The following is a 144,179-nucleotide window of genomic DNA, read 5'->3' as shown; positions in this document are numbered from 1 at the left end:
CAGTTCTGGGTGGGATCACAGCAGACTAGTGTATACTGTGTGTCCGGTCACTGATGTGGCCCTAGCAGTTGTTCTGTACTGTTCCTGGCTATTTACTGGAATAAAATCCACACCTCACTAAGCTGCCCTCTTGGACCTCTGGTCTCAATAAATATTTATTTTTTTATCATCACAATCGATTTTTTTTCTTTTTTGTGAAAAATAATGTATATGCAAAAAAGCAATAAATTTCAAAGCACAGCACAACAATTAGTTGTAAAACATTTCAGTATTTGGCATGGGTTACAATTCCACCATTTTAGGTTTTTACTTGTAGCTGCTCTAAGATACTGGAGACTAAAAGAGATAGCAATTTAATGATTCAGCAATCATATTCATTTGTTAAATCCTATCTTTTCTGTGTAACTCCACCATCTTTGATCTTTCTATCCCTCTCTTTAGGGGTGTTTGGACTATTCTAAGTTTTTCAGATTGGAAGGGCCTGGCAATAATATGGGGTTGGGAGATGAAACTATCTATATTCTGGAGAGGCTGGGCTCTCTAGGTTTTAGGACTTATCTAGTCCAGGGACCCATCTGGAGGTTGTAGGTTTCTGGAAAGTTACACTAGTGCATGGAACCTTTGTGGAATCTTATATATTGCCCTAAGTGTTTTTTAGAATTGGCTGGAATTGCCCTGGTTGGAGTTTGCCAAGTTATGATAGGTAGCAATGTCTAACCGAAGCTTACGTAAGAGCAACCTCCAGAGTAGCCTCTCAACTCTATTTGAACTCATTCTGCCACTGATACTTTGGTAGTTACACTTCTTTTCCCCCTTTTGGTCAGGATGGAATTGTTGATCCCACAGTGCCAGGGCTGGACTCATCTCTGGGAGTCATCTCCCTTGCAGCCAGGGAGACTTTACCCCCTGGATGTAGTGTCCCATTTAGGGAGGAGGGCAGTGATTTCACTCACAGAGTTGGAATTAGAGAGAGTGAGGCCACATCTGAGCAACAGAAGTGGCCCTCTAGAAGTAACTCTTAGGCATACCTAGAGGTAGTCTAATCTTCTCCACTACCTACATAAGCTTCACAAGAGTAAGCCTCAAGATCAAGGGCTTGGTCTATTTATTTGGGTGTTAGGTGGCAACCTTCTAATTATTATGTTCATAAGGATTTCTAACTTTGTTTTGAGACTGGGAGGTAGTGTGTAGATGGTAGTGTGACCTCCATACCTCCATGCCTGGGCTTGTATCCCAGCTCTCCTTTCTATCATCGGGAAGAATTTTCCATTAAAATGTCCATTGATATTTATACTCTGCATATTGACTGAGTTCTTTTATGGTCTGTGTGTGCCGAATGTTTTTAAACAATATTGCATTTAGTCTTTTCAAAAAAACAAAAATAAACCCACCCTGTTTGTCTTCATAAACCTGGATATCAATGGCACAATTATAATGAATTATATGATGATTTTTCAGCCACATTGCAATCAGAGCTGGTGAAAGTAGATAACTGAAAATTAATAAATGTACATTTTGAAATATTATTATTTCAAATTACCATATTTATTTATGATAAAAAACTTTAAATGCTAATTTTGCAACAGGTTGTTAAATTTGTAGCTTGTATCAGGGATTGTGAGGTATTCTTTCATATAGGTCTTGACACATTTTTTAGAAAATGTTTAAGTCTTGTTTATAAATATTAAGCAGATTAGACTTGTATGAATTTGAACCATTTGATAATGTATTGGGTAGAAGAGAGGGAGAAATCTTCACATATTCTTCAGATCTCAAATTTGCAAAAGGCAGTAGACTAAGGAAGTTTAACAAAAAAAGAAATCTAATGTTTTATGTGTTAAAATGTATTAACTAAGGATAGTACACAATTAAGTACCCAATTGTGTTAAAATGCAATTGTACATTTAGGAAAATTCTCCCTAGTTGCCAAATTGTTTCTGTATTCTATAATCATATTAATTACTTTTTAACCTCCCTGTTTAAAGTATTTGTCCACATCCTAATAAGTTCCGTGAAGGGTTCTAATTAAGTGCATAGTGCTGGACTATTTTACACCTATTACTTAAGTCTCAAAACCAAGTCACAACAGGTCACGGGGGTAGTTCCATCTCAGCAAATAAAATATCATTACAGAATTTATCTGAATGTTTGCAATTAGTGTCTAGAAATCAAATATTGAAAAAGAACAAAGAAGACAGTATTTGTACTTCAAGTAAGTCTCAAAGCCTAGTTAATTATTTTTTCTGGCATCAGGGTCTTATTAGAATTCATTTAATGGAAAGTTGTGTTTAAAAACACTTCTCAATATATTGTTCTAAGCGTCTCTGGTGAAGTGAAGGAAAATTGGGTCATTACTTAGAGCCGATTGGTGATTTCAGCAACATTAATTTAAAAGTTGTAGTGTTGAAGAACTAGAGTATCAAAGAGTGTAAATATTTATTCATTAACTTATTAATTTAATCATTTAACTAATTCCTTCATATTACTAGATGCAGCTCCAGTGTAGGCAGAACACTAAGAATACAGCAAAGAACAAAACAGATGAACACTTGCTCCTCTGTACATTACATTACACTATAGTTAATGAAACAGTGAAATGGCTAGTTGAAGCTTTGGTATCCAGGGATTATTGATAGTCTATATGGACCTGTAATTAAAAATTCCAATGTCTTTTGGGCAATATAAAGGGTTTTAGAAGAAAGAAAAGTCCATTTTCCAGGGAAGCTTCAGTTCATTAGAGATGACTCCTTAGTTGGGTTTTAGTGGGGGAGAAATTAGTAGGATGTGAAGATGGTTAGAGAAAGACCAGTTAGATTGGTTGGTGAAGAAGCTATAGTTCCAAGAGCTACTGATAAGGGACCAGGTAAATGGTGGAATTAGTTGTCACCTGTTGAGGCAGGGTCCATACAGTTTGTGTGGGAGAAAATATTCAGATGGGGGAGGAGGGAGTTTCTGTGCTCCACGCTTGTGCTGGTTAGAAAGGATGTATGTGCCCTAGAAAAGCCATGTTTTAATCAAAATCCCATTTTGTAAAGGCAGAATAATCGCTATTCAATACTGTATATTTGAATCTGTTATTAGATCATCTCCCTGGAGATGTAACCCAATCAAGAGTGGTTGTTAAGCTGAATTAGGGGAGATGTGTCTCCACCCATTTGGGAGGGTCTTGATTAGTTTTGGGAGTCCTATAAAAGAGGAAACATTTTGGAGAATGGAGAGATTCTGGGAGAGCAGAACATAGCCATGAGAAGCAGAGAGCCCACCAGCCAGTGACCTTTGGAAACGAAGAAGGAAAACACCTCCCAGGGAACTTCATGAAAGGAATCCAAGAGAGAAAGCTAGCAGATGATACCATGTTTGCCACATACCTTTCCAGATGAGAGAAAAACCCTGACCTTGTTCACCATGTGCCTTTTCACTTAAGAGAGAGACCCTGAACTTCAGCAGCCTTCTTGAACCAAGGTATCTTTCCATGGATGCCTTAGATTGGACATTTCTATAGACTTGCTTTAATTGGGACAATTTCTTGGCCTTAGAACTGTAAACTAGCAACTTATTAAATTCTTCTTTTTAAAAGCCATTCTATTTCTGATATATTGCATTCCGGCAGCTAGCAAACTAGAAGAACCCTATACTCCTCCTGTCTGAAGAGGTGATGAGACTGAAGAGGAACTAGTTATTGTCCTTAGTAGGTCAGTGAGATCAGCTGGTTTTATCATGATAGGGAGAGCTAGGAAAGCTTGACATTTTAGGTGTAATCTCATATTTGATCAAATCAGATGAATCAATCATTTAGCTCAGGTTTCTCTGACCTCTGAACCAGTTCCTTTTCTCATATCCTCTTATGGATATGAGTAAATCCCAACTGAAAAGGGCTAAGTGTAGAAGCGAAAGAGGAGGAATAGTTCTGTTTCTTCTCTTAGGTGACTTGTGTGAAAAATGGACCAAGACTCATGTTACCATTCTGGAATGTTCTAGAAGGCAAGATCTTCTAGCTTTCACTTCCTTTTCCACTCATCTCTGTTTTAAACATGGTCAATGTCTTGGGCAGACATAGGAGAAGGAATTTTTCCTTTAGTAAGAATGTGAAATCATACTATCGGATTTTCCTTGTTAACCAAGAGTGAACATAAAACCTAATAGCAAAATATTCCTTGTTTTTGCCTGAAAAAGATGAATGCCCTTTTTTTCAATTTCTTTTTTATCTGAGTTGTTGAAGTCCACATACATTTTAGTGATCAACATTTGAACTTTTAAGATGGATTTAGATTTGGCACACATTTGCTTTTAAAGGATGATTACTTGAGTAATCCAATATAGATTAATTGGGTTAATTTCTGTTTTTTTTTCCGTTAATTAATAAAAAAAAACAGAAAGTAAGGACAGGAAATCGTGGGTGAACTGAAAAGTAGACAGACAGGCTTTAAAGCGGAGACAGACCTCCAACAGTCTGAAAAGGAGAAAGCACAGCTGGAAAGTCCAAACATCCTTAATGGTGCTCAGACTCCAGGCTGAAGAGAAAGTCCTGAGCCTACTCTTAAAACATGTGAGGTTAATAGTGTAGTCAAGCAAGCTAATGATGCAATAAACCCCAGATCTAGAAGAAGAAATTAGATCGACTCAGCTCCCATTATAGTAGCCCGACACAAGAAAGAGTGTGCTATTTTCTCTCTTCCTCATTCCTTCCTTTGGAAGCAGCCATTATGTCCATCCTCTGGGCCACCACATTTTCTTCAAATATCTCATAAATTTGTTTCCTCTCCTGTGACATTCCATACCACACTCAGAGAAAGAACTTTGAAATTGGAAAATGCTATGCTAATAAAAGTATGTTTTTTTATGAATAATTTCTGTATCAATATTTCTATGACAAAGTACTTATTCAAAATGCCCATTTCTCTAACTTATCAATGAAAGCCATGTTAATGTCTGTATTAGTTAGGGCTCTCCAGAGAAACAGAATCAACAAGAAATATTCATAAATACAAAATTTATAAAAGTGTCTCACATAACCTTGGGAATGTAGAATCCAAATCTGGAGGGCAGGCTGTGAAGCTGGCAATTCTGATGGAGGGTCTGGATGAACTCCATGGGAGAGACTTACTGGCTGAAGCAGGAAGAGAACCTGTCTCTTCTGAATCCTCCTTGAAAGGCTTCCAGTGATTAGATTGAGCATCATTCATTAAAGAAGACACTCCCCTTGGCTGATTACAAATGGCAGCAGCTGTGGATGTAGCCAAGGTGCTCATGATTTAATTCTCTGGCATTCCTCATAGCAAAAGGCCAGCACTTGCCCAACCAGACAAACAGGTACCACAACCTAGGCAAGTTGACACATGAACCTGACCGTGACAATGTCCTAGAATCTAATTTGGAAAAAAACTCAAGAGAAATTACATCCTGTTCTCTAATTCTGCCAGACGCAGTCAAATATACCAAAAACAAAAACAAAAACAAAAAAACAACCAGGATATATATTTTTAGGAAATTTAACTTATTAAACATAGATTAACCACTTCTCTAACATCACTATGAGCGCAGAGTATATCTGGTCATTCAAAGATAAATAAGACATGGTCTTTGCTCTCAGGCTCATCGGCCAATTTTCAAATTTGCTGTTTTTTTGTTTTAATTTTGGTATGCTGTATGGCAGCGGTCCATTTCATTCTTTTGTCTATTTTTGCCATTAGATAGTTTAACATTTTTATAATGGTTATTTAAAAGTATCCATCTTATAATTCTAACATCTGAACTATCTTTGGGTCTGTTTCTGTTCATTATTTCCTCTCTTGACCATGGATAACATTTGCTTTCTTCTTTGTATCTTGTAATTTTTTTATTGTGTATAATTTGTATAAAATAACAGTAAATATTGAAATAAATATTTTCCTCTAGAAGTGTGAGAATGAAATATATCAGAAATGGATTGGCTTTTACAATGGGGATTTATTAGTTTGCAAATTTAGAGTTCTAAGGCAATCAAACATCCAAATTAAGGGATCAAGAGGAAGATATCTTCTCTGAAGAAAGGCTGCTGGCACCCAGGGTTCCTCATGGGAAGGCACATGGCTGGCATCTGTTGGTCCTTTACTCTTGGGTCCCCTTGCTTTCAGCTTTTGATTCCAATAGTTTTCTCTCTGTGGATCCTCTCTTATCATCTCTGGGGTGTTTCTCTCTAAGCTTTCTCCAAATGTCTCTACCTTTTATCCGCTCATAGAGAACTCCAGTAAAGGATTAAGAACTACTTTGAATGGGCTGGATCACATCTCAACTGAAACATCCTAATCAAAAACTCTCACGCATGGTAGGTCTGCCCTCACAAAGATGGATTAAAAGAACATGGCCTTTTCTGGGGTACATCTTAAAAACAGCTTCAAATCAGCACACATGTCCTTTACTGCTTAAGTGTCTGGACAGAATGGGACTTTGTAAACTGGGTTCATTGATCTAACTTTATTTCACTTGGTTTCAATGATTTGTCTGTGAATAGCATAATAAATGACTGTTTAAGAATTTTATATACACCATATAACTCTTAATAGGAAATGGTATAGAAATTTGTACTTATAGAAGTGATGTCAAATACAGTTACTGTATTTGGCTCAAAAAAGGCTATAGTCCTGTAACATTTATTATTTTAAGTATTCCTACAGGCATTTATACATTACAGCTCTGTAGTGTCTACATTTAAGAAGCTTTTCATTTCCTACACCTGGAGTTTACAGGCAAACTCTTATCTACATCTTTCCTATGTCCAAAAGATCAAGCATGTTCTTTGTCAAGAATCAGATCACAATAATGCATTTTATATGGATTCTTTTACATTTATTTTTCACTTCCTTCAAAGTTATACACACATGTAATTTAAAAAGTCAAATATTTCCAAAAAGTTATAAACCCACCCTTATCTAGGACCTGCTTCCTAGAAACAACCAGCTTCAACTTTTTTAGATATTTCTTCTATTTGTCTTCATATTTCTAAATATCATATTTACTTTGCTATTTCTTGATTTTTTTTTACTTCTACATGTTATCTACTACATTGTATATTGGTAAATAACAAGGACTCAGAAGCAAAACCTCCTGAGTACAAATACAGGTTCTGCTGAATACCTGGCTGGGTTGTCTTGGACAATGTACTTAACCTCACTGTGCTTGAATTACTTCGTCTGAAAATTAAATGCTCTTCTTTTGAAGAAGAGTGTCTACATAGAAAGTGCCCTGTGAGACAACATCACCCTGATGTTGTAGAGGGTTGAAGAGTGTGGCCTGGACCATCCTGAGTTCCTGGTTCATAGCCTTAAAAGAAGATAGGGTGCTTTTACAAAAGACCAATACTGGGCAGTGCCACTCAAGGGTTCCCAGGAGTGCCTGTTCCCCAGATTCTTGAAAGAAGGAGCTATAAAAGCTGAACAAGCAAGAATATCTGGGGGCTCTGAAATTAGGGAATGGAGAAACCCTCTTTGGACAAGGGAGAGTGCTGCAGTGGCCGACAACTCCCAGAGCCCAAAAAGGAAGGGAAAAAGAAAAAGAATCTGGAGCTCAGGATCATTCCCCATGGGATGCTGAAATGAGAGTCATTCCAGCTGTGTTTGTTGAGTGCTCACTCTGCTGCAGGGCTCTCAGGTGGCTGAGAGCTTGGATTGTGGAGCAGACTACCTGGATTGGAATCCCGCTGCTGGGCTAGGTGGTCTCAGTTCAGTTATTTTACCTCTGGCTCTAATTTCCTTATCAGTAATATAGGGAGACTAGTGTTGTAGTGAAGAGTAAATGAGTTAATAAACATTTAAAGTGCTTTGAACAGTGCCTGCCGCATACTCAATGTCCTGCAAATATCACTTATTTTTATGTGCCAGACTGGCCAGAAGATTGGAAATTTAAAGACTGAGAAAGCTCAGAGGCAAGGAGCTCAGAGGCTTCCTCTCTGGCTGGTACAGTCTGAAAACCTCGTCAAGGCGAGGCCCACATCAGGCAGATCCCAGACCTGGTTGCCAGCCCTGCCTCATGAGTGGCGTTTGAAAAGCTCAAGTTGCATGTTAGGGTTTCACATATGACTCTTTTTTCTCTAGTTCTTGGCTGGCCTTTGGTAACTGCGCCCTTTCTTTGGGATCAGAACACCATGTAATGGGTGTGCTTGGGGAGTGCCACAGATGTGGATAAGCTACAATTTGGACAAGCCTGTGAAGTTGCGTGGAAAATTTGGAAGTTACAAATTTTAAGTAGCTGAAAAATGCCTGAGACCACTTGATCCAATCCCCTGCCTGTTGCATTTGACCCTGAGACCTGGTGAGGGCAGTGCCTTGACCACTCAAGTCCAAGGGAAGACAGAGGCAAGGAGAACCCAGACATCCTCACTGAGATGCCTGGGATTTTAGAATCAAAAAAGGCACGGGTGAGTACGTGGACCACAACTTACTGATTTTATAGATGATAAAACTGAGGCCCAGGGAGGTTGAAAGCAATTCATTACCCGCCTAACTGCCTAGCTCCACTGAATTTGAACAGATTTCCTTGCCTATTAAGTTGATTTGAAGGGGTGGCAATCAAATATACCTATACACTTAATAAAGTTCTTAAGAAGGGACCAGTATACAAAGAACATTTTCCCACTTAATTATTTTCATTTTCTTCAGACAGGAGGGAAAAAAAAAGTTCTTACTGGTAGCCATTACTCAAAATGAACACAGGGTGTCTCCACTGCCGTGCTTTGTTCTGAACTTCCTGCCATCTTCCTTGAAAGTGATGAAAGGCAAATTCTCATAATGCTACTAGAATCTGGCCTTTAAAATGCGGGAAGGGGATAGACGATGTTTACTTACTGATCTGGGAACTTTATTTCATCCGAGATAAAATCTGAGCCAATATTCAGAGTCTCATTTTGCCTGGAGATGGAGGTTTCACAGGAGAGGACTTTGTAGGCAAAAGTTTAAAGCTCATTAAGTGAGAGTAATAACAAACGTTGGACACTCCCAATATCCACATTCCAAGGCAGTGACTTCTTGTCTACCTCAGGGAAGCTTGGGTAAGTGAACCTGAGACAGGTGACACCGTTTAAATGGGATCCAAAGAGAAAGGAGCAGGAGAGAGCCGAAGGAGTGATCTTTTAATCATGAGAACTAATGAGACTTGGATGCCATTTTGCACAGAAAGCTAAAAAAAGAGGTTCTTTTGATATAAAGCCCAACTCTTTATCAGAACTCACAAGGTCCATTTCATCTCTGAGACCTTCTCCAGTAGCTTGCATCTTGCTCTCTCTGTGCTATAGGCCCACCTGCCTTCATCCAGCTCCCCCAAGCACTCAGCGCTCCCCCTCCCCATCCTCTTCACCTGACTGGTTCCCTCTCAACCTTTGGGTTAAATGCCTTTCCCTCAGAGAGTCTCACCCTGCACCCCTCATCTAAATAGATAACCCATTAGTCTCTGTCACTGACCCCTGGTTTTATCCATTATAGAACTTATTATAATTTCCAATTATACCATTTTTGCTTGTGTTCTGGCTCATTGTTGGTCTCTCCACTAGACTACAAGCTCACCTGGGGCATGCACTATCTGTTTCATTCACTGGTGCCTACACACCTAGCACAGTGTCCTGCATGCAGTGGGGACTTAATATAGGATTGCTAATTGGGCTTAATAAATGGTGAATGGATGTGGCATGTGTGAATATGTAAGTGGCTCTAGGAATCTTCATAATCGGTGACTTCTCTAATTATCTGTATTAAAAAGTGAGGTGCAGGTACCCCGAATTGCTAAAAACATCTTGAGGAAAAAAAACGAAGCTGGAGGTCTCGCGATGCCTGACTTTAAGGCATATTATGAAGCCACAGTGGTCAAAACAGCATGGTATTGGCATAAAGATAGATATATCGACCAATGGAATCGAATAGAGTGCTCAGATATAGACCCTCTCATCTATGGACATTTGATCTTTGATAAGGCAGTCAAGCCAACTCACCTGGGACAGAACAGTCTCTTCAATAAATGGTGCCTAGAGAACTGGATATCCATATGCAAAAGAATGAAAGAAGACCCATCTCTCACACCCTATACAAAAGTTAACTCAAAATGGATCAAAGATCTAAACATTAGGTCTAAGACCATAAAACAGTTAGAGGAAAATGTTGGGAGATATCTTATGGATCTTACAACTGGAGGTGGTTTTATGGACCTTAAACCTAAAGCAAGAACACTGAAGAAGGAAATAAATAAATGGGAGCTTCTCAAAATTAAACACTTTTGTGCATCAGAGAACTTCATCAAGAAAGTAGAAAGACAGCCTACACAATGGGAGACAATATTTGGAAATGACATATCAGATAAGGGTCTAGTATCCAGAATTTATAAAGAGATTATTCAACTCAACAACAAAAAGACAGCCAACCCAATTACAAAATGGGAAAAAGACTTAAACAGACACCTACCAGAAGAAGAAATACGGATGGCCAAGAGGCACATGAAGAGATGCTCAATGTCCCTGGCCATTAGAGAAATGCAAATCAAAACCACAATGAGATATCATCTCACACCCACCAGAATGGCCATTATCAACAAAACAGAAAATGACAAGTGCTGGAGAGGATGCGGAGAAAGAGGCACACTTATTCACTGTTGGTGGGAATGTCAAAGGGTGCAACCACTGTGGAAGGCAGTTTGGCGGTTCCTCAAAAAGCTGAATATAGAATTGCCATACGACCCAGCAATACCATTGCTAGGTATCTACTCAAAGGACTTAAGGGCAAAGACACAAACGGACATTTGCACACCAATGTTTATAGCAGCGTTATTTACAATTGCAAAGAGATGGAAACAGCCAAAATCTCCATCAACAGAAGAGTGGCTAAACAAACTGTGGTATATACATACGATGGAATATTATGCAGCTTTAAGACAAGATAAACTTGTGAACCATGTAATAACATGGATGGACCTAGAGAATATTATGCTGAGTGAATCCAGCCAAAAACTAAAGGACAAATACTGTATGGTCCCACTGTTGTGAACGGACATTCGAGAATAAACTTGAAATATGTCATTGGTAACAGAGTTCAGCAGGAGTTAGAAACAGGGTAAGACAATGGGTAATTGAAGCTGAAGGGATACAGATTGTGCAACAGGACTAGATACAAAAACTCAAAAATGGACAGCACAATAATACCTAATTGTAAAGTAATCATGTTAAAATACTGAATGAAGCTGCATCTGAGCTATAGGGTTTTTTTTTTGTTTTTGTTTGCTTGTTGGTTTGTTTGTTGTTGTTGTTTTTTACTATTACTACTACTTTTATTTCTTTTCTTTACATTGACATTTTATATCTTTTTCTGTTGTGTTGCTAGTTCCTCTAAACTGATGCAAATGTACTAAGAAACAATGATCATGCATCTATGTGATGATGTTAAGAATTACTGAGTGCATATGTAGAATGGTATGATTTCTAAATGTTGTGTTAATTTCTTTTTTTTCTTTCCGTTAATAAAAAAAAAAAAAAAAAAAAAAAAAAAAAAAAAAAAAAAAAAGTGAGGTGCAAGGGTAGTTCAGTGGTAGATTTTCGCTTGCCATGTGGGACACCCAGGTTTGATTCCCAGCCCCTGCACTTCCCCGAAAAACAAACAAATGAAAAACCAACCAATCTAAAATTCAGCAAAAGGTGCCATAATAACGGGATACTCACGTGGAAAAAGAATGAAATGTGACCCCACCATACAGCATCCCCGCCCTCCCCCCCCCCCCCCCCCCAAATAGTGCTGTATATACTCTGCCTAGAATCTCAGATTCTCTACTCAGGCAGGTCTCAGGGTTCACCTTTGATTGAAGAAATGAGTCTGAAACAAGTAACTGAGTGTGTGGGACTGAACTGAACTGAAAAATATCTGGATATGGGGCCTTCAGAACACGAAGGCAGAGCTCGGAACTCAAACTCCTCTGTGGTCTCGGGGGAGAAGCAGTCAGCGTGAGAGCTTGGTTTTTACCTAGACAACGAATCACAAACTTCAGTACAACGAGAAGAACAGCTAACTCTTATAAATGCTTGCTATGTACCAGGCACCTAGCTGAACACTTTTCAGGTATTATTATTGTAGTTAATTCTCACAACAAAACTATGCAATGGGTACTAATGTTGTCTCCACTTACAGGTGAATATACCAAGGCTGCAGAGCTAATAAGTGGAGGCTAGGACTAAAGCCAAAGCCTGCTCTTGGAGCAGGCACTCACAACCGCTTCCCTACAAGCCTTTGATCTCCCAAGCATGCGTGTCTGTGGGGAGGGCTTGGATAAGCATGTCTTCAGCATGTTCCGCCAGTGATTCTGTACACACCAAATGTTGAGGTCTGCTGGCTCTGGTAAGAGGGAATCAGAGTTCTCATGGCTCCCTCTGGCATCAGCAGGACTTTTTCCATGGGTGTAGGAGTTCTCTTCTACTCAGTGGGGCACTGAACCCTATTAGTGTGGGGCAATTGACTACATGCCTCCAGCTGGAGGAGGAAGGATGAACCCTGTGTGCAGGGCAGGGAACCCTCTTTAAAATCTCGCCCAGAAAGACCTTGAAAGTTTTGGTCAGAAAAAATACAGCTGAATGAGTCAGGAATGAATGGGAGAAGAATTAGAAAAAAAAAAAGTTCGAAGTCTGGATAAAACACGCGGGAGGAGGTGAGATAACAGTAATGGAAAGACAGCGGGCTTCAGAGGCATCGTTTTAGTTTCCTAGGCTAAGCAAATGCCATGAAATGGGTAGGACGAGGCAATGGGAATTTATTTGCTCGTGGTTTGGAGGCTAAACGAAAACCCAAATCAAAGGCATCATCAAGCAATGCTTCCTGAAGACTGGTCACCCTGATCCTCAGCTCCTCTGTCACATACATGGCAAGGCACATGGCAGCATCTCTGGGTCTCTCCCTTCCTTCTGAGGTTCCGTTCGTGTCCACACTCTTGTTTCCTGTGACTTACTCCTTCTCGGTCTGAATTTCATTCTACTTATAAAGGAGTCCTGTAATAGGATTAAGACCCATCCTGACTGGGGTGGGTCACACCTTAACTGAAGTAACCTCATCCAAAGGTTCTACTTACAAAGGGTTCACGCTCACAGGAAGGGGTTACATTTAAGAACATGTTTTTCTGGGGGTATGTACAGTGTCAGACCTCCACAGGCTGGGTGATCCAAGTTTGAATTCCAGCACATTTTACTGGTAAAATGATCTTGACAAGTTGTTTACTGATGCTGAGCCTCAGTTTCCTATAAAATGGGGATAATGGGACATCTGGAACAATCCCAGGACTTTTAAAAATGTGACTACATAAGATAGGAGTGTGATGGGAAAACATGTGGTTTAAGAAAATGGAGAAAGGGCAGGATGAGTCTGCACAGAAAACTTCCACTGTTGAATATGTTCCTGGCAATTGTTTCACTTATCCTATATGACTAGATTAAAAGGGCAAAGTGTTTGTTTAGAGATAAGATAAGGAGCCAGTTCCTATTAGGTATTAACACAGTTTTTAGAATACTGGCTTATAGTAGAACAGCCAATGTTTGACTGGATATTTATGATGGTATAATACTGTAGGAACAGAAATTAGAAATTAGAAATCATGAGAAGAGAAAAGATTCTCATAACTCTGTGGATGTGGGAGACAACCTCCTGATATTTTCTCAGGTAACAATCTCCACTTTAGGAGAGCCAATATGCATTCATGTTACCCTTAAAAGAATCTTGAGGTCATCTAGTCACCCCTGCTTGCCTGTGCAGATTATTATTGCACTTAGTTCTTGAGTTTCACATGAAGATCTAAGTGTGTTTTGCACTGCTGGAGACAAACTTGGTGGAGTTATGAAGCACCCATGCTATCCCACTGTGCTCTCTTCATTTATTCTGCTTCTAAGAAGGCAACTTTAACATACCTTGGAAAAGATATTTTGATCAGTGAGTGTGCAAGGCAGCCTTTCATCAAGTTAATACTAATTAAAATTTATTATTAATAACAACAACAATTATAGTTCATGGAGTACTGACTAATTCTCCAGCATCTTTATGAGGCATAGGAATCATTATCTCCATATTAAAGATGAGGAAACTGAGGTAGAATGAGGTTAAGCATCTTGCCCAATGTCACATGGCTGATAAGAGGAAAGGCTGGACCAGAATTCAGGGTATCTAACTGCAGAGCCCATGTTCTTCCACATGACATTCCTTTCCTCCTGGGGGTAAAATAATCCCAGTGCTCAGCATAGGTTCATTGCCCCACATTATGCAGGGCAGGAGGAGCTCTCAACCCTTTCCCTGTCCCAGCTCACTTGAGACCTAGGTCATTCTGTTTGCTCCCTATCTCATTCCCCAACCCCTGCCCTGGGTTTTGAGACACTGACCTTGAGGTTCAGTCCCTTGCCTAAGATATTCATTTATCTAAGGAATCTGCATTTATGCTCAGCCTAAGATATTCATTTATCTAAGGAATCTGCATTTATGCTTAGCCTACACATGACTACAGGCTTACATGGACAATTCATCCAAAAACTACAAACCAAAGATGGTTGTGCATTAGGAGCACCTGGGCTAAAGAAACCCTGACTGATGCTGAAATTTAAATATAAACCAAGGAGTTCAGTATATGCTATGGGTGGCTGGCAATGTACGATGCCAGTATGGCACTGAACTTCTGGCCAAACTGAAGGCCTCTTAGGTGATGACACTCTCTCCTCCCACACCTGGTCCCTGAACATCACATCTGCCGCTTGGGCGACTCATCAGCATCATGTACAACACCTGCTGGAGTTAAAGGCCACCGGATCCTACCAGCAGCCACAAGAGGTTCCTGGAATGCGGTAACTGTATTTAGGACGTAAGGAATTTCAAAGCAGGGTGGAAGTGAATAGTGAGGAAATGATAGCAAAAATCCAATAGAGCAGTGGGATATGGCAGTCAGGATTGATGCCAATCCTTTTAAACCAAGACCCAGAGTGGGCAAGGCAAGTCTAGAAATCCTAACTGTAGGAACAAATCAAAGTCTGGTTCTTACACGTGACCATGCTCTGATAGCTTCAAATGCCCTAAATCTTACAGAGCACCGATTACTCTGACATATGCTGCATTTTAAATATAACCATAATGCCAGCCAGCATCTAAGGTGCTATCTGCCTTCCATTTTCTTTCTTCTTTGTGGTGTAGCAGTGATAACCATCAGCATACTTTGTTGAGGTAACTTGTAGGCAATATTTTGACCAGACTGACGAGATGAGAAACCCAGGAGCTGCTCTCCTCCTTGTTCCGCTTGCCTTTAGTTCAGTTAGTCTTTAACCAGATTACATTCTGGCCGAGTTCTCTTCTGAAAGAAAGACCTTGTTCGCTTCCTGACAAATCTTGTTTGATCACACCAAGAAAGTCATATCATTTGCAGATGTCAAAGATTATTATTAAGAAATTGATAGCCATTGTGACTAGAATTAATAAATTATATATGTGAATATGGCTAAAGGGGGAAACTTTTAGGTTGTATATATGCTATAGAATAAAAATTAAAAATAAAACATAAGACAATACAACATGAACAGTGAACCCAAATGTAGAAACTATGGATTGTAGTTAACAGAATTATAATAATATTCTTTAATCAATTGTAACAATGCAAAGTGTTAGTGATGGCAGGGGGGAGGGTATATGGGAAATCTGTATTTTCAGCATGATTATTCTGTAAACCAACAACTTCTTCCATGAAAAAAAAATATATCTATTTATATATATATAAAGAATTCAGTAGCTATCAGGAAGTGTTTTGCAAATTCATATACATGCAAAAACGGACCCTGACTTTTGAATGTGCACCCTTTTATTATGCTGAAGACAATGCAGCATATAGTGTGATAAAATAACAATATGAATAGTACTAATTAGTATATAGGTCATCTTGATAAAAATATAGAGAAAACTGTAAAGGTAGCTGTCTTGTTCTTTACATTTTTAGGGGTTTGCTGTGCCTACAACAGTCCTTCAGTATCTCCACACAAGCCACTTGAGGTTGTTAGCTCAGATCACTTTGGGTGATATTTGCAGAGCTATATATATATTAAGTCAATTTGTGGTCTCTAGAGAATGGACATAATTAACTTGTGGATGGGCCCAAAGGGCATGGGATCCAGGACTTTCCAGAAGAGAGAGGGACCTCCTCAAGCTATCCACTATGGAAAACATAGTTGTGATCCTTCAGGAAACTTGAGTCATCTGTCTTGCTGGCTTTCCCACCTTCCCTAAGGATCTGCTGGCTCTGGAGTTGGCGGCCCTCTCTGCATCACCCTCTCCTGCTTGAAAAAATCATGCTGTAAACACATTTGTCTATGTAGAAATGGAAACGACTTGAGAGTTTGAGTACTGCTTTCCTTGGTGGCTTATTTAGACAAGGGATAAAGACCATAAAGGAGCTGAATCTAAAGTCACTGAATCTTTGTTTCCATCGAGGATTTGTGTGTGTGTGTGCACACACGTGTGCATGCGTGTATGAATTAAGTCACATATGCTCTGAAATTCTTGGCCAAGTTTACCCGTTTCCTTTGAAACCTCAAAAGTACATTTAAAGTCCCACCCGACTGAGCATCTAGTTGTTTCAGCAATTCCTCTTGTCAATTCTGTACCTCTGCCCTGAGGCCAAATCCCTCTCAAATTAATCTCGTGTGAGCACAGCTTTGTTCCAGCCGCACACTAACCCCCTGTACTGCACTCCCTTCCCACATCCTCATCCTAGCTCAAAAACCTTCAATAGATCCTCATTGCCTACAAAGTGAAATGTAAAGTGTTTGACTGGTGTCAGCAATTGGCCCATAAACCTCACCCTGGGTCTGATAATGCTTAGAGGTTCCGAAGCTGAGGGGGATTGGACAAAGGTAAAAGGACACAGCCAGTGGAATGGAAGAAGAGTTGAGAGAGTTCCGGGAGGTCAAGTCAACAGTGTTTCCTGGAGGAGGTGGTGGGCAGCTTGGGCAAATGCTGCTTATGGATGGAGTGAGATGAGCACTGAATGCCACCCTTCAGATTTGGCAATATAAGCTCATTAGGGATTCTGATAAAAGTGGTTTGGTGGAGTGGTGGGGGCAAAGACTAATAGGAGTGGGTTGAGGAGAGTGGAACGAGAGATACCAAGAGATTTAGGTAGGCAGCTGCTGGAGCCATTTACCACAAAGGGGAGCAGAGCCATGGGGTGGTGGCTAGAAGGGACGGAGGTCAAAGTAAAGTTTATTTTATTTTAAAGCTGGCAGATATTACTGCATGTTTAAACACTGATGGGGATGACCCCGGAGGAGGGAGGAAATGATGCTGAAGAAAAGGGTGGCAATTGCAGGAACTTGCCTAGGTGACAGAGGATGGGACCTTGTATCCAAGTGAAGCCTTGGGAACAGACAGACAGACAGTCCATCCATTATAGAACTGACGACGTGGCAAGGGGGGAGATGTGGGAGAGATGCCAGAAGGCTGGAACACTGAGGCTTCTAGGATGATGTTGTCTTTTGATTGCTTCTATCTTCTCAGGGAAATAACAAGCTGAGATGGAAGGAAGCGGAGGAGGTGTTGAAATTTGAGGAAAGGAATGAAGGTGGAAAACAGTCCTCCAGGAGAGGGGAGAAGGTTTGCTGGGGCAATGCAATGAGATTGCCAATTAGCTCAGAGGGCTTATTATATTTGTGGTCAGGAATATGACGTAAGAGCAGCCAATACAGCTGGACGTTTCTTCCAGCCCCATTCAGCTGGGGATTTTTTTATATTTAAATTTGTTCTTTTTTTTTTGGAGTAAGCAGGCAGGTTCACAAGTAAGAAGACATGCAGGCACACTCCCAAGTAAAGAAGGATGGAGGATGAGAGGCCTGAAATTTATTCTTAAGAGTAATATGGGTTGTTCATTACTGGTGGGAATGTGGTAAAATAGGGACTCTCATACTGGTGTAAAATGATATATATTAAAATATTCATTCCTTAAGTCAGTAATTTGAATTTTATGGATTTATCTTGATGTAACCAGAAGCTTGGACACATATTTCATGTAAAGGATTTAGAGGACTTCCATTGTAGTATTTAAAAAACAACTTAATTTCAGTTTTTAGTTAAAAGGACAGAGATATCAAAAACTTTTTTTTATTCAGTTACAAGGAAATAGATTATTAGAATAGATTATGAAGCTCAAGGATGGACATGTGCATCCTTAAAGAATCATGTTTTTTTTAATAACTATAAATTGTTATTTGGAAATTCTCACAATATAACACTCAGAAAAAAAATCCATTATGACCAGCACATATCATCTCTCACATGAAATACTGGAAAGGCCTCTTACATTTCCCTGTATCCTTTCTGTACCACCACCCATTTTTCACGCTGCAGCAAATAGGATTGTGAATGACCATCTTTAAAAGATGATTTTGTCACTACTCTGCTTTAAGTCTTAAATGATTTCCTATTTTGGGGGCTCATATTCTGAATCTTTAAGGAGACTCCAAGGTGCTGTGGCACACCCCCATTCCTGTACCCAGGCCTTCTGATTCCTCTGAAATCCTGCTCTTTCCCCTGCAGCACAAAGCCATTTGCCCAGGCACGCTTTACCTGGGCTTCAGTTGTTCTCCTCACCTGGCTTCTGCTCCAGGCCAGCTTTATGGTTTGTGGTAGTTAGATTCAGTTGTCAACTTGGCCAGGTGAAGGCACCTAGTTTGTTGCTGCAGACATGAACCAATGACATGTGAACCTCATCTATTGCTGATTACATCTGCAGTCGGCTAGGAGGTGTGCCTGTTTGACTTTATTGGCTGGTGCTTAAATGAGAGAGCGCAACGCAGCACAACCCAAGCAGCTTGGCATATCTCATCTCAGCACTGGCAGCTCAGCTTAGCCCAGCCAGGCCTTTGGAGATGCAGAAAGGAATCACCCTGGGAAAGTTGTTGGAACCCAGAGGCCTGGAGAGAAGGCCAGCAGAGATTACCCTGTGCCTTCCCACGTAAGAAAGAATCTCAGATGAAAGTTAACTGCCTTTCCTCTGAAGAACTAACAAAAATAAACCCTCTTTTATTAAAAGCCAATCCCTCTCTGGTGTGTTGCATTCCGGCAGCTAGCAAACTAGAACATGGTTACTCTTCCCTCACCCCACCCTCAGGGAAACCTGCCAAGATTAGGATATCTTGGTCACACATGACAACCCAAACTGGTTCAGGTCACCGCCAAGTATACAGTCAGCTACAGGTTTGACTATGGCCTCAAACAGTGTCACCAGGACCTGCTAGTTTCTCCCTTTCTGACCCCATTTCCTCGGTGTTGGCTCCACCTTTAAGGAAGAGCATTCATCCTGGGTGTGAGATGGCTGCAGCCACTCCAGCTCCATCACTGATGTTCAAAACTGGAGCTGACTTACTTCTCCAAGAGGCTTCCAAAGAAACAGTCTCAGAATTTAGACTTATTGACTTAGAATACTAGCCTCTGGCGTGTGCCTGCTCTAGAATCCTTGTTACTGTGGGAAAGCAATATTCTGATTGGCCAGGACTGGGCCATGGGCCACCCTGAAGCTGAGAGTTTATGGATGGGTTGGATCCCAAAACCCAATCAGGGGGCACGGAGAGGCAAACAATAAATGCCTGCTAGGAATTTTTAAACTGCATGTTTGCATTGCCCCTTATACTTTCCCTTCATAATCTCTGTGATCATCATACCTTTAGGTATGTTATTATTGTTTAATACATGTCTTCCTCTAATACTATGCAGTCACCTTGGGAGGGACTGTGTTTCCTTTTTTTCACTGTTCTGTGCCCAATACCCACCACAGTTCTTGTCACAGAGAAGCTCAAGAAATATTTGCTTCATAATTATATTCCTAAGTGAGAAAAAGCAAGGTGCAGAACAGCAGGCAGAACAACATTTTCTGGAAGTTACATTTTATAACAAAAACAAAAAACAATGTGTATGGTAGGATTCTAATCCTTGTTTTCAAAAAGTAAATCTCTCTTACTCCCCTCCTCTGTCTCTACAGAAAAATTTAAAAGGAAATATACTAAATATAATAGTGGATATTTGTTGATGGTAGAACTAAATGGTGGGTTTTTAAAATAATACTCCTCTGTATTTTCCAAATCTATAATGAATTGATATTCTTTTGTAATCTAAAATTTTCTGAAAATGTTCCTTAAAAGATGTATTGCATGTGGGTTCTTCCATTTGGAATTAAAAAAACACCATTCTGAAAATAAAATGGGTGTCGTGAGGGTAATAAATCCTTAGAGTAAAAGCCCTCACCACGATGAAAGGAATTACTGAAAAATGCAGAAAGGACCACTGGAGATGCTGATTGCTTAAGATCCGGGAGCAGGACAGGACATTGGAAAGCTGAGCCAGGTTTCATTCAAATACATGTGCTGCTGGGAAGGTATTGGTTGCAATTTATTTTTTTAACCTGTAGCTTGATCTCCCCTGATTTACAGTAGAAAATTAATGTCTTGGTTTATGGACTAATATCATTTTAATCTATTATCATGTCCCTAATTTGCTCTTCTTTCCCCTGTGGGCCTGATGGTCTTTACTGCATTCCCTCTGTATCTTTTGCTACTATGTATTTATGAAATGATCTAACAAGTGAAACTCACAAATCCAGTTGACCAAGTACCAGGGCCTTATATTGTGAGTAAATAAATACACACAGAATCCTGCGCACCAGCCCAGAGTCGACCTAATCTGAAACACATGACATTGTGCTCTGTGGCTTCTTTCTGTGACAGCTTTTCAATCTAAAGCCCCTTTCAGGATCTGACCAGGAAGCCCTTCTTTGCAGTGGAACATCTGGAGCTAGAGGGGCTCTGAGTGCTCCCTGGGGTTGGTCTGACCTTTGGTGGACCTGTTGGGGAGCCAGGGGGTTGAAAATGAGCAAAGACAAGATAGGGAAGTCAAGATTTAAAAATGCAAGTTATTCTGCTGCAACAAATGGGAGTCTGAATAAACACAGCCTAACACCCACAAGGTGTGTCCTCAGTGAGGCTGCCAGGTGTGGGGCTTCAGGAGAAATCAGTTCGAGCCACGGTGCCCTGAGTACAGGCTTAGCTCTGAGCCTGCCTTAGCCACACAGCCTCCGGGCCAGGGCTCTCAGCTATCCAATAGGTATAGAGCCCCTGTCTCCAGTTGTCTTGAGGTACTGATAAAGTAACCTATGTGATGATAAAATAACCCTGTAAACTGCCCTGTTTAAGATGGAGTGAGGAGTGAAAAACTGGAGACAAGGAGGAGGGAAGGAGCACTAGAGGGCAAAACTCCTGTGGGAACTGCCTCTGACCGTTTCAGCAATGTGGGAAGAGGAGGCAAAGATGTTAATATATTTAATGTAAACCTTCTAAGGAAACCCTCCTCACCAGGGGCCACACTAAGGGAACTTTCTTGCACTTAAATCTTCTATTTATCTGTCATGGCAAGAATGCTGAGATTTCTTTTGCTGCAAGTCTCACCTTCAGTAACCCATCTTTTCCCTACCGCAATTAGGAATAACACCCTCAAAACAGGAAGCTAAGTGTACTTTTCCTAGGATCAGCAAGGTGTGTGGGACAAAGGTGGGCTCTGCTCTGGAGTTAGATGGGAAACAGGACAGGCAGGAAAGTTAGACTCCAGTTGGGGAAAACCCACTCTGGGTGGAGAATTCAGGAAGTTAGAAAGCTGTTCTTTGGAATTCACATGGAACTGTGGATTATCTTTCAGGATGTAAAATTAACCTTTAGCCTGGGTTTAGCTGTCAAATGGTCCTTTCTAAACCCTCTCAGCAGGTGCCACATCATCAGAGGTGAAAGCTGCAGAAGGCATGTAAAGCAGCTGAAAATCACAGACGAGTGGAAGCAGTAGAGCTTTTGGGGAACTTGTAGGTTGGAGGCTTCTGCTCCCTCGGGTCTTTTTAGTTTACTTGATGCCTTATCTTAGGCAAGATTCATTGCCTTCTGCTTGTTGTCCACCTCTCAGATCTCCTTAACTCAACTCCAGCAGAAGAGGCCTCCTTTGGGGTCCTTCAAGAAAGAAAACTCCATTTCCCCCCCTTCCAAGCCCCAGCTTCTCATCTCCAGGTCTCATATAACTGTCCCAGGTACAACCTTCCTGGGGCCACCCCGCTAAATAAATGAAGCTTTTCCTGTACCTATCACAGCAAACTGCTTCCTGCCTTCTTACTTTGTAATTACGATTTTGCTTTATTATTATTATTATTATTATTTGTGCTTCACAGGGGACTGTAAGGTCCTGGAGAAAGACTGTTTGTTCCCAGCTGGCACACAGCAAGCAGTGATATATATTTGTAGAACGAATGCATGGGTGGATGGAGCTCCCCTTTATTTCCCAGGCTCCTGAGCCCACCCACACACTGGAATGTTAAGGAGCCACAGTAGACCCGTTGGAGAGGACTTGCACGATTTTGGGGTCCACAGTGTTGCGCAGGTGGCCGATCTTAACCTTTGTAGGGTCACACTTGTCTTTGGGTATTTGATAAAACCGACCGACTCTCTTTCCCCAAAGAAGATAAAGAGGCACTTAAAACTCTGCTTACACCTTAGCAGGAGGGGGTCTGAAGATTCTAACGCCCAGGTAAAAACACGGCCTCAGGAGAGAACGGGGAGGGTTGGTGACTCAACCCTTCATCCATAACGTCTCAGTAGGGATCTCTTAAAATGGGACCTGTTTAAAATATGACCTTGGATTGTAGCGTTTATTTATCTATTTTTAAAGATGAAATGGGGACGGGGGAGTGTTTGAATTAGCTTCTAGTTTCGGCTCTACCAACTACTTCTTCCCTCCGCGATTTAGGACTAGGCAGCCTGTGATACTTTCCGCTTGCGTTTTGGGAAATGCCGCTGCCAAGTCCCATAAACGTTCGTTGAATGAATGAATGACATTCGCGCGGCAAGATCGGGAAAGCGAGCCCTCCCGCCCTCCCGCTGCTAGTGGGAAACCGGGCCGCTTCGGCTCCACCCGCGCGGGCTGCACACCAGGCCCGGGGCAGGGGCGCGCGCAGGTGCATCCCCACCTGCCGCCACCCGCGCGGCGCGGGGCGGGGAGGGCTGCGGCCCACTGGGGAGGGGGTGGGGGAGGAGGGAGCGGGAGGGGAGGGGAGCCGAGCTGCGCGGGGAGGAGTCTGTAAACTTTCATTTCGAGGGCATTGTGGGAAGCAGCCATGGTCTGAGGCGGGCGCCTCACCTGTCCGGCGCGCGGGCTCCTGCGCTAGCCTCTGGCCCTCGCGTCCACCGAGCTCGGCGTCCGCCGGGCGGGGGTGGCGGCGGCCGGGCCGCCATGGTGAGTGCGGGCGAGCGGGGCCGCGGCGCAGGCCCGGGAGGGCGCGCGCTTCCGGGAGGTACCTGCGGCGCCGGGGCCGAGCGCGCGGCCGGCTGGGGGTGCGGGCGGAGCGGGCGCGCGGGGGCACCAGGGGCTCCTGCCCGCCACTCCCGAGGCCGCCGAGAGCCGTTGCTTCATTCATTCATTCGACCAAAGTCAGCTGAGCCAGGCACGGTGCCAGGATGTCAGGGTGTCCCCTGCTTTCAGGGAGTTTGCAGTCTAGGAGGAGGACGAGGAGGGTGGGAGATTTGGAATATGCTAGAAAAGGAAAGATAACTTCCGAAAGTAAGGAGTGCTCTGTTCTCACAAACGACGGGGTGGTGGGATGGAGAAGTGGAAAGGCAACTTCAGAGACTGTGCATTCCGCGAAGGTCTCTTTGAACAGGTGACACTGGAACTGTGGGAGGTCCTGGAGGGGCGCGCAGACCCAAGAGGAGAAACGGTATCTTCGGGGAAAGAGGTAGACTCGGGCCAGATGATGAAGGTTCTTATAAACCAGAGCAAGGAGTTTGATTTTTATTCCAAGTGGGGAGTTTTGGGAGGGTTTTAGCAGGAGACTTCACCCTATCTGTTTCTATGCTTTTCAGGGACGACTCTGGTTGCTGGTGGGTTGTGTGTACAGGGAGGATGGGCGGAATCAAAGTGGAAACCCAGAAATCAGCTGAGCGATTCTGGGGGGTTTCCGGGCAGAAACAGCAGCTTCAGGCACCTCTTGACCTTTTGCCATGTGTGTGGGGCTGCGTTCTTTTCGACTGCACCAGCCCCACTTCCCTAGGGGAGCTCACTTGCCAACTCCGAGGAATTGTGTGGGCTAACACGCAGCAGCAGCCGGCCACTGAGAGTTGATTGTTGAGGACAGTGGTGAGTGCCGGAAACCTGCACAGGAAACCCACACCAGCAAGGCCTAGCTGAGGGTTTGGCTGCCCAGACTGGAGGTGCCCTAGTTGTTTGTTGAGGATTCCCTGAAAGTACAGCGTGATGCAAAAAGGAGGCTGTAAATAATGGAAGCAGCTCCCTTGACTTGCTCAGGTTTCCCAAGAACAAGGTGAGGGTGTGCCTAGCCTGTTGGGGTCATTTGACTTATGGAGGGTGGAACATGGCCCTCAAGTTTCTGAGTAAGCAAAAGACCGCTTCTATCCTGTGGGCATAGAGCTATAGACAGTACCTGCTGTGCAGTTTTGTTTTTCCTTGCAGGTGTCCAATGATCGGATATCAGAAATGTGTGAAGTTTCTCTCCAGCTTTTCCACTGGGCCTTGTGGAATAGGAGCTATTAATGTTAGTGAGTGCTTGGGATAAGCCAAGCAGGTTGCCCAGCTCTTTACATTCATTATCTCATCCAGCCTTGCAACAACCAAATGAGTGGAAGTATTTTACTCTCCACATTTTACCTGCTCTGACGTGTTTTAACAGTGTGACCTTGGACAATTCCCTGACCTCCCCTTCCTTATGTGTGCTCGTTTGGAAATGGAGATAATAATTGTTCGTAACTCAAGGCAGCGATTCTCACCCTGTGGTCTGCAGACCCTTAGGGGTCCCCAAGACCTTTTCAGGAGATCTGCAGGGTCCAGACTATTTTCATAATAGCATGAAGACATTATTTGCCACTTCTCACTCATTCTCACAGGAGCATACTGGGGAATTTTCTTGAGGCTTTGTTACCCGGCATATTGCAACAGGTTGAAGGCAGTTGCAGGAGAGTCCAGCTGTCTTCTATTAAGGTTACATTAATAGATTACATTAATGTCTCAAGACATTATTGAGACTTGCAAATATGTGAAACACTGCCACTCTTCACTAAATTTTTTGGCTTTGGAAAATATTTGATTCATAAAAATGTTATTTGTTAATGTGTAAATAGGTTTATTATGATAATTTTAAAAATGAATTAATGATTAAAAGCTTTCTCCATTTTAACTTCACATACAGTAAATATCAATGGCTATATCCCACATAAACAAGGGCCTCGGGTTCTCAAATTTCATGTGTGAAGGAATCCACTTCTTAAATAGGAAGCTGGAAAGATGCTTACAGCATCCCACCTGCAGGAAATAGTTCATCACTTGTGCTCTGATCCAGGGTTCTGGAACAGGGATTTCCTATCTACTGCATCTTGGGCTTGGTTTTGTATCTGGACCTTACAGTTTAAATCCGCTGTATGCCTCTCCACCCATGCCTGCCTGGGAAAACAGTGCTTTGGCTGATTGTGCTCCCAGGAAGAATATACTATTGAATGGTTGGCAATGTTTGATGGAAGGAGGATGGACATTTTGATGTTGTCTCTTTTTTTGTTGTTGCTCCTGTAAGAAGATGGGATTTATGGGGTGTACTGGTTTGAAAGGAAGTGTGCCCCCTAGAAAAGCCATGTTTTAATCAAAATCCCATTTCATAAAGGTAGAATAATCCCTAGTCAATACTGTATGTTTGAAACTGTAATCAGATCATCTCCCTGGATGATGTGATTTAGTCAAGAGTGGTTGTTAAATTGGATTAGGTGACGACATGTCTCCACCCATTTGGGTGGGTGGGTCTTGATTGGTTTACTGGAGTCCTATAAAAGAGGAAACATTTTGGAGAATGGGAGATGCGGAGAGAGCAAAGAATGCTGTAGCACCACGAAGCAGAGTCCACCAGCCAGCGACCTTTGGAGATGAAGAAGGAAAACACCTCCTGGGGAGCTTCATGAAACCAGAAGCTAGGAGAGAAAGCTAGCAGATGACACCGTGTTCACCATGTGCCCTTCCAGCTGAGAGAGAAGCCCTGACTGTGTTCACCATGTGCCCTCACACTTGAGAGAGAAACCCTGAACTTCATTGGCCTTCTTGAATCAAGGTATCTTTTTCTGGATGCCTTAGATTAGACATTTCTATAGACTTGTTTTAATTGAGACCTCTTCTCAGCCTTAACTGTAAACTTGCAACTTATTAAATTCCCCTTTTTTAAAAAACATTCCATTTCTGGTATATTGCATTCCTGTAGCTAGCAGACTATAACATGAGGTAAAGTTGGAAAGGCATTGGGGATGCTTTTAATAAAAATGCCAGTGGACTTTGCTTTGTGCAGTCCACCTACTTCTGAAAAGTTGTGGTGTACTTTTAGGGAAATTGCCCATTGAAAGAAATGCAAATGGATGCCTTTTGAAATAGAAATGATCATCATCTTGTATTACAAATCCAGTGCTCATAATGTGCATTATTTATGAAAAATGAGAAGAAAAATTAAAGATTTCTTTTGTGAGAGTGTGTGATTTTAAACCCGAATTTAAAGAGAGCTTACCAGACTGAATTTTGAAGTCATTTACCAGATTTCATATTAATTTGAAACAACATGAATGCATTCTTTCCTAAATCAGGCAATTCCTAGTCTCCCACGTCCATTGTAATCTCATCGTATTACACAGAAATGGGAAAGGTGCAGACACGTCACTTTTAAATGGCAAACAAAACAACGAACCAGTTGATTCTGCTCCACCACGCCCGGTGCAGGTTATCAGTTATATTGTGTCAGGCGTACATGAATTGTAATGAGTGCCTAGCTGTGGTTGGTGGTTTAAGTTCTAGTTACAAGGTTAAGTGCTCCATTACAGTAAGGAGCACTTTGCTTCTCTGAGGCTTGACCAGGGCTGCTTGCCAGCGGTGAGCAGTTAGTGTGGGATCCTGGGGTTGGGATGGAGCGGGCAAATGGCTCACCCACAACAGGCCCTTCCCACCGGTCTCCAAACAGCAACAGCCAGACTTGTACTTACTCCATACCAGAGTTGCCACTTCTGAGCTCCTCCCATTCCTTGTTTTCCTAGAGAACACTGTCAACTGCTTACAATTTTTTATGTGGTGTTTTCCCAACAGCAGCTGTGGACATGTTCAGCAGGCTGGGATTTGGCCACACTGTGTTTTTGAGGTCAGTTCTTTTGAGTCCCACAAATTATTTCATTACGGACTGAGATATGAAAGATGTGACTCTTTTCCCCATGTACACACACAAACAGACACAGTAAAGAAAACCCCTTTAATAGTCCCCAAAGATAGCATTTCTTGACGTCTCCGTGAACCATTCCTTCAATTGCATTTGTTGTTACTATAGCCAGAGCTTCTCCCAGGGGCCTGAGACCTCACTGCACTTTGCTTCTTCCCTGGCCTTATACTTTTTTTTTTTTGCTTTTAAAAAAGGGAATTTAATAAGTTACAAGTTCACAGTTCTAAGGGAGTGAAAGTGTTCAAATTAAGGCACCAGCAAGAGGTTACCTTCACTCAAGAAAGGCCGATGGGTCAGGAACCCCTCTGTCAGCTGGGAAGTCACGTGGCTGGCATCTGCTGGTCCCTTGCTCCTGGGCTCCATTGCTTCCAGCCTCTGCTCCTGTGGGGGCTCCTCACTTTGCTCTGGGCCTCGTACTTCTTGCCTCTCTCCTTTCTAGTATATCTTGTTCTTCTCTGACACTTCTTCCCAAGGGATTTCTCTGTTTTACCTGAAATAAAACGTCTGAAGCCTCCAGATCCTGTGGCATGAAAGAATGTCCACAGATCTCGAGGCAGACACCTCTAAAATCCTCTCAGTGGTTTACTAAATTGTCCTGCCAGCACCCTGACTAGCTAGAAAAATGTATTTACAATGTGAGTGTTAATAAGCACGGAAAGCAGAGAATTTTACTAGTGGAAAAAGAGTGCTGAAAACTGCTCAGATTGGAAATGGACTATCTCTAACCATGTTTGACAAATGATTCCTCTCTGCCATACCTCCCAAGTCTGAAAACTTTCCAAAAGGCAGGCTGGTTTCTAATGTAGCTGCCCCTAAATAGTTTCTGAAAACTACCTGGGGGAAAAAATAATAGGGCTGCTCATTAATCTTAGAGCGCGATGGGGCATAGAATTAAAGTACATTCAGTCAAAAGTAAGGGCATTAATGCGGACGAGCAGAGGAATGTCATTGTTGCAGGGTGCTGAAAATGGATGGTAGTTAATGTTTTAAAGTGTCGCCTTGTGAGTGAGACTAAAGGAAAAAAATATTTATTTGTTGCAAAATTTATATTTTGACTGGTGCATTTCCTAATGTAACTTGTGTGGACGGTTTGATTGAGCACCATGGGTACTTGGAGTCTCGGGTGGGACATGAGATTTTGTTGGTTTGTCCGGAGTGATGCCCCGGTGGGTCCCGGAGTGATTCGATCAGTGAGTGGAGGAGTATTTGCAGGGCCCCCTTCCGAGAATGGTGGGAACGGGGAGGGGTGCAGCTTTCCCAGGTTGAAGTCTTGGTATTCTCACGGGTGGTGTGGACAGCCAAGGCTGTGGGCTGAGCCCCCAGTCTTGGGGTTTGTTCATGTGAGGCTTGGCCCCATGGAAGATGGGTCGAGTTTACTTAGGGTTTGGGCCTGGGAGTCACCCCCAGGAGAGCCTCTTTTGTTGCTCGGATGTGGCCCCTTTCTCCAGCCAACACGGCAAGCAGTCTCACCACCTTCCACCTTCCCCCTGTCTGCGTGGGGCATGGCTCCCGGGGGTGTGGAACTTCCTGGCGGCGTGGGACGGAAATCCTGGGATGAGCTGGGACTCAACATCAAGGGATTGGGAGGGACCCTGGAATGGGCTGAGACTTGGCATCGGGGGATTGGGAGGACCTTCTCGGCCAGGGGGAGCGGGGAGGAGTGAAGTGAGACAGGGTGTTTGTGGCTGGGAGATTCCAGACAGAGTCGAGGGGTTGTCCTGGAGGTTTTTCTTGTGCATTGAGTAGATGTCATCTTGTTGTTCAGGGTGTGGTGGAGAGGCTGGAGGGGGCTGCCTGGGGGTGTGGGGCTGTGTTCAAGTGGCCATGTTTCTTGAGGATGATTGAGTGGTGGTGTGGCTGTCACAGTGTGACTGTGTGATTGTGGGGGTCTTGTGTCTGGTGCTCCTTTTATCTGCCTTGTCAACAAATGAGTGGAGCGTATGGAGTGGGGGTAGATAATGGAGGGAACGGAAGCTGGAGTGAGTTTGGTTTGAAATGCTAGTGATCAATGAAGGCGAGGGGTGGGGGGTTTGGTAGGTATAATCTTTTTTTTTTCTTTCCTGTGTTCATTTTGTTTCTTTTTAAGTTTCTTTTTCTGAGTTGATGCGGGTGTTCTGAGGGGTGATGAAGGTGCAGCTAGGTTACTGATTATATATGTTGATGTTTTATTTGGTTTGTTAATTTTTTTAATTAATAAATTTTTTAAAAAATGAATAGGGGGAACAAATGTTGAAGTAGATTTGGTTTGAAATGCTCGTGATAAATGAAGGTGGGGGGTGGGAGGTATGGTATGTATAATCTTTTTTTTCTGTTATTGTTTTATTTCTTTTCCTGTTGTCTTTTTATTTCTTTTTTCTGGGTTGATGTGGATGTTCTGAGAGGTGGTGAATGTGCAACTGTGTGATGATGTTGAGGGTTGCTGAAAGTGTGTGTGGAGAGGAATTATGTGTTGGTGTTTTTGTTTGTTCTTAATTTTTTTTGGTTGATGGATGGATTCAAAAAAAAAGAGTAAGGGCATTAGGGATTTCATATTTTAATGTCCTCACTGGGTCTTCCTGCAGGATTTATGGCTTGGTAAGAAATGATTGGTAGGTGTGAATGTTCAGTGGATGCTTAAATGCAGCTGGAATCTTCCTTCCAAACTGGGTGTATTAAAGAGAAGGAACTAAGGCCATGCTTAGCAAACGGGGACACTGATGCCCTTTGTGTACTCATCTGCATAGAGGGGGATGCCAAAGTATAAACACTACTGATCCCCAGGGCATTGTTTATATTCAGAGGAGAATATTATTATACTATAACACAAATATATTTGGGTACAAGATGCAAATATTTAAATAAACTTAAAGATAAAGCCCTAAGACATATGTTGTTTATGGCTAGCTACTTAAAACTAAACCTTTTAGTGTAGTAAATTTACCCATCTCTTATTTGGGTCCATGAACATTTTCTGTAAAGGACCAAAAGTAAATATTTAAAGCATTGCAGGCCATAAAGTATCACAACAACTTAACTCATCTTTTTAAAGAGGAAAGCAGTAGAGATAGTAAGCAAATAGGTGTGGCTGTGTTTTGATAAAACTTTATTCATAAAACAGGTGGTAGGCCAGATTTGGCCCAGGGGCTATCGTTTATTGACCCATGTTCTAGGGCTACTTCTATGCATTCATTCATTTGTATATTTAACAAATAAACTGGGCATCCATCCATGATAGACACCATTGTAGGCAGAACTGACAACTTAATTTGCAGGGTCCGATGTGAAATAAAGATACAGGGTCCCTTCTTGAAAAATTAAGAGTTTCAAAACCACAGCAATAGAGCACTAAACCAAATTCTGGGCCGCTCTGAGTGTGGGCCCTTCTGTGACTGCCCTGTGTGGCTGACCCACGCCACACAAGAATCCTGCCCTGCCTCTCTCTCCAGCCAACACAACAAACAAACTCACCACCCTCCCCCTGTCTATGTGGGACATGACTCCTAGGGGTGTGGACCTTCCTGGCAACGTGGGACAGAAATCCTAGAATGAGCTGAGACTCGGCATCAAGGAATTGAGAAAACCTTGACCAAAAGGGGGAAGAGTGAAATGAGACAAAGTGTCAATGGCTGAGGGATTCCAGAGTTGAGAGGTTATCCTGGAGGTTATTCTTATGCATTAAGTAGATATCACCTTGTTATTCAAGATGTAATGGAGAGGCTGGAGGGAACTGCCTGAAAATGTAGAGCTGTGTTCCAGTAGCCATGTCTCTTGAAGATGATTGTATAATGATATAGCTTTCACAGTGTGACCGTGTGATTGTGAAAACCTTGTGTCTGATGCTCCTTTTATCTACCTTGTCAACAGATGAGTAGAACATATGGAATAAAAATGAATAATAGGGGGAACAAATGTTAAAATAAATTTAGTTTGAAATGCTAGTGATCAATGAAAGGGAGGGGTAAGGGGTATGGTATGTATAATCTTTTTTTTTTCTGTTTTTGTTTTATTTCTTTTTCTGTTGTCTTTTTATTTCTTTTTCTGAATTGATGCAAATGTTCTAAGAAATGATGAGTATGCAACTAAGTGATGATATTGTGAATTACTGATTATATATGTAGACCGGAATGATCTCATGTTAAATGTTTTAGTTCGTTTGTTAATTTTTTTTAACGAATAAATTTTAAAAAAAGATGTAATGGAGAGGCTGAAGGGAACTGCCTGAAAATGTAGAGCTGTGTTCCAGTAGCCCTGTTTCTTGAAGATGATTGTATGACGATATAGCTTTCACAATGTGACTGTGTGATTGTGAAAACCTTGTGTCTGATGCTCCTTTTATCTACCTTGTCGACAGATAAGTGGAACATATGGAATAAAAATAAATAATAGGGGGAACAAATGTTAAAATAAGTTTAGTTTGAAATGCTAGTGATCAGTGAAAGGGAGGGGTAAGGGGTATGGTATGTATAATCTTTTTTTTTTCTGTTTTTGTTTTCTTTTTCTGAATTGATGCAAATGTTCTAAGAAATGATCATGATGATGAATATGTGATGGTATTGTGAATTACTGATTATATATGTAGAACGGGATGATCATATGTTAAGAATGTTTTTGTTCATTTGTTGTTAAATTTTTTTAGAAACTAAATAAATAAAATTAAAAAAAAAGAATCTTGCCCGGGTTTTACATCCCAGAGAGAACAATGTTGGATAAGCAGCCAGGAGTTCTTTAGAGCTTATGATCTTGGTGGAGGTTCTCTAAATTTTCTAAATATTTTAGGTCGGTTATACTGAGGAGGATTTTGGCGTTAACCATTGGCGAGTCCAAACGTCATCTCGTCATCTCGTCATCTCTTCACTTTATGGGCAGTGCAGACGTGTCGGGGTCGGGCGGTGTGGGATGCCTGATGCAGTGCTGGCCTTGGCAGCCACTTGAAGCCCGGCTACCCGCTGCCCTTCTCAGGCTCAGGACACGAGGACCTCCTCCTCAGCCTCAGCCCTGCTCCACGTGCCGAGCTGGCTCTGCCCGGAGAGTTCAGGTGCCTCAAACTGCTCCCGGGGATTGCCTTCAGGTTGGTGCCCCTGCTGGGGGCATAGGCTGTGTCCCTGGCTGAACCCTGGGCTCCCCAGCCCCTCCTGGGATTGCCTAGTTCATCCAAATGGAGTCTAATCTGTCAGTTTAGATCCTGCACTTTATTTCCCTGTCTGTGTCAAATAAGAGGCGGATATACCTGTATATAAACGGAAAACCCCCAGAAGGATCTACAAGAAATAATGATCGTCTCTGGGAAGGACCCTAGGCATGTGGTATATGGTAAAGATTCACCGTTGACTGTGTATTCTTTTATAGATCTCGTTTTTTTTCCCGTTTGCCTATAATACATTTTAGTTACATGAAAAACGACTTAAGAATACTGTCATTTAAATTACTTCTCCAGCGGAACTTATCTTCTCTACCTTATGCTTTGTGGTTTCTTGTTTCTCACTTCTTGGGATCGGGCGGGTCTGCAATTAGAATGGAAGCAGAAGAGATTCCCGTAAAACTCACCCACGCGCGCACTCGCACACACCTTCTAGACTTCCGGAACTCCCGACTGCGCCTTTCTTCTTGTACGACAAATGGTTATTACTAAGGAAAACAGTGATCCATCTTTCCCACTTCAGTGACTCTGTCCAGGGATACTTGGAAATGAGGCAAAATAATATTTCTGGTAGTGAACCAGGAGTTCACTGGAGTGAACCATTAAAACGCAGAGTTGTTTGTTAGATGGTCTGAGGTTGTGCTTTCTGTGCATGTAGACGGCAGAGCGTTCCGGAAAGACAGGAAGGACCTGTCACATCTGGTATCAGATTAAGATTGTCACTGACTTGTACTGCTCCAGATTGCAGTCTCCTGCACAGCTCCCAGTTTATACCCAGCCCCCATTTTATAGCTGTCCCCCCAAAATCAGTGTGGTACCTAAAAGGTTTAGGAGGCGAAAGGGTGAGAAAGAAGGAAAGTAGACCGGGAAATTTAAAGCAGTGGGGTTTATTTCTGCGCTCCCTGGCTGTGCTCACCAAATCCAAGATGGAGGGAGGTGAGTGACCGCCTGCGTGATGGCGTGGACAGTTTTTAAGCAAGCAGGTCAGGTGACGTCAGGAAGGGGCGGTTCTCTGGAAGTCAGGTGTCCGGAAGGGGCGGTTCATCAGTTCCGGAAGTCAGGTGTCCAGAAGGGGCGGTTCGGGAGGTCATGGGAGGGGAGACGTGGCCTCGCAGCTCCAGTTGCCCTGCCCTTCCTCGTTCTCCGACCTAACAGAACCTTTACATTATACAGAGCAAGCTATGAGAGACTAGAATAAAATTAATATTTCCTTTAAGGGACGTGTCAGAATTCCATCTGGCAAAAGAAAATGCTGTTGGAAGCATCATCTTTGTTGTGTAAACTGTTGGCACGTGCTCCACGTGGGAATGACGCGGAGGACGTTTTACAGAGCTTTACCTGAAGGCTCCACGTGTTCTCGGCAAGGAAAGGTGGTGGTGGATGTGGGTGAGAGCAGAACGTGGCGAGGTGGGCTGCCCCTGGCCTGGTGGGAGCCCCGTCCTCCCGGACACTGTGCTGACCCCTCTCTCCTACTTGGACCTGCCTCCCAGGTCACCTGCGGAGTTCAAGCCCCCAGCACAGAGCCTGGCACCTGGTGTGCAATCCATAAATGTTAGCGAGGGTTATTATTTTTTTAAAAGAGAAATAAGCCAGTGAAAAAAATCAGAAAAATGATCCATAGGTTATTTTTCTCCCTTAGAAATCTTTTTGAACAGGTAAAATAAAGAAACAAAGTATCAAAAGCCATAAATATTGGGGGCTTGGGGGAGGAGTAAAGATTACAGTGTCACTTTTTTCTTTTTAAAATGTGATTCTGCATTCAGTGTATATATAGAACTTTTTTTTTGTTTTATTTCTTAAACAAATACTTACCTTCAGTTTCTTTACTAAGAAGTCCAGAATGCTTTTTCTCTTGCGTTTCCAAGTACACTGGATGCTATGTACTGGGTACTTGCCAATTGCCTTTCAAAGCACAGTTTGGTCTCATGATTCTGATAGCTTAAGAATTCAGAAACTCTCGTCTGTATCAACAATCTCTGCAAAAAAATAAAGGGGAAAGGGAAGGCTTAATATATAACAAGGTCCCTCAGATCAGTGTCTGTACTTTGTGGGTGGTTAATTTTGAAAGAGAATGGCAGATGTGCCGTCTCCCACCTCTTAACAAATTTCGTTTGTAACTGCAGGTGTGTTTGCCAAGGTAAGAAACCCTGGGGATAGATTTTTAATGAGTGTTGAGTAGGCTGCAGTAGGAAGAAAATGGAAGTTCTTAATAAACATTTAAATGGCCATTACCATTTAGGGGCTTACCTTTAGCATATTAAGAATAGCCTCTCCAGTGAAGCTGTTTCCGATCTCGACAAAAATTCATGTTAAGAAACATCAAATAAGCATCACTATGAAATCTGAATAGGGTCCAAAATTATTAATGTTGTATTCAACTTCAAAGTCATACTGAAAATGGCCTGAGGTGCCTACTTTCCACCCACACTTTTCCAGTATGTTTTTTTCTTCTTGGACAACCTGAAACAGAACAAAAAGGACCCTAGGTGAAAATTTAATTAGAGGCATATTTACTGGAGGAAAAAATAAACAGACTCATTGTTGACGTATTCAGAATTGATGGTGCTGTCCAAGGAAAAGGATAAATGGGGAAATAATACATGAATCCCTTTTCTGAGTAGTTTCCACTTGCTACTCTTTTGTTTCCTTAACTGAGGAGGTTATTAGAAAAGAAAAACCCCACAGATCTGAGATCTGTTTCTTGATGCATCATAAGGAACTTGTCATGTTGTTGGGACAAAATCTCTTACGTACAGTGCAATTTTAGGAGTGGCGAATTAAGCTGTGATGTTTAAATTGTCTGGGTTATATAATTGCTGTAGGAATTCAGAGGGGGAGGAGAAAGAGATGGGAGGCACTGGACTAAGCCCAGGTGGGTGAGTTAACTTTGCCTTCTGCTTTTCAGAGTGTATGTTTGTCTGGATATGTATGTGAGTGGAGAGGGGCAGTAAGAAGGATATAAAGAAAAGGAAGTAATTAATAAGGAAATGTAAATCTTGCTGGAGAGCTAGGTAAAAGGTCTACCACAAGGAACTATTTTCTTGCTAACTCCCTGATCTTCACCCCATCTTTCTCTAACTGCCCTCCAGTACCATCAGGAAATAAGATTTCACACAAGTAGATTATCTAGATAAGTAAAAAGCACAAATACTTTTTCTCTTTCTCCTTCTTTTTTTCAGTTTTGGAGGTTGGCAAAAATAAATGCCAATACCCTCCTGAAGCATTTGGGTAAATGGGTGAAATGCATTTGAGGATAGCTCAAAGTCAGGAGCCTGAATTCACTTAACTGTAAACTAGTTTTAAAGATCACCTTCCCTTCTTGCCAGACAAGGTTGTCAGGTTACTGAAAATGCAGGTTATTTAGGGGATTGTATATCCGTGTGTATTTTGTCTCTAAATGAGTTAGTGTCTTTATGAATCTCTAAAAAAAAAAATCTGCATTTCTCTCCCTCTACTGACTTGTACATCTGTCCCCAAGCACTCTTATTCCACCACTTTAATATGTGTTTTGAGAAGGGAAGCTTATTTTAACAGCAGTGTAAGACACGCACCACTACAAAGGTAGAAAAACAGCAGCTTGCTTGGAGGGGTTGCTAGACAGGCAGGTAAGGAGGCTCGAGTCCTGGACCCAGCTCTGCCAGTAGCTGTGACCTTCCCAGCTCATCACCCTCCCTGGGCTGGCCCTCAGCTGCCAGGTGAGGAAAGATTGGGCCTGGGAAATGATCCTAAAATGGCTTTCTGGCTCTGTCTGTTATCAGCTACAAGAAAATATGCCTCTTCAAACCTAATGAACATTATTTTTTGAATGTATATGGGATCAGAAGTAAGGCTGGCCTGGTTCTAAATTGGTGGTCCATGTGTCCTTGTATTGCTGCTACTTGGGAGCTAGGCTCGTCCTAAGTCAGCGTACAGGTAGGCTTTTCCTGGTCTCACCTGGCAGGGAGGCAGGACAGCGAGGAGTTACAGTTAAAACTAGTTTACAGTTAAGTGAATTCACAGCTCCTGACAGGGTGTGCCTTCCACATGCTCTTGAATGCTGTGTTGATCGTGGTATTGCTGCCAAATCTACTTTTATGTGCATCAAAGCACTGTACTGAGATTTTGGAATGAATCAGGTCACGTGTAAAAGAAGTACCTCATTATTACTTTGCTTGAAGTATATATTTTTTGAACACCTGCTGTTATCTAGACTAAAAGCTGGAGATGATTAAGAGATATATAAAGGAAAGAGAGTGGATTAGGCTTCTGATGCTTTGTGGAGGAAAAAAACACACAAAAATAGAGCAGCTTGTGCATTATCCTAAACTGTGGCTTGCTTTCAAGAATATTCAAAATGGAAGTGTGGTCAGGAGAGTGTGGGATAAAGAGGGAAGGGGGAATTTTTAGAAAGGGTCCTGCAAGGATGTTAAATAGCCTTGCATTGGTGATGAGCATATTTCATACTTGGGGGAAGAGAGAAGCTGGGTGATGAGGTGGGTTCTAGCAAGGTTGTTTCAGGACTGGTAAGCAAGTTGGCTTGGCTGCATGTGGGAATGAGTTTGAAACAGCAATAACAGTAACACAAAAATCCAAAAAAAACAGAAATCTAGCTTCCAAGAAGAAGTGGGGTCCTTTGGTGGAGAATGTTGATTGAGAGCCAGGGGAGATTTTTTTCCCTGCCATTCCTTTGGAGAGCAGCCTGATAAGGTGTCTGGCTTTTTTTTTTTTCTTTCCAATTCTGAGTCATCCTTTGTAAATATGGAATATGAGCAATGTAATGGTGCCTGTTGGGACAAACACCTAAACTAAACCTCTGCCCCCCTAGTTTGGGGATGGATACACACATACAGAGAGTATTCATTTAAAATTCATTTACTTTTATACTCAACAAATTCAACAGCCACATCCATACCCTAGAAAAATTTGAACTTATCTTTGGGCAATAAATATTTATCGAGCAGCTATATATTGATGCAAGCTGAAACTATTATATATACTTAAGAATAAAACATTTTAAAACAGACTGAATGTTAAAACTTCAACTTTGGTTCCTTGTGTAAAGCATTTAGAACAAGTCTTTATTCTATGTTAATTATAGGATAAATAACTTTCAGTCTGAGAAAGAACACACATTTTAAAATAACTTTCCTTGAAATAATGGGCTTGTCTGATGAACTGGTGTTTATACATTTTTATTAGTAAAATTACTATTAAAGGCGTCTTAAATCATGATAGGAAGTAATTTTTGGAGCAACAAGGTTAGCAAATATTATACCTATATCATTTGCATTGGCACAATCTCTTCTTCACATAAATCAATTTCAGGGTCACAACATTGAAATTTTAAAGACCACACTAAATCTTTCTAACAGGATTTGTATTAAGACTTTTTAACAAAGCCACATTTTAAATCCCATTTTTCTGAATTCATTTTTATAACCCTTGAATAAAATTGTATTTTACCAGTAAGCGTTCAAAGAGCAGAATATTTAAGGTAACTAACTTTACAATAGTCATTGCGTTTGTAGCAAATAATTATAGCATGAATGATTCTATAATATACTTTCAATATAGAATTATATTCTCTATTAAACTCTTGGGTATGGAAGCTAAAATACTTTGAACCTGAAGCAAAAGTGCCCCCCCCCCCCCAAAGACTCAAAACTCTTTTTTGTTAACTGGGAAGTAAGATAGTCACAAACAGAATGGGGCTTCCTTTTCTTTACAGATCTTCTTGACGGTGTATTTTTTGCAACACCCTTGGAGGATTTATAATTAAACATCAGTTTTCCTGCCAACTGCTCTAATTATTTGCGGGTGCCCATGATTTCATAGTTTTTTATTCTATAGTTACACACTGCTAAAATTAGCTTGGATTTCTGGATGTTAAAATAACTATTAAAAATGTTTGGCAAAGGAAAGAAGTGAGAAAATAGAATGTGTTGTTTTTATACTGCTTATTTGTCTACTGGGCGATGTAAAGAGTAGTTGTTTCTACCATAAGTAACTGAAACATGTGTCGCTTTCTTCCTCAGAAGAACATCACGTGTTTTGGCTCATGGGCAGATCTAATTAAAAGATAAAATGAGGAATTGAAGTTGTTCAGTCTTCTACACATGGCTGATTTGTATACAATGATCCCAGAAAGGGACCAGCCCTGGGTTTGATTCTGGTTCTCAATGTGCTTTCTTTGGGTACTGTGCTAGCAGCCAATGCTTAGAGAACAGATGCACTCTGGCAAATGTATGCTTATTTAACTGCCCACACTTAATCGTGTCACATTAGAAGAGAAGGATTTACAGTCATATAACCAAGAGCAAGGGTCTTGGTTCACTATCAGTCGATTAGCTGTGAAACTATGGAAGTGGTTCAGGAACAACAAAATTGTCTCCATGACCAAAGCTTAAATCTATGATCATTTAATAATGCCACATTCGAAGCAGTTGGCAGTTCTTAAAGGTTTCTGGGATAAGAACTCCTTTGAAAATCTAAAATTTCTGAACCTTTATCCTAGGGCAGTGCTTATATATCCAAGATTGTGCATATAGTTTCCTTCCAGGTTATCCTTGGACCTTGGACATTTTGTCTAAAGCTTTGGAGTCTAACCTGGCTCCAATATCTAGCCCTACCACCTATATCTTGTTGACTCTGTGCAAGTCTGTTAAAGACCAACAGCCTAATTTATTTTTCTTGTCTTCAAAATGATACATTGCCTAGGTCTGTAGATTAAACAAAATACCATAAGTGTCAGTGCCCAGCACCGTCTCTGCTATGCAAATGGGTCACTTTTCTTGATAACTGATTGTCATGTGGAATGTCATATTCCTATGAGTGTTGTCAGCTTATTTGAATCTTTCTGGAGGAAAGTGTCCCTGAGAAGGTAGATGATGATTGGAAGATTTCTTGGTGGGTGGGGGTAGCTTAGAAGTTAGATGTTGATTGAAGATGTCTTGGGGGAGCTTAGAGTAGTAAGAGTTAATAGTGAGAGTTAGGCCAGGAGTGATATTTCTAGTGTTCACCTCACAGCTATTGGATCTATCTCCACACCCATTAAAGAAATCAACAGAGTAGATACTCTGGCCAGACAGGGCACGGTTTCTCCTGGAGATATGTTTGCCAATTCTTCCTATTTTTCCTCTTTTCCCAAGTTTCTAAGAAGACGACTGCTATGAACACAGTCTGTGCAAACAGGCTGCCCAACAGTGGCTCCTGGACCCACTTTCTGGTTATCGTTCTAGCTATGTCCCGTCATAACCAGACTGTGGTTCTTTTGATGGACGATTTCCTCTAACGGGGCTCATCTTGCTGCCTGTGGGTTATTTTATTTTACTTCCGAGTTATGGGGATGAGCTATAGTCTTGTGAACAGTCTGCAGTGACGTTGACTCTAGTGTTATCTATCTAGTAGTTAGCATAGACTGAAAGGGCTCATGTGCTGTGACCAGCAGTCCCATGTGTGCCTGTGTGGACTGCCCTTGATTGGGAGACAGTGTGGGTGGTAGGGAGACCACAGCCTTTGGAGTCATGTGGATCTGTGCCGGCGTCCCTGTCTGCCACTCACTGGCCTTTGCCCTCAGTCATTGTCGTGGGTTATTATAGGGGCCCCAACCCATGCCATCCTATCACTACTCACTGTTCCTTGCAGTGGCTATTTTGATTGCTGTGGCTTGTGGCCACTCACATTTCCTGCTTCTCTTTGCAACACTGTGTGTTCGTGGCCTGGAACCCTGGCTTTGTTCAGAAAGGGCCATATGATCTCTTGATTGTTTTTTGACAAATGACCAGTTGAAGTATTTTTTGTTCCTAATGCGTGGCTGAAAAGAATAGTCACCCACCATCTACTTTTCTAGGTTTATCATCAAATATATTGCATTATATTTTGACCTTAACCAATTAACCCAATTGATGATAAAATTCATTCTGTAAGTATAATGTTCTATGGATTGCATAGTAATTTATACATAAGCATAGTTTATGTGCTTGGAGTATTAAATCATAGACTTAAGAAACTAGGAACCACGAACTTAGGTTTTCTTATAAGAGTCACATGTTAGATTGGCTTTACATATCTATGCATCGTTCATTTTAGGTTAGTTAGTAACACAGTCCTCAGGAATCTTTAAGATGGTTCATAAACTTAGGAGGGAAAGTGATTGTTAACTTGAGAGTGGGTCAAACCCTAAGGAGTATGCCTGGAATTAATTAACCCCATCCTTTTGCTTTCTTTGGACTGCCTCCAAAATCAGAGCCCTGGATGGTTTCTCCCTGAAATCATTCCTCCAGACCTTCTTCCCAAAGAAAACATATCAGATAGGCTGGGGCTCACAACTAAAATTTCCCAAACCAGGAGATCATGCCTCTGTCTTAGCTTTATAGCAAAAGATAATTCTAAGGTTTTCCAGTCTGGTTTGTAGACCATTGCTATTCATTTTTAGAATCAATAGTACCGTTTTACCAACTCTCTCTATCTACCTTATTGATAAAATAAATTAAAAGGCCTTGTCAAAAGCGAAGTCACATTAATTTAAAACAATTAGGACCTTTGTTATTGTCAGCCCAAAATAATTTTTTTTTAGTTTAGGGCACAAATCTTACTTTGATTGAAGTTATCCTAAGAGTTTGCAAATCGTGGATGCCCTCATGATGATTGAGAATTTTGTTTGTCAAGTTTGTTAGGGTCATTGAAAAACTATCTTCATATACAGCTGATTATTTCGGCCTGGAGGGTGATCAGGGGTAGTTTGAATGTTACCTTTCGAATACAGTTAGTTGGTTTTAAAATGAGGTGCTGTCTGAGACACGGAAGGGCTAACCCTTTGTCACTTTTGCCTTTTTATTTATTTATTTGTTTGTTTTTTTTTGTGGGGGAGCTGCATGGGCTGGGAGGCGAATGTGGGTCTCCTGCAAGGCAAGTGAGAATTCTACCACTGAGCTACCATTACACCCTCCCCCCCATTTTTTGCCTTTTCATGGAACAATATACTCTGGGTATGGTGGTTCTCTTCTGAGGCTGTAGGCTGTGAATTACACAGAGAGCAGAACAGGAAAAGCGGAAAACAATCACTGGGCATTTTTAGCAGAGAAAACAAAGAGCAGAGTGAGAGATAACAGATGACGCCTATTGTTTACGTGTGGCCTCTTTCCAGTGTCTGTTCTGTGCTTTGCACAGCGTGATTGCTTCCCAGCGACTGTCACAGAGGAAGGGGGCCTCTCAGAGGGCTGAGAAGCCCAGGCCACTTCCAGTTTTTGAATCCACTGATTTATGAAAAAATGAAGTACTGAAATAAGGTGATACATATTGCAACATGCTTGAAAGCTTTTTGCGTAGCCAGGTTAACACATGCATCATGCTTAAAATGCTGTGCCCATTTTTTTTTTTTTTTTTGCAAGGTGGCATAAGAATTTATAAAAAGGTATTGATTTATTGTATGTGCCTAGAGTTTGGGCTGGTAATGAGACACACGTTTATGGTGCTGGTTTGAAAGGATGTACGTCCCCTAGAAAAGCCATGTTTTAATCTAAATCCCATTTCATAAAGGTAGAATAATTCCTATTTAATATTGTATGTTTGAATCTGTAATTAGATCATTTCCCTGGAGATGTAACCCAATCAAGAGTGGTTGTTAAGCTGGATTAGGTGACAACATGTCTCCACCCATTTGGAGTTTCTGGAGTCCTATAAAAGAGGAAACATTTTGGAGAATAAGAGATTCAGAGAGAGCAGAGCAGAATGACATAGCCACAAGAAGCGGAGTCCACCAGCCAGTGATCTTTGGAGATGAAGAAGGCAAATTCCTCCCGGGGAGCTTCATGAAACAGGAAGCCAGGAGAAGAAGCTAGCAGATGATGCCGTGTTCGCCATATGTCCTTCCAGATGAGAGAGGAACTCTGACTGTGTTCACCATGTGCCTTTCCAGGTGAGAGAGAAACTCTGTGTCCGCCATGTGCCTTCTCACTTGAGAGAGAAACCCTGAACTTCATCGGCCTTCTTGAACCAAGGTATCTTTCCCTGGATGCCTTAGATTGGACATTTCTATAGACTTGTTTTAATTGGAACATTTTCTTGGCCTTGGAACTGTAAACTAGCATCTGATTAAATTCCCCTCTTTAAAAGCCATTCCATTTCTGATATATTGCATTCCGGCAGCTAGCAAACTAGAACAGTACCAAAGAACATCTTTGTCTTTTGCCTCATTGGGGATTTCCCTGTGATGGCCTCCATGTCAGCATTCCAAATCCAAGGGCCTTTGTGAGTGTGCAGCCTGTCCCTTCCTTCTTGCCCCTTTTACTCAAAGGGGCCTGCCTCAGACTGCAAGGGTGACTTGCTCATCTTTGCTGTCCCATGAATTGGCAGTCCTCGTGTCTGTGTTTTAGGAGACGGTTTCTAGAATGGGTGCAAGGGTTGCATAGAAGTGTGTTGAGCCAGGCATATTCTCCAGGCAGGGCTGCAGTTGGTCATAATGTCCAGATGCTGGGGCCTGGTGTCTGACTACCTCATTTCTAACCTCAGCTCTGCTGCCTATTGCTTGTGACTTTGGCCAAGTGGTTTAACTACTCAGTTCCTCAATTATATCACTTAAAAAGACAGAGAATAATTGCTATATACCTTTTGAGGTTGTTGTGGGTATTAAATAATGTAAAGTACTTAGTATGGCTTGTAGTTAGTGATATTCCAAATGTACAATAGTGATCAATTATTATTATTTATTGTATTATTTATTCCTCCCCCCAAATCTTGGTCAATTTACTAACCTCTTGTTTTGAGGCAATTAAAACCCCTGAGTCTCCTGCATGGAGAGGATGTGCTCCATCTCTAGGCATAAATTTCAAAATCCAGGATTTGGAAGTCAGAGAAAAATTGCTCACTGAGGTGAGGTTTTGTAAAATGCATTCTGAGGTAAAAAAATGAGATCTGTGAAGCAATAATAGAGGAAAAGTGAATTTTTCTATTGTCTTTATCAAAAGTTTTAATTCCTGTTTACCTATTTTTGTGTTCACTTTAACTGTTCTATTGTACATTATTGATTTTTCTCTCCTACCTCCTCTCTTCTTCCATCATTTGAACAGTTAGATATTATACCCTCAAAAGCAGTGGTTTCCAGGCCAGATGCCATGGAGCCTCCTGGGGACCTCCTAAATTCTCCTTAACCAGAGCTGCTCAGATTTTACTTTTTACTCTTCCTGGTTCACTTTCATTTACATGCAGAGTTTCCATGTTTTTTAAAAAAAAAACCACCAAACTTGAAAACCTCATCTCTGAGGACATAGGGTAAGAAAGGGAACTAAAATTGACCCCCTACCTTGCAGCAGGTTAACAGAAGTACATAAATAAATAGGAGAAGACTGTGGTAAAAAAAAATGTTTTATTTGTCTTACTTAATAATATTTGGTCTCCAAGAAGTGTATAAAAATGTTCTATGCCTATTGGCCTGAGAATCACTGTGTCCCATTATTTTAATAAATGCATGGGAGGACTTCCGGAGAAGATGGCGGCTTAGTAAGATGCGCGGGTCTTAGTTCCTCCTCCAGAACAGCTACTAGGGAAGTAGAAACGGTATAGAACAGCTCCCGGAGCCACGACAGAGACCAAGAAGACAGCGTACCCCATTCTGGAATGGCTGACTGGCTGGGAGAGCCCGCTGCGGTGAGATCACCGAGGGGCGCGAACTTCCCCGGGCTGGGGCGGCAAGCGGCCGGAGTCCCTCCCTCCCTCCTTCCCAGGCCGGCTGGGAGAATTGGACAGGCGATCCCCTCAAGCCGTGGCGGCTGGCGCCACCCCCCACGCGCAGCCTCCCGGACCAGCTGGGAGAATAGGATCGGAGGTCCCCTAAGCCGTGGAGACCGGCGACCGGGGTCCTTGCCAAACACGTGGCTTCCCGATCCGGCTGGGAACAGTGGATAGGCACTCCCCTAAGCCGCGGCGGCCGGCACCCCCCCACGCCACGCTTGGCACCCCGGGCCGGCTGGGAAATTTGGACAGGCGCTCCCCCAAGCCGCGGAGGCCGGCGCCCCCCCACCATGCTTGGCGCCCCGGGCCGGCTGGGAAATTTGGGCAGGTGCTCCCCCAAGCCGCGGAGGCCGGCGACCCTCCCCACGCGCGGATTCCCGGGCCAGCTGGGAGATTCAGATTGGCACTCCCCCAAGCCGCTTCGGCTGGCAACCCTCCCCTACAGCGAGAGTTTTCCAAAGTTAAAGGAGCCACAGCATCTTTTACTGGTGGGACCCGCAGACAGACGAGCGCCACCTACTGGGCAGGATAAGAAAAACAGAGCCCAGAGATTTCACAGAAAAATCTTTCAACCTGCTGGGTCCCACACCCAGGGAAATCTGATTAAATGCCCAGACGCCAGCAGAAGATAACGGATCACGCTCAGAAAATGGAAGATATGGCCCAGTCAAAGGAACAAACCAATAGTTCAAATGAGATACAGGAGCTGAGACAACTAATGCTGAATATACGAACAGAAATGGAAAACCTCTTCAAAAACCAAATCAATAAATTGAGGGAGGACATGAAGAAGACATGGGCTGAACAAAAAGAAGAAATAGAAAAACTGAAAAAACAAATCACAGAACTTATGGGAGTGAAGGACAAAGAAGAAAAAATGGAAAAAACAATGGATACCTACAATGGTAGATCTAAAGAGACAGAAGCTACAATTAGTGAACTGGAGGATGGAACATCTGAATTCCAAAAAGAAACAGAAACTATAGGGAAAAGAATGGAAAAATTTGAACAGGGGATCACGGAACTGAAGGACAATATGAAGCGCACAAATATTTGTGTTGTGGGTGTCCCAGAAGGAGAGGAGAAGGGAAAAGGAGGCAAAAAACTAATGGAAGAAATTATCACTGAAAATTTCCCAACTCTTATGAAAGACCTAAAATTACAGATCCAAGAAGTGCAGCGCACCCCAAAGAGAATAGACCCAAGTAGGCGTTCTCCAAGACACCTACTAGTTAGAATGTCAGAGGTCAAAGAGAAAGAGAGGATCTTGAAAGCAGCAAGAGAAAAACAATCCATCACATACAAGGGAAACCCAATAAGACTATGTGTAGATTTCTCAGCAGAAACCATGGAAGCTAGAAGACAGTGGGATGATATATTTAAATTACTAGAAGAGAAAAACTGCCAACCAAGACTTCTATATCCAGCAAAATTGTCCTTCAAAAATGAGGGAGAAATTAAAACATTTTCAGACAAAAAGTCACTGAGAGAATTTGTGACCAAGAGACCAGCTCTGCAAGAAATACTAAAGGGAGCACTAGAGTCAGAACCAAAAAGACAGAAGAGAGAGGTATGGAGAAGAGTGTAGAAAGAAGGAAAATCAGCTATGATACATATAATGCAAAAGGCAAAATGTTAGAGGAAAATATTATCCAAACACTAATAACACTAAATGTTAATGGACTGAATTCCCCAGTCAAAAGACATAGACTGGCAGAATGGATTAAAAAACAGGATCCTTCTATATGCTGTCTACAGGAAACACATCTTAGACCCAAAGATAAACATAGGTTGAAAGTGAAAGGTTGGGAAAAGATATTTCATGCAAATAACAACCAGAAAAGAACAGGAGTAGCTATACTAATATCCAACAAATTAGACTTCAAATGTAAAACAGTTAAAAGAGACAAAGAAGGACACTATCTACTAATAAAAGGAACAATTAAACAAGAAGACATAACAATCATAAATATTTATGCACTGAACCAGAATGCCCCAAAATATGTGAGGAATACACTGCAAACACTGAAAAGGGAAATAGACACATATACCATAATAGTTGGAGACTTCAATTCACCACTGTCATCAATGGACAGAACATCTAGACAGAGGATCAATAAAGAAATAGAGAATTTGAATATTACTATAAATGAGCTAGACTTAACAGACATTTATAGGATATTACATCCCACAACAGCAGGATACACCTTTTTCTCAAGTGCTCATGGATCATTCCAAAGATAGACCATATGCTGGGTCACAAAGCAAGTCTTAACAAATTTAAAAAGATTGAAATCATACACAACACTTTCTCAGATCATAAAGGAATGAAGTTGGAAATCAATAATAGGCGGAGTGACAGAAAATTCACAAATACGTGGAGGCTCAACAACACACTCTTAAACAACGAGTGGGTCAAGGAAGAAATTGCAAGAGAAATTAGTAAATACCTCGAGGCGAATGAAAACGAAAACACAACATATCAAAACCTATGGGACGCAGCAAAGGCAGTGCTAAGAGGGAAATTTATTGCCCTAAATGCCTATATCAGAAAAGAAGAAAAGGCAAAAATTGAGGAATTAACTGTCCACTTGGAAGAACTGGAGAAAGAACAGCAAACTAATCCCAAAGCAAGCAAAAGGAAAGAAATAACAAAGATTAGAGCAGAAATAAATGAAATTGAAAACAATAGAGAAAATCAGTAAGACCAGAAGTTGGTTCTATGAGAAAATCAATTAAGATTGATGGGCCCTTAGCAGGATTGACAAAAAGAAGAAGAGAGAGGATGCAAATAAATAAGATCAGAAATAGAAGAGGAGACATAACCACTGACCTCACAGAAATAAAGGAGGTAATAACAGGATACTATGAACAACTTTACGCTAATAAATACAACAATTTAGATGAAATGGAAGGGTTCCTGGAAAGACATGAACAGCCAACTGTGACTCAAGAGGAAATAGATGACCTCAACAAACCAATCACAAGCAAAGAAATTGAATTAGTCATTCAAAAGCTTCCTAAAAAGAAAAGTCCAGGACCAGATGGCTTCACATGTGAATTCTACCAAACATTCCAGAAAGAATTAGTACCAACTCTCCTCAAACTCTTCAAAATAATTGAAGTGGAGGAAAGCTACCTCATTCATTCTATGAAGCCAACATCACCCTCATACCAAAACCAGGCAAAGATATTACAAAAAAAGAAAACTACAGACCAATCTCTCTAATGAATATAGATGCAAAAATCCTCAACAAAATTCTAGCAAATCGAATCCAACAACACATTAAAAGAATTATACATCATGACCAAGTAGGATTCATCCCAGGTATGCAAGGATGGTTCAACATAAAAAATCAATTAATATAATACACCATATCAACAAACCAAAGCAGAAAAATCACATGATCATCTCAATTGATGCAGAGAAGGCATTTGACAAGATTCAACATCCTTTCCTGTTGAAAACACTTCAAAAGACAGGAATACAAGGGAACTTCCTTAAAATGATAGAGGGAATATATGAAAAACCCACAGCTAATATCATCCTCAATGGGGAAAAATTGAAAACTTTCCCCCTAAGATCAGGAACAAGACAAGGATGTCCATTATCACCACTATTATTCAACATCGTGTTGGAGGTTCTAGCCAGAGCAATTAGACAAGAAAAAGAAATACAAGGCATCAAAATTGGAAAGGAAGAAGTAAAACTATCACTGTTTGCAGACGATATGATACTATATGTCGAAAACCCGGAAAAATCCACAACAAAACCTCTAGAGCTAATAAATGAGTACAGCAAAGTAGCAGGTTACAAGATCAACATTCAAAAATCTGTTGCATTTCTATACACTAGCAATGAACAACCTGAGGGGGAAATCAAGAAACAAATTCCATTTACAATTGTAACTAAAAGAATAAAATACCTAGGAATAAATTTAACTAAAGAGACAAAAAACCTATACAAAGAAAACTACAAAAAACTGTTAAAAGAAATCACAGAAGACCTAAATAGATGGGAGGGCATACCGTGTTCATGGATTGGAAGACTAAATATAGTTAAGATATCAATCCTACCTAAATTGATTTACAGATTCAATGCAATACCAATCAAAATCCCAACAACTTATTTTTCAGAAATAGAAAAACCAATAAGCAAATTTATCTGGAAGGGCAGGGTGCCCCGAATTGCTAAAAGGATCTTTAGGAAAAAAAACGAAGCTGGAGGTCTCACGCTGCCTGACTTTAAGGCATATTATGAAGCCACAGTGGTCAAAACAGCATGGTATTGGCATAAAGATAGATATATCGACCAATGGATTCGAATAGAGTGCTCAGATATAGACCCTCTCTCTATGAACATTTGATCTTTGATAAGGCAGTCAAGCCAACTCACCTGGGACAGAACAGTCTCTTCAATAAATGGTGCCTAGAGAACTGGATATCCATATGCAAAAGAATGAAAGAAGACCCATATACAAAATTTAACTCAAAATGGATCAAAGATCTAAACATTAGGTCTAAGACCATAAAACAGTTAGAGGAAAATGTAGGGAGATATCTTATGAAACTTACAATTGGAGGCGGTTTTATGGACCTTAAACCTAAAGCAAGAGCACTGAAGAAAGAAAGAAATAAATGGGAGCTCCTCAAAATTGAACACTTTTGTGCATCAAAGAACTTCATCAAGAAAGTAGAAAGACAGCCTACACAATGGGAGACAATATTTGAAAACGACATATCAGATAAAGGTCTAGTATCCAGAATTTATAAAGAGATTGTTCAACTCAACAACAAAAAGACAGCCAACCCGATTACAAAATGGGAAAAAGACTTGAACAGACACCTATCAGAAGAGGAAATACAAATGGCCAAAAGGCACATGAAGAGATGCTCAGTGTCCCTGGCCATTAGAGAAATGCAAATCAAAACCACAATGAGATATCATCTCACACCCACCAGAATGGCCATTATCAACAAAACAGAAAATGACAAGTGCTGGAGAGGATGCGGAGAAAGAGGCACACTTATCCACTGTTGGTGGGAATGTCAAATGGTGCAACCACTGTGGAAGTCAGTTTGGCGGTTCCTCAAAAAACTGAATATAGAATTGCCATACGACCCAGCAATACCATTGCTAGGTATCTACTCAAAAGACTTACGGGCAAAGACACAAACGGACATTTGCACACCAGTGTTTATAGTGGTATTATTTACAATTGCAAAGAGATGGAAATAGCCAAAATGTCCGTCAACAGACGAGTGACTAAACAAACTGTGGTATATACATATGATGGAATATTATGCAGCTTTAAGACAGAATAAACTTATGAAGCATGTAATAACATGGATGGACCTAGAGAACATTATGCTGAGTGAGTCTAGCCAAAAACTAAAGGACAAATACTGTATGGTCCCACTGATGTGAACCGACATTCGAAAATAAACTTGGAATATGTCATTGGTAACAGAGAACAGCAGCAGTTAGAAACAGGGTAAGATAATGGGTAATTGGAGCTGAAGGGATACAGACTGTGCAACAAGACTGGATACAAAAACTCAGAAATGGACAGCACAATACTACCTAATTGTAATGTAATTATGTTAAAACACTGAATGAAGCTGCATCTGAGCTATAGTTTTTTTGTTTGTTTGTTTGTTTGTGTCTTTTTTTATTATTATTATTTTTATTTTTTCTCTATATTAACATTCTATATCTTTTTCTGTTGTTTTGCTAGTTCTTTTCCTAAATCGATGCAAATGTACTAAGAAATGATGATCATGCATCTATGTGATGGTGTTAAGAATTACTGATTGCATATGTAGAATGGAATGATTTCTAAATGTTGTGTTAATTTCTTTTTTTTCTTTAATTAATGAAAAAAAAAATGCATGTGTGTCCATTGCCTTGTGTGATAGATGTCTTAGCCTTAGATGATTAGAGCTGAAAGAAACCTCGATGTCATCTCGGGTCTAGCCCCTAGAGATGCTGGTTGACTTGCATAACTGCATAAAACTTGTTCTTTGCAAAGTCAGGTTGTGTAAGCACATTTTAGGCCACTATGTCACATTGTTTCTTAATGCTTTTATTTTACTGGTTCAGTAGTAAGCAAGTAGAGAATAAGCAGGCTTTGAACACAGCCCTTATATAGGATACCTAAAAACTACCATGTCACACATTCTAGTTTTCTGCAGCTTATGTCCACAGAGAACCTAGACGCAAACACGTTAAGCACGCCTAAGCCCCAAATGACCATCAAAACAGACCATCCCCAGCATTTATATTGTATATACATGGGAGTGTTGAAAATGGGACCATACTTTAAACCATAATAAAAAGAGATTTTAAGAAATTTTTTAAAGAATATTGCAGTAGGTGAATCTTTTAGGGAGGAATCTTTTTTTTTTTTTTTTTTTTTTTTTTTAAGGAAAGACAGAGAGAAGGAAGGAAGGATAGAAGGAAGGAAGGAAGGAAGAAAGGGAAACATTTTTAAACATTTTCTTGTTTTATTGTATTCTGTTTCTCCGTTTTTGTTACATGGGCTGGGGCCGGGAATCGAACCGAGGTCCTCCGGCATAGCAGGCAAGCACTTTGCCCGCTGAGCCACCGCGGCCCGCCCTAGGGAGGAATCTTTTAATACCGTAAATGGTGTATTATAATGTAAATAATGACTACCTAATTTATTAGGAATTTTAATGCCATAAGTATTTGATGAACATTTTCTATTTTTGTTGTTGCTCTTGTTTTAATGCACATCTTCTCATTTAGGTAAGTAGACATTTCTTTATGTTGCTTCAAGAAAATGAATAATACTATTTCTTTGGACCAAGTGCAAACTTCAATAATGGTGTATTTAGAAAGCTGCAAAAGAGAGAGGGGTTTGTGATGGGACCAGGTATCATTTGTTTTCTCTCTGTTTTATCTTGTATTAAGCCACTTAGTCTGAATTTTCACTGGCCTGGCTGCATTTTGCTTTGGACAAAAGTCTAATGTATTTGTGTTCAAGATCCCCAGCCTCCAAGCCCTAACTCAGCAGTGGCCTTGAGTCCAGGCTTTTCCTCTGGACTGAGTTTCTATTAGTTATATGCAAGTTCCTATTGCTTTAGTGTGAGAACTCTATTACATTGACATTTTTAGTGCATATGCAGGTTTTTACAGCCTATTCTTCCCATATAGCTCTTCTTTAATTTCTAAACCAAACACTCCTTGGGAATTGATGTTGCATGAAATATAGAAAACGCAGGCCACTCAGTTACTAGCCCAGACTTTTTTTGGTAGGGTCTACTTGAGAAGAACTGCAGTCAAAGATTTAAAGGCATTTTGATGTTAGAAGATGTCCTGTTACATCATTGTCAGTGTGGTTTATAGAAGTTTTATTGTGAAAACTGCTATCAAGCCCTTGACCTTAGTTCTGGTGGAATCAGTTACCAGATCACTCTAGAATCTGTAGCTGGTGGACAGAGCCACTGTTCTGCCATTTGAACTGGCCCCTGGAAAAATCACAAGGAAAACATGAAGGAATGGAGTCAGACATGGAATTGAATACCCATTATGAACCCTCTGGAAACAAAACCTCAAGTTTTTCTAGGGAGGCAAAAATCTAAAATGGCAATCCATATCATCTTTGTACGTGAAAATCAGTCTCATGTGAATGGTTTTAAGAAAACTCCTAAATTTCATGCCTATCCAAATTTTCAAGTGTTCCACGAGACCTTGTTTCTGGTTATTGTTCCTTGGCAGTTCTCATAATTTTGATTCTGGCTAGACAGGCAACCCAGTCTAACTTTGTATTTGTCAAGATAGTTCTTTTGGCCATTATTTCTTTTCTGGTTGTTATTGCTTCCATCCAGTTTTTGAGGAGGTAATGTTGATTGTGTTGGGGAACAGACATTTGGTAGCCGGTTGAAAGACTATGTTGAATTCAATTAAATGTAAAGTATCCATGGCAATTATTTCATGATTGCCAGTCTTATCAATAAATAGACTAAGGGAGCTTTTCTTTGACTCTGCTATGGATGGAACTTTGCTTTTTTAAATAATATAACATTTATAGGAAGAAAAATTCATAGTGGTCTCATGTTGCTTTTAGTGTGTTTTCCTAAACTTATCTACTAAAAGTTGATGCTAAATAAATCTTAAGGTATTATATCAACAGACCCCCCCCCCCATTAATTTGCTTTTTCCCCTACAGGCAAAATTCTGGCATTAAAATGTGAGGAAATGATGTATTTAGACATAATTTGAAATCCATCAAATCTGTAATTTGAATTCTCATAGTTCTGAGTTAGCCAAATAATTGTTATACGAATTACACTTTCTTTTTTGTATAACTGAAGTACCATTAAGTAAATCATTGGCCCATCATCTTAATATAAGAGCTGATCTGCCAGAATAATTCATTCAAAAAAGATTTACTGAGGGCCTGTTATGTGTCAGATACTGTTGGGGAGCATGAGATACATCAGCAAACAAAAGACAAAGTCATTGGCTCATGGAGCTCACATTGTAGAATGTAGAAGAAAGGACTCTAGCAATAAATAAGTAATATTTTAGGACATAAATACGGGAAAGATGGAGTGGGATTGTGATCAGGAGTATCCAGGAAAGGTGGCAGTAATGATGCATTTAAATAGGGTGATCAAGGTCAGCCATCCTGAGAAGCAGATTTTTAAACAAAAATGTGATAGAGGCAAGTGAGTGACCCATGCAGATATCTGGGGGGAGAACATACTGAGCAGAGGGCACGGCTGCTGCAAAGGTCCTGAGGTTGGGCGTACCAGTGTAACTAGGGTTGAGTGAGCTAGGAGAAGAGTAGATGATGAGGTCAGAATTAGTGCGGGGCATATTGAGTAGGGCCTTGTGGCAAGTACTTTGACTGTTCCTTAGAGAAAAGTGGGAGCCATTGGAAGGTTTTGAGCAGGAGAGTGTCCTGCTTTGACTTAAAGAAAACCCAGGATGTTATGTTGAGAACAGATTGCAACAGAGCAATGGTTGAATTAATTGTCATACTCTTTCTAATGTGGTCTCCTAAGCCTTTACCATTTCAGCCTGTCTAAATGTTTTGAAAATCAAATGGGGAATCTTTCTTTGGAGAAAGTTTGGTTGCACTGTTTTCAAGGGCATTATTCTAATACGTTCTTGCCAGTTTGCTATCAAAGTGTCAAAAATTAGGGACCTGTTGAGGTTTACCTTAATGAAAAGAAGAGTCATTTAAAATCAGAAATTACTAGTTATGCAACTTTTTAATGTAGAAATGATTAAAAAGAGCCTGTCTTTCTGCAGCATTGCTGGGGGTGGGGTGGGGGGGCCTATGGATTGACCAGAAAATTACACTTTCATGTAGCATTAGATTAAATTCCCATTAATTAGGTTATAAACACTTATTCAAAGGGAAGAGATAGAGGCATCACTTCTCAGCTTGCTCTCCCTGGTTCCTCAGAGGAATTGTTGGTCAATTGGGGTTTCCAGTGACATCACTGGAGCAAGATGGGGTGTCTAAATCCTGGAAGTTCAATTCTAGCCGTGTCTACCACCTTTGCGTACTATTTGGGAAGAATTTGTTATTCTGTTCACTTCTGTTTAAGCGCATGGATACAAATATTGGGATCTTTCTTGAACCAAACTCAGCATTGGCAAAGTCATATTTTCTTAGGTGGGTGTCTTAGGACTCAGGGTGGGGGTTATCTCTGCTTTTAACTCTCTAGTATTCTATAATACTCTTCCCCCTTTGTATACTGGGAAACTATCATTTTCTGTATTACCCTAGACATCTCAGTTTAAATTTGTTTCTACTCTTGACAGTAATGCCTAATTCATTACAGGAAATGTGGGGAAAAAACAGAAATGTAAAGTGGAAATTAATGACCTGAAAATCCACCTTGCAAGAACCATTGCGATGGGATCTATGCTATTAATTTTGTCTTCAAATCTTATAAAAACTAAACATGAAAAATGTCCCAAACTATTGGGATTCCCAAAAGAAAGCTTAGAATCTTACATATATGTAGGAATTCAAATATATTCTAAACACTGAAGTGTAAGTGTAACTTCCAAAAGTACCATATATATTCAAAAAGAGAGAGAACCTAGTTTATTTTTTAAACTTGAAAAATGATATAAAAATACTCCCTGTTTATATCAAATAATGAAATGTGACCATCAATTTTGCATGGCATACCTTTTACATTTACTGGCATGACTCCCAGGAGGTGTTATTTGGACTTGGTAGTTTCAGTTGTGAAAGCATGTTGTCATCCACTGAATCAGAACCTGTCTGGTTTCTTTTTAATTTGGCAAGCATGCCTGCTGCAGAGCTATGCAGTTTTTCTAGTGTTTGTACTCTAGTCTGTCTGTATTTGTATTTTTCTAGAGGTTAAAAGTTTGACATTCTTTTAGGTGTTCTTTCTTTCTTTAATATGGTGAAATCTCTAGTTAAGACAGTGCTAACTGTCCTGTCAACATTTGTGAATCTCTACTTGGTCAATCAAAGCTAGAAATGGAGGTTTCTGATATATTCAGACTAGTGAAGGCACTGAAAGTATTCCGATGAAACCTCAGAATCATTATTATTTGCAAGAGTTCTGAAGAAAAATTATTACTAAATTATGTATAATACATGGGTGGAAGAATAAACCGAAAGGGAGACAACCCAACTTACTGAAATTTCGGAGCAAAAAGGTGGAGAATCATCATGCGAGAAATGCCAGCTATTTTCAAACTGTATTTTTTTAGAACTTAAAGAAGTTAGATGTAGTTCTGAACTACAATAAGGCTTTAGCAAATATTTGTTAGTCATTTAAAGTGGTGTTGGATAAACATCTAACATATCTGACGGATCATTTTCCTAGTAGAATAAACTTTGAGTGAGTAATTTTGTCTTTACATCAGAGGTGTAACGTTGTATGCTGTAAACATGAAGGCAGAAAGCACAGCCTGCAGAATTATTTCAGGAAATTGTACATAAACATATTCTAGACCTGCAATAGTCATTTTCATTCTTCCTAAGCTCACTGATGGGTTTTCAAGGCTTTTCTGCCCAGTGATGACCTTTGCTTTGCCAGACCTTCAGAGGGAAATTCATTTCTGCTTTGGTTTCCCCTGGAATGTTTGCTCACAGGTTCTTTTCACCTGACTCATAGTTTGTACGCATATATGAGTTTCAGGCCTACCTAACTTCAGCTGCTAATTGAAGGTAGTTTTCAACCAAAGAGAACTGGAGCTGCCCATTCCCTGCTACGCTGCTACATATAATTAAGTCTTTTTCTGAATATGGATATTTGAGATGGCCATACAAAGATGATGAGAAGATTATACCAATAAACATTATTTGAAAAATTACCCTTCCTTTCAGTTGATCCAGAGAACCCCAGCCTTTTCATCTGTCCACAGTTTGGAATCAATGACCTGGAAAACTGGAAGAAAGGAAATTATGGCTTTGGAAAAGTATGCGTGTTCACTTGAATACCTTGTGAAGTTAATTAGTGGTTAAGCCTCTTCGTTGGCAGCAAAGGTCTGCAGCTGCTCGTCGCAGGATTTAATCCCTGTGTCCAGCAACTGCCTAATGGCTGTTCTTCTGTCATGCTGGAGCCAGAGGTGGACCCTGAATTTGGAGTGTGAATAGAGGTGTCAGTTGGGAGTTCCTGTCATGTTGTAGCTTTATTTGGCTTTGATCACACGATTTTTTTTAAAAAGGGTCATTGTTTGGCCTGTGGAAAAGAGAGGTGCTGGGTGAAGGGGGTCAGAATTCAACATACTACTTCCATTTAAATAAAGACATCCTTGAACCCTTCATTTGAGCTATCTACTCCATCTTTCAGCGGTCAAGAAAATTGTCAAGTATCATTTGGAACTGATTCTTCCATCTTCATGATTTTCTTTATTGTTTTATTTACTTCAGTTTACCACATTGTTTTCTAAACTCAGACATGCAATTTTCATCCCAGTGGTAATAAATGACCTATTATCTTGGGACTTTTAGTAACGATTTTCTTTGCGCACACAACATGGCCTGACCATTAGTCTTTACTACTGTGCTAGGTGCCCTATCAGTAGGATAAAGCCAGTTAGTTATTGCAGGAAGCAAAAAGTAATTACATTTGGAATTCTGAGTGGTAACATTAAGTAACACTAAAATTGCCTCATGAAATTGGAGCATTATAAAACCTTACTGACAGGATCCAATTTGGCATGCTGTTTGGGATCCCCTTGACTCAACTTGGATGTAAATTAAAAAGTAATTGGCCACATTTGTCTTTGGCTAGTGCTTTAACTTCCTGAAAGAGGTGGACCTATAAGTGAATTTATAACCTGTTTGAAGATAAAAGTTGCGGTGGGTTGGCTTCTTGGAATGTCAATGATTTGTAAGAAAAAAAATGATACTTTTTATTTGGATATTGGTAGATGTGTTTGCTGACATTTGATAACATCGTTATACTTAAAAGTTGTTTAAAACTGGGTTCAGGCAGTCAGAGAAGAAAGGTTGGTCTATACTATCAACCAATAGAGAAATTTTAATTGGTGGAAATGTTTGGATTTTCACACAATAATTAAGGAGAATATAGCAATGGGAAACCACTTTATTTTGGTTCCAGCATATACTGATTATATAACCAAGGATATATATGCCTGTGTATTGCAATCTCATCTACCAAAAAAAATGCTTTGTTGGTAAAAATATTCCTATACTCTATGGTTTCCAGAATGATAAATCTTTCTGAAACATAACCTGGGCTATCTCCAAGTCACTTCCCACCACCATGATTGCTCCCTCCCCTTTGGTTTATCTCCTACTATGCCAGGGTTCTCTGGCTCAGAATATTTGCCACCACTTGGGAATTGTCCACCACTTGGGAATTGTCCTTGATTCTTCCCTCTTTCTCACACCCACAACTAACCAAGTCCCATTGGTCCTACTACTTAAATATGTTGGAATCCTTCATCCTACCTGTGACATGGTGATGGAAGCCACCACTGTTGTCTCTTGCTTGCAGTACCCCATTTTTCTGTTGCTGTATTCCCATTATCCTTAGACTGTAGTCCAGCCTCCTTACTATACCTTACATGACGCTCCATAAACTTGCTACAACCCTTCAGTCCTGTGTTGCTCCCTTCAATCTCTTACCACCCAGTCAACCAGCATATGTACTATTCTTAGTTCTTTGAAGATGCCAGGCCCCTTTTCCCCTTGCAACTTTCCTATCCACAGTTTCCTCTGCCTGATGATTCTTACTTAACCATACCCTCTCCTTCCTTTCCCCATTTCCACTTAGTCTGTTTAATCTTTCAGGTCTTATCTTGGAAGTCACTTCTTCAAGGGGTCCATGGCCCTTAGACAAGGTTATTTAATTTTTTCTGTAGCTCCTCATACTTTTTCTGCTTTCATACCTCATGCTCAGATAATATTTTACTGTTAATTGTCTCTTTCCTCTACTAGAATGTGTACCTTTCATTCTGTTTTGGTGGGATCCTCAACTCTTGTCACAGTGCTTGGCACACAGCAGATATTCAGTAAATATTTGCTTAATGAATACATGAAAGAAAGGGAAAGAAAGGAAGAAAGGTAAGGCTGAATGCATTTTCACGAAGAAAACAAACCCAGCTGGCAGCAGACGTACCTTCTTTCTCCCCTTCTCTGTCTTCCACCACTGCCTACCTCCCACCCTGCTTCAGTGAGAAATAGAACTGCCCTTCTGTTAGAAATAGGCCCTATAAAAAGGCCTATTTTAGTTCTCCTATAATTGCAAGAGAAATAATGGCGCCTCCTCTCATTTACTTTATGGACCCTTAGTAGAGACATCTAAGCAATTTTTTTAAAAGTTCAAGTATCCTATTTCTCTAATTTGTATAAAAGAGTCCAGGGTCCACATTTGAGCAAGCTTACTTACCTATATAAATTTGGATATCTTTTTCTGCAAGCAAAAAATTGCCAGTCCTGTCAACTTTTTTTTAAGAACTTTTTCTACCCATCCTCTTGTCACTGCTGTGGTATATACAATCGCAGTGACCCAGAGGGAATAAGTGTTAATGTCATTCTTCTCTTCACTTTAGTTTTTATTTCTTCTCTCTCGGTCTCCATAGGCATAGATCTTTTGGCCCCTCCTGCTTGTTTTATGATTGACACACGAACAATTCAATATGGGGAGCTTCAAAAGCTACCTTCCAGTTACAAAGATGGTTCAAGGGTCTACTGACTTGAAAAAGTGATGAGGCCAGCCCACTGGCTGCCACTGTATGTCTTTGATTTTTATCTCAGGTAGGCTCATTGCATAGCTCTTTAGACTGTGGATTCTAGAATCAAAGCTAAACTCTGCCCCTATCTAGCTGATTGACGTGGAGCAAGATGTTTAATTGTTTCAGGCCCCTGTTTCCTTATAAATCATATGGAGGCAAAAATAGAACTTTTGTCTTATTGTTTTGATGAGGATAAATGAGATACATTACATACAAAGTACTCAGCTTGTGTCTGGCACGTGCTTAACCCATGCCAACCATTATTAGTAGGTTGCTGGTATTGGCAAAAGATTTACCTGCTTATAATTATGTCAGTAAATGGCAGAAACAAAGAAGAGCCTCAATTTTATTTTTCCTGGACAAGAAAAAGGGGTCTAAGGCACGGAGTACAAAGTACACTGGGCCGGAAGCCAGGAGATGGTTTTAACTCTGCCAGTTACTAGCTGCTTAACTGAGGATCCAGTCGCCAGCTCCTTGGGCCTTGACTTCCTCAGTTTAAGATGAGGACATTTGCACCAAATCAGCTCTATTGTCCTTTCCAATGCTAACACTTTGTGAGTCTAGGAATGAGTGATTATTTGATTTTAAATACCTGGCCATGGTAGATACTGAATAAATATTTGCTAAATCGAATGGAATCTGCTGACTTTATCTCTGGAATGCAGATGAGTTAGATATATGACATTGCATTTTAATGACATAGAAAACAATGATGGTTTTTTTAGATAAGAAAAAAAAAGACATAAAATGCAAAGTCAGAGACGGGCTGCTTATCCTGTTCTTTCAGTCCAACCAACCTACCTCCCTTCCTTCCTTCCTTCCTCCCAGTAAATATAACTGTACAATGCAGATGGCTGGATAACAGTTTTATGAAGAATTTTCTTTACAGAGAGAGCTTTAGAGTTTTATATAAATGACCAGTAGCTGATTCTCATCAGTTAACCTTTTATTTTGTAGATTACCCTTTTTTCAAACTTATTCCTTTTTTTTTTCCTCTTACTACTCTTCTTATTTTACTTTTCTTCACTTTTTCCTCCTTCTTGAATTCACTGAGCATTTTCCATGTTATAAGCAGATAGTTCTGCCACCAGATGGTGTGCAAGGATTGGGAAAAGTATTGAACTACATTGGCCAATGTGGCAGCTTTGCAACATTTTATTTCAGGAAAGAGTTTAACATAGGCCAAAAAAAAATGATATTTTGAGATTGTGTAATTTAATTATCCATGTAAATTTTCTCTTTTTTTACCGTAGAAACAGAAACCTGAGCTGGAAATCTTGAGGGGAAAAGTAACCTCTATATAATTAGATGAATAAATACTCATGGGAGACTTTCTTCTCAGAATAGATTTTACAATAATTTGTAAGACTCAGCTATGATAGTAAAGTTCTTGGGTTAGAGGGTCAAAATAGGCAGTTTCAGAAACCACAGGAGATAGGAATCTGTTGATCCCAATAAAGCTGTAGAATGCTAATGCAAAAAAGGAATTCAGCAGTCATCAAACTCAGCAGCCTCTGAGGTCACATGCAGCTCAAATGCGGCTTTACAAGCCGTGTCTGCTCAGTGTGCTTTGTTTAGCTTGAACAGTGTTTTTAAAGTTATAAAAATTATTTCCACCATTTAAAAAATTCCTGAGATTTCACAGAACCATCCAGATCTCAGTTTTCTTTTGGGAAAATAAAATCTGAAGATCTGGCATTGCTGACTGACATATCTCCTTGGCAGCATCTTGCTGCCTACTTTAGTTGGAACCTGTGATTTATAATTTGCCACTGTCTCTTCCACCCACTATTGTGTTAACCTGAACCTTCACCCTCGGTTTAAAATGTTACCTGCCTCTGCCCAGCCCATGGAAGGCATTTGATGTGACTCTGCTCTCCCTTTTCCTAAATATACACTCTAGGCCAGGGAGGAGAACTGACAGTTGGTTCAGGGCCACCCAGTCTTCTAATTCCCACTGCATCAGGCTCCCTCCAGAAATAGGAACTACTGGGAAAAGCATAAGAGTGAGTCATCATAGACAAGTGATGCAATTCAATTAAAGAATTAAAGAATCAGGAAGGAGAGTAAAAACCAAAAATTAAAAACAAAATTAAAAAAACTGGTGTCACTCAATTATAGAAAAATACACTACAACAACGTACACACACACATACACACACAAACCACACACATATGAGTGAGAGAAAGTAAACACCTTTCAGGGAACTTGGAGAGAGTTAATAAATAATCACTGGAAGGCTATGTGTCAACAGTAAAAGGGAAGAAAGGAACCCAAAATGACTCACAGCAAGGCTGGGCCGTCCCTGGGGTAGCTAAAGCATTTAAGCCTTGGAAAAGCTTGAAAGCTGACTGAGGAGATGAGGTAGAGATCAGCTAGAGATGGGATGGTTTATGGCTATTGAAAGAATCAGCAGAATGCTTTGCTGGGTACCTATAAAATGGCCGTCAGAGGTTCTGTCCGTCAAAATGTAGAACCCATTGGTGAAAAACTGATGGGTTAGTAGATGGAATGATTGCAAAGGGGAAGAGGGGAAAGCAGAGAATTTTTTTGCTTGGCTCATTGAAGATAAATAGGAAGACAAATAGGAAAGATGAACTCCAGATGATTTGTTAGTGATAACAAGCATTTATTGAGCACTTACTCTGCACTTACCTTGCTTACCCTGGACTAAGAGATTGATATGTATAATAATCATTTCATCCCTATTGTCATCCCTGTTTTACAGATGAGGACCAGCAAGGTCAGTAAGGTTTCCAAATTCAAGTGGCTCATAACAACAGAGCCAAGATTCAAATGCATGCTTTCCAGCACTGATTATCAAGGTCATCACATTTAACAACCAAGCAACTCTAATGCCCTCTTTCCTACCAGAAGGATGTGGGTTGGCTAGCAATAAATGCACAGTATGCTCTGGATCAAATCTGATGAAGCATGGTTGAAATATACTGTTTGGCCTGATAGCACGTGAAAAGTTTGAAGGAACTAAAAATTTAAATTCTGGCTTGTAGCAAGTTTGCTTCGAAGGGTCACTAAGCTAGAGGACTGGCAGATTGTCAGTGAACCTTCATGCTAAGAACATATGTAAATGACACCTGGGAAATTATAGTCCAGCAAATCTTATTTCCACGTGGGGCATTCTGGTAAAATCTATAATTAGGGTAGATCACTCCAAACTTAAGCAAATGACATTTTTAGGAAGAAGAAGACACCGTGGCTTGTGGAAGAAGGAATTGTATACGTTGGAACTCTTTGAGAAGGTGATTAGATGAGGCTGGAGAAAAACTAATGATCTTCCTTCTTTTACCTTCCAGAAAGCCCCTCTGATAGATGTCCAGACCAAAGGGAGAAGCTTGAAAAGTAGCAATCCTGGAAAGACAGTGTTTTCGTTTCCTAGCTGTTAAAAACAAGTACCATACAACTGGTTGGCTTAATAACAGGAATTTATTGTCTCCCGGTTTGATTTCCGAGGCTAGAAGACCTGCTTCCTCCTGGTCAGTATCTTCTGACTGGTCAGCAATCTTTGAGGTTCCTTGGCTTTTCTGTTATATGACAGAGCACATGGCAGCATCTTCTCCTTTCTCTTCCAGATTCTGTTGACTTCTGAGACCTACCTGTTCCTCGGGGCTTATGGCCATGTTGGACTTCGGCCATGTTGAATCAAGGTCCACCTCTTCTCAGTTTGAACACACATTTTATAACCTTTTCAAAGGTCCTGTTACAGATGGGTTGACACCCACGAGATGGGAACATGTCTTTTGTGAGAGACAAAAGTCAATTCCCAGCAGGCAGTCTATGGATTTCAGAGCAGGCCTAGAGGAAGGAAATGAAGACAATTGTCAAAGGGCTCATTCCTACTTGAAAATATAAACTGTGGGATCCTAGAGGAATGTGTGCCCAGACCATTCATGCATAATACTCTTATAATTGATCTAGCAAAGAGAATATAGCAGCTGGATCTTTCAGTTTGTGGATGTTACTAGGCTCTTCTGGTTAGAGAACCAATCAGGATAAGCTACCAGAAGTTCTGGCAAATAGAACAAGTGCTAGGTGAATTGATTGGAGAAAAGTAAGTTTATGATACTCAATGAAATCCTGGGCTGATACTGCTGCTTTTTTTTTTTTTTTAGGAAGGCTATCTTAAAGCCATAGTGTTCCTAACCCTTATGGAAAACCTAAGTCAATTTTCTGAATTTTCTGCCCAGAATATTAGTGCAGGGCTATGTGCCATTTCCCAATACTCAACAGTATCACCAATGGTTGTTGATCTCCTATTATCAGCCAGGAATAGGGTTAGACATGATGCAGGAACAAACCTGCAAGGTTAAAAAGGGAATTAGGAAACTTATGAAAAGAAGCTCAAGAGGTGAGACTCCTTTACTCCAAATGTAAAGGCCAAGAGGATATAGATTAGTAGCATATTAAAATCTGTTTTAAAATTCATTGTGCTGGGCATTTGATGAACCACTCTATTCTGAAATCTCATCTGTTTAGGTTCTAGGAAATTTTTTGAACTATTTCTTTGATATTTTTTCTCCTCTCCATTATTTCCGTTCTTTCTGTCAGGATTGATCCTCTAATGGTTTTATTTTTTACTCCAATTTTCCATCTGTTTTTTAGGGCACCACTTGGAGATTCCTTTGACTTTCTTTTGAATATGATACTTTTTTTTTTTTTTTTTTATTAATTAAAAAAAGAATTAACAAAACAATTAGAAATCATTCCAATCTACATGTACAATCAGTAATTCTTAATAACATCACATAGTTGCATATTCGTCATTTCTTAGTACATTTGCATCAATTTAGAAAAAGAAATAAAAAGACAACAGAATAAGAATTAAAACAATAATAGAAGGAAAAAAAAACAAAAAAAACAAAAACAAAAAACCTGTACCTCACATGCAGCTTCATTCAGTGTTTTAATATAATTGCATTACAATTGGGTAGTATTGTGCTGTCCATTTCTGAGTTTTTATATCCAGTCCCGTTGTACAGTCTGTATCCCTTCATCTCCAATTATCCCTTCTCTTTTTTTTTTTTTTTTAATTAACGGAAAAAAAGAAATTAACCCAACATTTAGAGATCATACCATTCTACACATGCAATCATTAATTCTTAACATCATCACATAGATGCATGATCATCATTTCTTAGTACATTTGCATTGGTTTAGAAGAACTAGCAACATAACCGAAAAAGATATAGAATGTTAATATAGAGAAAAAAATAAAAGTAATAATAGTAAAATCAAATCAAAACAAAACAAAACAAAACAAAAACCTATAGCTCAGATGCAGCTTCATTCAGTGTTTTAACATGATTACTTTACAATTAGGTATTATTGTGCTGTCCATTTTTGAGTTTTTGTATCTAGTCCTGTTGCACAGTCTGTATCCCTTCAGCTTCAATTACCCATTGTCTTACCCTGTTTCTAACTCCTGCTGAACTCTGTTACCAATGACATATTTCAAGTTTATTCTCAAATGTCCGTTCACATCAGTGGGACCATACAGTATTTGTCCTTTAGTTTTTGGCTGGATTCACTCAGCATAATATTCTCTAGGTCCATCCATGTTATTACATGGTTCATAAGTTTATCTTGTCTTAAAGCTGAATCCATTCTGCCATTCTATGTCTTTTGATTGGGAAATTCAGTCCATTAACTTTTAGTGTTATTACTGTTTGGATAATATTTTCCTCTACCATTTTGGCTTTTGTATTATATATATCATATCTGATTTTCCTTCTTTCTACACTTTACTCCATACCTCTCTCTTCTGTCTTTTCGTATCTGACTCTAGTGCTCCCTTTAGTATTTCTTGCAGAGCTGGTCTCTTGGTCACAAATTCTCTCAGTGACTTTTTGTCTATAAATGTTTTAATTTCTCCTTCATTTTTGAAGGACAATTTTGCTGGATATAGGAGTCTTGGTTGGCAGTTTTTCTCCTTTAGTGATTTAAATATATCATCCCACTGTCTTCTAGCTTCCATGGTTTCTGCTGAGAAATCTACACATAGTCTTATTGGGTTTTCCTTGTATGTGACAGATTGTTTTTCTCTTGCTGCTTTCAAGATCCTCTCTTTCTCTTTGACCTCTGACATTCTAACTAGTAAATGTCTTGGAGAATGCCTATTTGGGTCTATTCTCTTTGGGGTGCGCTGCACTTCTTGGATCTGTATATTTAGGTCTTTCATAAGAGTTGGGAAATTTTCAGTGATAATTTCTTCCATTAGTTTTTCTCCTCCTTTTCCCTTCTCTTCTCCTTCTGGGACACCCACAACACGTATATTTGTGCGCTTCATATTGTCATTCAGTTCCCTGATTCCCTGCTCAAGTTTTTCCATTCTTTTCCCTATAGTTTCTGTTTCTTTTTGGAATTCAGTTGTTCCATCCTCCAGTTCACTAATTGTAGCTTCTGTCTCTTTAGATCTACCATTGTAGGTATCCATTGTTTTTTTCCATTTTTTCTTCTTTGTCCTTCACTCCCACAAGTTCTGTGATTTGTTTTTTCAGATTTTCTATTTCTTCTTTTTGTTCAGCCCATATCTTCTTCATGTCCTCCCTCAATTTATTGATTTGGTTTTTGAAGAGTTTTTCCATTTCTGTTCGTATATTCAGCATTAGTTGTCTCAGCTCCTGTATCTCATTTGAACTATTGGTTTGTTCCTTTGATTGGGCCATATCTTCAATTTTCCGAGCGCCATCCATTATTTTCTGCTGGTGTCTGGGCATTTGATCAGATCTCCCTGGGTGTGGGACCCAGCTGGTTGAAAGGTTTTTCTGTGGAATCTCTGGGCTCTGTTTTTCTTTTCCTGCCCAGTAGGTGGCGCTCGTGGCGGTCGTTTGTCTGCGGGGCAGTCGGCCTGGGAAACCGCGCGTGGAGGCGGGGGCCGCTGGCCGTGGCTTGGGGGAGTGCCAGTCCAAATTGCCCAGCTGGCCCGAGACGCCAAGCGTGACGGGAGGGCCCCGCTATCCAATGTTCCCAGTCAGACCGGGGAGCCACGTGCGTGGAGGGGACCCCAGACGCCAGCCACCCCAGCCGGGAAAACGTGCACCCCTCGGGTATCTCACAGCAGTGGATTCTCCCTACCTGTTCAGCCGTTCCAGAATGGGGTACGCTGTCTTTTTTGGTCTCTGTCGTGACTCCGGGAGCTGTTTTTTATTGTTTCTGTTTCTTTAGTTGCTTTTCTGGAGGAGGAACTAAGACCCGCGCGTCTTACTAAGCTGCCATCTTCTCCGGAAGTCTGAATATGATACTTTTTAATTTTCAAGAGCTCTTTCCTTTCCCATAGGACCCTTTTTTTTTTTTTAATTGATGTGGGAGCTGCTGCTTCTTTTAACACGGCAAGCATATTTTTAAAAATATTTTTATTGTAAAAACTTAATATACAAACATTCTTGATATCCAAACATTCCATGTATGGTATACAATCAGTGGCTTACAATATAATGACAGAGTTGTGTATTCATCACCATGATCATTTTTTTTGAACATTTGTATCACTCAACAAAATAAATTAAAAAGAAAAAAGAAGAAACTCATACATACCATACCCCTTACCCCTCCCTATCATTGACCACTAGTATTTCAGTCTACTCAATTTATTTTAACCTTTGTTCCCCCTATTAGTTTTTTCCATATTTTTTACTCATTTGTCCTTATCCTAGATAAAAGGAGCATCAGACACAAGGTTTTCACAAATGCAGTCACACTGTAAACGTTATATCTTATGCAATCATCTTCAAGAAACAAGGCTACTGGAACACAGCTTTACAGTTTCAGGTACTTCCCTTTAGCCACTCAAATACACTATAAACTGAAAATGGATGTCTATATAATGCTTAAGAATAACCTCCAGGATAACCTCTCGACTCTGTTTGAAATCTCACAGCCACTGATACTTCGTTTTTTTCTCTACCCCCTTTTGGTCAAGAAGTTCTCAATCCATTGATGCCGAGTCCCAGCTCATTCTGGGATTTCTGTCCCACATTGCCAGGGAGATTCACACATCTGGAAGTCATGTCTCATGGGGGTATGGCCTATTGATTTGATTGTCCCCACAGCTTGCATGAATATCAGAAATTCTTCAGATGTGGAAGTTGAATCTTTCCACCTTTCTCCCCAGTCTCCTGAGGGGACCCTGCAAATACTTCTTTATTCGCTGTCCAAGTCACTCTGGGACTTGTGAGGGCATCACACTAACCTGGACAACTCAAGAAAATCTCATGCAAGCATATTTTTGAGGTGTGTGTGTAATGTTCTGTTTTGTCACTGTTTCCAGTGGTTACTTGTTTTTCTATTTGTTCTTTTCATCTGTTTCCTTTACGGTAGAGGACTATTCTCAAATGTCTGGTAATCCTTGGGCTTGACTCCTATTTGAACCTGGGGTGCTGACATGCTGATAGGATGCTTGAGGGCATGGTCATGTTGTCTTGTAGACTTCTAAGGCCATTTCTTTGACTTTTAGTGTCTCCGGTGAAGAATATTCAGTCACCTACATCAGGGGGTATGAAGATGGATCTTTTTGTACAACAAAGCTAGAGGTAGAGGTGCAGGAATGCTTTTCTTTCTGCAATAGCGATAATATGTGGATTAGGGTTAAGGTCCAGGAGGATGGCAGGTGTCTGTAGTTATTTCTTTATAAGGGCACAGATTGCATATGTCCTCTGAGTGGACATAAGTGAGCTATAGGTACAAAGGAACTTTGGCGTGGTACAAACTTGATTGTTAGATTGTTTGTTAGATTGTGGTACAAACAGATTGTTAGGCCTTGCCTGGCGAGGACAGCACCATCAGCAACTGCTTGCTATCCATTCTAACTATGGGATCCAAAGGAAGCTTGGCCAAGAGGTGATTCAGCTGCGTGACTGGCTCTAAATGGCCATCTTGCTTTTCCTGGGCTTTGGCATCCTTGGGTAAAGCAAGCCAGAACTTATTGTGGGGCGAGTGGTATGTGCTTATGTGTTTTCTGTATATGCTACAGGTGGTAAATGCCTTCTAATCACTAAATAGACCTTTCAGTAAATCTTGTTTTCAGAACTTTGCCTTATCTCTTGTCTTCTAGGGTTTGCTCTCCTCGAAGTGCTTCTTTTAGGCATTTTCCAGGGAGAATTGGTTGATTTCTCTTTGGAATCCACCTCTTAAATTTCAACTTTCTCTATTTTGCTTGGTCACTTATCACTCTTCTGTCTTCTTTCCATTTTCCAAAGATGTGTTAAATCTCTTGCCTATCTTCTTTCCATTTTCCAAAGATGTGTTAAATCTCTTGCCTGCTATCATCTTTCCTTCCATTCTCTTTGTCTTTGTATGTTAATGCCTTTTGAAAATTCTGCTCTTGTCATTTTAATGGTGTTTGGCAAGGTAAAGGCCATAAAGGCTTCTGGTTAAGTCAGTGTACTTATCTTGAAATCTTTTTTGTTTCCTTATCACAATTATAAGCTCCTCAAAGCAAAGGACTAAGTCTAAGTTTTGTATGTTTTGTAGTGCATAGGACACTGCCTTGCCCATAATAGGAAGTCAGTAAAGACTGGTGGAATGAATAGATGATCCATGTTTTCAGATCTCTTGGATATACAATTATTTTGTTTGCTGATGTGATTTCCAGCCCTGAGATCATTGATTAATCTTGAAATGAGGGATGAGTATTGAATGCATGGTAGAGAGTTTTTTAAAATTGACACTTAAGACTGAATGAGGAATTTTTCATCATTACTTATTTTTATCTTTGAAAAATTTTTTATTAGAAAAATAAAAAATTTTCCTGACCAATTATGCATGAAATATAGGATTCTCACACACCATCCTAACACCAACACCTTGTATTGGTATGAAATATTTTTTACAATTGATGATAGCACTTTTTGTAATAGTACTAATTTTTTTTAACAGCAGTTATCTTTGTTACAATTGATGAAAATTTATTAAAATAGTACTGTTAACTATCAGCCATAGCATACATTAGGTGTATTTTTCCAAATACCACCTTATCGTTAACACCTTGTATTCGTGTCATACATTTGTTATAATTCATGAAAAAACGCACTTATTCTTTTAGTATTGACTATATTCCATCATTTACAGTAGGGTTCCCTGTGTTGTAAAGTATTATGTTTTATATTTTAATTTTTACTCTAGTAACATATATGACCTAAATTTTCCCCCTTTTTTAACCACAGTCACCTATATAATTCATATAATTCAGTGCTGTTTATTACATTAGTGTGCTACCATTACTACCATCCATCTCCAAACTTTTACAATCAGCTTGTTAGAAAGAGAGCCATACTTGGAAGAAAAGAAACACTCACCCAATTGAGGAGAAGGAAATAATTTATTCCTAATCTTGCAAGAACGGGTGCACAACTGAAATGTGGCTGGCGCACCAAGCAATAGAGTGCCACAGGTTTTATTCCCTAAATTTAGCACGCAGGTCCCTCCCCTGTTTCTCCACTGTTTGGATCCTCCAAAGGTTACAGCCTATCAGGATAGTCTAATTCAAATTTCCTGCCGAAGGTTCTGGCTTTGGATTATGCTCTACATTTCAGTGACCCTAGCCATTACTTGTTTAAACTTGTTTTTTGCCTATGTAAGGATTTGGCGCCAATTCCAGGCTTGTGTCAGAGGCCCTCCAAGACCAGTCTGAGCCATTTTGCAACCCTTTGGTCAGTGAGTTCCATTTTTCTCATCCTGCGCCATTTAGGGTGAAAGCTAAACTTTATTTTATTCTTACAAATTCCCCCTTTCTTCTTGAACACTTTAGTTTTCACATTCAAGTTTTTTTTTTTTTTTTCAAATTTGATAAGTGCTTTTTCACACTCCTCATTATAAGGATCTTTCTCTTTAAGGAGGTACAAGCCGTTTTGTCTGTACTGAATAGGCATTTGCTTGGTTAGGGCAGATTCAAATGAGTCTCAGAGCTAGCCTTCGGGCACATGGGATAACGTAATACCAAGTGCTGTGAGTACCCCAGTTGCCATGATTAAAGACGTTAACTTGAACGGTGTCACCCCTTTCCATTTCCCAGAGCAGCTTTCTAACCAGCCTGTGAGGGGTGTATCAATGCCTGAATTTTTCGGCAACTCTTCAGATGAGGCCGTTAGGCTTTGTAAAAGCTTTGGTTATAGTTGCATCTGGGGTTGTATTATTTGAGATAAATATACAACTACCCCTAAGCATAACAGAAACACCTCCCTTTTCAGCTAGCATCATGTCCGGGGCCATCCTGTTCTCCCATGTCATTCGGCTAGTAGCATCCACCTGTTTTGCTATTCCTTTAACAGCATCGTTGGTATAATTTATAACTATCTGCTGATTATAATATATAATTAATCCAACCCACATTTTTGTTGATGGTGACCCACTAGAAAAAGGAAGATTCAAATCCTGCAGCTACTTGATTCCCAGCTTTAAATTCATCCAGGATTCCCTGGGGCGCCCTATACTGTTTAAATAAATTCAGTCATCGAAGGAATCCAAGTAAGCTTTTCTCCCTTTTTCCTTGAGTTAGAACTTCCTCTTCTATTTCAGATGCCAGGTGAATGGGATGACCACCTGGACCAGAGCATAGGGCCCTTTCCACTTCTCAGGTGGTACTGATCAGAGGATGCCTTTCCACAATAGCACCGAAGGTCTGCTCAGGGTATGGTTAAAAGGGAGAAATTGCCAGTACTATCCTCGGTCATATCCTACCCTTAGGTACACAAGGCCTTGGTCCCAAGGTCCTGGAGTGTTCTTCCCATCTAGAGAGACAGGCAGAGTGGTTTCCTGGATGGAGGCGGGAAGCTGGGATGGCCTTGATTTTTACATCCCTGTCTGGAGGGAAAAGAGAGGACAGCATACTACAATTTTCACGAGGAGTAGTATTCTGTAAAAGGAGTACCACACATTTAAACTCCTTTTCATGATTTTTCCATGCCTATTGGAAAGAGCATGATAAAGGCAGTGGGTTGGCCTAATGTACAAGCATAACAGTTGTTTATGTTTAGACTCTGGACTGTATATTTAATCCATTCCACCCAGGTATTTGTATCTCTATACCCGGTTTCTCTTTCTATGGTTTCCTTCAAATTTTCTGCCTTACCTACCCTGACAACTTTCAGATCATTCCATATTGAAGAACTAACCTCCAGCTGAATCTCTTTTGGCGCGATTGTTGAGTTACCTGGAGAGGGCATTGGTGGTGTCGGGAAAGGACTTGTATCTTGAACCTTCCTAGAAGGTCTTTTCTAGCGAGGTCTGCCCCCCATCCCATATATTCTGTCAACTACTACTGCATGTCTGCTGCCGCCCCCTGCTGGATATTTGTCTGCTTTCTTAATGATTATCACCACTGGGTTACACTGAAGATTTTTGCAATTTGGTGGGGAGTTTCCTTTATAAAAGGTTATTTTATCCTTTAATGACCTCTGGGTCTGTGAAATTAATCCCATGTTCATGGTCCACCCTTGAACCTGGGTAGTTCATCATATATCATCCCAGGAAGGAGAAGCTTGACTGTAACACCCTCCTACTGATTCTGGACACAGTACTTATTTCCCCCCTCAATTGCTGTTGATTTGTTAAGTCTCCACAGTCTATTACTTGGCAAGCATCAAACTATGCAGTTTGGGATTCTAGACCTTTGGTTACATTCACCATCAGTCTCATGGAGTTCATTGCATCCCGAATTTGGAACATAATAGCTGGTATAATTATTTTCATTTTTAAATTGAGCTTTAAATCACTCAACTATCTTCCTTGGTAAGACTGTGTTAGATACAGGGTCACTATTAACTATGTTAGATTAAAATACAAAATCCAAACCCCCAATCCAAACGCCCCTTCTACCCTCCCACCTTTTGTCTCTTTAACATAATTTTTAAAGGGTCTGAAGTTGGAGTTATTTCCCAGGAATCGGACTGCATTGTTGGGTACTGATCGTCCAGCTCAGGTACCAGTCTGTTCACTTGGGTGTAATGAATCCAGCCTTTCTCTGCAATCTGGACGGCCCTCTTAGTTATCAACAGAACTTGATAGGGTCATTCCCAGGCTGGGTGGAGTTTGACCTCTTTTCACAATTTGATAAGGACCCAGCTACCAGGTTGGTGTTGGTGGACAGCAAATTCAAGAGGTGGGGTGTAGGCCAGCAAGCCACAGTGCCTGCGGGATGACAGAGTAGAGGACAGAGCCAGTACATAATTCTTAAGGAAGAGGTTCTTTGAGTCTAAGGAAGGAAGATCTCTAGTTTTCCTGGGAAAAGGCAAGCCAAGGAGCATTGTATAGGGGGAGATCCCTAATTCTTTCCTAGGGGCTGCTCTAATTCTTAGCAGACCTATGGGTAGACACAGTCCAAGGTAACTTGATTTCTAAGACCAGTTTATAACACTGTTTTGTTTTTTCTTTTTCTTTTTATTATTTTTTTTTAAGGTTTGATTCATTCTTTCCACCCTTCCTGAGGACAGTGAATGCCAGGGTGTATGGAAATCCTAGGCAATACCTTAGCTTCACATAACACCTTATAGTACACAGGAGGTAAAGTGGCTACCATTATCAAAATGACAGTGATGCTGTAGCTGAGGCTAGAGGATACACCGCCACCTACCCTGTTACATGGTCTATGAGAACCAGGATATATTTTAGTCATCCTACTGGAGGCATCTCAGTGTAATTAACTTGAATGTTTTGCAATGACCTGAGACCTTGTTCCCTTCCTTTTTCATTTTAATTTTGATAGGGGGAAACTGCAACCCCCCCTGGTTCCTTCCCTCACCCATACTCCTTCTTGGATGTCCTTATCTTCTTCAATAAGCAAGTCTAAGACCACTTCTCTTTGGCCATCCCTTACCTCCAGGTCCAGTTCCATGGGTATTATCAGGTCCCGTCCCAACAAGTTACTCCCAGCTTCTGGAATATATAGCAGGGGGCTTATAATTTGGTTATCTTCCCAACAGATATTAGTAGGCTTGAAAATGGGACCTTAAAACATTCCCTTTTTACCCCCCAAACCGTGAGGGAGCTATCGGAGAATTCGATTCCCTTTGGGATGTAGTTCACAGAAGATCGAGCTGCCCCAGTATCTACCAAAAACATAATTTCTTCCTGATATGGGCCCACTTTCAGATTTACTAAAGGCCCCTAGTGAACTCTTGACACAAGGAACCTCTAACCCCCCTAATCCTCAGAATTCATCAGGGGTATCACCTGACCTTCTTTCTTTAAACTCAGGTACTCCCTTTTGAAATGACCAGGTTTCCCACGGTGATAGCACCCTGTAGAGTCCGGTGTCCTCCTTGCTCCTTTGCCCATCTGGCCCAAACTTTTTCTTTATCTCACCTCTGCCTGTCTCCTTCCTGCTTTGTCTCTAATCTCTTCTTGACCATGTGGTTGATGGTGCTTATCATGACTTTAGCTTGTTGCTTCTGCTTTTCCTCTTCCCTTCTGACAAACGCTTTCTGAGATTCTCTTAATAACTCTCTGCTGGTTTATCCATCCACCCATCTATTTTCTGGATCTTCTTCTGAATGTCGGGCCAAGACCCCTCTACATAACTGACTTTGGGCCACAGGACTACCAGGGTCCATCCCTGAGTATTTCCTCACGTGGTCCCTCAACCTTTGCAGGTAAGCAGAGGGAATCGTGTCTTTTTCATGAGCTACCTCAAAGGCCTTATTTAAGTTCTGAGATTTGAGTACAACCAGTTTTGTCCCTTGTATAGTGAGGTCTCTAAGCTCCCTCACTTGTGTCCTGTTTTCCTGATCATTGTTATCCCAATTGGGACCTACATTGGAGAATTTTTGCTTTGTTGCTGTTACCCCTTGTCCGGATGGGTGCTGCCTCTCCCATTTTTTCATAGCTGCCCTCTTCACCATTTTTTTCTTTCCCCATAAAGAGGATATTTAGGATAGACATAAATTTGGACCAGGTATATAAACTGGGGACTAAAAACTGATTCCATTGTTCAGCTAGCCCTATTGTGATTTCATCTCTTTCTTAAAGTTCCTTACTTCTGTATTCGCCAGTGGGGCGTTTATGTAACCAATTTCCCCTAGTCCAATAGGTATTTCTCTCAAAGGGTATAGGGACTCAGTGGGTTTATGTTCTTTTACCCTTTTTTCCTCAGGAGCCCCCAGAAATGGAAAATTCTATGTATCTTTCCTACACTGTTCAAACTCCTTCCTCAATTGTTGGTGGGTTGTTGCAGGTGGAGTAGTTGGCCGCATTGGCCCTCTGGTTCCCCAGGGCTAGGGTTGGGGGTATGTGGGTTAGTTTCACTGGGCTTTCAGGGTCCAACAGTCCCTGCCCCTGGGAGTGGGGAGGGGGGTGGAACATAGGGCAGGGGAAAGCTCAACAAAGGATCCCAGATTAAAGATTTAGCCTCTGGGTTTGGAGTTTTAACTTCTATGGGATAAAGAGTGGTCCCCCCTCCTTTTAGCTAACACATAGCATAACCAGACCCCTCTTTGGAGATGGGTTTCTTTCTTTCCATTACATAAAGTATGAGATCAGCACAGATTCAATCCTCATTTGCTCCTTATTTTGGCCAGAATACATCGGGCAGCACAGTGGTTTCTTTCATCTAAATTTAATAACAATATTTAACCATTTTCATTTGTCCTTTCTCTTGGTCTGATCACTGTCGGTCCACTGTTTTAACATTCTTGCTAATGGACTATCTAAAGGAATGTTCCCAGGAAACTGTATAGGTACCCCCTACCCTTTTTCCCTGGCCGGCCAACTGCCTGTATTACCCATTCTGAGTCTTGTCTGGGTTCTTTTCACTCAGCACCATTTTGCTTCTCCAACTCTGGCCTTTTCCTTCACAGGAGAAGGAAACTGTGAATTGGGACTCTGCACTTGCTTACTAAGTTCCAGGCTCATCAGAATTCTTCCTGACCACCAAGGCAATACTTAATAGTCCTTTTTCTTACCTTGGTCTGTACACAGATTTGCCTGGTCACCGTGAGGCAGGTTTTCCCTTCCCCCTTTCCTCGTTCATAATTGGTGGACCCAAACGTCCCATCTCGTGTCCTTCTGGCTGTCATAAGTAGACCCCCAACAGTGGAGTCCGAGACCGCTCAATTAGTGGGGCGCACCTTCCCTTCATCTTCCTCGGGGACCCTCCTCTGAAGCCTCGGATCCTGGACAGACCCCCAGAATTGTTGCGAAGAAAGCCATACCTGAAAAAGGATAAACACTCACCCGATTGTGGAGAAGAAAAGAATTTATTCATGATCTTGCAAGAACAGGGGCACAACCAAAATATAAGCATGCAGGTCCCTCCCTGTTATCCAGTGATTGGATACTCCAGAGGTTACAGCCTACCTGCATAGTCTAATTAATTCAAAATTTCCCCCAGAGGTTCCCAGTTTTGATTACGCTTTACATTTCACTGACCCTAACTGTTACTTATTGAAATTTGTTTTTACCTATATAAGTATTTGGCACCAATTCCATGCTTGCATCAGAGGCCCTCCCCTTTCTCTGCCTGCAAGATCAGTCTGAGCTATTTTACAGCCCTTTGTTAATTTAGTTCCATTTCTCTCATCTGTGCCATCTTGGGTGAAAGCTAAACTTAATTTTATTCTTACAAACCTGAATGGCCATTTTGTACAAATTAAGCATCTCTTCCCCATTATCTAGTCCCTATCCATGCCTGGTAACCTATATTCTAGATTCTGAGTCTATGAGTTTGCTTATTGTAATTAGCTCATATCATCCAGTATTTGTCCTTTTGTGTCTGGCACTATGGCCTCATGGTTCATCCATGTTGTTACATGCATCAGAACTTCATTGCTTTTTATGGCTAAATAATATTCCATTGTATGTGTATACATTTTGTTTATCCATTTGCTGGTTGATGGGCACTTGGGTTGCTTCCATCTTTTGGCAATTGTAAATAATGCTGTTTGAACATCAGTGTGCAAATGTCTGCTCAAGACCCTGCTTTCAGTTCCTCTGGGTATGTACCTAGTGCAGGATTGCTGAGTTGTATGGTAATTGTTTACATAGCTTTCTGAGGAACTGCCAAACTGTCTTCCATAGCATCTGTACCATTTTACATTCTCACCAACAGTGACTGAGTGTTTCTACTTCTCTACATCATCTCCAACACTTGTAATTTTTAAAATAGTGGCCATTGTAGTAGATGTGAAATATTTTATTGGGGTTTGATTTAATTTCCCTAATAGCTAGTAATGTTGAGCATCTTTTCATGTGCTTTTTAGGCATTTGTATATCTTCTTTGGAGAAATGTCTGTTCAGGTCTTTTGCCCATTTTTTAATTGGGTTGCCTTTTTGTTGTTGAGTTTTAAAATTTCTTCACTTATTCTGGATATTAAACCCTTGTCACATGTGTGGTTTCCAAGTATTTTCTCCCATTGATAAGGTTTTTTCACTTTTGTAACAAAATCTTTTGATGCACAAAGTTTTTAATTTCGAGAAGGTCCCATTTATTTATTTATTTATTTATTTATTTATTTATTTATTTATTTTTGCTGCTTGTACTCTGGGTGTAATGGCCAAGACACCATTGCCTACCATATCTTGAAGATGCTTCTCTACACTTTCTTCTAGAGTTTTATAATTTTTGTTCTTATATGTAGGTCTGATCTATTTTGAGTTAAGTTTTGTATATGATGTGAGATAGGGTGTTTCTTTCAGTCTTTCGAATATGGGTATCCAGTTTTTCCAACATCATTTGTTGATGACACTATTCTTTCCCAACTGAGTGGTCTTGGCAGCCTCGTGAAAAATCAATTGGCCATAGATGTGAGGGTCTGTTTCTGAACTCTGAATTCTATTCCATTTGTCAATATGTGCCAAACCATCCTGTTTTGATCAATTGTCAGTATGCTTTAAATTTAGGAAATGTGACTCCTCCAACTTTGTTCTTCTTTATTAAGATGGTTTTGACTATTCAGATCCCCTTACCCTTCCAAATAAATCTGATAATTGGCTTTTCCATTTCCACAAAGGCTGTTGGAATTCTGATTGGGGTTGCTTTTGACCTCCTAGTAATATTTAGTCTTCTAGTACATGAACATGGAGTGTCCTTCCATTTATTTAGCTCTTTGATTTCTTATAGCAATGTTTTGTAATTTTCTATGTACAAATCCTTTACATCCTTGCTTAAATTTATTCATAGATATTTGATTCATTTAGTTGCTATAGTAAATAAATTTTTTCTTGATTTACTCCTCAGATTGCTCCTTTCTAGTACGTAAAAACACTACTATTTTGGCAGGTTGATCTTGTACTCTCCCACTTTGCTGAATTAATTTTTTATCTCTAGTAGCTTTGTTGTAGATTTTTCAAGACTTTCTTTAGGATCATTTCATCTGAAAACAGTGAAAGTTTTATTTCCTTTTCGAGTTGGATGTCTTTTCTTTCTTTTTCTTGCCTAACTGCTCTGGCTAGAACTTCCAGTGCAATGCTGGATAACACGGTGGCTGTGGGCATCCTTGTCTTGTTCCAGATTTAGAGGGAAATCTTTCAGTCTTTCACCATTGAGTACGATATTAGCTGTAGGTTTTTCATATACGCCCTTTATTGTGTTGAGGAAGTTTCCTTTTATTACTGTTTTTCTAAGTGTTTTTATCAAGAAAGGATGCCACATTTTATCAAATGCCTTTTCTGTCCCAATGAGGATGATTATGTAGTTTTTTTCCTTTTGTTTTGTTAATGTGTTTTACATTAATTGATTTTTAAAAATTTTTTGTTAATTAAAAAAAAATTACAAGAAACAGACATTCCCAACACATACACTCAACAATTCACAATATCATCATATAGTTGCATATTCATCATCATGATCATTTCCCAGAATATTAGCATCAATTCAGAAAAAGAAATAAAAAGACAACAGAAAAATATAACAAACAGAAAAAAAAATTTTACAGACCATACCCTTTACTGATCCCTTTCATTGATCACTAGCATTTCAAACTAAATCTATTTTAACATTTGTTCCCCCTATTATTTATTTTTATTCCATATGTTTCTCTCATCTGTTGACAAGGTAGATAAAAGGAGTATCAGACACAAGGTTTTCACAATCACACAGTCACATTGTGAAAGCTATATCATTATACAATCATCATCAAGAAACATGGCTACTGGAACACAGCTCTACATTTTCAGGCAGTTCCCTCCAGCCTCTCCATTACATCTTGGATAACAAGGTGATATCTACTTAATGTATAAGAATAACCTCCAGGATAACCTCTCAACTCTGTTTGGAATCTCTCAGCCATTGACACTTTGTCTCATTTCACTCTTCCCCCTTTTGGTCGAGAAGGTTTTCTCAATCCCTTGATGCTGACTCTCAGCTCATTCTGGGATTTCTGTCCCACACTGCCAGGAAGATCCACACCCCTGGTAGTCATGTCCCACGTAGACAGGGGGAGGGTGGTGAGTCTGCTTGCTTTGTTGGCTGGAGAGAGAGGCCACATCTGAGCAATAAAAGAGGTTCTTTTGGGGGTGACTCTTAGGCTTAATTTTAAGTAAGCTTGACCTATCCCCTGTGGGGTTAAGTTTCATATGAACAACCCCCAAGACTGGGGGCTCAGCCTATAACTTTGGTTGTCCACATTACTTGTGAGAATATCAAGAATTCAACTTGGGGAAGTTGAGTTTTCCCCCGTTCTCACCATTCCCCGAAGGGGACTTTGCAAATACTTTTCCACTCACTGATCAAATCACTCCAGGATTCATCAGGGCATCACCTGGACAAACCAACAAAATCTCATGTCTTATACAAAGTTCCATGTACTTAAGGTGTTAAGTCAACTATCTACATAAGTTATATTAGGAGATGCACTAGTCAAAGTATAGATTTGTACCAAATAAACATTTTTTGCTTTAGTCTCACACATTAGTTGAAATTTTAAAATATTAAGTACCATCTATTTTCAGCACACTGCAGTAATGACATTCTTTTGTTCTTCCTCATGCAAAAACATTTTTTAAATTTGTACATTTAGTCCCTATCATTATACACTCCAGGCATTCCTAGATTACACCATCTCAATCTTTATCATCTATCTTTCTTTGTGATTTTATTTATGCCCCAGCACTCCTCCCTCTATCATTCTCATATTCAGCTTCATTCAGTGTTTTAACATAATTGTATTACAGTTAGGTAATATTGTGCTGTCCATTTCTGAGTTTTTATATTCGGTCCTGTTGCACAGTCTGTATCCCTTCAGCTCCAATTACACAATATCTTACCCTATTTCTACCTCCTGATGGTCTCTGTTACCAAGGAAATATTCCAAGTTTATTCACTAATGTCAGTTCATATCAATGAGACCATACAGTATTGTCCTTTTGTTTCTGGCTAATCACACTTAGCATAATGTCCTTAAGGTCCATTGATGTTGTTACATACTTCATAACTTTATTCTGTCTTACAGCTGCATAATATTCCATCTTATGTAAATGTCACAGTTTGTTTAGCCAACTGTCTGTTGATGGACATTTTAGCTGTTTCCATCTCTTGGTAATTGTTAATAATGCTGCTATATACATTGGTGTGTAAATGTCCATTTGTGTCCTTAGCCTCGTGTCCTTTGAGTAGAGACAGCATATAGATGGGTCCTGTTTTTTAATCCATTCTGCCAGTCTATGTCTTTTGATTGGAGAGTTTAATCCATTAACATTCAGTGTTATTACTGCATGGGTAGTACTTTCTTCTACTATTTTGCCTTCTGGATTTTATATGTCATGTCTAATTTTCCTTCTTTTTACCTTTACTCATAGTCTTCCTTTCTACACTCTTCTCCACACCTCTCTCTTCTGTCTTCGTATCTGTCTCTAGTGTTCCCTTTAGTATTTCTTGCAGAGCTGGTCTCTTGGTCACAAATTCTCTCAGTGACTTTTTTGCCTGAAGGTGTTTTAATTTCTCCCTTAGTTTTGAAGGACAATTTTGCTGGATATAGAATTCTTGGCTGGCAGTTTTTCTCTTTTAATAATTTAAATATATTATCCCACTGTCTTCTCGCCTCCATGGTTTCCGCTGAGAGATCTGCGCATAGTCTTATTGGGCTTCCCTTGTATGTGATGGATTGCTTTTCTCTTGCTGCTTTCAAGATCTTCTCTTTCTCTTTGACCTCTGACATTCTGATTATTAAATGTCTTGGAGTATGTCTATTTGGATCTATTCTCTTTGGGGTACGCTGTACTTCTTGGATCTGTAATTTTAAGTCTTTCATAAGAGTTGGGAAATTTTCAGTGATAATTTCCTCCATTAGTTTTTCTCCTCCTTTTTCCTTCTCTTCTCCTTCTGGGACACCCACAACACATATATTCATGCGTTTCATATTGTCTTTCAATTCCCTGAGTCCCTGCTCATGTTTTTCTATTTTTTTCCCTATAGTTTCTGTTTCTTGTCGGATTTCAGATGTTCCATCCTCCAGTACAGAAATCCTATGTTCTGTCTCTCGAAATCTACCATTGTACGTTTCCATTGTTTTTTTCACCTCTTCTACTGTGTCTTTCATTCCCATAAGTTCTGTGATTTGTTTTTTCAGACTTTCAGTTTCTTCTTTTTGTTCTTTCCTTGCCTTCTTTATATCCTCCCTCAATTCATTGATTTGGTTTTTGATGAGGTTTTCCATGTCTGGTCGTACATTCTGAATTAATTATTTTGGCTCCTGTATGTCATTTGAATTGTTGGTTTGTTCCTTTGACTGGGCCATATCTTCAATTTTCCTATTGTGATTTGTTATTTTTTGCTGGTGTCTAGGCATTTAATTACCTTAATTAGTTTATTCTAGAGATTGCTTCCACTTCTTTTATCTAGAGTTTTCTTGCTGGATGAATTTGTTGTCTATCTGTTCTTTGACATTCCGTTCACCTTTATCTGGACCTCTAGCTTAAGTTTTGTTTAACAGAGGAGAATTTTTCAGTTCTTGTTTTCTTGTTTCTTACCCTGCTTGTGTGGTGCCTTTCCCACACACACACTTAGGAGGGCCTACTTAGATATTATAGACCCCAGCCAGATTTTCCCAGACCAAACTGGCCTCCTATCAGGAGGAGTCACCTGCGTCGATTTTCCCTGAGGGTGAGACCCAGCAGGTTGAAAGACTTTCCTGTGAAGTCTCTGGACTCTGTTTTTCTTATCCTGCCCAGTATGTGGTGCTTGCTGCCTGCAGGTCCTACCAGCATAAGATGATGCGGTACCTTTAACTTTGGCAGACTCTCCCTGCTGGGGGCGTGGTGGAGACAGAGGAGAGGTTGTAGGCTGGTTTTAATGGCTTCAAATTACCAAGCCCTGGTGTCTGAATTCCTTGATGGAGGGATTCCACCCGGGTGGGGCTTCACCCCTCCCCTGGGGAAGGCACAGGCTCCAGACAAGCCCCCAAAAGAGCTCACTTCTGCCTATGCCTGGGGCAGTTACAGCCTGAAAAGTCCTGCTGCTGTATCCAGAGGCAGTCAAGCCTTTGTAGATACACAGCCACAAAAACCTCTGTTTCCTTCTTTTTTTTTCCCCCTTTTTCTGTCAGTCCTGCCCCCTTGGCGCCGGGGCAAAAATGAGCAACCTCTGCTTTGATCAGGTTCACCTAAGCTGGGGTCCTATTTTAGTAGTCAGAATTTGTTAATTAGTTCCACAATTGGCGTTTGATTGTGCCCAGTCCCTGCTGCTGGTAAAGTCCTTTCCTTTCCCCTCTGGGAAGCGGCCTGTGGGGGAGGGGCGCTGGCCGCCGCAGCTTTGGGAACTCACGGTTCTGGGGGTTGCTCGCAGCTGGTCCAGACTGGGGTACGCTGTGTGTCTGGTCACTATCATGGCTCCGGGAGCTGTTCTGTACTGTTTCTGGGTATTTAGTAGTTGTTCTGGAGGACGAACTAAAACGCGCACGTTGTTAAGCCGCCATCTTGACCCAGAAGTCTACATTAATTGATTTTTCTCATATTGAGCCACCCTTATAAACCTGGGTTATAACTCCCTTGATCATAGTCTATAATTCTTTTAATGTGCCTTTGGATTTGATTTGCGAGTATTTTGTTGAGGATTTTTGTATCTATAGTCTTTAGATCTGTAATTTTCTTTTCTTGTGGTGTCTTTATCTGGCTTTGGTATTAGGATGTTGTTGACTTCATAGAATGAATTACATAGTGTTCTCTCATATTCAGTTTTTGGGAAGAGTTTGAGCAGGATTGGCATTAATTCTTCTTGGAATGACAGGTAGAATACATCTGTGAATCCATCTGATCCTGGCCTTTTCTTTGTTGGTCAGTTTTTGCTGACTGATTCAGTCTCTTTACTTATAACTGGTCTGCTGAGGTCTTCTGTTTCTTCCAGACTCTGTAAATGTTGTTCATGTGTTTCTTGACCTTTGTTCATTTCATCTAGGTTGCTTGATTTGTTGATGTACAGTTATTCATAGTGTCCTCTTATATGTACCTTTTTACTTTTGTGGGGTCAGTAGAAATGCTTTCCCTCTCATTTCTGATTTTATTTATGTTTTCCCTTTTTTTCTTTGTCAGTCTGTCTAAGGGTTTATTGGTTCTTATTGCTCTTTTCAAAGAACCAGCTTTTGGTATTCATCAGTTCTCTATATTTTTAAATTCTCAATTTCATTTATTTCTGCTCCAATCTTTGTTATTTCATTCCATCTGCTTGCTCTGGCATTAGTTTGCCGTTCTTTTTCTAGTTCTTACAGATGTGCAGTTAGGACTCTAATTTAGCTCTTTCTTCTTCGTTACATGTAAACATTTAGGACCATAAATTTTCCCTCATGACTGCCTTTGCTGCACCCCATAAAGATTTTTTTGTTTGTTTGTTGTTTTGGCATGGGCAGCCTCCAGGAATCGAAATCGGGTCTCCTGCATGGCAGGGAAGAATTCTGCCAGTGAACCACCGTTGCCCTGCTCCCATAAGGTTTAATATGTTGTGTTCTTGTTTTCATTCATCTCAAGATATCTACTGATTTCCCTTGCACTTTCCTTTTTCACTTACTGATTGTTTGACTGTGTTATTTAACTTAATTGATTCATTCCACTATGGTTAGAGAAAATACTTTGAATAATTTCAGTCATTTATAATTTATTGAGACTTGTTTTGTGACCCTGACAATTTGGCCTATGCTGAAGAAGGATCCATGTCCACTTGTAAAAGAATGTATATCTTGCTGTTGTGGGGTACAATGTTCTGTATATGTCTGTTAGGCCTTGTTTATTTATCATATTATTCAAGTTCTCTGTTTTCTTATTGATCCTGTCTAGATATTCTATATATTGATGAAAGTGGTGTATTGAAATCACCAATTATTGTGGATGTGTCCATTGCCCTCTTCAGTTTTGCCAGTGTTTGCCTCATGTATTTTGGGGCACCGTGATTAGGTGTATGTATATTAGGTGAATGATTGCTATTTCATCTTGGTAAATTTCTTTCCTTTTATTAATACATAATATCCTTGTCTCTTGTAACAGTTTTTGATATAGAGTCTATTTATCCTATATTAGTATAGCTACCCCAGCTCTTTTTTGGTTATTGTTTGCATGGAATATCTTTTTCCAGCCTTTCACTTTCAACCTATTTGTGTCTTTGGGTCTAAGGTGAGTCTCTTATAAACAAGATGTAGTTGGATCATGCTTTTTTTTTTTATCCATCCTGCCACTCTGCGTCTTTTCATTGGGAAGTTTACTCCATTAACATTCAGTTATTACTGTACGGCAGTCCTTACTTTAACCATTTTGTCCTTTGGTTTTTTATATAGCATATCTTTTTTTTTTTTTTGGTATCTTCTTTTCTTTATTGCAGCTTTCTTTTCTGCACAGTGACCTTTTATGACAAATCTGAGTGATCCTTTCCTCATTTCTGTTTCTGTATTATTACTATTTTTGTTGTTTGTTTTTTGGGCAGGCACCGGGAATCAAACCCTCTTCTCCAGCATGGCAGATGAGAATTCTGCCTGCTGAGCCACTGTTGCACCGCCCTGTTTCTGTATATTTTTAAAATACTTTCTTTGTGGTTACCTTGGGGTTTATATTAAGCAATTGACAAAGTTTATATATATATATATATGTTATATATATGATATAGGTTATATTTTTCCACATGTTCTGTGCTCTACTATCACTGTGTTTTCCCTCTTAATGTTGTTTTTGTCCCACCTCACCACTATTTTTCCTTTTTTTGTTCAGTTATATTCTCACTCTTATTGGAATTATGAGAGTAGAGTTGTATATAGAGAAAGCAGTACTATTGGGTTTCGTATTTACCCTATTAGTTACCCTTACTGATAATCTTAATTCTTTCACACTATTCCAAGGGACTCTCTCCTGATTTTCCTTTCAACCTGCAGAATTCCCTTTAGTAATTCTTATAGGGCAAGTCTCTTGTTGACAGACTCTGTTTCTGTTTGTGAATATTTAAAACTCTCCCTTAATTATGAAAGATATCTTTGTCAAATGAAGAATTCTTGGCTGGCAGTTTTTCTCTTTCAGTACGTTACATATATAAAACCACTGCCTTCTCACCTCCATGGTTTCTGATGAAAAATTAGCATTTAGTCTTATTGGGGTTCCCTTTTATGTGATGAATCGCTTTTCTCTTGCTGCTTTCAGGATACTCTCTTTATCTTTGGCATTGATATTCTGATGTGTTTCTCAGAGTAAGTCTATTAGGATTTAATCCTTTTAAAAAAGATTATGCTTCATGGACACGTATGTTTATGTCTGTCATAAGAGTTGGAAAATTTTCAACCATTCTTCCTTTTTTTTTTTAATTGAGAATGCTTTCATACACATACAGACCATCCATAGTATACAATCAGTGGCTCACAATATCATCACATAGTTGTGTGTTCATCACCATGATCATTTCTTGAATATTTGCGTCACTCCAGAAAAAGAAATAAAAAGAAAAAAGAAAACCTCATGCATCCCATACCCCTTGCCCCTCTTCTCATTGAATACTAGTATTTCCATTTACCCAATTTATTTTACCCCTTATCTCCCCTATTATTTATTTGTTTTTATCCTTACTTATCCTGAGTAAAAGGAGCATCAGGCACAAGGTTTTCACAATCACATAGTCATGTAAAAGCTATGTAGTTTTACAGTCATCTGCAAGAGTCAAGGTTACTGGAACACAGCTCAACTGTTTCAGGTACTTCCCTCCAGCCACTCCAGTACACCATCAACTAAAAAAGGATATCTGTATAATGCAGAAGAATAATCTCCAGGATGATGTCTCAATTCTGTTTGAAATCTGTCAGCCACTGAAACTTTATTTTGTCTCATTTCTCTCTTCCCCCTTTTGGTCAAGAAGGCTTTCTCAGTCCCTTGATGCTGGGTCCTGGCTCATCCCAGGAGTCCTGTCCCATGTTGCCAGAGAGATTTACAACCCTGGGAGTCATGTCCATGTAGCAGGGGGAGGGCAGTGAGTTCACCTGCTGAGTTAGCTTAGAGAGAGAGGCCACATCTGAACAACAAAAGAGGTTTTATGGGTGTAACTCTTAGGCATAGCTATAAGTAGGCTTAGCCTATCCTTTGCAGTAATGAGTTTCATAGAGGTGAACCCCAAGATTGAGGGCTCAGCCTATCGAATAGTTGTCCCCACTGTTTGTGAGAATATCAAGAATCCCCCAGATGGGGAAGTTTAATATTTCCTTCTTTCTCCCTAGGCCCCCAAGAATTGGAAAGTATATATATGAGTATTTTTCCTGGTGTCTGGCATTATCTAAGAGCTAAATAGTAACACTAAATCGAAGCTGTTCTAGTCCTGGAGGCACTGTTCGCATTTCTTTATTGCCTTGTGTTTAAACTTTTTTCCTCTTGTTTAAAAAATTTCAATGAGTCATTTCTTTATTAGCACAGTGTTTCTTCCTCCTTCTCTTCCTTCTTCTTCATTCTTCCTCCCCTTTGTTCTTTTTCTTCCCTTTCCTTTTCCTTCTTACTCTCTTCTTACTTCTACAACAATAGAAATGAATTTTACTCTACTACCCTGTGTGTGTGTGTGTGTGTGTGTGTGTATATATAGCAATTGGAACCAAAGTTCCTTGTATATTTATGTTTAATTTTATTTAAGTAAATACCTGTGATTGATTGCTCTGATACATCCTCTTCTCTTCTCTCCTTCATTAAAAATATGCTGGTAGAATCCACTAATTTTGTTTTACAACCCACTGAGTTACAGCCCACGGTTGCAAAAACAAGATTCTAGTAAATGTAAATAAAGCATCTACAGTAGCTTCACACTTCCCTGCTCTCTTTTTCCTCATTTCATTGCTAAAATTGAATAACATTGTTTTGAAATTAGAGACAAAATATTACTAGGACTTACCCACATTAACATAGCACCGATAATCATTTTTTGTGTGTGTGTTCCTTACCTACCACCTCTGTCTTTATGCATATGTAACTGGCATCACATTCGTATGGCTTAGGAGACAGGCTATGAACCTGTTTATCTGTTTATAAAGTTTATACATTTTGGCCATGCTACAGAATCTCATAAGTAGCATGCAATCGCCTTGAGCTATAATTTTATTTGATGAAAGAACTGTCATTTACTTAAATTAAATTTGCCTTCAGATAGAATGCTGATTGATTTTAATAGAACTTGCTAATATTCTTTTTCTTTTTTAACTTTTTATTTGGAATAATTTCAAACTTATAGGACACATGCAAAAATAATACAAACTCCTTACAGAGAACACCAACATACTCCCACTCCCCAAGATACCAGATCTACCAATTTTAACATTTTCCTACCTTTGCCCCTTCCTCCCTCCCTTCCTCTTTCTCTTCTTGTTTTTCTTTCTCTTATTATCTATCGTGTATCTATTTTCTGAACATTTAAAAGCAGATTACACACATCATAATCCTTGAACACATAATGCTTCCATGTACACTTCCTATGAACAAGGATATGCATTTATGAAATCACCTTAAGTGCAGTTGTCAAGCTCAAAAAATTTAACGTTAACATAAAGCTTATATTCTAAATTCTAATCTTTTTTTTATGTCCCAATAATATCCTTTTAAGCCTTTTATCCTCTATTCTTAGATCCTATCCAGCATCATGTCTTGCATTTAATTGTCGTATCTCTTTAGTTTTTCCTTTCTTTCTTTTTCAGTTGTGGAAACAGATAGACAGCATAAATATGCCACCCCAGTCCCTCCCAGGCATACCATTCAGTGGGATTGATCACGTTCCCAGAATCGCAGTGCTATCCTTTACTGCAACTTTCCCTTCGCCCCAAACAGAAACTCTACATTCCTTTTACATTAACTCCCCATTGCCCTTCCCTCCACACCTGATAACTGAATTCTACATTCTGCCTCTATGAGTTTGTATATTACTATGGGGTTTTAATTTAATATTGTAAATGTTAACAGTTTCATTTGCTTTGAAACCAATTTAACAATGGGTCCACACCCACAAGAGGTTTACACCCACAGGGATGGATCTGCTTTAAGAGCATGATCTCTTCTGGGTGATATAATAGCGTCAAACCATTACACCCCTCTGAGGAATTTTTAACTTCTCTTACTATGGTTTTCAGCTCGGTTTGGTTCCTTTTCATAATTCCTATCTCACTTTTTGTGTTCATCTGTTGTTTTCCTTATTTCCTTTAGTTCTCTGTCCATATTTCCCTTTAGCTCTTTGAACATATTTAGGACCATTTTTTAAAAGGCTTTGTCTGGGATGTCCCAGGTCTGATCCTTCTCATCGTACTTCTGATGATTTAATCTTCTCCTTTGCTTGGGCCATTGATTGCAGTTCTTTTTATGTTTTGTAATCTTTCATTGAAACCTGGACATTTCGATATTTTAGTGTTTTTATTGTTATTTAGATTCCACGTCATCTATTTCTTAAGCTCGTATCTAGCTAGTGTTATGGCAGAGCTTTCCTTGAATGCCAGGGCCTAACCGAAACATAAATAAATAAAAGAAAGAAAATAAGAAAACGCCTTCCCTAGGCTTTGCAGATTGAACTGTGCGAGTGCTCTCCCTCCGGGCTCATCTGTACTATGAGTTTAGGGAGTAGCTCCAGGTCATGGTGTAGGGGCTTTTCCCTGGTTCTTTCTGCACATGGGTCTAGTCTTGGCCATGTGCATTTGGCCCTAGGAAGTCCCTTATTTACATGGTTCTGAATGTCCCCTCCTCCCTAGGAACCATTCTACTCATGATCTTGGGCACTGCAATATGTGTCCTACAGCCAGCAGTCCCTTGTCCCAGAAAGCCATTGACTGCTTCCCACCATGTTCTGTGGAGAGCTCGTTGACCCTCCTTCCTCAGGCCACCACCAGGCAGACTAGGTCAGACCTACATGCTTCCAGTTATGTAAGGGTTACTCTGCTCTCTCTGGAACTGGGACTAGGGATCCACACTGAGAGAATGGGCAGGTTCTGCAAAAACTGGTGAGTGGTGAGATCTTACCACTTTTAAGTAGCTGTTTTCTTGATTCAGAGCTCATCCTGCTAACATAGGCCTCTCCTGTTTTCTGGAGCATTGAGAAAGATGTTTCTGCCAGGTCTCATTGGTTGCTCAAAGTTTCTATGGGTGGACAGAGCCCCGAAGCACCTCAGTCCACCATCTTGATTGGATTGAGTCCACTAATATACTTTTAATATTGTTTTTCTTAATTTTTTTTCTGATTTTTAAATCATGCATAAGAATTTTGGAGAATTTATAATTCCACTATTCTCTGATAACTTACTGTTAACAACTTAATGTATATCTTTACGCTATAAAATGCAAAGTATTTGTATAATTTCTGTGCACATATACTTTACATTGTTGCTATAATGTATAGAACTTTTATATATATATATTTTTAACTTAACATTATAACATAGGCATTCTCACTCCACTGAAATCATTTAACAAAGGTTTTACTTTCCTAAAGCTGCTGGAATGCAGTATACCAGCTGTATTAGTTTGTTAATGCTTCCAGAAATTAAATGTAGAAATGGGTTGGCTTTTATAAAGGGAATTTATTGAGTTACGAGCTTACAGTTCTAAGGCCACAAAAATGTCCAAATTAAGGCATTTAGGGAAAGATACCTTGACTCAAGAAAGGTCGGAGCACCTCTTTCAGCTGGGAAGTCATGTGGCTGGCATCTGCTGATCCTTTGGCTTCTTGTTTTCAGAGAGCTTCCACAGGGGTATTTTCTTTCTGCATCTCCAAATGTCTTTCTCCGTGATGGCTCTGAAGGTTTTTCCAAAATGGTTCCCTCTTAAAGGACTCTAGTATGCACCCTGTCTTGAATGGGTAGAAACACATCTCAATGGAAACCACTTAATCAAAATTTCCCACCCATGATTTGGTGGGTCACCTTGCCATGGAAACAACTTAATCAAAAAAGATCCCACCCAGCAATACTGAGTGAGGAGTAAAGAACATGGCTTTTCTGGGGTACACTACAGTTTCAAACTGACATACCAGAAATGGCGTGGAGCACCAAAATTCTTCCTGAACATCAAGGTGGAAGGCCCACCCTCTGCAATCTAACCCTCTCCACATGCATGGGTGGATCCACTCTCCTGGCCTGAGATTTCCTGGCTCCAGATTTAGCTTCCATGATTTGCCTTTGAAGTCCTTTTTCCTTCAATATGTCCCTTTTAGTCCATACTGGCAGTGGTCTCATTTATGCAGATCTCACAAAAAAATTGTTAATTAGTATGTATGTAGCATACAGGGATCAAAGCCATCAGACAATACAACTTTGCACCAATCCTTTCTGATTAACTCCATCTTCAGTCCTTGCTTGTCCTGACATGGCTGACTGGTTCCATGTTCGGTTTTATCTTCACATGGTGCACTTACCACTGGGTCTTTCTTTCTGGAAGCCCAGAATTTTCTAGAAGCATCAATTTCTGGTTTCTTTGTACCCAAGAATTCAGTTCTCAACTTATTCCTTTCCTGTCACATTTGACTAGAAACTGCAAGAAGAAGCCAGACTGCATTTTCCGCATCTAGTTTGGAAATTTCCTCAGCTAGATGTCGCAGCTGGTTGCCTTCAAATTCTCCCTTCCATCCAGCACCAGGGCTTAATTTTGCAAAATTCTTTGCCACTTTAAAACAAAGATTGCCTTCTTTCCAGTTTTCAACAACATATTCATGATTTCTGTCCAAAGCCTCATCAGAGGTATCTGTAGGGTCCAAATTTCTACTAATATTCTGTTCAAAGCAATTTATGCCCTTTCTATCAAGCTCCTCACATTTCTTCCAGGATCTTCCCCTTATCCATGTAAAAAGCCATTCCAACATGTTTCATATTTGCAAACTGCAGCACCCTACTTCTCTGGTACCAAAATCTGTTTTAGTTTGTTGAAGCTGCTGGAATAGAATTTATCAGAAAAGCTTTATAAAACAGCTTTTATAAAGGGGATTTATTTAAGTTTCAAATTTACAGTTGTAAGGCCATAAAAATGTCCAAACTAAGGCCTCCAGAGAAAGATACCTTGACTCTGAAGAAAGGTCAATGCCCGTCACATGGGAAAGTACATGGCTGTCATCTGAGATCCTTGCTCCTAGTTCATTGCTTCCAGCTTCTGATTCCGATGGCTTTCTCTCCAAGTGTCTGTGGGCTCTCACTTAGCTTCTCCATGGCAAAACTCTGGGTTTTATCTCTTAGCATAGCATATCCCGGAGCTGGAAATTTCTTCTCTTCAAGTGTCTGTTTCTTGGTTTCATACTGTTTCTCTAAGCATCTCAGCTGGCACTCCAGGTATCTTCAAAATGACTGCATCTTAGTTTTCTCCAAAATGTTTCCCCTTTTTAAGAATTCCAGTAAACCAATTAAAACCCACTGTGAATGGGTGGGGCCACACCTCTATGGAAAATCTAATCAGAAAGTCACAACCACATTTGAGTGTCACATCTCCATGGAAACAACATAATCAAAAGTTTCCACCCTAAACATAGGTCTGCCCCCACAAGACTGGATTGGGTTAAATGAACAAGCTTACAGTTTCAAACCAATACAAGAGATATTATTTAAAATTTTCCCAATTATTGTGTATTTAAACAGTTTCCAGTTTTATTTATTTTTTGTGTGTTATGATAAAGAACTGCAGTAAGCATCTAATGCATAAATATTTATTTGTATTTTGAGGCACATCCTTAAGGTATATTTTAAAAGTGAACTTATTAAGTCAAAGGATATGGGACTTTAGTACTCTGGACCCTGACCTGAGTCACTTTTCAGGAAAATTGGTATTGTTTTGTTAAAGGTGAGAGAGACTTGTGATATCCAGCATTTCTATGTAAGGAGCTGCAGAAAAGAGGGGCAGAGATTAACAGTGTTGGAATGATGGATCCACACTCCTGAAGAGGTGTGTGTGGGTTGGAAGCCAGAGCACAAAAAAGATGTGTTCTTGAAGAAGATAAGTCAGGGTGGGTGTGGCCAGGTGTGTGTCCATAGGTGTGCAGGTATAGGAGTTGACAGGGAAATCTCACAGAATGGTTTCACCCTCTGCTTAAGGTCAGTGAGTGAGGCTAGAGATAGGGAATATGAGGGACATGTGATGACCCATGTGGGGAATAGAAGGGGTTGCTGCTCAGAAACTCTTTATATGTAGAGGGACATGGAAAGAGTTTCCAAGTGACACTGGAGATTCGGCTGAGTCTGTCCTTCCTACATTTATAGTTGTACTCATCTATGAGGACTTCAGTGATTTTTCTCAACAGTGCCTGGTACCTTGGTAAAGAAGCAAAGATGGGAGTAGCTGGACTGATCCTGACTGGGAATTTGCAGAGTGGGTGCAGAGGTTGGAAAAAGGGCTAAAGAGTTGGGGATCAAGCAGCTGTAAGTGGTGTGGCATGTACTCTGGGCTGCCACAGGCAGGGCCTGAGAGGTTGTTGGGGCTGGATGAGACAAATATGTTCTGTGTATTTATATTCATGGCTCAGATCCTGAAATACAAGACAACCCTGAAAAGGCGGTGTTTGTGGAGTGTGGGTGCTGGGACAGGAAGAGTTCTTAGTTTGTCTTTTCCTGGAAGCTGATTATGGGCCCATTTCATAGTTAGGAGCAGGTAGATTTGTGAACATCAGGAGCTGAATGTGCTGTTCGGAGCCTTTACTGTTCCTCTTCAACCAGAAGGAAGGTGTTAACACTAGGTCACTGCCACAGACTAAATAGATTGGTACTCGTCTGTTTTGTGCTTTCCTCTCAAGACCTGGTGGTGCTTAGAGTCCCCTCCTTGGTTATTCTTCGGAAGTTATATTGTTTAGGAAACTCCCAGAGTAGTGATACTAGACAAAGGCAGTGGATTTTCTGTCTGATACACTCCAGGGACCAATTACTGAGACACTGGGGTTTCAAAGAGAGAAAGAGTTTAATGCTAGGCCTGAAGCAGGAGATCATATGGCCTATTGGCTAAAAAATCTGTCTCTCCAAACCAGTAATTCTGATAGTTTTTATAGCATTAAAAGATGGGCAGGTTTTAGGATAATGAGCAGAATGGTTCTAGATGATGTGATCTGATTATTGAGCATGTATAGACTGATTACATGCTTAGTCACAGGATGTATGTAAGAAAATGGAGTCCTTAATATGATGATGGACATGATTTTTCATCTTATAATGAGGTATTGGTCACGTATAGGTTAGAGTCTAAGCTACCGCACATATCAGAGAAAGCTCATTTTGATTAGATCCAGCTTCAGTTATAACTTTGGACCTGGAGTAGTTAATTCTGAGCTGACCCAAGACCCTTCATTAATAAACAGTAGTGGCTGTCTTAAGTGATCATAAGGCTCAAAAAATAAAAAAACTGGATAAATGGGTACAAGTGAAGATTAGTCACAAACTTTTTACAATCACAATGGCACAAGATAAAAGACTGTACAATCAATCATTTTCCAGAGATGAAGGCAGCTGGAATAGAGGTCAGAGATTTCAGGTATTTCCCTCTGTCTACTCTAACATCCAAGAAAGCAAAAAAGAAATATCTATATGATTCAATAATATCCCTTAAATCCCAACTTCTTGGTTACAACAGTTTATGTTCTGGGTCAAAGTGAGAGTTTTGGATGGGGCCTGGTTTTGTCAGGGATTGCTCTAGTAGACACATTGAGGGTGAGGAATGCTTGGACACCTTGGCATGTTTGGATTTGAGGGATTATCTGGGATAGAACTAGACCCTTCAAACAGCAGGAGCTGTTCTTTCTGGGATGGGGTTGGAGGTGAACCCCTTGGATGGGGTTCAGGGGAGCCAGGTGCCCCCTGAAGCCGAAGTATCAGCTAAGTATACTTGATTGGATAGTATGCTGGAGTTGGGATTTCCGAGTGTTACCACTCTCTCCATTGCCCCTTTCTTCTGAGCAACATTCTTAAAAAAGGAATGTCCAGATGTTATTTTCTAAAATCAGATGAAATTTGCTTATCGTAACAAATTGAATTTTGGTTGGCTCTTTGTAAATATTTAAAAAAAACTTCCCCATTGCCTTTTATTTACTAATTTTTTGCATGGGCAGGCTCCAGGAATCGAACCTGAGTCTCTGGCATGGCAGGTGAGAATTCTGCCACTGAGCCACCATTGCCCACCCCCCATTGCCCTTTGTTCTGCTTTCAAGCTAATGCTAATAAAAAATGGTATTTGATTAACCTACTGAAATATATTATTCAAATATTTCTTGAATGACAAAATTGAAAAATTGGATAAAATTAATGACTGGAGGTGACAAGTTCTTGTGAGTGACTACAATTCATTCTACTAATTCTCTCAAGTTATACCATTAACTCAGGAGAAGTGACAGATACCACAAAACAAAACCTCCAGTTCTCTCTCCCAGCAGGCCCCGGAACCTGAGAGGACTGAATCTTTCAGCAGTGTCTTATGCGGTGCAATTATTGAATAAACTTGAATCCACTTATTGCTCCGAATTTGATTTGGGAATGCACTTTCATATTTTTATGGGCTTTAGGGATTTGTGTATTATGTTCCTGGTCATCCTTTTTCTTTGAATTCATTGTTAGAATGAAAAATTGTCCTTTGTTTGTTGTTCTCCTTTGCTGATCCATGCATGGTATGAAGGCAGGCACCTGATCCTGAGATAAGGTTGCAGCGGAGATGTTCAGGAAAGTAATCTAATGTTAAACTCAGCAAGAGGTCCAGCCTGTCATTGCAGCTTTGAATATTGATTTGTGTGCCCTAAAGTACAAGTAACATGGAGCTTGTGGAGAAATCCCAGAGGAATCTCCACAGTGATGATTATGAGATCAGGAAGGAAAACCAGGAAGGAGATGCTAAAACCGGAGTATTTCTTCAAGGAAAAAGCGAAGGGTAGTTTGCCTTAGTTTTCCAGGGCTTCTATGACAGATGCCACAGACTGGTTGGCTTAAACCACAGGGATTTATTGTCTCACAGTTTTGGAGGCTTGAAGTCCAAAACCTAGATATCGTCAGGATCCTGTTACCTTTCAAGTTTGTAGCGTTCTCGTGGTGGCTTGTCAGCAATTTAGAACTCAGATCTGCCTCTGTCGCATAGACTTCTGTCTCTTCAATAAAAAAGAGTTGCATATTTCGTAAAAAGTTTTTTTTTATTTAATTATTTTTGGTTTCTGTTATATATTGTTCCCTGCGTGATAGAATTAACCAAAATAATAGATTTGATTTGTAAAAACACAAAAACAACATAATAAATTATGATTCTAAACCTGATCTCCTAATTCTGTGGATTGAGAAAACTTAATTTCTTATAAAACAAAGACAAGGCCATCTGACAATTTCTGAAAATCAAATTCACTCTATTGCCAAAGTACTAAACTTAAATTGCTAATATTACAGTGTCTTCCACACATTTAAAGCTTTTAGAATTTCATTGAAATATAAACTTTTATTTCAGATAATCATTTAGAAAATTATGGAATATAAAATTAGGTTGCCTTCTCGTGTAGCTAACACACTATCTGAATTGTTAAAAATCTATTGTCTTGCCAAACACAATTGTAACTTGAAACGATTCATTCTAAAACTCAACCAAGAGAGTTGCTTGCTTCATCCTCATTTCCTTTCTTTACTTCCCTCCTTTATTTCTAAGTAATCATTAAATTTCTGTGGTTGTGATACGGCACTGGTATATACTTTTTATTTAAGTAAACCCCTCACTCTCTTTTTTGACTTTTTTGCTTTTTGGCTTGTGAATGAAGAATTTTACATTTTCTAAAAAAAGTTATATACTTCCTTGACATATTTTTTTCCCTCTAATGGAATTTTGACTTAAAAGAAAATAAAAAATAAACCAACACAACTTATCTTCCCCCTGTAATAGCAAACTATGTTTGTGATGCCTGCATTTCTTTTTTCTATGAATGGCTAAATGTAATGTATCAGATGAGATCATTTTCATGCTAGTATATGTTTTTCATCTGTTTAGGACTTTTTTGTAAACCATACCACTGAATTTCAGTACATGGATTGATTTGGTTAACGAGGTTCTGGTTTTCCCTGTGCTTTATTTGTTTTAGATACATTTCATATTGCTCTTCAGCCGCCAAGGGAAATTAAGGTTGCAGAAATGGTACACCACCCTCCCTGACAGAGAGAGGAAGAAGATCACCCGGGAAATTGTCCAGATCATTCTCTCTCGTGGGCAGAGGACAAGCAGTTTTGTGGATTGGAAGGAGCTAAAGCTTGTTTATAAAAGGTGTGAGTAACTGTGAGAACTGAATTCCTAATTATTGCCTTGGTGTGTTCTAATCCTGCACATGTTAGATGATAACACCACTTCCTTCATTTGCAGAAATCGTTGAAGTCTGGGACCCAAATATTTATACAGGTTGACTAACTAGAAGAGAACTTTCATTTATTGAAGGGCCATGTGCCAGGATAGATCCTAGGCACTAAAGCTGTACATTGATAATGCCCAGGCTCATTCAGCAGGTATTTAGTGAGCACCTATTATGTTCCCGGTATTGTTCTAATGCAGGGGATATAGCCGTGAACAAGACAAGTAACGTTCTTGCTCTTGTGGAGTTTGCAGACAGGAAAGAAAAATGAAATACATAAGTACAGAGTATTTTCAGTTGGTAACAAATGTTATGGAAAAATGGGATAGAGTGTGTGATGGGAGCTATGTTTGACTAGGCAGCTCTTATTATAGTTGTTAGTCATATTTGTTATGAGTAAAATGATGCTGCTGAGAGTTTAAGTAATTAGTTCCCAATTATAGTAAATGAGTGGTAATTGGCAAGCCAGGATTCAAATCCAGAACTTCCCATCTTTAAACCCTAAGCATTCTCTTTTTACTGCACCTCCTTGCCATGGCAAGACCATTCTAGAAAGGAACTCATACTGGAAAGGCACACGTCGCTGAGGAAACTGAGGCCGTGAACCCATGAAAACCCATAAAACTGATGCCAAAGCGCAGACCAGAACATGGCTGGCTGGTAACCTCTGCAGACTGATATTTAATGGTGTAAATTGCCAGGAAGTGCCCGGGCAAAGCTCCTTCTAATGGGTCCAAGGTCAGAGCTTTCAACACAAATGTCTTACAAGATGCCAGCAAAGGTCATTGGTGATAAGCTCTCAGGGTTGGCAAAGCAGAGTCCCAGAAAGTGTTTGCTAACCAGAAATGTATCCCATCTCTTTGCCTGATGGTTTTCTAAAACTGAGCTCTTTTGTAATTTAAACAATTGTATAAAACCTAGGCATCAAGACATTCTCTCAACAGATATTTACAACACTGGGTATACAGTGGTGAACAAGGCAGGTGGTCCCTGCCCTCATGAAGCCCCTCATCTCGTGGGGAGACATGCCTTGAGACAGACAATGAAGACCCCTAGATTCTCCGATGGTGGGGGAGGGGGTTGCAGGAACGCCTAGCCAGGACATCCTTCCACTCAGAGAGGTTAGCGATCTCCTGGGGGAAATGACGTCCATGCTAAGACCTAAAGGAGAGGCAGTGGTTCCCCAGATGAATGGAGGATGAAGGAGTGTGTTGTCGACAGAAGAAACACATGGCAGAAACTCAGAAAAAGGGAGGAATTGATAACTGAGGATGAGGAACTGCAGTGTAGGGGATTCTGTAGGATGTGAAGTGAGAGCGTGGAGGGAGTGTGGGGCCCCAATAGCCTCAGTCAGGGGTTTGGACTTTAGAAAAATACTTCATAAGCAGGAAGGGGGTATGAACAGACCCCCCCCCCCACAGTGACCATGGGCCAAAGGACTCTCACCCACAGATAATTTCTCCTCAAAGTCAATAAAATTTTGTCGAGAGCCTCTCACAGCTTTGACAGAAAGAATCCAACCCTCACAATGTTTTTACAGATTCTGTTTTTCATTTTGGAGGGGTATTAGATGTGACTAAGAATGATTTTGTTTTGGGAGGAGGGTTGCCTCTGGGGAGAAGGCAAATGCGTCTTCACTGGGAAAGGCTGTCTTCATGTTGTTTAATGTCATCATCTTTTACCATTTTTTCTTCTTTTCAAGGTATGCTAGTTTATATTTTTGCTGTGCAGTAGAAAATCAGGACAATGAGCTCTTGACACTAGAGATTGTGCATCGTTATGTGGAGTTACTGGACAAATACTTTGGAAATGTAAGTGTTTTCCTGCTATTCTAATTAGTTGCCATCTCAATTCTTACTTCATTTCAGCCCTTCATTGGATCTTTTTTTTCTCTCTCAAGTCTAAAATATGAATTTCCCTTGCAACAAAGATTCTACTATGCCACCTCAGGTCATGATGCAAAGCTTCTCCCCCTTTCTATAATTCTTGAGCGCACTGTTTAGTAAGTGAAAGATCTAAAACCTTCAAGAGACTGATGGAGTCTCGCGTGACAGACCGTTGGACACCTTATGAATTCACTGCTTCTTTCAGGCAACTAAAATATAATTGTGAAGGATTCCTTGATAGTTCCTTACACCTCACTGGGTTTATTTCTCTTTTATTTTGACTTTTTACCACATTACTGGCTTTTTTTCCCCTCTGTTACAGGTATTCTTTAATGTTATTTATACCTAAGATAAGAGAAAACACCAACCAACCAACCAAAAAAAAACACCTTTGGCTTCATCTACGGCTAAGTACTATCCTAAACCAAGTGCACCCATCCTCAGAACTCATCTACTCCTTGGTGCCTTACAGCTTGGGCTCCATGTTTATCACTTCAAGAGAGGCATTAACTTACCATTGATACCCCCTAAAGTTCAACACTCATGACTTTTCTTAAGTCTTCACCTCCTTTGACCATTCTGCAGCTCTGGATCCTTGCTCACTGCACCTCTTTCTTTTTCCTGTGACACTGAATTCTGCTGACTTGTGTCCTGTATTTCTGAAGGCCCCTCTTGGTTTCTTCACTGACCTCCCTTCCTCTTCTTGCTCTCTATATGTCCTCCTTCTGTCCTTCTGTGTCTACCTGACTTTCTCCCCTAGATACCCAGTCTTGCCTTACCACGCGACTCAGTTTCTCTTTGTTGGTGCTGGTCTTTACTTGGATTCTCAGTCAGCTGAGTCTTCACTTGACCAGAACCAAACTTGCCATCTTCTGAAGACCTGTTCTGTCTTGTAATTGAATTTATTATGCCCCAGATTCCTTCAGCACAAAAGGACAGTGCTTCTTCCCTTTTCTCTGCCCTTTACCACAGATAAGTTGGATTATTCAAACAGGACTAAAATTCATCTCTTTCTCTCCACTCTTACTAGTATAGGTTTTCTTGCAGTTTCAGTTTTGCTTTTCTCAATCTGGTCCTTTCTGTGTCTGGGCTCTATTCCCCGCTTCTCCTGGCTTGTAAACTTGGATTCTGACAAAGCATGTACTCCTTTGAATAAAATTCAGACTTCGGAGCCTGGCTTTTAAGCTTTCAAAACAGTGGTCCCAGACCATTCCTTTCTAGCTTTTCTTCTATTATATCTCTGACATGTGCAGTGCTCCAGCAACATGGAGCAGCCATGCTGTATCCTTAACTTGTGCAAGATTTACTTGATTACCAAGTGTCAAGGCCCTCGATATCATGACATGGTCTTGCTTGTTTATTATTATTTTTTTCACCACTATAGCCATATTGTAAACACTGTTCCAGAAACATTTAATCTAGTTCACAGTCTCAAGAAAGAAATCATTGGATTTGGAAAATGTTCTCTCCTCAGTAATACTCTCTTCCCTATTCACTTGCTCACTAAAGATTAAGTTTTATTTAGTACTTTTGGGAGAGTTTTGCTTTCAGAAGAACCTCCTGTATTCTGTTTAATAGAACCAGCCATGTTTGCAGTTTGGGTTGGTGTTTTTATCAGATTTTCTGCGACACTTCTCTTCATGAGGATGAGCACTTGAAAAGTTTCTCAAAGAATTTTCCCTCTCTCTTCTTCTGTTGTCGCTCCCTTTTCCCTCTCTTTTCTCTCATTTACTCTGTTCATTTTTTTACAAATGAAGTTATAAGACTTTAAATGCTGCTTCAGGGATTTCAGATTGCTGGCCAAAATATAGAAGTAATAGGACAGCTGGTACATCTTTTCTTTCTCCTTTTCTTGCTTCACCAAGCTTATTTTCATTTATTTGAGAGATTTGCAAATACACAATAGTGTGCTTTCAAATCTGAGATTACTTAATTTTCTGCTTCCTATTGTTCTAATAATTATAACGTTTTAGCACTTTCTTTTGAAGTACTCTACTGATTTGGCCTTTTGTAAAGGTCTGAATGGGTTTCCTGAAGCCCAGGTTTTTCCATAACCCACCTTCTCCCAGTCATTTCTGCGTGCTGCTTTCACCTATTGGTAGAAGGTAGATTAAACCAACTATGATACTGCAAATTGGGGCAGAATTTTGATCTCAATCTCTCTAATTAAATTTCAACCAGAAATTTTGAAGCATGTTCAGAGCATGAATGCTAAGCCCAGTTGAAGTACAAGGAGAATTAAGATGAATTCCTATTTCTCTAACATTAAATTTCCATTCTATTTTGGCATACCTTTATGAGCTCTCTCTTTGTCATGAACCAAAATTTAATTTGCTAAAAGATTCAATGCATCTTTCACTAAGCTAAGAGCAGCTAAGAACAGTTCAAGGCCATATGCCCAGCACATATTAAATTCTTGTTAATTAATAGTGATGAGCAAAGCCTTCCAGTACCGATTCTCATTGACATTATCTCAGGAATAATATATTTCTCTGGTTTTCTTTTCCTCTTGTGTCAACATGGCAGGTTTCCTTGAATTCTGCCCTGATATTACCCAAGAAAAACTTTATACTTAACTTCTAACCCTGGAAAATATAAACTTCCTATAAGGGATAAACCAAAATCTCTGGCTACTAATTTGAGTTATGAACTTTTTTTTTTTTTTTTAGCACTTTTCAATTCCAAAGAGATTTACAAGGATTAACTAGTTAATCTTTCAATCTTCAGTAAGCAGTATTAACCCCAATTTATAGAGGTTAAGAGGAAATGCCTCAAAGGATCACAGTAGATAAGGGTCCATTTGAGGATTTAGACACCTGCCATATTTCCCCAGGACAAAACATGAGTTTTGACAGATGCACTTGGAGTGTGTGAATGTTGCTGTCCAAGAAATTTGAGGTTGATTTTAGGGAGTTTTCTTCTTGTAATAGGGAGGGGACTAGGAGTCTCAGAGCCTGTTTCAGCAGTGATTTGGAGCCTGAGGTACAGCTCCATTTTACAGATGAGAGAAAAATGGCACTCAGAAAGGTTAATAGAAATACTTACTTTGCTAACCTCATGGGGCTGCTTTGAGGATAAAAGAGAGTGTAAACAACAATATTTTATAAATTGTCCATTGCTGTATAATTGTACATGTTGCATTATAATGATCTTTATTATAAATATATCTTTATGGCATTTGTAGTAGTATTTTCTGAAGCACTTCTGTATTTATCTTTGTACTTTTTATATTTACTTTAGAATAGAATTCAACAAGGGCAGGTACTAATAGGACTTAGACTATTCTAAAGGATTTAGATATTGAAATGCCATAAATAATCTCACTCCTGGATTCTGCCAGGAGAAGGCACTCAAACCAGATTAAAACACAATGCCAGGCAATCAAAGAGAAAGTTAAATTAACACTGTTTCTGTTTTTTGGTAAACTTTATTCCAGAATATAGGTACATGCAAAAATGAGGGAAAAAAAAAAAGAGGCTCAATTGCTTATTAACACTATAAGGGAGGAGGAAGCCATGCTTATTTGCAAAATTAGATGGGTGGCATACAGGAGCTGTTTAAACAGTTCAAAAAGGAATCAGACTTCCACTAGAGGTATGAAGGAAGCTGATCTGGATAGGACTGATTAGATCAGAATACAGGGTAAAGGATAATATCATCCATATTTTAAAACTTCAACTTCTGTGTGAGACCAAAGGGAGAGACATTTATTTGATGCAAAATTTATATTTTGGATTGCACATTACCTAATTTAACTTGTGTGGTCAGTTTAGTTGAACACCTTAAGTACAGGAAATCTTGAATAGGGCATGAGATCTTGTTGGTTTGTCAGGTTAGTGTGATGCCCCAGTATATCCCAGAGTAATTTGGGCAGTGAATATAGAAGTATTTGCAAAGTCCCCTTGGGGTACTGTGGAGAAAGGAGGAAATATTCAACTTCCCCATTTGGAGAATTTCTGATATCTTCACAAGCAGTGGGGACAACCAAATCGATAGGTTGAGCCCTAGATCTTGGGGTTTGCTCCTGTGAAATTTATTCCTGCAAAGAATAGGCTAAACCTACTTAAAATTATGCCTAAGAGTCACCCCCAGAGAACCTCTTTTGTTGCTCAGATATGGCCTCTCTCTCTAAGCCAACTTGGCAGGTGAACTCACTGCCCTCCCTCTGTATGGGACATGACTCCCAGGGGTGTAAATCTCCCTAGCAACGTGGGACGGAACTCCTGGCATTTACCAGGACCCAGCATCATGGGATTGAGAAAGCCTTCTTGACCAAAATGGGGAAGAGAGAAATGAAACAAAATAAAGTTTCAGTGGCTGAGAGATTTCAGAGAGTTCAGAGGTTGTCCTGGAAGTTATTCTTATGCATTATATAGATATCCCTTATTAGTTTATGGTATATTGGAGTGTCTGGAGGGAAGTACCTGAAACAATTGCACTGTGTTTCAGTAGGCTTGATTCTTGAAGATGATTGTATAAAGATATAACTTTTGCCATGTGACTGTGTGATTGCGAAAACCTTGTGTCTGATGCCTCTTTTATCTAGGGATATGGACAGTTGAATAAAAAATTATGGATTAAAAAATTAAAAGAGGAGATAAGGGCTAAAATAAATTGGGTAGATGGAAATACTAGTGGTCAGTGAGAGGGAGGGGTAAGGGGTATGGGATGTGTGAGTTTTTTCTTTTTATTTCTTTTTCTGGAGTGATGAAAATGTTCTAAAAATGATCATGGTGATGAACACACAACTATGTGATGCTATTATGAGCCATTGATTGTACACCATATATGTGTGTGTGTGTGTGAAGGTTTGTCAATAAAAATATAAAAGAAATTAGATGGGTGGAGTCGGGAAGCATCATAATTAGATGGATGGGTGGAATTGGGCACATATCTGGGTAATAGGTAAGTTTCCTTAAGGTGGAATTTAGAAGGATTTGATTAATTACGCAGTAGCTGTGGAAGCCCAAATTTGGCCTAAGATTCTCCTAAGGAGTTTTGCCTTCTTCCTCCCTAATGCAGTAATCACTTGGCATTAGACCCAAAGCATGACCACAGGGCAGTAGTTTAGAGTTGCTATATCTGAAATAGTTCCTCATTTGTATCATTTTCTGTAGTGTCAATGCCAGTGTAACTTGTTTCTCCATTTTCCTTATGATCTGGAGATAGTAGTTGTCTATCCAATCACATCTGTGTGTGTGTCTGTGGTTTTGTGTATATCTGCCTTTGCCCTAGCCCTAGCAACCAGTTTCAATGAATTAATCCCCCCTTGCTGGAGTGCCCTGTGGGTCTGGGGATGGGCTGCTGTTTCTAGAGAACTTGTGTGAGTATCCATCAGGCTCACTTTGCAGGATCCTGATTGCTGATTTCTCCTAACAAGGCTCCTGTCTTGTCTTGGACTCCTGGTCTCCGCCTGCCGTGGACTCTGAAGTTTCTCAGCTCTCATCTTGCCACTATTACTCCTGACTTTCCGCCTCCTCTGACCTCTGGTAACTGCCTGCTTTTCGCCCTCCTTCTTTGTTCTTGGATATCTGATGTCCTATGATTTCTTTTGTTTATTTATATTGCTTAAAATCACAAAATAATGCATAATTTTTACATATCCTTTTAGACATACATGTTATTTAAAAAATGAGATTGCATTATGCATTTTATTCTGCAATTTTCTTTCTCCCCTTACAAGTCTGTCTTGGAGCTTTCCCCATGTCTGTCCGTGTATATCTATTTTTCCTTCCAACTACAGCATAGTATCCCATGCTATAGAGCAGTATACTGTATTTGACAGTTCTCTTACTGATTGACTTTAGGTTTCCACTTTTTATTATAAATGGTGCTGCAGCATTCATTGCTCATATATATCCTTGTATACTGGTATGAATATAGCATGGCATGGTAATAAATTTCTCACAGAAGTGTTGGGTCAGAGGCTTTGTACATTTAAAGTTGATGCTATAATGTGACCCTCTGAAATAGTCTATAAAAATGTACAGATTCCACCAAATGAATGTGAGAGTACCTGTTTATCATACCATTACTGGCAATCGATATTCTCTTCTTAACTTTCAAATAAACATTAATTTAATGTGTACATCGCCAAGTCTGCACATCTTATTATTAGATGTTTATTGGCCTTTTGTATTTCTTGTTTTGTGAATGAACTGCTTCTTTACAGCCCTGAGTAATTTTTTAAATTGTGATGTTTATCTTAGGGGTTTGCAAGAATTCTTCCTCCATCATGTGTACTGTCCTCCCTGGTATCTGTATAGCATACACTTCCCCCGGTGTGTGGCCGTAAGGCTCACCTTGTGGATGACGTCTGGGACACATTCTTCTCTGACCTCTCCACATTTTTGCCTGGGGTCCTCTGTTCCAGTGTCCCTTAACTCATGGCGTGAGAGTATTCTAAAAGTTAAAGAAAGGGTTCATAAGCTGAGAACATGTCCTTAATGATTACATTCTTTCCCTGGTGTTTTTCTCTAGCAGAACCCTAAGGGTTTGGGGAACTCTGCGTTGTAGGATTGTGTTCTAACACACGGACACTTTTATTTTAAAATTTATCATATATGCTTATTTATATATACATGTGTTTGTGAGTATGTGTATATGTGTGCATATACATAGATTTAGACATATAGATAGATATAAAGGGAAAGAGAGAAAACAAAAATTGGGAAGGAGAGAGGGAGCTACAGCTATACTTGCAACAATTAATGTTGATTTGACACTGTTTTCTAGTGAATGAAGAGGCCCAACCTTTGCAAGATGAGTCAGATGGGTTTTTTCTGAGCTGGCCATTTGTTATAGTAGATTCAATCAGATCTGCCAACGTAAACCATTTTCCTTTTGCAGTCTACAAGTTTATTGCCCTAAATTCTAAATATGTGGATTTGCTAAAATATTGATTTCTATCCTATGTAGAGTCATAGCATTTAATAGAATCAGAAAATTGTTTATCTAGAAAGCCATTATTTCCCAGCATAGTAGAAATAAGGCTGACAGAGTGACCGACTCATTCATTTATCCTACAAGCATTTATTGCATCCTACTGTGTACCAGATACCAGTGACATCATAAAGATGACTAACATCAGGACTTAGTAGTGAGTAGATGGAAGAGGCGGGATGATTGATCATTAAGCATATACAAGAATACTTACATGATGCAAATAAGAATACAGAGGAAGTGATGCTCAATCTGAATAGAGGAAAAGAGGATTTGGGGAGTCACTGTGCAGCTGACTTTTGAATTTGGTCTTGAAAAATGATCTGGATTTTGACAGCAGGAGGATAAGGAAAGGACATTTAGGGGAATGTTCCAGGAATTGCTGGAATGTGCAAAGGGTCAAGGCATGAAAGGATATGTTGAGCTTGTGAATGTGTGGCTATAGTATGAGGTGAGTACAGGGACAAGAAGCCAGAGAGTCAGGGCCAGGGCTGGGTTGAAAAGATTCTTGTATGTCATGTTGCAGAACTGAAACTTTATCCTAGATGTAAGACCTTAGGAGTCTTGTGCAGGAGAGGGACAAGATCAATACTTGAGCAAGGTATTAGTGGTTGGTGGTCTTGAGTGGCCACAGATACCACCTTAAAGGTTAAATGCAATGGCCTACATAGTGGTGGTAGAGGACTGGGCAGTGGCAGTGAAAATGGAGAAGGCGGGGAAGGGTTAGGGATTTATTTAGAAGATAAAATCAGTAGGAATTGACCAAATCGAGAGCAGTGAGACCAAGGGAGGAGGAAGGGGAGACAATAAGTAAGAATGCTAGAATGAATTAGATTAATTTATAAGCCTGCTAACCAAGATAGGGAATGAAGGAAGAAGATAAGGAAGAGGAATAAGACTGTTTGGGACATGTTGACTTGGATTAAGGAATATCCAGTAAGATGAGAATATTGGACTAGAGCTCCAAAAAAAGATCAGGGCTAGGACATCTAAAATTTGCTTAGCCAATTGCATGCTAGATACTGCTGCCATGGAGAGTAAATGAGATTTTCAGAAAAATATTTGCATTGGGAAGAGAAGAGGCTCTCTTGAGGACTACAGTATTTAAGGAGAAGACAGATCAGTAGAGTGAAGTGAGATGCTGCAGAGATATTTGTCCCTTCTGTTGATTGATGTGTCCCAAGCACTCCATCAGTACTTAAAGAAGTACAAGGTAGGGGAAGATAAATCATCAGACGGAATCAACAGAGGTGAAGGAAGAGAATTGACATTAAACGATGTAGTCATTCAGGGGAGCAAGGGAGGAGATATTTTCAAGAGAGAGAGGTGAAGAGTATTAAATGCTTCTCAGAGATAAATGTAGGGGAGGGCTGAAAATGTTCACCTAATTAGCAGGTCACCGACCTTGAAGAGAGTGGGAAGGGCATGAAAAAGGGAACTGTGGGGAGTTAATGAGTAAGTAGGAAGACAGACAGCAAGGGTCGTGCCTGACTGGCTGGCTGGTTGAAGAATTGGAAATGAGCCTTGTTTGGACTGTGGAAAGTGGTCTTGCCACTTGGTACACTTAACTATCTATCAGACTGTGCTTGGTTTATGACAGTACTCAAAGTGTGGTCCCCAAACCAGCAGGGTCAGCATCATCTGGGAACCAGCTAGAAAATGCAGTCTCTAGACTTACTCTTGTCCCACTGAATCAGAAACTGTGGGTGTGGTTCAGCCATTTGTGTTTAATGGACCCTGAGTGATTCTGGTATGTGATAAAGTTTGATAACCTCAAACCTCTAAGAAAGTCTCCAAAGGCCAAGATTTATAGGTCTGAGAGCAGGAGAAACGTCTCAGAGGAGAAGTGAAGCTCTGCCCTTGTGCCTGAAATGGAGCCAGGGACTCTGTTTTCATTTATGGAGCTGGAAATGTGAGCTGAGTCCCCTCATTCCTCTCTTGCTCTGAGTCTCTAATTTCTTGTTGCAACATGGAACAGTATTATCTTAGGACATGCTCTGCTTTAATAGAATGCGATTTTACTTTTATTAAAGGCCTGGAATTCCCTGGTTCTATTTGTCCTTAAAATAGCACCCTGTATGTTTATCTTTGACCTGCCACATGAAAACAACTCTTGAGATGCTGGTAAATGTTTCCCTTGCTATTGCTACAAGTTTATCAAAACATTTGTTTCTGTCCTACCAGGTCTGTGAGCTGGATATTATCTTTAATTTTGAAAAGGCATATTTTATCCTTGACGAGTTTATAATAGGTGGAGAAATTCAGGAGACATCCAAGAAATCTGCTGTCAAAGCCATTGAAGACTCTGATATGTTACAGGAGGTCAGTACACGGTTTCCCAGGCCATGAGTGGGAGAAGGTGGTGGTGGTGGTGATTAGCTAACATTTACCCAGTACTAACCCGTTCTGGCCATAGTTTTTAAGCAATTCACAGGTATTCACTTTAAATCTCACAATAATTCCAAGAGGTAGGCAATATCGCTACCCTCATTTTATGGGTGAGTCAATTGAGATACAGGTTACCTGACCTGCCCAACATCATCGCAGAGCTAAGTGCAAAATAAGATTTTTGAACCCATTTTGGGCTCCAGAGCTTGTACTCTTTGTGCCGCGGTGATGTCGCAGGGGCTAAAGAGGGCGCTACGGCTCTTGGGCCTCCTGCCTCGCAGCGTCAGGGTGTTTGGACGTTTCACCGGGTGGGGGTGAGGGGGTTCCGGGCCCGGATAAGTGGACTAAGGTGAGCCGATGCTCGGCAGGGTTCCCCGCCGAGGGTCCTAAAAAGACTTGAGCCGGAGGCCAATTGTTGCACACTGCTACTTTATTGTTACATAGCAAAGACTCGTGTGCTCAGGGGCTCAAGGGCTAAAAAGGACCCCGACGCTTGGTGAGCTCGGCTTATATACAGTTTGGAGGAGGGGTGGAGTCGGGGCATGTATGTCAGGGGAGGGTAGCCAATCACACAAGCTAAGAAGCAGTTGCTAGGCTTAGGGCAGAAGTTAGGAATAGGGAAGTGTAGAACATAACAGGAAGGGTGTGGTTTTGTAGTGGGCTACGGAAATGGGCGGTCCACGACAGGAGAGGGGGAGGACAGTAAGTTAGATTGCAGGTATGGAGAGAATGTTAAGAAAAGTACTGTTTAAATTTTTAAAGACGGCTAGGCTCCAATTCCCATAAATATGCCACACTTTGTTTTTGGTTGAGCTTGTTAGAAAGGACACCACGCTGTCAAAAGGATGTCAGGATATTGGTGTTATTGTTTTCAAGAATAATTTTATGAGATACATGAAAAGGCTTTCATTAAAATATCTCTGCTGCCCTGGGAAAGGAGAAATGTTATTTCATTTGCCAGGGATATTAGAGCTTTAGTTTTGAGGATGGCATTTATCACTTTAATTAAAATTTCTCACACCTCCTGGGGAGGCTATCCATGTGCTCCTGTTTTCACAAATAAACTGGGAACACCATGGCTTGCTTGCTAAGGTACAAATGGGCCCTCATGCATTGATTTGGTCCTGCTTCTGACTTTTGTGATTCTTACTTTGAAATACAATGTGACTTTCCTTTAGAAGCATAGTGGTACCTGCCCAGATTGACACTGCCCTAATAAATGTACTTGCCTACATTAGCCAAGTCAGTCCTCCCAAGGGTGCTGTGAGAAAGAGCTCTTCACCCCACTGACCTTTGCCCCCCCAGATGAGGTGACCTGCAAGCCTGGGTTAGCTTCCAGCTCTCCCACCTCTAGCTGCTTTTCCTGCAGTATCAGTGAGGTTTTCCATCTTCCTGTTTTCATTAATGGCAGGCCAAGAGGATTAGAAAGTGTCTTTTTAAAGTTGATGTTAGAAGTCATTCTTCCTGCTGTTTGGAAATAAGAGACTGATGTCACAGTCTGTTAATAAAATGACATCAGGCATGATTTCCCAACAGCTATTTTGGTATATCTTTTAGCTGATTATTTCTGCCCATGTAGGGAGCCAGTCCTCAGGTGAGTGGAGGTTGAGAATGATGCCTGCTTGAGTGGGTACCCCAAAGAGTTAGCATGTACCTCGTAGGAAGCTGACACATCTATTACTAGAGGAGTTCCTACCTCAAAAATGCATTTAAATATTGGGGTGTTTACTTAGCTCTCTCCAAATGCTGCAGGAAGGGAATTTTACATGGTGCTTGAGGAATCGGTGGTTTGGAAATTCCACAGGACAACCTTTCTTAAAATATACTGGGGAGGGGGGCGTTATTTATAATTCTATCCCTAGGGACATTGCTGTGTGATCTTACAGGAGAAACATGCTTTTAGCAGGGTCTTTGGCACTTCAGTAATTAAAGCTCCTTGAATTAGTATGCCATGACACACCTGGGTTACTTTGAATTCCCCTGGTAGGAAATCGTGTTTTTTTAAAGAGCATTCAGTGCATCTGGCATTTCTAGTTCTACTTAACTCTAGGAAGCAGGTATTTCACGAGACAACTTTCACTCAAGTAGGTAAAACGCTAATTGGTAGTTCATGTCCCTGGTGAGTAAGTAGAAAGTCTTGATGGGGAGGTCTCAGGAGACCCTCCATTTTATTCCTATGTCTCTATTGTGAGCAGCCAGTATCCATGGCTGCCCTCTAAATCTCTCTTTTTGAATTAATGGAACATGCCAAATAAGAGGGAAGAGTGTTATTAGTGGCCTCTCATGCTCTGATATTGCAGCTAAGTGTGTAAACATGTATGGAGTTGGTAGACAAATTGATTTTGTATATCTGATCTGCTTCAGAAAATTTTCAAAGGGCTAGGACGAGGTAATATAACTGCATAAAGAAAAGAAAATCTGCTTTCTTTTTTTTTCTGTCCTTTGGACTCAAGCACAAATTTATAGTTAAGGTTAAGAGAGGCCTTTGTGACATTGCTTTTATTTTTAGAACAACTATAAACCTTCAGGTAGCCCCTGGGACTTCCTCCTAACCCCTGCTTAATAAAAGTTACCTACACTAAAAAAAAAAAAACTGTCCCTACATATTTAATAAACAGGACCAAAGTTGCAAATCTCCACATACTCAAAGATTATTCTGAGTGTACTGAGGCTAGAAGTTAGTAATATGATAAAAGAGAACAGTTGAACTGGATGAGATAAACTTAAAAGATGCCATATTTTGGGGGTAATAGCTAAGCTATGTGAATAACGGTACAGAATTATTAGTAAGATAAAGAAGATTGTGATTAAATCTGTGATTAAAATTGCAGAGGTTGCAATTCCTAGGGTCGCCAGTGGGGGCAGCAAACAGGAGATGTTTTGATCACAGAATTGAGAAAGCATGTTAAGGGTCAAATGGGTATCTCATTAGCCCAAGCAAAATGATGATGTATGTGTGGCTGCATGTAAAACTTCTAGGTCCCGCAGCCTTGTGCCCTTGAAGGCATAAACCGTGCTGCTAACTAAGCCGAATTGTAATGCAGTAGAAAAGTCATGATATTTTCTGACTATGCAAGAAAGACAGCAGTGCTGGATGCATCGCAGGAGGGGACCTAAGATAGGCTCCAGCCTTCCTCTTGTGAAGGGCACGGCAGATCACACTTGTGCCAGCCTTAAACGTCCATTCCACCTTTGAAAGCGGCAAGCTCAAGAAAATACGATATTTGTATATTATTGTTTTATGTAACTTGGGTAACAGCCCAGCTCAGAAATGGCAGCTGTGCAGACTTCAGCAGACTGAGTCATCCCGTGTGAGACCAGTAATGGGGCAGGGGGTGGGCAGGTGCCAGGGAACTATGAAACCAGGGTAGCGTCACCTCCAGGGCCCCCTCCTGGCTCAAGCCCCTGCCAGGGCTGCAGAAGAGACCTAGCAGTGCCTCATGTGGTCACGTGGTTTGGGAAAATTTGCAAAAAAAAAAAAGATATTTTACCTGCAAAGACTATGTAGCCATAAAATGTATTTAAAATACTGTAGTGTGTATTAGACATTCAGTTCATGAAAATAATGTTATTGTTCTGGATTTTGTGACTTTGTGGTGTTTGTCATCTTTTAAACATTGTAATCTGTTGTCATCTCTTTTCTCATTTTAAACAAAATTTAGGCTAATCTTTGTATTTCTTTTTAGATGGTAAAAATTTCAGGCTCCACAAAACCGAGAAGAGCCCTGCCATTAGAACGCCCCTGCTAAGTTATAAAACGTGGGCAGTGTAGGCAGGAGGAGAAACAGGGCTAACGTTTTAGAGTCTGCCTCTCCTGGCCTGTGCTCATCTTGTAAGAGCCTTGAGAAAATGTGGCTGCACCAGTGCAGGGTGCCAATAATAGGACGGTATATGGGGAGCCTGTATTTTATGCAGGATTTTTCTGTAAACCTACAGCTTCTCTAATAAAAAAGCAAACAAGTATGGATGACTGATGCAAGTGTTTTCAGGAGAGATGCAGTGGAATTCTCAATACGGCTGATGAGAAAAGAGTTAGAAAACCTGATTGCTGACCCTGGTATATCCCCTGAACAATCTTGCTTGGGCAGGGGTCTTGGTCTGCGTGGCCCATGTTGGTCAGTGTCTTACCAGGCAGGGACAGGGGACTCACAGAACCAGGGAGTTTGAGTTTTAAGAACAAGTTGAGTGTGGCTGCATGAACTGACTCCTTCCCATGGAAGAGGCAGGGGTACTACCAAAGAATGTCTTTCTGCTCCCTTGGGCTCCCTTACTGATGCAAAGAGCAGGGTATTATACAGAACACATACGTGTGTAGAAGAAAGCACCAGGGAAAGTCCATCTGTCTTGCATGCGGTGATACAGCACTTGCAGCTTCATTGTAACTCTTCACTCTGCCTGATATACTATGAGTCAGGACAAACAGTTGTAAAAAGTGCTGGAAAAAGAATATGGCCTTGTGGCAAGTTAGCAAACTTGGTATCATCATCATCATCATCTGAGGAGGATGAAACAACATAGTTTGGAGCCAATACTTTCCAAAACACATAGAAGGTAAAAGAATTATTGTTGGTTTATCCTTTATATCTCAGCAGTAAGTGTAATAAAAATGTTCTGCCAATATATATAACAAAGATATTTTACAAACACAGGTCACAATTAAAATGTTTTAATCCCAGTAGCTGGATGTGGTCCTCATGAGCATTTTAGCAGATGCATTTATTTGAAGTTAACAGTAGTCCTGGCAGTTGTTACTTCTAGCATTCCTCTTTTCAGAAATTAATTTTATGGTCAAGCTTAGCTTTTTCTCACTTGAGAGTTACTTAGTTCCAGCCGTATGTATTTGTGTAGAAAGTATACTCAAACTTTGAACCACCTTTCTTGATTACAATGCAAGGATTTATGTTCATATATGCTTTTGAAAACTTCCATAATGGCAAAAAAAAGAATTAATGAATGAAAAAAGATTGCAGTCTGCTAAAGGATATATTTTAAAGGAAAATTGTTCTAATTTACTGTTTTCTTTCAGACAATGGAAGAATACATGAACAAGCCTACATTTTAATGTTATATCTACTTGAAGACTTGGAGAGTGCCGTGTATTGTGAACTTGTAAATAAGAGGTCTTGCATCCAGTTCTATGACAGAGCCTCCAGCACCATGCCAAAAAAATAACTTAAAGGGATTGTTTGCTAACTAGCAAACATTAAAGTTATTTAACATAATATATTTATAATAACTAAATGTCTGTATTATATTGTATATAAATACTTGTAGTTCTGGATATTATATTAAAATAATTGCTGTGTAACTCAACAGACTGAATATTTATTTGCAATGATTTTAACTCCATATGTTGTTTTTAAATTCACATTAATAAAATGCTGTATATTTTTGTTGGATTTGATTCTCTACTGACAGGTTGAAAAGTATATGGTAATAATCCATGATTATGAATGTAAAATATATACATATATAAACAATACCTTTTCTATGTTTCATTTTAATCTTATGCTAATTCAAAATTCTATTAATATTTTACAGTTTTTACACAATACTGGATGTTTTTAATTTGAGTCCAGATACAGTATAAGTGATTTTAATATCCTAAATTCTTTATTTTTTTATGATTGGATTTATGGAAAATGACCAAAGACAGTATAGAATTTAGGGGTTTGATGCCTTAGAAGCTGTCTAGTCTAAGGTTTTAATTTTATCCTTTAATAGAATGTGAGGGGCGTTCCAGTAAGGTTGTATTTTCCACACTTTATATATGTTAAGATTTCAAGAGATCTGGAGATACAGAGTCTGTGACTTCCCTTATTATAAAAATAGGATAGTAAGGATTAATAACAGTAGCAATAATTGTTGCTACTACAATTTTAAAATTACTCTCAGTTGCTTGACAAATTTTGTTTCAAATGGATTAATATGTATCTAATATATTTGAAAGCTTCATGTTTTTCCAGCTTACTTAGAGCATTTGAAATTGTTGTAGCCGACATGTGAGATGCCTTCTCATTTCCCCCAAAGGAAATGTTTGCTGCTGACCGTTATTACTATGCATGTCTCACATTCATACCTCTTTCCATAGAGTTCTACATAATCGGGTAGTAAATGGGACTCTACCGAGTTTGGTAAAATAGCTCTTTATATTCTGTCTTGATTCCTGCTTTTGGTGTCTCACTCATGCATTTTCAGTGTTAGTTTTGAGGTTTGCCATCACTCATATTGGAGTAGCTAGGAACTCCTTAGTGTTTTTCCTAAGAAAAGAGCGTACTTACTGTTGGATTCTGTAAGAGACACTATGTGGGAGACCTTTCAAGAAAACGGTGGGCAAACGTCCTTTCTGGCTCATTTCAGCAGAGGTGTTCTATGGAAAACTGGCAGGACAAGAGCAGAGAAGCAGAGGAGAAATGATTGATTCTACTGTATAACCATTAAAAGTGGTTATATCACCATAGGAAGAAATTACTGTGTTAATAGTTAACATTTCCTCAAGTTAATCACCTGATTATAGTTATGGCATCAGACTGAAGTTTAATTCTCATTTTTGGTTACCTTATTTACTTGAGGTCTTTAACCCTTTTTTTTTAATGTGTTGGGACTCCATTTTTACAAACGATTTTTAAAGGATGGACTTTATGTAAATCTCTCTGTTTTCCAGTTCTTTTGGAGTTTTCCACTATTTTTGGATGAGGTATTTATTCAACCTCATTCAAATGTTCTACACATATTCTTGTTAATTCGTGTTACACCCTATCTGGCTGTTCACAAGGATTCTCAGAGTTCTTCATGTCACATCACACATAGAAAATGAGCATACCTAAATAGCACACTGAGGTGAATTTGAGGGATTTTAGGGTATCTTTATGTGGGCCTTGAAGAAAATAATTATTATGTTTTCTTTATATTTTATAATCATAATAAAAGTACCAAGTGATGGGAAAGATAATACTGAATTTGTATAATACTTCCAAATAAAATATTTTAGAATTTTCTAATAAGGAACTTGAGTGTGCTTTTGTGAATATAATATTTTTACTGTCATATTGCTTAAAATTGCTACCCATAGTTCTTGGTGAAGTCTTTTTTTTAATTTGATGCATGTCAGCATTTTCTTTGTACTTACCATCAAGCAGAAACTTCACAAGTTGGTAACAGCAGATGGAAGAAGGATACTTACTACTTTTTGTCCTGTTGGCTTCTTTCCCACCATTTACTCATATTTTGATAATCCAGGATCTTTACACTGTAGTTGATTATATGATCATTCTTTAAATCCAGTTAACTCTTCCTTTTTTTTCACTAAAAATTGTAACATTGCATTTCTTAAGATAAAGCAAATGAATTTTTAATCCATTCAAACTCTCTTTTCCCATTTCAAGGCTCCTGAAACAATAATAAAGCTTCTCATCAAGCATGCACAGATATTGTTCTTTCAAACTTAATAATTCTTTAGGATTCAAATTCTAATACCAACTGAGCATCACTAGTAAACTGTTTTTAACTTTTCTAAGTTAATTTTGTTGGTAAAGCAACCAATAAAATTTATTGATAAATGCTAATATATATTTTCACAGAGACTTGCAATTTTTGACAAGTTCATTCACATGCTCTGATAGAGAAAAACGAACCAATTTTTAAACAGTTTGCCAAGGGGGAATCATTGGTTTTTTTTTTGCTTTCAATTCTTATTTTAGTTTTTGACAAACTTGAAAAAACTCTACCAATAGACAATGTACTTTGGTATAAAACAATGGTAGTTTTATTCTGTTTTGCAGCATAAAGCTGAAAACAGGAAGGACTGTGTTAGGATTCTATCAGATTCATCTTTTATAATATAATTTAATGTGAAACTCAGACCTACTGATGAACTTCACTTTTGATAAGTTCTTTGTAAATAACCTCACATATGAACTGAATCTCAAGGTCTTCAAAGCCAATTTAGAAACTCTTCTTGCACCTGTGCCATAGCTTGTACCATCAGTGTCTTCTAACTTGTTTCAAAGTATTTATTTCGTTTACTGTTCGTTTTGCTGTTTTACAGAATAAATAATGTTCTGGTATTTCCTCTCAGAATTTCAGGAGATCACAGTTACAAACAAGGGTAAATTAATCTAAGATGACACATTTATGATTTAACCATCTCGTAGATTAGAATAGTCTTCATGTCATTTCACATGCCCTCCACATCTCTCCTAGAGTGTCCAAAAGTGGCTCCTTTTCTCTTTCCTTTCTAAAATGTTGACAATTTCCAGTCAGTCTCCTAAAATGAGCAATTCTGCAGTTGTATGACATGATCTTTTGCTATTGTTAGCATGACCTTATAACAAATTTTATGGGCCATAGCTGCTATTGTAATTCATCTCACAAGAGAATATTGTTTATTTTATACATGCCCATCTTTGAAATGTTAATCTTGTGTGCAAAATGAATGTTTAGTAGAAAAATGCCAGCATAATTTACTTTACACTATTGCTTCACTTGAGAACATTTTGAAGTAAATATGACATTTAGGTTGAATAACAGGAAGAATTATGTGGACACTTGGTTCCAAATGTGTGATAATCGTTACCATACTCCTTCAATAGTGACTTAAACTTTTTTTATTCCTCTCTGTTTTCTGGGGAGAATCTGGTGAATCCATGAAGTTGCCAATTTCATAAACTTTTTCCATTATGGTGAGAAAATAAATATCTAAAATTTAAAACCATATAAATATAAAGAACTAGAGGTTATAGGGGTTTCTGGTCAGAAAATGGATTTTCAAAAATATATATATTTTCAAAAAATATAGGTTACTTGCATTCTTTAGAAAGCTAAAAGAAATGCAATGAAAAATTAAAATACAAAAAAATTAAAAATGAAGTTAAAAATTAGAAGTATTGAAATATTACTTCTCATTTAATAAAATGAATTTCCAAAAATCTTAAAATATAAACATTGCTTTCACTTATGTAGAATTATATATAGATTTTGGTAATCTATATCCCTTAATGAATTGATTTAATTGTTTTTCTGTTTTTAGAAACAAGCATCTCTATTTCTAGAAACAGTTTTTTAATGAAATTTTACAACATCAGTCTTTGGCTAATTGTAACGTTAAAAGCCCACATAGAATAGATGAATAGATGGAGGAATGAGTGAATAGATCATTGTATATTAATGAGGAAAAGTAATATCAAGTATGTTCTACATAGGAACACCTAATCCCACATAATAATAATAGGAATGTAAGAAAATAATATATTCTCAGTTGAAAATTTATTAAAAATGTGACAGCCTAGAGCAAATTATGTTGGAAGAAAATCTAAATCTTTTATGTACACAGAGAACCTCAAGAATGATAGATCATAAATAAAAATCAAAATACCTGATTTTTTTAGAAAGTGCTACATATATTTATATTCAAGCCCTCTCTGTTCTCTCTCTGTGTATTTTTCTGTCCAAAGCCTTATGATCCAAAAAACATAGCTGCTGAATTCAGGAACTTTTAAAATTTTTATTTTTTATTTTATTTATTAAACATACCAACATACAAACACAAACATTCTTACCATATGATCATTCCATTCTATACATATAATCAGTAAATCACAATATCATCACATAGTTGTATATTCATCATCATGATCACTTCTTAGAACATTTGCATCAATTCAGAAAAAGAAATGACAAGAAAACAAAAAAAAATTCATACATACTATACCCCTTACCCCTCCCTTTCATTGATCACTAGCATTTCAATCTACTAAATTTATTTTAACATTTGCTCCCCTATTATTTGTTTTAATCCATGTTTTACTCATTTGTCCATAAGGTAGATAAAAGGAGCATCAGACACACGGTTTCCACAATCACACAGTCACACTGTGAAAGCTATATCATTATACAATCATCTTCAAGAAACACAGCTCTACATTTTCAGGCAGTTCCCTCAGCCTCTCCAATATACCTTAACTAAAAAGGTGATATCTATATAATATGTAAGAATAACCTCCAGGATAACCTCTCAACTCTGTTTGGAATCTCTCAGCCATTGCCACTTTGTCTCATTTCACTCTTCCCCCTTTTGGTCGAGAAGGTTTTCTCAATCCCCTGAAGCTGAGTCTCAGCTCATTCTAGGATTTCTGTCCCACGTTGCCAGGAAGGTCCACACCCCTGGGAGTCATGTCCCATGTAGACAGGGGGAGGGCAGTGAGTTTGCTTGTTGTGTTGGCTGGAGAGAGAGGCCACATCTGAGCAACAAAAGAGGTTCTCTTGGGGATGACTTTTAGGTCTAATTTTTTTTTAAATACCAAAACCCACCAAATGCAAACATTCTTAACTTTTGATCATTCCATTCTACATATAATCAGTAATTCACAATATCATCACATAGTCGCATATTCATCATCATGATCATTTCTTGGAACATTTACATTTATCCAGAAAAAGAAATAAAAAGAAAACAGAAAAAATTTCATATATATACCATACCCCTTACCCTTCCCTTTCATTGATCACTAGCATTTCAAGCTAAATTTATTTTAACATTTGTTCCCCCTATTATTTATTTTTATTTCATATGTTCTACTCGTCTGTTAACAAGGTAGATAAAAGAAGCATCAGACACAAGGTTTTCACAATCACACTGTCACATTGCAAAAGCTATACATTATACAATCATCTTCAAGAAACATGGCTACTGGAACACAGCTCTACATTTTCAGGCAGTTCCCTCCAGCCTCTCCATTATACCTTAACTAAAAAGATGATATCTATATAATGTGTAAGAATAACCTCCAGGATAACCTCTCGACTCTGTTTGAAATCTCTCAGCCATTGACACTTTATTTTGTCTCATTTCTCTCTTCCCCCTTTCAGTTGAGAAGGTTTTCTCAATCCTTTCATGCTGAGTCCCAGCTCATTCTAGGATTTCTGTCCCACATTGCCAGAAAGGTCCACACCCCTGGGAGTCATGTCCCACGTAGAGAGGGGGAGGGCAGTAAGTTTGCTTGTGTTGGCTGGAGAGAGAGGCCACATCTGAGCAACAAAAGAGGTTCTCTTGGGGTGAATCCAGGAACTTTTTGGGGCAGCCATTCAAATAGTGTTCTAATAAAATTTCAACTCTTGTGAATTTTTGAATCTATGAGAAAGGGCTTAGATTTTTATTTCTATGTGGCATTTATAGCCATCAATCTCTAATCATGGCACGCTGGCTGGGCTATTCTAAGCCATAAGACCAAGTATTATATCTGTGCTTAGAAGAGCATCAAAGTAGACTAGGAACCAGGGACTTTGTGTTAGTCCTGGCTGGGTCACTGATGAGGACAAGGCTCATGAACTTTTTCCTTGGAATGGGTGGAATGTCACAGTCACATGGGAACTTGAAGGTGAACTAATTGAAACCACTGATTTTACAGTAGAGGAAAGAATAATAAGCATATTAACATCTATGCTTTGATCAGATCCATATGCTAATTGTTTGATTAAACCTTGCCTTGATCAAAGGCATAACCAGTGTTTGATGAGCCTACTTTCCTGATATGAATCAGAAGTCTAATGACATTCAAGCATGTTTTTCATCCTTTTCAATGGTATACTTTACATGAAGGATGCTGTTATAGGAGTAGACAGAAGAGAGGCTCCTGGATAAGGGGGATGATGATTACAGGTGAATCACCAAGTTGGTGTTGGCTTTTGGAGGAGTTTCTCATGCATTTGGGAGGGAAAGAGAGGAAGGGGATGAATACATCTTCGCTGGTGTTGAATCAAAGGGACTGATAATCAGAAACAGTCACTGAATGCTGTGACTAATTCCTGCATTTAGTTCAAGCTTATTGTCTCAACCTTGTTTGTATCTCACCATGTAAAGGCACATGCAGGGTTGGTTTTGAGCTGAGAAGTTGAATAAAACCAAATACTGCTTGAAAAATGAGGCAGAGATTAGCTGTTCATTTGCCCAACCATGTCCTGTTTCCTCCTGAGCATATGGCTTAAACTCTATTTCCCAACCTCTTGTGCAGTTTAGTTTATCCATGATATCATGGCCAGTGGAATGTGGGGTGAAAACATGTGCCCCACTACAGGTCTGGCTTGTGATACCCTACCACATGTGACTCCATTCTTTGTCCTTCGTGCGTCACAGAAAAAGAAGACGACTCATGGATGCAAAGAAGGCAGAGTCACCAGAGAGAAAGAGCCTGAAGATGATTGCCAGGAAAGCAAGCCAGCCAACTGGGAACAGCCACACTGAACAGTTGTGTGTCACAGAAATAATCTTGCATTGCGTTAAGCCACTGAACTGGAGTCGTTTGTTACAGCAGGGAGCCTATCCTAACACATAAAACATCTGTGGCCTACCATCAGCAGGGCTAGAATATGTGTAATCCAGTTTATTGTCAGAGAACAAAAAAAAAATAACAAACACTTTCTGAGCTAATACAAATAACTATCTCGAGGGTGAATGATAAAAAGTCTGATGGGAGAGTAGGGAGCTGAGATACAGGTGCCGAAATACAGAAGGAGGAAGATTTTGAGGTTGCCTTCCACAGAGCATGGCAGTTTTGCAAAAGTTCAAATTGGGTCTTACAGGTTACCGGGAGCCTGCATATAAATTTTGTTTGGGCCTAACTGTATAAAAAAATTGAATCAACTGTTGATTTCATATAAAAAGTGGATCTCTCTCTCTCTTTTAAAATTTCTCTTGGTAAATGATAAGAACTGGCAACTTTGAGCCTGGGTTACCGCATGGTAAGAATCAGCTGAAGCAGGAGAGCGTGCACTGCTGCTTTCCACTGCACCTGACACTAGTGCTGTTTTTACCATGATACCTGCCGACCTATAACTCCACCGATTTACATTACGAGCTTAGCACCGGGCAATTCTTTTTCTCACCCTTGCACTAACATTTTTCCCTTGCTCCCGTGGTTTCTTCTTAGTTTCATCATCTGATTTGTGAGAGCTCCCGTGATCTGACTCCTTCTGAATTTTTAAATCAGATATCACACTTTCACCTTCACAATTCTTCCAGATTGATATATTACTTTCTTCTTTTTGGTACACCACATGTTTTTTTGCTTATGGTTATACTGTTTATTCTTTCTACCTGAAATGTCATTTGATTCATTTTCCTATATCTAAATCTTTAATACCTAGCTCAAGTGTAACCTTTTCCATGAATCCTCTCTTATTCCATCCTCTTTATCTGAAATCCTTTTGTATTATATCTGTACTTCCCAGGGTACTTATAACTTTTAATCTTAGTTTACAAATATTAAAATACATGCCTTATATCTTGCTCAAATGGAGCAAGGTGTGTGTGTGTGTGTGCTATTTTCAATTTCCTTAAAGGATATTAATATCTTGCATATACTAGGTACACTTATTAAAAGATACCAGGTCAAAATGTGAAAACCTCCAATTTAACAATACATTTTTCTTAGCACTCATAGATGGTGATGAGAAAAGCCTTCTCATACTGGTTCTCGTTGACAATTGTCTCAGGAATGATATGTTTCTCTTTGGTTTTCTTTTCCTTTTGTGTTAACTCGAAAGGTTTTCTTGAATTCTGCCCTTGTATTATCCATGGGAAAGCGTTGTACTACTCATATAACACTTATAAAATATTATTTTTTTATGAGAGATAAACCAGAATCACTGGCTACTAATGTATGTTCAGTTTTAAAATCATTTTTCAATTTTAAGAAGATTTACAAGAATTAACCAGTTAATCTTTTGATCTGTAAGTTCCCAATAAATGCTAGCTGCTGCTGTGGTTTCTTTTCTGGATTCCATCTGGTAAATGGCAGAAGAGTTAACCTACTTTCTTGTAGGGAAGAGGGTCTACATTCCCTAAAACCAAGAAAATGGCCTGGGATTGGGTCACCATTTTGTGAGTTGATTATGGAAATTGCACTTAATATTAATTTCTTACATATTATAGTCCAGGAGGTAGATTTCTTTGTGGCACATAGGTTGCAGTGTAGTGGACGCCTTGGTGATCTTTCTCCTGGCCCTCTTCCTTGTGGGCTCCTTTCCGGCTCCCACTGGTAGCTGTGATGGTAGCTGTGATGGCAGCTGTGATGGCAGTTGTGATGGCAGCATTGGGCACACAGCTGCCAGGACAAATTTCTTGCTTTGCCACCAAGCAAGTGTGAGGCTAATATTACTCCGAGGCCAAGAGACAATTCTGACAAATAGGAACTGAATTATAGACAAGTCCTAGGTTTAAAATAGTCCCTTCCTTTGACATATGCCAGACACTCCCAAAATGATAAGCCTGATTTTTACACAAATTCATCAGGTGACAGGATGGTTGTGGTCCTGGGAATGTAATATTCTCAGTGAACCGAGAGCCTAATGTGACCTGGTCATCTTATATGGTACAGCTAGCCTGTCCTCCATAGCATATTGAAAAGGTAGTGTAGTCATTTATTTCTCTCGAGTCCTGGGCTTCAATTTCAAACTTTTAAAAGTTTTAGTAAGATTGAAATGTTTAAATGAATGAATAAAAAGTCCTGGAAAAGTGTCTGTCTTTAACAAAAATTCAGATTTTATTGACCAAAAATTAATATTTAAAAATATTTAATATTTTAAATTTAAAATGATATTTAATATTTTAAATTTTTATTTAATATTTTAAAATTTTATTTACTATTTTAATATTTTAAAATAATATAATGAGAAATTATATAATGAAAAATAAAATAACACCCAATATTTGGAAGACACAAAAACAGCACACATTGCTGAGGTAGAATGTGTCAGTAGGTATAAATAATATTATAATGATCATATCCTTTAATCCAGTACTTCTAAGAATCTAACACAAGAGTCTGCAGTGTGGCAAGCCAAATTCAGCTTGGGTCCAATTTTTATACGGTGTGCAAGGTAAAAATTGTTTTACCATTTTTAAAGGTCGGTGGAAGAAAAAAGATGTGGCAAAGCCCATATGACTCAACAAAGCCTAAAATACTCACTTTCTAGCTCTTTATACCAAAAGTTTGCCTGCTGTTGGTCCTAAAATAATAATCCAAAATATGGAAAAATCTAAAGGAACAAGGATGATCTTGGCAGTCGTTTTATAGTAGTTCGGATAACTGAAAACAATCTAAATGTCCAGCCACAGGAGAATTTGCTTATATAACTGTTAAGTAGTTTGCTTAAGAAATATTTTACCACCATTAAAATAATGGCAAACAGTGGCCATGGGAAAATGCTCCTGGGTCCACGATAATGTGTTTTGCCTGTGTTAAGAAACCTTTCCTGAGTATCGGACCTCACTGCCATTTTTCTGCTCCTACATGCTCAACATTGATTTTAATCTGCACATTTGAAAACATGATGATATTCTGCCTCGTCCATAGAGATCCTGATATAAAGGAGCTGACCTTGGCTTGGTATCTCCCCAATTCCAGTGTTCTCGTATGTAAAGGGCACTTGCAGCAGGGAGAGAGGCTCATGGTTGTCCTCTACGTAGAGACGTGTTCTAGCCCAGGATTCTCTTTCCCTGGCAGCCCAAAGGAGCCCTCCCTCTACCTTGGGCAGAGAATGGCTGGGTTGGTTGGATTCTTAGCTCTTTAATTGATTTACTGTCTTCCAGGTACTGGATACTGTAAGACACGTTATAACTGAGAAATTAGGATTTAAGGGATGACTTTGAGTACTGAATCATTATGTAGATATTCTTTTTTGTTTTCTGGTATATTTGAGTAGACAGAAGGAAATTCCTGAAATCTCTAAACTGTAGTCCAGCTGCCTTGATCTCTGATAATGATTGTATAGCCTTTATCTTCTGCCCCTGTGATTGTAAAAGCCTTGTGACTAACCTTCACTTGTACCCATTTATCCAGTTTTTCAATGTTAGAGTCTTGTAATCACTAAAGACAGTCCCTAATGTTCATTAATGAAGGGTCTTGGGTCTGCCCAGAAACTAACCCACCCAAGTCCATCTTGATAACCGAAGCTGGATATAACCAACATGGGCTGCCTGACGTACACAGTAGCTTAGACTTTAATCTAAAAGTCACCTATGCTTTATCATAAAACTAAAAATCACCATATTATATTAAGGCTGTCATTTTCTTACATACATTCAGTGACTAAACATGTGATCCATCTGTGAATGCTCAATAATTAGATCACCTTTAATTATATCATCTGGTGCCTTTGTACTAATTATCTTAAGAACTGCCCATCTTCTAATCCTATAAAACTACCAGAATTACCGCAGTTTGGGGAGACAGATTTTTGGGCCTTTGAGCCATCTGCTTTCCTACTATGTGCCTAGCAATAAACTTTTCCTCTCTTTGAAACCCAGTGTCTCAGGAATTGGTCATTTGAGCACATGGGGCAAAAAAATCCACTGCCTTTGTCTGGCAACAACGTTGCTTGTATCTCATTACATGTGCCTTTAGTGATTATTTCTACAAAATTCCAGCTTCAGAGCCTTGGCCAGGAATATAATCAGCATCACGTTATTGTTTTGTTGAAAATCATCAGATATAGTTTACATTGTTCACCCTTTCAAGGGAAGACACAATGGAGATAAAGGTTGGTTGTTTCAGTCTTACTGATTGTGATGGTAGGTTCTGGTGTCAATTTGGCCACATGATTATACCCAGATGTCTGGTCAGGCAAGCACTGGCCTGATCATTGCTGCAAGAATATTTCATGGCTGGGTGATTTAATTGTTGGTTAGTTGATTGTGTCTGTGGCTAATTACATCTGTGATCAACGAAGGTGTGTCTTCCACAATGAGATAATCCAATCAGTCAAGGCTTCTAAGGAAGAAGAAAGACTCACTTCTTCAGCCAGCAAGCCTCTCTTGTGGAGTTCCTCCAGACCTACCTTAGTCAGAACTGCCAGCTTCACAACCTGCCCTACAGATTTTGGGCTCTTCTCGTATCACAGTTGCATGAGATACCTTTATAAATCTCATATTTACAGATCTCTCCTGCTGATTCTAGAGAACCCTCAAATTCTTGATGAAAAAGAATTTGAGAGGGATTCCCTAACCCAGTGTCTTAGTTTGCCAGGGCTGTTATGACAAATATCACACAATGCATTTGCTTAAACAAGTGGAACTTATTGTCTCATGATTTTGGAGGCTAGAAGTCCAAAATCAAGGTCTTGGCAGGCAATGCTTTCTCTGAGAGTCTACAGTACTCTGATGCTGCCTTGCTGCAATCCATGAGGTTCCTTCCTTGTATCTCTGTGACTGTCACATGGTTTTCTGTGTCCTTGGTCTCCTGTAGCTTTTACTGACTTCTGGCTACATCTGACTGATTTCACACAAATTGCCTCTGCTTAAAAGAACACCACACTGATTCAATTTGACCTCATTTAAATAGGATCTTCAAAGATCCTATTCACAGATGGTTTACACCTCATAGCAACATATTCAAAGTCCTATTTATGAATAGTTCACACAACAAGAATAGATTATGACTCGAACATATCTTCTGCCGGGCATGTGAAGCAGTCCCCAATACCCAGTTCCTGTACCGTATCCAGCATGGTACTGCTAAGACATATCAGATTTATTCCCTCTGTTGCTAAAAATCCTGCAGCAGTTCTAGAAGACAGAATCCATGCTCCTTGCTGTGGAATCAGTTCTCTTCATCTCTGGCTCTGCCTATCTCTCCAGGCTCACTGATCTCTCCAGGCTCACTGATCACAGTATCCACATTTAACTGTGCCCCCAGCGTGCAACATGCTCTTTCTTCTGCAATTTTGCACATTCAGAACCTTTGGCTTTTATGCAACCTCCTCAGAGAGGCTTTCCTTGATCATCTCTGTTAAGTAGCAACCTATCTTCCACCATTGCTTTCTTATCCATCATCTAGTTTATTTCATCTGTAACACCTACATTATCCAAAAGTATCTTATTGGTGAGGGAGACAATGCTCTTGTGGCCAATTCTCCACTGTATTCTGATAGTGTAATCCTCCATCATATTCTGATGAAGCATTACTAAATAAAGAATGCATGAATGGATGAATAAACAAAAGAGTAAACTATTTTTCACCTTCCCTGGATCTTTCTTTTTTTTTTTTACATGGGCAGGCACCAGGAATTGAACCCAGGTCTCCGGCATGGCAGGCGAGAACTCTGCCTCTGCGCCACTGTGGCCTACCGTCTCTGGATCTTTTTTTAAAATGTAATTTTGTTGAAATATATTCACATGCTGTACAATCCATCCAAAGTATACAATCAATATTGACGGTATCATCACATTGTTGTGCATTCATCACCATGATCATTTTTAGAAGAATATTTGCATTACTCCAGAAAAGAAATAAAAAGAAAACTCCTGTTTTAGTTTGCTAAAGCTGCCAGTATGCAATATACCAAAAGTGGAATAGCTTTTAAAAAGGGGAATTTTTGCAAGTTTACAGTTCTAAGGCATGAAAATGTCCAAACTAAGGCATCCAGAGAAAGATACCTTGATTCAAGAAAGGGCCAATGATGTTCAGAGTTTCTCTCTCAGCTGGGAAGGCACATTGCAATGTCTACTAGCTTTCTTTCCTCGTTTCATAAAACTTCCATGGGGACATTTTCCTTCTGCATCTGCAAAGGGCTGTGGCTGGGTGGGCTCTGTTGGTTCTGTACTTTTTTCAAAATGGTTCCCTCTTTTTTTTTTTTTGGTATGCTGTATGGCCAGGGTCACATTTCATTCTCTTTTCATGTGAGTATCCTGTTATTGCAGCATTTGTTGAATTTTTTGTTTGTTTGGGAAGTGCATGGGTTGGGAATTGAACCTGGGTCTCCTGCATGGCAGGCAAGAATTCTAACACTGAACTACCCTTGCACCTCAAAATGGTTCCCTCTTAAAGGGCTCTAGTAAATGACCCCAACTTGGATGAGTGGAAATACATCTCCATGAAAACATCTAATCTAAAGTTATCACCCACAATTGGGTGGGCCACATCTCCATGGAAACAATAAAAAAGATCCCACCCAGCAATACTGAATGAGGATTAAATAACTTGGCTTTTCTGGGGTACATGACAGGTTCAAACTGGCACATATCCCATACCCTTTACCACCACCACCCTAATTGACCACTAGTATTGTACTCTACCCAATTTTAAGACTTACAAGAAAGTGTAATATTGTCAGACATAATTATATATTTCAATGGAACAGAACAAACCATCCAGAAATAGATTCATACAAACATGGGCAACTGATTTTTTTTTTTTTTGGCTATATAATTAATCATTATCAAAGATCAGGGCTATTGGATTGCCATTCAACAACTTCAGGCATTTCCTTCTGGCTATTCTAAAATACCAGACACTAAAAAGAAGTATCTATGTAATGGGTCAGTAGTCAAAGTTGTTTGTTAAATCCTAATTTCTTGGTTATCTCCTCACTCTCATTTGGTCATTTCCTCAAACTTCAGGGATATCTGGGCAATGATCATTTTAACTGGTAAAGGTGTTGATCTCATAGAGTAGAGGAATGAAATTGGTTGATATTCTTGGAGAGACTGTTAACTCTGGGTTTCAGAGCTTATCTGGCATAGGATCAATCTGGAGGCCTTAGGTTTCTAAAAAAATAAGCGTACTAAGAAAAACTTTAGAGAGACTTAGACAGAGCCCAGGACACTCCCTATGGTTTTCAGAGATGCTGTTGGTTGGGCCTTGGCATACTGTGGTAGTCTGCAATATCTGGCTAAAGCTTGCATAAGCATAAACTCAAGAATGACTTCATGACTATATTTGAAATCTCTTAGCCACTGAACTTTATTTTATTCTATTCCTTTTCCCCTTTTTGGTCAAGAAGGCTCTCTTAATCCCATAATGCCAGGGCCAGACTCATTCCTGGGAGTCATGTCCCATATTACCAGGGAGATTTACACCCTTGGAAGTCATGTCCCATGTAGTGAGGAGGGCAATGAATTTATTGGCAGAATTGGCCTTAGAGAGAGACCACATCTGAGCAACAAAAGAGGCTTTCTGCTTCCCTGGATGTTAAACCCAAAACATTTCAACAACATTTGCCACCTGAACCCTTAGCTTATGTCAACTGCTACCAAGCCCAGCTCTGATCAACTCCTCCTTGTTAGTGTGTTATACGTCTGGCTTGAATACAATCTTATTTAATTTGGAACCGTGAACTGAACTCTTTTAAGCTGTTTCAAGAACTCCATATTCCATGCCATTGTAAATACTCTTCATGTGGGAAAAAGAGGTAGATACAGGGATGAAGTATCCAAAAATGTTGTGCCTCCGTGTGATTTCTAGAATGTCTGTTTGTCTATCATGTTAAGAGCGGAGAAAGAGAAAGAGAAACAAAAACCCAATATAAACTGAACTGGTCTTTTCTGGAAGACACGACAGTTTTTAACCTTAACGCACATGTTTTTAACCTTAAGGAAAAGTAATATCAGGATAATAGAGATAGAATTAGAATATATTTTGAGTTTTTTAGGTTTCTTTTTAAGAAAAGGGAATCAAGAAATTTTAGACAGAAATCATTTCAATAGAATAAAAAGTATTAATTGGGAACTACCCTAGAAAGAAGGAAGCCAGCCCTGTGAGTCTGAGCAGAGCTGGGATCAATAGAAACTTTGTGCAACTCTAGCTTATGAACATTTTTAAAGCCGAAATGCCGAAGTGTAGCCTCCAAATGAGCATTGGTCTCATGTTGGGAAGATCTATGCTTAGTCAGCCCTCCTGCTACTGTTCATGACTGTTTTGGAATCCTCTTTTGGAGCTGCCCTCTGGGATGCCATGTCTCCAGCCATTTAATGACTGAATGAATATCGAGCTCCCACCAAGTGACAGTCTTTGTGCTCAGAACCCTCATACTTGGTTTCTCACTCACCAACAAGTAGCTAGTAGTTGGCGTTCCCATTTTGCTGCTGAGGAAATGAAGGCACAGAATGTGGCTCACATTCTTAAAGTCACACAAGTGTTTACTGGCAGAAACAAGAGTTCTTCCTAGATTTTTTTTTTCTTTTTGCATGGGCAGACACTGGAATCGAACCCGGGTCTCCAGCATAGCAGGCGCAAACTCTGCCACTGAGCCACCATTGCCTGCCCTTCCTAGATCTTTTCATACTAAAAGTCAGGTCTGCAGCCAGCTTGATATTTGGAAATCTTTCAAAATCAAGACAGATGAATATAGTGGAGGATCAAGTTAGGTGGAAATCTTTTAGGTAAAAAATAAGGCAAGGTCTCCCCTCTATGCGGGACATGACATCCAGAGATGAAGGTCTCCTTGGCAGCGTGGGAGATGACTCCCAGGGATAAGTCTGGTCCTGGTTCCATGGGATCAACAATGCCATCATGACCAAAAGGGGGAAAAGAAGGGTAACAAATAAGATATCAGTGGCTATGAGTGTTCAAGTTGAGTAGAAAAACTACTCTGGAGGTCACTATTATGCAAGCTTCAGTTAGACATTGCTACCTATCATAACTTGCCAAATACTGACCAGAACCACTCCAGGCAATTAAAGAATACGTAGGGCAATATATAAGATTCTACAAAGGTTCCATGCACGAGGGTAACTTTCCAGAAACCTGCAACCTCCAGATGGGTCCCTGAACCACATAAGTCCCGAAACCTAGAGGGGCCAGCTTCTCCAGAACATCAGCTAGTTCCATCTCCCTACCCCATATTACTGACAGCCCCTTCCAACATGGAAAAGTTAGAATGGGTATAGCCCAACAACCCCTAAAGAGTGGGAGAAAGATCAAAGGTGGTGGTGGAGTTGTACAGAGAAGGTAGGGTTTAACAAACGAGCATGATTGCTGAATCACCATATTTATATTTCTTTTAGTCTCCAGCATCTTAGAGCAGCTAGAAGTAAAAACCTAAAATTGTGGAATTGCAACCCATACCAAACTCTGAAATCTGTTCTACAACAAATTGTAGCACTGTGCCTTGAAATTTATTGCTTTTTTGTATATATGCCATTTTTGTTTTGTTTTTGGCATGGGCGGGCTCCAGGAAATGAACCCAGGTCTCCGGCATGGCAGGTGAGAATTCTGCCATTGTACTGCCTTGCACTGCCCTGTGTATATGTTATTTTTCACAAAAAAGAAGAAAAGTTGATTGTGCTAATAACAGAATATTTATTCCTTCTAGCCTCCAATGTTCTGGAACAGCTAGAAGGAAAAACCTGAGTTGATGGTATGTAGCCCATGACAAACTCTGGGATCAAAGCACTTGTTAAAGAGTGCTTTGAAAACTATTGCTTTTTTCTTTTTTTGCTTTGTATATATACTATGCAATAAAAAGCTAAAAAAAATAAGACGATGATTTAATGAGACCAGTTTTGTGCATGTGAATTATAAATTGAATTTGAAGGTAATTTCAAACTATCAGTTTCAGAAGACTCTATGGGAGAAATATTTCAAACCCAAGGAAATACAAAGTAAAAAACAGACAAACAAACCATAGGGATGCATCAGAGAGCTTACCTTATGGATGGGGAGTGTAGAAAGCTAGACTGGGGACAGGACAGGAGGCAGAGCAGCTCTAGAGAGTGTAACCGCAGGGACCACAGCTGAAATCATTCCACAGGAGAACAGTTTGGTCAGGAAGCTGCTGTTGGTACAGGATGCCATACAGTTGCAGCTCCCACTATCCCAGAAGTGTTGCTCCCACTGTTGTATAATGTATGGTAAGGTTTGACGTGGATCATCTTGGTGACTTGTGTCGTGGAAGCCCAGGAGTTTAAATCCGAATGTTTCTGGCATGATCACATGACTACCCCCTGGCTATACAAGGACTACAAAGATGAAGGCACCCACTGGTTTCTATAGAGGGAGGCAAGCTCAATATCACCCTACTGCTGTGATTGACTCTATCATCCACATGGCAGAGGTGAAGTAGCCCAAAAGAAAATTAGAGTGCTTTGGGGCAGGGGGATGGATCCGGAGCATACAAAACAAAGAAAAAAATAACCCAGAGAAATACTTGACATTGCCTTAAAGGATTGAATGGAGGAAAAAAGCCAAACCCTTCAAATGCAAATATTTCAGAATGAAACACACAATGAGTGTCCTTACATCTGGGTATTTAATTTAGTAAAAGGAACACAAGGATTATAGACTCTGATAGTTGAAAGTGATTTAAATATGATCACTTTGTACTACAGTGCTTTTATGTTAAAACAGAGATGAGCTAAGTGAGTGGGTTTTCCATTGGGTAGTAAATTATAGAGTTGGAACCGGAACCCACATTTCCAGATCCCCTGATCGGTGTTGGAATTAGGGTTTCTTATTGAATGCCACTAGGATTTCTTATTGAATGTCACATTTAAGCTGGGGAGGCTTGGTCCTCGTTTGGAATTCTAGCTCTGGTACTTATTCTCTGTGGAAATGCATGTTTTACCCAACTTCTCAGTTTTTGCATCAGTAAACTGGAAAAAAAACACAAAACAAACCCTTCTCTTGTAAGGTTGTCATGGGAATTAAATTAAGTAAAGTACATAAGAGCTTAGTTCAAGGCTTGGCAGTTAGAGAGTGCTTGATAAATGTCAGGTAAGCCCAGTTATGGGTTCTTGAATGAGTGAAGATCAGCCGATGTAGTGACAGTGAGACATTCTTCTGAGACATCTCTACAGCAGTCAGAAAAAAAAGTTGGTCCAGGATAGTGGTGAGTGGGTGGATGATAAATGCATTGAGGAACTTTGCCAAAGAAGCAGCTGAAGGAAAGGCCAAATTCTTGGCCCGTGATGTTTTTGGGAAAAAAAAGGATTTCAGTGTGTTCCTAAATTGGCCAAGAACGTGCTAAAAACTCAGGAATGTTTAAACCAAGGAGGAGGGCAAGGGAAGAATGTGGCTGCATCTTTCAGTTACTTCGAATTCTGGAGACACTAGGAATCCTATGTAAGGTTACTCTGTCAACCTATAACTTACAGCAAGAGAAATGATGGTGGGTTTGGGTTGAGCAGAACTAACTCTGCCCAACATTGAGAAACAAGTCATTCACTTTTGGGGTCCTTTATTGGCCTTTCTCTATTAATTACTGCTTGTACCATCCCCTGTTCTTCCCCCAGCCCTTTTCAAGGTCTCTCCAGGAAAGGATACACCTGCCATGATACAAAGTCATCCAATTTTGTATAGTTGGAGAATCCACATGAACAACTCAATCATCTAACCAGAGCTTGCCATGCCTCTGGTCCAGTCAGACCATTACAAACCATGGGTGGAGAAGGGCTGCAGGGCCACAGTCTTACAGTCACAAGATGTGGTTTGAGTGAAGACTGAACTTCTCTGCATCTCTGTTGCCCTGTTTTTAACCTCAGCTCTGTTCTTCATTTTCTCTTTTGTAGTACTATGTCTAGTTTTGGGCTCTGGGTTTCTCCTCTTGTCTATGACCTCTGACCTCAGATTCCCTGTTTGCTTTCTTGGTGCCATGGTGCTCAGCATGGTGGCTTGCATCTATACATCCCAGAGAAACATATTCTTAAACTTAATCCATTCTTATGGTTGTGAACCCATTGTAAATAGGACCTATTGATAAGGTTAGTTCAGATAAGCTATGGCTCAGGATGAGTCTTAAATCTATTATTGAAGGCCTTACAGGTCAAGGAGAGAGAAAGAAGACACAGTGGGAGTAGCCAGAAACTGAAAGTCAATAGAACCCAGAAAAGAAAGAAGAGTCCAGGAGAGGCTGCTGTTTTAGTTTCTTAGGCTGCTAAAGGAAATTATCATGAAATGGTTCAGCTTAAAGAGTGGGAACTTATTCGTTTATGGTTAGAGTATTGGAAAAGGTCCAAATTAAGACATCAACAGGGTGAGGCTTTCTTCCAGAAACTGGCTGTCAGTGATCCTTTGCTCCTCTGTATCATTCCAAGGCACATGATAGCATTTGTGGTTTCTCTTTTCTTTTCTGGGTTTTGGTGATTACAGCTTCTTGCTTTTGTGGCTTTCTTTTTCCCAGTGCTAGAATTTATTCCATTTATAAAGGACTCCAGTAATAGGAATAAGGATTAAGACCCATCCTGAATGAGGTGAGTCACACCTTAACTGAAGTAGCCTCATCAAAAGGTCCTACTTACAATGGGTTCACACCCACAGTAAAGGATTACTTTTAAGAACATGTTTTTCTGTGATACATATAACTTCAAACCACCATAGCTACCATGTACATTGCCATGTGACAAAGGGGACCAAAACCAAAGATCACTGGCAGCCAGCCCCAGGACATCAGTCTTCAGAAGAAAGCATCACCTTGATGGCATCTTGGTTTGGATTTCTCCTAGTATCAAAACCATGAGCCAATAAATTCCCACTGTTTAAACCACTCCAATTGCATGGTATTTGCTTTAGCAACTAGGAAATGAAAACACTCAGATCTCTTCCCTGGTGTTTGACCTCTTTGACTTGGCCTCAGAGTCCATTCTCCACCCCTCCTGGCAACTCAGAAGTTGGGGCAGTGTCTTATTACACCCACTTCCCTCCCTTCTTCCACTCCAGAAAGACTGAGTGGGTTAATAGTTATTTCTAACAAGTCTGTACAAGGGGTCTTTGGGATACAAGGCTTTTACCCCAGCATTTTTTTGAAATGAGCTCCAATTCACCCCAAGAGATATGTCAAGAAAATAAGGTTCATGATAAAATGTGTTTTAGAGATAGTTTACTCTCCCCTCCCTTGTGGAGAACCCCAGCACATCAGCCTGTTGAAGATCATGAAAACTTTATAGTAAAAAAACCTTTTAACTAAGTGTTTCATAATTATATTTGATATTTGAATGACAGAAATATATTTCTGGACAGTATTTATTAATGAACCACAGCATGCTTTATGGAGAATACTATCTCCATTTTCACCTTCCAAGGGGTCTGTGCAGGCAGTTGGCAGTTTTACAGGAGAAGAGAGTCAGAGTTGAAATCTTATTCTAGGCACTGTGGTATGTGCTTGTTCATATAGCTTTCCCACTTACTCCTCAGAACAACACTATGAAGTGGGTATTAATATCCATTTTAGAGAGAAAACTGGGACCCAAGAGGTGAAGTCAGTTTGCACAGCCATCACTGCCTGGAAATTGTAGGGAGCCTGGATCCAGCCCAAGAGTCCTGTGCCAGTTTGAAAGGATTATGCACCCTAGAAAAGCCATGTTTTAATTCTGATCCATTTTGTGGAGGCAGTTGTTTCCTTTAATCGATTCAGTACTGTAGATTGGAAACTTAATTAGATCATTTCCATGGAGATGTGACAAACCCAGTTGTGGGTATTAACCTTTGATTGGAGAGAGATGTGACTCCACCCACTTCATGTGGGTCTCAATTCGTTTACTGGAATCCTTTAAGAGAGGAAGCATTTTGGAGAAAGCTTCAGAAAGACAACTGAGCTACAAGAGAGCCAGGAGAGAGCCATGAGAACCACGAGAACCCATGAAGCTGGAGACTTTTGGAGATGAAGAAGGAAAATGCCCCTGGGGGAGCATAATGAAACAAGAAGCCTGGAAAGAAAGCTAGCAGATGTCACCATGTTCACCATGTGCCTTTCCAGTTGAAAGAGAAACCCTAAACTTTATCGGCCTTTCTTGTGTGAAGGTAACCTTTTGTTAGTGCCTTAATTTGGACATTTTCATAGCCTTGTCTTAATTTGGACATTTTCATGGTCTTGGAACTATAAATTTGCAACTTAATAAATTCCCCCTTATAAAAGCCATTCTGTTTCTGGTATATCGCATTCTGGCAGCTTGAAAACTAGAACAAACTCTGACCTTGGAGCTTACTCGCATCCTTTTGAGTGCACCCACAGTGGTTCCACTGGCAGCCGGGGGTTGAAGCTAAGCCTTCTATGCAGAATCTGCTGGCACTATATGTCAGAGTGGCAGAGAGAAGGGCAATGTCACCTCTCAAGGTAAATGCCTGGAACAAGGGAACAAGAAAGGTTAAAAGGGGACCAAATTTACATTGTGGGGGGTCACTGATAACTCTAGCTTGCAAAATCTGCTTCTAGGGCTTGATTGCCCTCTCTCTTATTCACCTATTATCCTTTTTCCCCACAGTTTTTCCCTTTTCCCTGGGTGCACAAGCAGGACCTGGCAATTATCCTTAACTCTCTTTTTCCTTATCCAATTCATTGACAAGTTTGTGGGTTCTACCTCCAAATATGTCTCAAACCCCTCAACCTCTCCTCTCTGTTCCTTCACCAGTGTCTCATTCAAACCATCATCATCTCTTGCCTGGAGTTCTGTTATAGCTCTTGACTTGGTCTCCCCCCCACCCCAAACTCCTGCCCACATTCAATCTTGTCTCCATACAGCTTCCAGTGGTGTGACAAAATATAAATCATATAGCCCCTTAGATTTGCTCTCAGAATAAAATACTATCTCCTTTCATGCCCTCCAAGGCCAAAGGTATCCTGGCCCCACCTTTCAATATGACATATTTAACTATTGTAGGACAACCAGAGGATGACTTGAAATGATATATTTATGGTAAATTATAGCACTGTATGTGCTAATGTGAACCTCTTAGAGATAGTTCATGTCATGGTTTACAGTGGGGGCATGGGAGTCTGCCTGCATGGATTGAATTATGGATCCATCACACACTACTGGTGTGACCTCAGGAAGTGGACATATCTGTAACTCAGCTTATCATCAGCAAAATAATAATAACAGTTCCTACCCTACAGATTGGTGATCAGGATTAATGAGATAATTTCTAGCATAGTGAAAAAGCACACAAAGAGTCTGCAACGTTTTTCTGTAAAGGGCCAGATAGTAAATGGCCCTTCCCAGGACCACAAATGGTCTTTGTGGTCCATATGTTTCTGCTGCAGCTACTCAGCTCTGTCCTGGTAGCACAAAAGCAGTCACAGACAATACATAAATAAATGGGATATTTATTTATGTTCCAATAAAACGTTATTTATGATTAAAAATGGTGGGCCAGATTTGGCCCATGGGCCATACTGAGCCAATCCCAGATAGCAGAGAGGAAAACCAAACTGGTAAGGAAGATGAAAAGAAGCTGAGGATAGGCCTTGATGGTGCCTTCTAGGTCTTTAGCTACTCTAATTCTTCCCCATCTTATGAAATTCTATCCCAATGCTGATCGGTGATCATCAGAGCCTGGTGTACCAGCAACCATCTCAGATCTTTGAAGTAACCATGAAGTGATTTTCCCACCATCTCAGTGCTCATGACATCTGATCATGACTCCTGTAGAGTCAGCTTGTGCCAGAATTGAATGTTTTTGATGTTGCCAGCCTTTTTTTTTTTTACCTTAGGTCATTTGGCCTGATCTTCTCAAACAGGAAGTGTCTCTCTCATGATTCTTCTTCCCAACATAGAACTGAAGGAGAAAGTATCTGCAATCAGTCACTGAGGCTTTACACCCTCTGGAATATGGGGGTAAATGCCTCTTTTTGCTTTGCCTTGCCATGGAAGAGGTTGGAGTAAGCTGTTGACAGGGGCCTCCAGAAGACAGCAAGCCTGGAAGGAACCCCCTTCAGCCCCAAAATACTTGAATGTTTGGATTCAGGGATGTTAAGTCAGATGTATTTTTAATCCTGAAGGCAAATTAAATGATTAATTTATCTGGATCCTTAGCTTTACAGCCTCTGTTTGTCCCTCAGCTTTATCCCATTTTTCACAGAGACTAAATTCTTCCACACCTTAGTTTGCCGGTGCTCCTATGACTAAGACAACGCACTAGTTGGCTTAACAAGAGGAATTTATTGTCTCCTGGTTCTGGAGGCTAGAAGTCCAAAATCAAGGTGTTGATAAGACTGGGTTCTCTCCCTGAGGTCTCTGTGTTCTCGGGGTGGCTAGTCTTGGGGTTCCTTGGCCTCTTGCCGTCTCATGGTGATCTCTCTCTCCTTGGGCTTGCTCTTCTGGTTTCCACTGACTCCCTGCTTCTCCCCATGGCTTTCACTGATTTCTGGCTTCACTTTATAAGACTCCACTAATGCAGATTAAGGCCCATCCTGATTCAATTTGACCACACCTAAGTAGGATTTTAGAAGATCCTATTCACAATTGAATTCACACCTTAATGTTAACACATTCAAAGGATCCTATTTACAAATGGATTCACAACCACAGGAACATGGATCAAGATTAAGAACATGTCTTTTGTTGGGGACATGAGTTAATAGACCACACTACCTAAAGTTACAGTATATTCTTATTCATGTTCAGTTTTTTTCTCAATAAGCTACACGAAGGCAGAGATTTTGTCTTATTCATTACTGTATATCTAGGGTTTATAACAGTGCCTGTGTAGAACAGGAACCCAATAAATATTTACTGAATAAAGGACTGACTGGTTAAATTCTTTTCGCCTCAACCTAGACATCATTTTCTTCAGGAGATCTTCTTTCACTCCCACGCTATGGTTAGTTACTTAGGTTTGGCACAACCCTGCTTTCCTATCTTGTACTTGCCTACAACCTGCCTACTTATCTGTGTCCCTCTCCTTGGGGCTAGGGTCTCTGCCTTGGTCATCATTTTATCCCTGGAGCCTAGAACAAAGGTCTGGTACATAGCAATGGGCACTAAATATTTTCTGAAAATATGAGTATATATTCAGTGTATGGTCAGCTCATTCTGGGAGGAATGACTTTTGCTAGTAAGGAAAGGGGAGAAACGAATATAGAGAAATGTGACTGAAAAAATGGAGATGCCCTTATGCTCATTTGGTTTGCTCATACAATCCTATTTTATGAAAATTGAAAATTTTACTTTCAGTTGGTGGAACTAAATTACCCAAGATAATTAAAAAATTGTCCCTATAGGGTGAATGACACAAATAAATGAGAATGACTGGTGTTTTTGGTGTGAATTATACCCCCCAAAGATATTCAGCAGCTCATGTAAAAGTTACACCAGGTTTCTCTTGGTTACTGTATTTATGATGTGGACTTGAATTCAGGACTCTAAATATAGTGTCAAGAGCCCCAGGTGATTCCTAGGAATCATGGTCAAAAGCTTATCTCACACATTCAATCAAGCTCCCATTTCATTTGGTTCCTCTTATATTGGCTTGTTTTGATCTGCTTTCATCTGGATAAACCAGGAGAAGGAACATTTTATTAAAGATATCCTTATTAAAGGTTGAAAACACCCACCTATGACTTCTAGTACAGAACATGGTCAAATCAGTTCTTTCAATGCAATTTTATTGAGATGTATTCACATACCATATAATCATCCGAAGGTTACAATCGATGGCTCACAGTATTCTTGTATAGTTATGCATTCATCACCACAATCAATTTTAGAACATTTTCATTACTCCAAAGTAAGAATAAAAATAAAAAAGAACACCCAAAACATCCCATACCCCTTATCCCCTCTATAATGTATTTATTTATTTTTGTCTTTATTTTCCTACTCATCTGCTCATATACAGGATAAAGGGAGTGTCAGTCCTAAGTTTTGACATTTATGTGGTCACACCATGAAAGCTGTATAGTTATACACTCATCATCAAGAATCAAGGCTACTGGCTTACAGGTCAACCATTTTAGGTATTTCCTTCTAGCTATTCTAATACACTAGAAGCTAAAAAGGAATATCTAAGCTATTCTAATACCCTAAAAACTAAAAAGGAATCTCTATATAATGCATAAGAATTATCTCCAGAATGACCTCTCCACTTTATTTGAAGTCTCTCAGCCACTGAAACTTTATTTTGTTTCATTTCTCTTTCTCCTTTTTGTTAAGAAGGCTTTCTCACTCCCACAATGCCAGGGCTAGGCTCATTCCTGGGAGTCAGTTCCCATTTTGGGGCGTGAATTTATTTGCAGAGTTGGTCAAATCAGTTTTTTGCCCTTTCTTTTTCTCTTCATTTTTTTTATTCCTCTTTTTTAATTGGAGACTGAGACCTCACTAGGAGAATGGAAATAGCATCCATGACAGTAATTACATCACTTGGTAGCGAGACTGCAAACTGAGGTCAATGCTGAGGTCAGCCCCTATTCCAGAGAACAGAATGGTAAATGCAAAGTTGTGCTACTTTCAAGGAGTCTAAAGCTCTTGTCTAGTTTCGGGAAAAAGACTAAGCTCATGGTGTTAAGAGATGTAATCTGTCCCATTGAATTCTAGGTGAAAAGATTCAAAAGAATTGCAGGAATGAATGACTAATGAAGTAATGAATTTTTCATGCCTCTGCACAATTTCCACTTTTATGATGCAAGGCTGGAAATGTGGATAACTAAGGCAGTTGAAATAAAAATATCAGCCTTGTTAGTTACATCTGGCATGGGAGAGTAAATGATATGATCATCTAAATGTTTGGCATAGTGCCTGAAGCGCAATAAATAGTCAGTAAATGCTAGTTCCTGATTTTTATGTTGTTATTATTATTGCCACTATTTACTGAGTTCTTGAGCTAGCCAATGTTCTAAGGCTTTGTATTTCTTCATCTATTTAATTCTTACAACAAACTTATTAAGCAGATATTCTTATCCTTTCTACTCTACATTTGAAGAAACTGAGACAGAGAGGGCAAGATCACACAACTAGAAAGTGGTGACGCCAGACTATTTTCATCAGAAACAACATCATCATCAGCATCATCAGTTATATTGATTTTGGGGATTATCTAAGAAGCAGGATTTTTGAGTAGCTATGAAACAGAATAGGACTTTTGTTTGAGAGGAGTTTTAAATAAGATGTACTCAAATTATAAAACAAATATGAGTTAATTATGGCATAATTGGAAATTGCAAAAAAGTGTAAAAAAGGAAATGAACTTTGCCCATTATCCCATTCTAGCAAACAGATTTGTATTATAATACCAATACTAATGGAAGCAAATACTAAAAGAATTTATTTAGTGCCTTCTCAAGGGTCTTTTCTAAAAATGATAGCTCTCTTTCTCTACATCCATCACTTCATTTTGTACTCCTTTTACCACTTATTGGTTGTATTGCAATTTACCTGTGTACACTTACTTCAATTGGCTATCTCTTTCAGGAAAAGAATCACTCCTTAAGGACAGCACCTTTATTCCCTCATCTTTTTCTACTTCGCTCAATGTCTGATACATAAGAAGTGTGCAGAAAAAAATTAATTAAATGATAATTTAAATACACATATTCACAGTCATAAGTGTGCACTCTGTCTTCCTCTAAGCCTTCCCCAAAGGACTTCAAAGAATTGCAAGATGCAGGAGTGGTGATATCTATCAGATTCACATTTTTCTTGCTTATTTGGCTTGTGCAGAAGACAAACAGAAGTTACAGAATGCCTATGGGTTATCATAAGCACAATCATATGGTGATTCTAATTGTAGCAGCTATTCCAGAGGTAGTGCCTTTACCGAAACAAATTACACAGACCCTGGCACTGGATATGTGGTGACTGACCTGGCAAATGCTTTTTTTCTGTATACCAATTTGTAAGTGCTGCCAGTAGATGTTTGCTTCTATCTGGCAGGGCCAAAAATATCCCTTCTTAGCATGGGCTCAGGGCTGTGTCAACTCTTCTGTCTGTCACAGTACAAGCTGCAGAGATTGTGATCATCTTGACATTCTAAAGAATATCACACAGTAGTCCGCTACCTCAATGGTATTATGCTGAAAGTACTTGAATAGCAAGCACTTAAGATGTTTCACTAAGATCCAGGTGAGGCACCCATTCCTGGAATTGATTACTGAATCATCTAGGATCAAGTCATGAAAACAGATATAAGTTATTTTACCAGAGAGAATTTAGCACAAAGAATTGCTTAAGCAGGATGGAGAATTGAAAAAGTTAGCAGGGAACCCTGAGGTATCACAGAGGTAGACCTGCTGGTAGTGATTCCCATTCTTACAGAACAAAGGAAAGAGTTGAAATTATTAGAATCTAGAAACTCAGAGCAGGAATCTTTTAGAGCTGGGCCTGGGTCTCTGAGGAGGTCGAGGCTTTGTAGTGCTGGTGTTTCAGGATTTGGAGGATGGTCCGGCAGAGTTGATATCAACCCTGAGGAGGGGAGAGTAAGAGAAAGCACACTAGGAAGCATGCTGGATAAATGATAGGCCACAAAATGAGGGGTCAATCCAAGCAGTGGGAATATCAGTTAGACTTCCAACGGTGAGAAATTTGTTTGACAGGAATGGGTTAAGGAAGTAAATACATAAGAGGAAATGACATTCAAGAAAGCTTAAGGTATATTTCACGAAGATAACCCTCTTTATTATTCAACTTTAAGATCTTTGTTGATAGAGATCAAAAGCCTACAGAAAACAAAGAGCTAGACAATAGAAATATAATTGGTGATCCCTGGAGCTCAGAGGAAGCCACACTTGGGGCTAGCAAACTGTGGAAAGTGCCGAGGAACTTTGGAGGTAGACAGAACTCAGTTCAAATCTCAGTTTTGTCATAAGCTGTGCCATTACTCAAGCTAATTAACTTCTCTATATAGCAGTTTTTCCATAAAAAGGATTATTATTATCACCATCACACCTTGAGTTCTATAGAGTTAAAATCAAAATGCCATTATGCCTCCTACTCTTTTACCACATTTCATGTGAGTCCTCTCTTCCCTTAAAGCTTTGAATTATTATAACCATGAACACCTGTCTACTTCTCAGCTCTAATAATTGTGATTCCCTTTTTTCTCCAACAGATGTCTGGATTTTGTATCTATTTAGCATGAACTCCTGAAACTGCCTCACTTTTTCTATATCCAAAAACCCAAATTTGAATATTAAAAAGGATGAGAGGGCCAACAGGCCAATGCCTGATTGAAATTTTCTCTAGGAGAATGACAGAGTCTCAATGAGAGTGATAAATAATAACAACCAGCAGAGTAATGCCATCCTAAGGACAAGAGGGAAGTAAGGTGAAGATATGGAATTCAGAAAAAGTGTGCTTACTTAAACTTTACAAAAGAGGTCAGAGAAGAATTTGTCAGGTGTCTAGGCATTTCCCAAAGGGGTTCCAATTCCAAGTGACCAAGGTTCTTTCCTTTTAGAGAAGCAAAAGGTCATTCTTCAGCTTGCCAAAGCTTGTTGAAAATATCTTGTTTGACTCATTCAATATTCACCAGGCATCTTCTCATTTGCTTTCCTTGGCAGACTTACACCCTAGGAAAGAAGTGCCCTCTGCTAATGTGGTAGTTCATAAGCCAGATCCTTCTCTCATTATGTTTTAGTAAATTGCAATTGATTTCTTGTTACCAATCAGTCTGTGTGAATTTGGGTAATAATGTTATACTGATACCTGAGCTGGGGCAGGACTAGCATTGAACTAATTAGGGATAGTTTTCCATATCAATCGCATATACAGGGGTTTATTAAAGGGTCCTGAAAGTCCTTCTAACCACAAATTATCTTTCCCACCTATCTGTCATACTGCCTGAAATACTACCAGTAGGTTTACACCATTAGAAATTCATTTCAGAAGTTATCATAATGTTAAGTCCAATTCAACCTCACAAACATTTATTGGGTGTTCTATTTTGCAAGCTACCAGAATGCAGTATACCAAAAACTGATTGGCTTTTAAAAAGAGGAATTTATTAAGTTGCATGTTTGCAGTTCTAAGGCTGTGAAAATGTCCAAATTATAAATGTCCAATCTGAGGCAATCAGGGAAAGATACCTTGGTTCAAGAAGGCCAATGATGTTCAGGTTTCTGTCTCAACAGGAAAAGCACATGGCAGACATGGTGACATCTGTTAGCTTTCTCTCCAGGTTTCTTGTTTTATGAAGCTCTTGGGGGCATTTTCTTCTTCATCTCCAAAGGTTTCTGGCTGCATGGGTTCTAAAGCTTTTTCCAAAATGGTTCCCTCTTAAAGGGTTCCAGCTAGCAAATCCAACCTTGAATGGGTGGAGACACATCTCCATGGAAACCATCTAATCATTTAATCCCACCCTCAACTGGATGGGTCATTTCTCCATGGAAACAATAAAAATAGACTCCACCCAGCAATATTGAATGAGGATTAAAGGACATAGCTTTTCTGGGTACACCAGAGATTCAAACTGGCACATTGGATGAACCTTTAGTATAAGACATTCTGATTCCGATGGATACTCTAACTGATGGAAAACTAAAGCATAAAAATAGGTGGCATTACATGATGAGCAGTCTCACCACCCTCCCCCTCTGTGTCTGGGACATGACTCCCAGGGATGTGGACCTTCCTGGCAACATGGGACAGAGATCCGGGAATGAGCTGAGACTCAGCATCAACAGACTGAGAAAAACCCTAGAATGAGCTGAGAATTGACATCAAGGGATTGAGAGAACCTTTTCGAGCAAAGGGGGAAGAGTGAAATGAGACTAAGTGTCATTGGCTGAGAGATTCCAAACAGAGTTGAGAGGTTATCCTGGAGGTTATTCTTATGCATTAAGTAGATATCACCTTGTTGTTCAAGATATAGCGGAAAAGCTGGAGGGAACTGCCTGAAAATGTAGAGCTGTGTTCCAGTAGCCATGTTTCTTGATGATGACTGAATAATGATATAGCTTTCACAATGAGACTCTGTGAATGTGAAAACCTTGTATCTGATGCTCCTTTTATCTACTTTATCAACAGAAGAGTAGAACATATGGAATAAAAATAAATAATAGGGGGAATAAATGTTAAAATAAATTTAGTTTGAAATGCTAGTGGTAAATGAAAGTGAGGGGTAAGGGGTATGGTATGTATAATTTTTTTTTTCTCTGTTATCGTTTTATTTCTTTTTCTGTTGTCTTTTTATTTCGTTTTCTAAATCGATGCAAATGTTCTAAGAAATGATGAATATGCAACTATGTGATGATAAGAATTACTGATTGTATATGTAGAATGGAATGATATCTTAATGTTTTGTTTGTTAATTTTTTTAATTAATAAAAAAAGTTAAAAAAAATAGGTGGCATTAAAGTTATTTTGCCTTTCTCAAGAGCCACACAACAAATTGTGAGGAAGAAGCACAATGAAAAGATGCCCAAAGGAATGATAAAGGCTGTTATTCAATAAAAATTCAAAGTACTAAGTGATCAGTGTGTGCTGGTACAGACAGACCTAGGACTTGAGGTGGGACTTCAAAGATAGACAAGAAGGGGGAAAAGAAATGTAACAAAATAAGCTATCATTGACTAAGAGAATTCAAATAGAGTCGAGAGGCTACTCTTAAGCAAGCTTTAGCTAGATATTGTTGATTACCACTTTTTTGCCAAACCCCAACCAAAACCATTCCTGTCAACCCTAAAGAACACTTACGTCTCTATCTGAGATTCTACAAAAGTTTCATGCACTCTGAACAGTGAATAAAAAAGTATTTGCAAAGTCCCCTTAGGGGAATGGTGAGAAGGAGGGAAAATTCAACTTCCCCATATGGAGAAGGCCTGATAGTCTCACAAGCAGTGAAGATAACAAAATCAATAGGCTAAACCCTCAATCTTGGGGTTTGTTCATATGAAACACATCCCTGCAAAGGATAGGCTAAGCCTACTTAAAATCAGGCCTAAGAGTCACCCACAGAGAACCTCTTTTGTTGCTCAGATGTGGTCTGTCAGCCAACATGGCAAGCAAACTTACTGCCCCTTTCTACGTGGAACATGACTCCCAGGGGTATAAACCTCCCTGGCAGTGTGGGACAGAAATCCTAGAATGAGCTGGGACTCAGCATCAAGGAATTGAGAAAAACCTTCTTGACTGAAAGGAGGAAGGGGTAATGAGACAAAATAAAGTGTCAATGGCTGAGAGTTTCAAATAGATCTGAGAGGTTATCCTGGAAGTTATTCTTATGCATTATATAGATAACCCCTTTTTAGTTTAAGGTTTATTAGTAGGGCTACAGGGAAGTGCCTGAAATGGTAGAACTGTGTCCCAGTAGCTGTGTTTCTTTAAGATGATTGTATAATGATATAGCTTTCACAAGTGACTGTGAGATTGTGAAAACTTTGTTCTGATGCTCCTTTAATCTACAGTATGGACAGATGAATAAAAATATGGATTAAAAATTAAATAAATAACAGTTAAAATAAATACCAGTATTTGGTAGAGGGAAATACTAGTGGTCAATGAGAGGGAGGGGTAAGGGGTATTATGTATGTATGAGATCTTTCTTTTTTCTTTTTATTTCTTTTTCTGGAGTGATGTAAATATTCTGAGAAATGATCATGGTGATGAATATAAAACTATGTGATGATATTGGGAGCCACTGATTGCATACAAAGTATGGAATGTTCATATGTTAAGAATGTTCGTATTGCAGGTTGATTGATCTTATTAATAAAAATTTTAAAAAAGTTTCATGCACTAAGATTACTTCCAGAAACCTACAACCTCCAAATGTGTTCCTAAACCAGATAAGTCCTGAAACCAGAGGGGCCAGCCTCTCCAGAACAACAGCTAGTTCCATCCCCCTATCTCATATTATCAACACCCCTTTTGAACACAAAAAAGCTAGAAAGGACATAGCCCAAATACCCCTAAAGATTTGGATTAGGATCAAAAGAGAAGGAGGAGTTATAACAGAGAAGAGAGGATTTAGCAAACAAGCATGACTGCTGAGTCATTATATTGATATTTCTTTTAGTCTCCAGTGTCTTGAAACAGCTAGAAGGAAAAATCTAAAATTGTGGAACAGTAACCCATACTAAACTCTGAAATCTATTCTATAACTACTTGTTGCAATGTGCTTTGAAATTTATTGCTTTTTTGTATATATGCTATATTTCATAATAAAAACTGTTTTTTCAAAAACGTAGCCATAGATCTGACTATATTTCAATAAAACTTTATTTGCAAAAAATAAGACAGACCAAGTAACATTAGTGATCATAAACAATTAAGGTTTGATCTGATAATTAGATATCCAGTCTCTTAGGAAAGAAGAGGAAGACTTAGAAAGGAGTTGATGGGCCAGCCCTTGAAGACTAAATAAGGGACAAACTGAGGTAGGAGGGCCCAGAACAAATACCCAGGGTCCTGAACTGTAAAGTAGCCAAAAAGCTTGGGGGCTGCTGGTTGGTGTACAAATCTGTCTGACTATTTGCACAGGGATGCCAGGGCTTTGTGGGATTGTGCCCTATAGGTTTCTTGGCCTCCTTGACACTTCACTTGAGTAAGTGTC

At 39.7% G+C, this 144,179-nt stretch overlaps 1 protein-coding gene across 1 annotated transcript; it reads left to right on the top strand.

The window, feature by feature from the left end:
• The first annotated feature begins 23,141 nt into the window (after window positions 1-23,141).
• On the top strand, window positions 23,142-111,517 carry AP1S3 (adaptor related protein complex 1 subunit sigma 3). Its single transcript, XM_077155269.1, has 5 exons — window positions 23,142-23,261; window positions 94,733-94,911; window positions 96,696-96,804; window positions 106,006-106,143; window positions 111,236-111,517. Exons 1-5 carry the CDS (start codon window positions 23,259-23,261, stop codon window positions 111,269-111,271), a joined length of 465 nt encoding a protein of 154 aa, XP_077011384.1. The 5' UTR covers window positions 23,142-23,258; the 3' UTR covers window positions 111,272-111,517.
• Window positions 111,518-144,179: the final 32,662 nt, after the last annotated feature.

The sequence above is a fragment of the Tamandua tetradactyla genome, chromosome 3 (assembly GCF_023851605.1).
Source record: "Tamandua tetradactyla isolate mTamTet1 chromosome 3, mTamTet1.pri, whole genome shotgun sequence".
NCBI lineage: Eukaryota > Metazoa > Chordata > Mammalia > Pilosa > Myrmecophagidae > Tamandua > Tamandua tetradactyla.
The sequence above is the reverse complement of the archived record's forward strand: the minus strand, read 5'-3'. Positions and strand labels throughout refer to the sequence as shown.

Bases quoted from the DNA above. Each gene is read 5' to 3' on its own strand.
- AP1S3 (XM_077155269.1), top strand. The intron at 94,912-96,695 runs GTGTGAGTAACT...CTTCTTTTCAAG, and splicing joins CTAAAGCTTGTTTATAAAAG to GTATGCTAGTTTATATTTTT. The intron at 96,805-106,005 runs GTAAGTGTTTTC...CTGTCCTACCAG, and splicing joins TGGACAAATACTTTGGAAAT to GTCTGTGAGCTGGATATTAT.